The 121,896-nt window shown below is 44.9% G+C and overlaps 6 protein-coding genes across 10 annotated transcripts in view; 2 read left to right on the top strand and 4 right to left on the bottom strand.

The window, feature by feature from the left end:
• Positions 1-1,961: 1,961 nt before the first annotated feature.
• On the bottom strand, positions 1,962-35,840 carry EMC1 (ER membrane protein complex subunit 1). Its single transcript, XM_074306078.1, has 23 exons — positions 35,675-35,840; positions 23,488-23,612; positions 22,851-22,916; positions 22,544-22,637; positions 21,386-21,514; positions 20,726-20,852; positions 19,394-19,543; positions 18,852-19,019; positions 18,310-18,381; positions 17,529-17,591; positions 16,862-16,984; positions 16,296-16,392; positions 15,717-15,839; positions 14,347-14,546; positions 13,953-14,102; positions 12,651-12,812; positions 11,849-11,968; positions 8,920-9,057; positions 7,993-8,166; positions 7,298-7,508; positions 6,175-6,259; positions 3,929-4,058; positions 1,962-3,790 (listed from the first exon to the last, which is right to left on the bottom strand). The coding sequence occupies exons 1-23, from the start codon at positions 35,812-35,814 to the stop codon at positions 3,611-3,613; spliced, it is 3,027 nt and encodes a 1,008-aa protein (XP_074162179.1). The 5' UTR covers positions 35,815-35,840; the 3' UTR covers positions 1,962-3,610.
• Positions 35,841-35,871: 31 nt separating this feature from the next.
• Positions 35,872-43,909, top strand: MRTO4 (MRT4 homolog, ribosome maturation factor). The gene is made up of 8 exons (XM_074306080.1): positions 35,872-36,074; positions 36,810-36,868; positions 37,652-37,755; positions 40,663-40,744; positions 41,712-41,779; positions 42,479-42,630; positions 42,865-42,941; positions 43,031-43,909. The coding sequence occupies exons 1-8, from the start codon at positions 36,047-36,049 to the stop codon at positions 43,184-43,186; spliced, it is 726 nt and encodes a 241-aa protein (XP_074162181.1). The 5' UTR covers positions 35,872-36,046; the 3' UTR covers positions 43,187-43,909.
• Positions 43,910-44,616: 707 nt separating this feature from the next.
• On the bottom strand, positions 44,617-54,293 carry LOC141564069 (aflatoxin B1 aldehyde reductase member 4-like). The gene is made up of 7 exons (XM_074306079.1): positions 53,930-54,293; positions 50,398-50,585; positions 49,049-49,153; positions 48,573-48,669; positions 48,217-48,316; positions 47,277-47,406; positions 44,617-44,997 (listed from the first exon to the last, which is right to left on the bottom strand). Exons 1-7 carry the CDS (start codon positions 54,276-54,278, stop codon positions 44,836-44,838), a joined length of 1,131 nt encoding a protein of 376 aa, XP_074162180.1. The 5' UTR covers positions 54,279-54,293; the 3' UTR covers positions 44,617-44,835.
• Positions 54,294-71,005: 16,712 nt separating this feature from the next.
• LOC141564065 (aflatoxin B1 aldehyde reductase member 2-like) lies at positions 71,006-82,487 on the bottom strand. Its single transcript, XM_074306074.1, has 7 exons — positions 82,176-82,487; positions 78,323-78,510; positions 77,390-77,494; positions 76,912-77,008; positions 75,456-75,555; positions 74,259-74,388; positions 71,006-71,377 (listed from the first exon to the last, which is right to left on the bottom strand). The coding sequence occupies exons 1-7, from the start codon at positions 82,390-82,392 to the stop codon at positions 71,216-71,218; spliced, it is 999 nt and encodes a 332-aa protein (XP_074162175.1). The 5' UTR covers positions 82,393-82,487; the 3' UTR covers positions 71,006-71,215.
• A 94-nt stretch (positions 82,488-82,581) lies between these two features.
• Positions 82,582-99,128, top strand: SLC66A1 (solute carrier family 66 member 1). 3 transcript variants are annotated; one of them, XM_074306076.1, is made up of 8 exons: positions 82,582-82,712; positions 91,848-92,035; positions 94,635-94,764; positions 95,338-95,428; positions 95,927-96,069; positions 96,570-96,662; positions 97,162-97,347; positions 98,558-99,128. In XM_074306076.1, exons 2-8 carry the CDS (start codon positions 91,866-91,868, stop codon positions 98,636-98,638), a joined length of 894 nt encoding a protein of 297 aa, XP_074162177.1. In that variant the 5' UTR covers positions 82,582-82,712; positions 91,848-91,865; the 3' UTR covers positions 98,639-99,128. The 3 variants fall into 3 exon arrangements, with proteins under 3 accessions (XP_074162177.1, XP_074162176.1, XP_074162178.1); XM_074306075.1 differs by having other exon boundaries at positions 82,629-82,905; XM_074306077.1 differs by having other exon boundaries at positions 82,630-82,901.
• Positions 99,129-120,766: 21,638 nt separating this feature from the next.
• CAPZB (capping actin protein of muscle Z-line subunit beta) overlaps positions 120,767-121,896 on the bottom strand; it is a 160,244-nt gene continuing 159,114 nt past the window's right edge. For 2 of the 3 annotated variants that reach the window (XM_074306071.1, XM_074306070.1), the window contains exon 9: positions 120,767-121,641. In XM_074306071.1, coding sequence (XP_074162172.1) covers positions 121,554-121,641 — 88 coding nt within the window. In that variant the 3' untranslated portion in view covers positions 120,767-121,553. Of the gene's footprint in view, positions 121,668-121,896 lie in introns of all 3 variants that reach the window. The other variant, XM_074306072.1, reaches the window with a different exon arrangement.

Raw genomic sequence — 121,896 nt, 5'->3', positions numbered from 1 at the left:
ACTTAAAAAAAAAAAAAATGAAATTCTCCTAACTTGCAAATGGTAGCATGCATCAAAATTTTACCAGTTTTAACAGAAGCCACAAAAATGAAGGCTTACCAACATCTACATGTCATTTAAGACAGGACATTAACTTTCATATTAGCAAAGAAACTTAACACTTGGAAAATATAATCATCACATTCAAAAACATGATTTATGAATAGACATAATATTCTTGACCTTTTATATAGGATTTTACCATTTGCAGCTTTTCCTTACAAAGGGAATAATACAAGAATCATCTCCCAGTTCATAGGTAACTGAGGCACAGAGATGTCTCCTCTAGGCCAAACAGCTGAATGTTCCAGAACAGGGACAATTATTTCCTTTGTGTTCGCTGGCAGCTATAAGGGGGGCTTTAAATGTGATATTGCTGTTAAATGGAACACTATTAGCAGCAAAAAGACTTTAAGTGATCTAGAAGAGTTCTAATTATGAAAAAATGAAAATCAAGGAAACTGTACCAAAGGCAAATAGTTTGTTTTGTTTTTTTTTAAGAAACCTAAGAAGCATTTAAATGTAAACATTTGTAAGAGGTGCAATTTAAAATAATACAAATGGATATATGGAAGAATTGCTAGAAAAGTTGAGGAATTTGGCAGTAAATGAATTTGAGAAACTGTTAGGTCTGCAGACAGGAACAGAAAATGAGCTACATAAATATATTACGGAACAGAGAGCATTCAGAATGAAAGTATTACAAATAGCTACTAGTTCATCATTGAGCATCAAAGAACCAGTTTTCCAATTGATGGCCTTGTGGTCAAGTATAATAGCTCCCATTTTGGCAGATGGAGAAATTGTAGATTTTTTTAAAAAGGTTCATTTTATCACATGGTCCAGCTCCAAGATAATTGTTTTTAGATGAGTGTTTCAGAATGTTGTCCATCAATCACTGGAATGAGAGGAACTTGTGGACCAATTTAAGTATTACTGAATGTACCATAGATTAAGGAGGAGAGATTTTTTTTTTTTTGAAAATTTTTCCTTCCAAGTGCTAATCCATTTATTGAAAATTAAATTTTGAAAACATTTTTACAGAAACCATAATGATTCGGTTATCTCTGCTTGTCTGGCCACATAAAATAAGCATCCTATGCACAGAATCCAATCCAGAGCAAATGAATGGATGTCCATCAATTGGACAATGGTTGGGTAAATTATGGTATATGAAGGTTATGGAATATTATTGTTCTGTAAGAAATGACCAACAGGAGGGATACAGAGAGGCTTGGAGAGACTGACATCAACTGATGCTGAGTGAAACGAGTAGAACTAGGGGATCATTATACACTTCAACAATGATACTGTATGAGGATGTATACTGATGGAAGTGGATTTCTTCAACATAGAGAAGAGCTAATCCAATTCCAATTAATCAATGATGGACAAAATCAGCTACACCCAGAAAAGGAACACTGGGAAACTGTGAGCATTTTTTTGTTTTTCTCCCCAGGTTATTTTTCCAATTCTTCCTTTGCAACAACAACAACAACAAAATTCAGTTCTGCACATATATATTGTACCTAGGATATACTATAAGATATTTAATATGTATGGGAATGCCTGCCATCTAGGGGAGGAGGTGGAGGGAAGGAGGGGAAAAATTCGGAACAGAAGGGAGTACAAGGGATAATGTTAAAAAAAAAAAAAATTACCTAGGCATATGTATGTACTGTCACAAAAAAATGTTATAATTATAAAAATTAAAAAAAATTAAAAAAAAAAATCCAATCCAGGGCTTCAGAACTTTAAAATTCATTATCATTTTTTTTTTCCCCAGGAACATTACATTCTGTTAACAATGGTTTTCACTTGCTCAAAAGAAACTTCTTTTCTTCTGTTAAATGCATTCCTGAGGAAAATGTAGTCATTTTACTAAAGGCCCCTTCACCAAGTAACAGAAGACACATACCAGAGTTAGGCAAGCAATCACTTTTATTCAGAGACCTGTCCATTGTATCATCACTTTCACCAAAGGGTTGTATTACTAAATTTGGACTAAAGGCAAATCTACCCAAACTCACAATAGTACTAGGGCACAGTTATTGGAACCCTTTCACACAACAATGACAACTAATTGGCTGAGGACACAGGAGTTCAGGAAAATCAGTCTGTTTCCAAAATTTGATGGAGCTTCTATTTTTTTTGAGAAGCCAGACAGATGGAAAACAATGTTAAAATCTCTGGAAAAGGGAAATGAGAAACTCAAATCAATTATCTATATCCCAAGTGCTAATTAACCTTATATCCACGACTGAAAATAAATAATGGAATCTCTACACATGCATCATTGCTCACCTAGTATAAAAGGATTTAGGGTTAGAAGAGCCTTTGGATCACCTAAGTTCTCTTCCTCATTTAGTGGCTAAGGATACTGTGGCCCAGAAAGGGGAAAATAAGTTGCCAAAGGACACAGGACTAATAAGTGGTAGAGTCAAAATTTAAACCCAAATCCTGGGGTGTCAAATCCTAATACTTGTCATCCAGCTGACTGATTAAAGCATCATCTGAGTGAGATGAAGAAATCTGTCATAGTTTTAAAGGGGCAAGAATCCTTTCTTCTCTGAAATCAGTACCAGACAATTCAGGGGACTTCAAGAAGAATCAACTACGTGTCTGATGCCAATTTATTCTGATATTTCGAAAGAAAGAATGTGTAGTTAAACCACAATAAATAAAAGCAAAAAATAAATTGGAAACTTTGTTAATAATTTACACTGTGGGTATTTCCCCAATTTAGACTGCTAGGAGGGAAGATGAGACTAGAATGGTCCCGTAAAAACATTATAAGCTATTATCCCTCTACACTTGCAGTACCAATGTTTTATATTATAAGTGAAGTTAAAATATGTGAATTCAGCTTTTAAAGTAGGAAAGATCAGGAGAGCTTAGGGAGGGGAGTGTCAAGCTGGCAACAATTTTTAAAAATGAATTTTATATAGTACTTTACAGTTTACAAAGCTCTTTCCATATATTATCTCGTTTGAGCCTCACAACAACCCTGTGAGGTAGGTACTAGAGGTATTATCATCCCCATTTTACAGATAGGAAACTGAGGCTCAGAAATATTAAGTGACTTGCCCATGGTCACAAAGTTAGTAAGTGTCAGGCTGGGTGTGAATCGACAAGTCCAGTATTCTCTCCATTCTGCTGGCCAGATTGAGTCAAAAACTAGAAGTTAATCCTTGGGAAATTTCTCCCCCCAAACCACCCACCCATCCCAATCCCATAAATAAAATCTGGAAGGAGGAAAAAAAAAACTCCCAAAGGGTTTGAAAACAATGGGGCTAAGGAGTTGTCAGGGTGGGGGTGAGGGAAACCCACAAAGGTTTTTCCAGACTTTCAGTATAGGTAGTAAATCTTAAATCCACTCTGAGATGCCAACTCATGTCTCCAAAAGTTTGTCACAGAAATACACCACCTCCTTGGACAGAAGCCCAGCCGAGCTTCCCAGGCATTTCCCAATGCTCTTCCTTGCCAGTCGGTCAAATCACGTCGGTGGCTTCTGGCCCGGCCTATGACATTCCTCTTCGGTGGCTTTTCTGAGCACAGGATGTGTCTTTCTCTACCGCCAAGCACGGTTCAGAAGCTTGACTTGAGCTAGTCTCTTTGTGATCATGGTGGCAAAGACCAAGCCAAAGAGGACGCTGCTGATCAACACATAGTCGTAGTCGTCTTTCAAGACGTCAAACTGCTTGGACGGGTAGACGCGGGTTTGGTAAATGTCCAGCCCATATGCCACAACCTGAGGAACCAGAGAGAACCCAAAGGAATTAAGAACAACAACAAAAAAAATCACCCCATGCTTCCATTCTGGGGGGAGCCAGGGATCCACGTCAGAATCTGAACGCTACAAAGGGCCTTAAAAACCAGATGGACTCACCAGACAGGTGGACTCCAGGCCAGAAGGAGCTGTGTAGATGCCTCTCATTCTGGAGATAGTCTGGTTGTAATTGATGAACCTCTCTGCATGGATCTGCACGTCTGGAGAATAGGGGATCAAATTCTCCTCTCTGCAAAGCAACCAAGTTGGAACAACACTGAAAACCCCCACTCCATCCAAATTACTCTCCAAGACCATGGCACAGCCTAATCTGCCAGTCTTGGTCCAGTTTGTGTTAAGCATCCCAGAAGCACCTTCAGCCTTGATTTCTTCGAGGAAGTGCTAGGCCAGCAGATCTTCCACATATTGTCCAAGCTCACTCATCATTTTCCCTCCTAAAACTTATGTGTTCTACCAGTGAATGCATCACCTAGGTTCGGAGTTCCAGACTGTTTTTCACTCACCCTGATCTCCCCCATCCACTCAGTCACCAAGTTCCTGTCAATTCCACTTCTTAAAATATGCATTCAGCCTATTCCCCTCCTCTTCCACAGCTTGTACTCTAGTCAAGACACTAATTTCCACTCTTCTGAAGTACTAGCGTAGTTTTCTTGGTGGTCCCCTTACCTCTAGGTCTCTTCCCTTTCCAATCTAAACTCACAACCACCAAAATAATCTTGTTATATACATACAAGTCTAATCTAGCCCCTTTCTCTATTCAGAAACCTCCTTTGGCTGCCCTATTGCCTACAAGAGAAATACAAACTCCTTACCCATTTTGGCACTACCACCTTCAAGAGTTTGTCTGAAACTTATCTTGTTCAGCTTTATTTCACACTTATTTCATGGAGTACTCTGAAAGTAGCTTTTTTAAAAAACCAAACTGGCCAAGCATTTTGTCCCTCCTCCCCCCCTCTTTTTTTTTTTGCACAGACCATCCCCTATAACACGGAACACATTTGTTCTTCCTCTCTGAAACTGAAGGTTTTCTCTTCCTCCAAGGAGTAGCTCAGAGTCTTCCATGAAACCTTCTGTTCATCCCCTCTACTCCCAACTACAGAGAATCACAAATTTAGACACAGAAAGGGCCAAAAGGGCCAAGCTCCTAATTAGATAGATAGGAAAAAGATCCCAGGAAGATAAGGGGCTTACTAAGGATCACATAGAGTGGTGACAGCAGGGGCCACTCAGAAACTAGCTCCAATTCCAGCAGGTTTTAATTGCCTTCCTCATTAGGACTAGTCCTCACCCTCAGGCTATTATACTGCCATGTCATCCCTGTATCCATAGCACCTAGCACAAACAGTTCACATTTAAACACATGTTTAATCCAAACTTTTCTCAAATAACCCTGTGAACCAAGTAGCACTTTTTAATTTCCATTTTACAGATAAAGAAACTGAGACTCTAAGAATATTAGTGTGACTTGCCCAAGATCACACAGAATTTGAACCTATGTCTCCCTATGCTAAATCTAGTATTCTTTCTATTGCACTGACACTGACAATAAGCAAGCTTTTAAAAAATGTTTACTGATTGGGATGCATTAAAGTGACAGGGAAATGAACAGCTTGGGAAACAATATTCAGTTTTGCAACAGCAGAAAAATAAAGAAAAATTAACAGCAGTTGGCTGGAAGAACGTTTATGTCATTTGAAGTGAAGAAAATATTACATGAGTCACCCTAGGATAGCCAGCATGATGAAACAGAACGCACGCTGGATTTACAGGAGGAAAAACTTGTGTTTAAATCATGACTCTGATATAAATTAGCTGGGTATGAGATCCCAGGACAAGTTAATTCATCTTTCTGGGCTATGTTTTGCTCATTTGTAATAGGGGAATAATATTTTCACTACCTAACTCACAGGGCTACTGTTGAAAAATTACTTTATAAACCTATGGAAATGGAAGTATTGGAAATTACTACAGTCATAAACTACCACCTGCCTCCTTCCCTTTTTTTTTTTATCTCTGAAACAATCCCCAACTTAATCCTTTCCCCTGAAAATCACATATGCCATTTTTTTCTCTATCATCTATAGTTGTCATCCCTCCTCTTTTTTTTTTTTTTTTTTTTTTTTTAAATCCTGTAAATATCCTAGTTTTAGTATTTACTGCTTCCTTTCAACCTGGATGAGCAAAATTTGGAATAAACATGACAAGGTATCCCAGAAATGGCACGGAAGTGTAATTTTACAGATGACCAATTTCAACGATCATACGTAACCTAAGACACTTATATACTAAAATCAGTGCTTGCAAGTTAGGGCTCCTTAAGGATCCTATGGGTTTCTAAGTCTCACCTGCTTTGCTCCGTTGGGATCTCAGGACGTCGAGGATCTAGCAGGGCCTTTGGGAGTGAAAGGATTGCTCCCGAGGGCAGCCCAACTGCAGAGAAAATAGACAACGAAATGAAAAACAAATGAACAAGTATTCTGATAACTTTGGAGAATAATTTGGAATTATGTCCATAGGGCTATATACGCTTTGATCAGCAATACCACTACTAGATGCACAGTAGCCCAAAGAGATTAAAGAAAAAGCTGATACAAAATAAAGTGAGTAAAATCAGATCATTGTACACAGTAACAGCAATATTGTTTGAAGACCAACTGTGAATGTGTTAGCTGTGATTAGTTAATCTAATCAACACAATGATCCAAGGCAATTCCTAAGGACCTATGATGAAAAATGCAATCTATTTCCAGAAAAAAAATTGATAAGAGTCTGAGTACAGGGGGAAGCATCCCTTTTTCCACTTTATTTTCCTTGGGTTACTTGTTTTGTTTTATATAACAGCTGATATGGAAATTGTTTTACATGACCTTATGTGTATAATTGTTATCATATTGCTTGCCTTCTCAATGGGTGGGGGAAAGGGACTAGAAGGAAAGAATTTGAAACTCAAAATTTAAAAAAATGAATATTATGTATTGGACTACCTGTTGTAATCTAGGGGAAAGGGTGGGGAGGAGGGGATAATTTGGAACTAGGCTTTGCAAGGGTCAATGTTGAAAAATTATCCATACGTATGTTTTGTAAATAAAAAGCTCTAATAAATAAATAAATAAATAAAAATAATAAAAAGAATGTTAAAAGGTAAATTTTAAAAAATAATTTGGAAAAAAATGATCTACTATCTCATTTGAATTTTACCTATAAGGGAAAGTGTATAAGTAATATTATCTTTACTTTACATAGGTGAAAATAAAGGAATAGAGAAAAAAGAATAAAATTGAGATTCCAGTCAGAGTTCCCTGATGTCAAATCCAGGAATCTTTCCTTTATACTACAGTTGCCTTTCACTGCCTTCTCACTTCTGTGGCCTACACTGAAGTCCACAGGCAATGAATATTCTGCTCTGATCTTTGTTTATTCCCTTAAAAGGGAAGTAAGTGCCACCAAGGGCTCTCCTAAGATACTCACTGAGTAAATGGCGACTGGTGATACCCCGTTCTGTGATGGTGGCTTCCATGGCACTGATGGATGAGGGAAAGATATATGACTGCTGGAGGACTTGAGGGAGCTGCGGGCGATCCAGGGAGCTAAAAGCCGTGGCATTGTACTGCTCTGTCCCTTCATACAGTTCCAGCACTGTGAACTCATTGCGGCGTGCTTTGGTGTTCCAATACTGGTACTACAGAGAAGAAAGAAACAGCTTGTGATCTGAGGGGATACTAGCCTGTTCCAAAGCTGCTGATTAACTCAATTGGTCAAGGAAGTTTGAAAAATATAGTGCCCTGCTAAAAACAGATGAGGGAAGATGGGGAAAATAACATAGTGCCCCCAATGCCTTCTAAACAATCTTACTAAATTTAAAAATATAGAATACTAGAAACCTAAGGGCTCCCAAACTAACCCAAGCTCCCCACAACAGCCAGGAAAAGGTTCTTCCCTCAACTCTCAGGCACATGCTAAGAAAGAGTTAAATTTTTATATAACCACAGAACATTTATGTAAGTGAATCACTGAAATTTCAGAGGGAAAGGGTCAATGCCTCATCTCTGAAGCCAGGGAAGCCTGCCTCCTACTGCCACAGGATTCTAAGATCCAAGAGCCTCATCTCTTGGATGACTCAGCTACAGTACGGAGAAAAGCTCAGTGTGCCGATCGTTCCTTACCACCACCCAATTCTCTGAATGTACAAGATGGACAGGTCCTTTGGCCTTCTTCTGCACGGAGGAATGGATGATACGGCCCGTAACACCATCAATGAGGTAGATGCCAATGAAGGTGCGCTCATGGTGCAGGTCTGTACTCTCTGTCACCACAGCCAGCAGATTGGGGTTCAAGCTCTAAAGGAGAGGGCAAAATAGAAAAGGCTCACATCAAGTCATTAGGAGACCAACAATCTTCATATCAAGATAAAATGAAGACCTCTCCCATTCCTTTGCTATAAAAGTCAGATGGGGATGAGATGTGTTGGTTCAGGAACAGTTGCCATAGATCATCAATAAAGCTAACAGTAAAACCACTGACAATATTCATCATGTTTGATGATCAAAGATGGCAGTTGAGTAGGATTTTGTAGTGCCCTTAGGTCCCCATAAACATCAATGATTCTAGACAGCTGATAGAAGCAAGTTATCCTTTTGAAAGATGAACACAGAAAACAGTTTAGCTGCAGTCCCTCAGTCTTAATCCTAACACCTGCTATTGGGTGTCCCTGCTCCTCTCCAGTCATCCAATCATCTGGAAGTTGTCCTCCAACTCAACACTATTCCTGCAGTAATCTCTTGGCTGCTCCCTCTCTCCACTGAGAGAGATCAAAACTATTATGTCCCTTGGTGACTTACTCTCCAATTACAAGGGTCTCTAAACTTGGGCAGATTATCCTTGGAGAGGTGTTAGTTATCATGGTTATGTCCTATAAGAATACTGCTGAGAGCCAACATCAAGGAGAATAAGAGGTCCTAAGTGCAGAAATGTACATATATCCTATTACTATGTGTTTTCAATCTGTACAGAGGACTTAACACGAGGGCCTCTGTCCTCCCTCACCACTACTCAAAGTACTGGAGCACAAACATCTGCCTCAACAAAAGTACCTTATAGAGCACACTGCGGTCGCCCATCACTCGGCCCTGGGAGTGCACATGCTCACTGGCCCGCTTGCCCTTCACCATCACTATTTTCTGTACTTCTGGTGGGATAGTCAGCTCCCAGCTCAGCTCTGTTGTCAAATCCTGAGGGAGAGACAAGGGAGAATTAGTTTTTCATTTTCAGAATATCCACAACTAGAAATGGTGCCTGTCAGAGCCAGAAGAAGGGTCATTGTGGAAGTTATCATGATCTATGATGGTGGATCTTTGTGCTAGGAAAAGCAGGAACCAATTCAAAGAATTCTCCAAACAAGAGAAAATTCTCACTGAATCATCATTATTAGCAATAACAGCATGTTTACACAATCTAAGCAGATTAAAGTTTGTTTTTGACGCATCTTTTACAGATGAGGCAATTGACAAAAATTTAATTGTTTAAAGTGAACACAACTGAGATCAGATGTGGCACAGGAAGACAGGGGCAACCTGTGGAGAGACTCGGGATAGACACCTTCCTCAGATGCTATGTGACCCTTGGCCTCTCTGAATGTCCAATTCCTTAATCACAAATAATGGAACTACTGTAGCCTCTCTGTCACTCAGGGTCACTATGTGGCTCAGAGAGAATGTATGCTTTCCAGCAAGCCATTTCTAAGCTGACCTCTTGCTGTTAAGGGGGTGGCACAAGGATTCCAGGAAGGTCTGTGTCATTCTCAATGGGCCTTAAAGACAATGATCAGAGACACCCCTGGTTTATATAGTTCTAGCACAGCAATTTCAACTCTGAGATGGCTGGTGATTGGCTCAATTCATTCCAGTCCTGTGATAATGAGACCAAGACCTTGTGTTTGTTTCTTATGGAAACCCGCAAACTTTGCTATTTCAGAGACAAACCACACCCCTCACCTAACTCTACAGTCTCACAAATCTTTCTAATAGGTATTCACGAAGGGACCTAGGAAGGACAAGGAAGTGGTCCAATAATTAGAGAATGACTGCTTAAAACACAATAAGTGAAAAATGTAAAAGTGCAAAAACAAAAAGGAAAAGTGCAAAAAACAAAAAGGAAAACAGGCTGAATAAAATTACAGAGAGCTGGTAGTACTGGATACTGGTTTTCTAATCAAATCTATTTGAATTTTTAAAATTTAAGATTTACTCCCTATTTGTTCTATGTGTTAAGAATGTCAATCAATATAAATATATAAAACATTATTAACAGTAATAATGATGATAATATGCATTTTTCATATTACATATGATTAACAAATGGAAAATAACAACAATAAAATATTTTAAAAAGAGAACCTGGGTAAAAATATAGCTGGACCAGGACAAGTATAAGCCACTCCTAAAAATAATCCAATAAATAAAATAGCTCAGTGATTCCTTCCCCCAACCTCTCTCCAGCTGGACAAAGGTTCTCATAGCTACTTTATTTGTAAGAGTAACACACTGTAACCTATTCAGCAACAACTGGGAAACAGTAGAATACATTGTAGACAAAGAAGGAAAACAATGTAGGAGAATATTATTACTTTGTTTAAAATGACAAAAAACATAAAGAAACATGGGAAGACATATTTAGTAATGCAGAGAGAAGGCAACATTAGAACAACAACAAAAACGTTCTAAGGACAGACAACAAACTAGGGAATAACACAAAGGATGGTAAAATTATCATAATTCTGTAATGATTTATGGTTTTCAGAGCATTTCCAACAATGACCACTGAGAGAGATAGTCTAAGCATTAGCTCTGTTTTATAAAAAAAGAAACAGAATATTATTGTTCTGTAAGAAATGACCAGCACGATGATTGCAGAGAGGCTTGGAGAGACTTACATGAACTGCTGCCGAGTGAAATGAGCAGGACCAGGAGATCATTATATACTTCAACAACAATACTATATGAGGATCAACTCTGATGGATGTGGCCATTTTCTTTCTTTCTTTTTTTTTTTTTTTTGAGGCTGGGGTTAAGTGACTTGCCCAGGGTCACACAGCTAGGAAATGTTAAGTGTCTGAGACCAGATTTAAACTCCAGTCCTCCTGAATTCAGGGCTGGTGCTCTATCCACTGCGCCCCCTAGCTGGGATATGGCCATTTTCAACAATGAGATGAATCAAATCAGTTCCAATAGAGCAGTAATGAACTGAACCAGCTACACCCAGCAAAAGAACTCTGGGAGATGACTATGAACCCCTACATAGAATTCCCAATCCCTCTATTTTTGTCAGCCTGCATTTTGGATTTCCTTCACACGCTAATTGTACACTATTTCAAAGTCCGATTCTTTTTGTACAGCAAAACAACTGTTTGGACATGTATACATATATTGTATTTAATTTATACTTTAACATATTTAACATGTATTGGTCAACCTGCCATGGGAGGGGGGGAGGGAAGGAGGGGAAAAATTAGAACAAAAGGTTTGGCAATTGTCAATGCTGAAAAATTACCCATGCATATATCTGGTATATAAAAACTATAATTAAAAAAAAAAAAAAAAAAGAAATTGAGTCTTGGAGGTATAGTCCCACACAGTATCAACAAGTATTAGAAATCAGGTCTCTTAAATTCAACAAAAACAAATTACTGTCATAAGTTCATCCTTTATAAAAATAAATAAATCATAATCATATAATTTTTTGGAATCATAATTTCTATTTTGATTATTGTTAGGCTAATGATCATTTTTTAAAATGGTTAGGTAGATTAAAATATCCCTCAAAACCTACACCCTTCTCATGTGGGCGGATAGTGAAAGGTGGCTCATTACTACACCTCTAACAACTCTAAACTCCAGTGCAGGTTGATCTTGCATTGAATTTGAAAATCACCACTTAATTTGGCTCCCCTCTCAGCTCATCTACATTGCAGACAAACCAACCAAACCACGTGGGGCTCTCCTAATGGAGGGGGCTCCTCTGTACCTTGCGCAGCCTGAATCCAGACAGTCGGCCCCGTTCTGAATCGACAAGATAAAAGAAGATGGAAGATGCCATCTCTTGTAACTGACGCAGGACATTTCGGCTGGCTGGGAAAGCCGTGACCTGGGTGGAACAGAGAAGGGGAAAGTCTGAGCAAGAAGGAAGGGGAAAGGCCAGCATTCTCTCTATTTTTCTAAGATTCATTATCATCTTCCCTTCAGGGATGCCCTTAGTCATTCATTAAGAATGAAATGTGGCAAGATTTAGGTGAAGCAATGGAATGTGTAAAGCAGCCATGGATATAGCTAAAATAGCAAATTAAATAATGTTAATAATAATGAGAATGGTAAGAACAGCAACAAAATGGGACTAAAAGGGTTAATAAATACACTAAACAGAGAGGGAGGCAGAAGGGAAAAAGTAATTTGTAGCAACTTTGTTATAGAGTTAATAATAACATTAAAAAACAAATTGTACGCTTTTCTGAGTTTTTAGTATTTTGCCATTTGACTATTTTACTGATGGTTAATAAGCTTATTTTAAAAAAAAGGAATACTACATAAGGTCTTAGAGGGGTAACAATATTAACTCCACTCACTTGAAGACCTATATTTGGTCACTTTAACAACTACTATAACAATAAAACTCTACTTAAGAAAAGTCTAACAGCCTTCAGTCTAGTTTTATAGAGAATAATCACACAACTTGAGATGAGCCCGAAGTGCAGACCAACCCAGAGCCAGAAGTCCCAGGTCGGGCACTCCTGGGGATGAGCCCTTGGCACGGCCCAGGTGCCACAAAGTACCTTATACTCGTCATCGATCAGCAGCAGTGCCTTGGCATAATCCTGGTCCATGATGGGCAGGAGCAAGGCTTGCAAGATGGGCCGCTTCAGCACAGGAGGCGCCACTTGGCTCCACTTACCAAAAATGGGGTTGAAGACATACAGAGAACTCCTTCCTGATTTCTAAAACAAGCCACCAAAAGTGTCAGAACCTACTTGAGGAGAAACCCGCCCAACCGGGAAACTGTAGCTTCCATGGTCCAGTCCTGCTCCCCAGGAGCCATTTCTGGGCCTTCCCCCTCCCTCACCCCTGGGCGGCTTCCATGCCGACTCCTGCTCCCCAGCAGATCCTGGGGCACATCCATGGAAAGCCACTGTGAATCAGAAAAATGGCCCCTTAAAGAGTTTCAGATCCTGTTTTCCAATGGGCAAAGAAAATGGCTGAGGAGCTCCCAAAGGGAACCCGAATCTGTATGCACAAAGCACACACACGCACACGTATATGACTGGGAGAGGCAAGTCTGTCCTCCACAATAAAAACTCATAATCCCAGTGGGTTTCAAGAGTTACAAAGAACATTTCCCACAACTCTATGAGGTCTATTATCCCCATTTTACAAATAAATAGATTTAGAGCAGCCAATTATTTTTCCAAGGTCATATAACTAGTGCTGGAGCCCAGACTTGACCCTGGGCTTCTAGCCTCAAACTCAGCATTCTTTTTGCTCCGCTGCTCCTCCTCCTAGCAAAGTAACACTCTGTGACAATGTGGAGCAGTCAGCAGAGGGCCAGCCTTGGGAGCAAGCTGCCCTGATGCCTGACCTAGAGCTGTGTGGCCATGCCCTCGTTTAACCTCTGGGTGACCCAATCACCCTGACCACTAAATTATAGGAAGTATGATTTGTATCTGCTCCAGGAGTTCCCAACACGGTGACACAAAGCCTTAGGAAGGCTGCACACTATCCCAGCCAGAGGCTCGCAGTGCCTGCTAAATATGCACAAGGTCATTATTATATACCATTACTATTTTACGCCACCTGCCAAAGGTCACAGCGCTGCTACACGGTAAGAACTCATAAAGGCAGAGGAAACAGCTGGCTCTGGAGCCAGAGGACACGGGGTCAAATGCTCCAATTGGCTGCGGGGCCACAGCCAAGCCCCTTGGTCTCCGGGGCCCCTCCCATCTTCAGTACCATCTGTGACCCTGGACACGGGCCCTTACAAATGAATCCTTGCCCTTCCCCCACCTCATCCACCAAGGTCTGGGGCACCAGGGGACCCCATCGCTTCTCCTAGCCCCCAGAGTCAGAGCCGTGGCCCTCACCTTGTCTTTCACCAGGAGAATGCACTGCGGGGGGTGGGGAAAGTGAGCTGTGGTTCTCTGCACCATCAGCTTGAAGGAGGAGTCCGGGTTGATGTTGGGCAAGTACTGCTTCCACAGGATGGTGCCCGAGCTGCTCTCGATGCCAAAGAGCTGTGGAAGAAGCAGCATTAGCTAGCATCCAGGAGGACAGCCGCGGGCCCTGCCCCAAAGCCTCCTGCTGCCAGAGTGCTTCCCTGACTCTTGGGGACCCAGTGCTGGGTATGGCCGCCGCCTTTGCCCTGTCTCCTAGGCTCCCTCCTTAGGCTTTCCCAGCTCTCGTTCCCATGCTCTGAACACAGGACCCCCGCAAGCTTGGCTGCGGGAGCTTGGGCCCCTGGAAGCTCTGCCTTCCTACCTTGCCCGAGGCCGTCACCATCACTACCATCTTCTGGAGGTTGAACTCATCTCTCGCCAAGTTGTCAATATTGATCTCGTTCTTGATCTGGCTCCGAGGCTTCCGAGCATCATAAAACATCTTCCACAGGTGGGCGGTCCAGGCCTGCAGCAGGATGAGCTGGGAGGACAGGCGCTTCAAGAACATCCCCAGAAGGCCGTCTGGAGGCAGGGAAGATGGAATGGATTTTGGGGCCAACCCCTGAGAACGGGGAGCCCCCCGGGGATGCTTAAGTCACACACACCAGACTACTAGCTCACAATTCATTTTCCAACCTGAAGCTCTAGTGTCTGTGCAAACAGCCTCTGGCAGGAATTTGGAGAGGAGCGGTTTGAGGGATGGAGGTTCAGCCGAGCAGAGTCATAGCCATGATGTTAACAATTCCGCCATTTTATTCTCAATTCACCACAACCCCTGGGAGGTTTTTGTTCTCCCAGAATTCTTTTGCTCACCATGAAACCTTGACTACTTCCTGTCTCCATCCCCCTTTTCTCCAAAGGGCTTTACTACCAAAGCAAGTCTTCAGCACCTCCTTCCACTCTAGAAAGGAGGGCCACCCCATAGCTCCTGTCTACGTGGCTAGGGCTAGTGCTCCCCTCTCAACTCAGGGAATATAAGAGTGATTGGCAAAGAGACAAGTCCAAAGCACAGCAAGCAGTGGGGGCTATTCTGGGGCCTCTATGTTGGGCCCCCAGCAACAATTCCAGATGAGAAAAAGCTGCCAAAGAAAGCTAGCAATGTGAGCAGGCAAAAGGCAAGAGAACAGTAGAGAACAGGCTTTACCTTGAATGGCTGGATCCAGGCGGCGGAAACAAAGAGGGAAGGTGAATTAACCCTTAAGGTACAACAATGGGGGAAGGGGACAGGAAGGAGAGCAGGGTCAAGGTCAGTTTGGACCCCAAGCACTGCAAGGACTGGGAGTGGGGATGGCTCTGGAGGCCACATGAATGGGGTATTCAAAGGGAGGCAAGAGTTCATCGCCTTAGTCTCCTCAGACCCTTGGCATTGTGTCCTGTGGGAAGCCGGGCTGGTGTCTGGCTGAACTACAATCACTACCACCTCTCCCTCCAGCCAGTGAGGCAGAGTCAGAGCAAAGGCACAGTTACAGCCAAGTCTCCCTGGCCAGGGACAATGAGGCATCCAGCTCTGGGTCTAGGGAGACACCGATGCAAGAGTGGGGAGATGGCTTTCTTGGTCTGAATGATAAACTCCCTTTGCAAGTCCAAAAGAGAGAAGTAGAAACATGCTCATCCAATTGGGTGGCTTCCCGAAGCCCCCGTCCTGCGGGTCCTGTGGATCCTCCCATAGCAGGAGGATAGCATACTCCTCACCTGCCTTCTTGCCAAACTCTCCTTCCAGCTCAGCCTGGGCACCTGTCAGGGGCAGGTCCACCATCTCCAAGCTCACCACTTCTGCCAGTGATTCCTCTCGGCTCCAGAGCAACATTTTTCCAGCTGGAGAAAAAACCAAGTCGATAAGGTGCACCCGAGGTTTGAGTCATCCACAAAGAAAAGCCCTGCTCCAGGGCCCACAGTCTCTGTGGGGGCCCAAGGACTAGGCTGAGAAATTGTCTTCAGGAGGGTCCTAAGAAAGAGGGACCGGCTTTGTCCTGGGCTTAGTCCCTGAAGGTAGAATGAGATTTCTAGATTTAGGCAGTTTCTAGGAAGATTGTGGCTTAGTACAAAGAAAAGCCTCCTTGCAATCCAGGAGGCAGAGGCAGAACAGGCTCCTCCTGGGCCACTGGGCTCCCGAGCTCAGGTCTTCAAGCAGACACACATAAGTGTCCGAGTCCCCAAGCTCTGAAGGGCCCTTTGGCCCAGAGAACCTAAGATCCTGTTAACATTGATATAAAAACAAAGGCTGTTGGGCCATACTGTCCTAGAGGGAAGTAGCTGACAGAGCCTACTCACCCAGCTGCTGAAGAAAGAGAAGTAAGTGGTCATCCGTCTGCACCAGAGCCCGATAGCCCACTGAATCGTCCTTCTTCAGGAAGGCCTGGATATATAGCTGAGCAGAGGGGCAAGAAGAGAGCGCCTGTGAACACAGCCCCAGGATTCCGACCAGGGATCTTTACCAAAATGAAAAGCCCCAAACAAGAAGCACCGCCTGGGACCCAAAGAGGATCCTGCTTCCTACAAGAGGAGCAATAGTGTCTCTATCCTGGTTTGGGAACTTGCCCTCAAGCTCACATTTTTTACAGGCATATTTCACTCACCCTATTTATATATTCCATTAAATAGAAGGCAGATTAGTGCCTCCATTTTACAACTGGAGAAACCAAGGCACAGAGCAGTTGACTCACTTAAATTCACGTCATGCGTCAAAAGCAAAGCCAAGATTAAGAAGCCTGATCCTGGAGTTCTACCCCAGCAGAAGCTCGATACAACCTTTCCACACTCTGACACTCGGGGTACTCCATAAAGAGATAAATGCCCACTGAAAAAGGAGCTCGGTAAAGGCTCCTCACTGCACCTACCCGCTCAGGCCGGGTGCCATTCTGCTCCAGGCTGAAGGTGATTGAGGTGTCAAGCAGCCGCCGTCCCGTCTCCGCCAGGTACAGGTTAATGGTGTAAGTTTGGTTAGTGCAGACAAGGGCTTCCTGAGGAGACAAAGAACTCAGAAGACTGGGGCCTTATGAGAATGGGGACCTGACATGTGGCCTCAGGGAAGAGCCCCCAGCAAAGAGGCCAAGTTGGGGGTTTGTCACCAAGCAGCATAAATCACGGAGCCCGAAGGGGCAGGGCCAGTGAAAGGGATCCATCAGCAAGATGGAGCGCTGAAGGGCCACAAAGGACAATCTGTCAAGGCACTGGGTACTAGCCAGGGTCACCCATCTCCCCTGGCGAAAGCTCAGGAACAAACGAACACTCAATTTTACCAGCTAACCAAAACCCCAGAAGAGACTTATGTTTAAGGGAAGGCCTAAGGAAGGAAACCTAAGTTCCCATTTCCCAAGTTATCTCCTCCTTCTAAAGCAGATGTAGACACCTGGCTTTATTCCTGGTGCCCTGGAAGCCCTGTATGAAGGTGGTCAGAGCCCCAGATGCTTGCTTCCCAAAGCCAGGAATCCTGCCTCCTCCCCTGCTTCCATAACTTACTGCAAGTTCTGATGGGTCAGATCCGGATGTCCAATCCTGTCTTACCTGTGTGCTTGACTTGTCTGAAACATTCTTTGTCACTGTCTCTTCAGCACTCCCGCCTTTTTGCTAAGGAAAGAAGAAAGAAGAAAAAAATCATTTATTATCCACAAAAACAAACGTTCCTCTATGGGTCTTCATTACTAAACTGAGGACTAAACCTATTTCTCATCAAGTCTGGTATTTTTATATCACTCCCATCAGAAAGCCCAACCAAACCCTAATACTCCCAAAGACAAGTCGTTTAACCTATTTGCCCCAATTTCTTCAAATGTTTTTTTAAAAGAATGGAAATAACAGCACCTAGCTCTCACAACTATTGTGAAGATCAAATGAGATAGTATTTGTAAAGTGTTCAGCCGAATGCCAGCTCTCAATGAAGCTAAGTCTTATCTTTAATTGAGTCGATTATTCCAGAAATGAATTCTCGTTCCAGAGCAGAAGCAAGCGTCCCACAGGCCTAGGCTGAAATGGACACTGGTGCTCTGGAAGCCCCGGGTGTTGAAACTTTGGTGCAGCCCCACAGGTATTCAGGAAGAGGTCTGGGTGACCCCAGGCACATCATGGAACACTCCATGAAGGGAAGATCAGCATACTTGTGCTAACTTTTTCACAACACTTCTAAGGGCAGTGCTTTGCAAGCCTTCAAGTAGCCCAGAAACATGAGAATTTGTATTCTCTTTGAGCTAACTACATGTCTCCCCAGTAGTAGCAGCATCCTTATGATTATTCATGTTCTGCCCCCATAGAAGGAAAATAGCCCTTGTTCGCCAAGGCACATACTCACAGTTTCAGTACGGCAGGTCATCACAGCGGCCACAGTCTTCTCCCCACTGGTCCCAAAGCTCACTAGAGCAGTCTGGAAGATAGCGGAGGGTCAATCCCTAAATGACGATCATATGTACCTGAGCCAGTAACTATGGCAGAATGGCACCTCTTCAAGAAGGCCTGAGGTTTTCCAGAAGGTCTAGGGTTGGAGGAGCCTCCAGACCTTTTTAGAATTAAACCCACAGTCAGAAGCCCAAATCCCAGCATCTTAGCACCTATGAAAGGTCAAAAATAAAGTTCTCAATGTTGGAGAAGTTAACTCCTGGATCAGCAAGAATCATGCATTTATATAGTTTCTGCAAAACCCAAAAGATTCTACAGTATTTCCTTCTTCCAAGAGGATGCTGAAGGAGAATCACCTTCTGTTCCCAAGGCTAACATAGCCCAAACCAGTTCATGCTGACCTCAGGGACCTGTTACTGACTGGGAGCCTCAAGAAAATTGTCTTTCTTACATCAGAGGCCCCAAAGCTGAGGTCCCTTGAGTCCTAGGATTTCTTACCTGTGGGAAACTTCGGAGGAGACCCAGGCCTTCTGGGCGGTGCTGCAACAGAGCAAAATGGCTGGGGGCCAGCTGCAAGAAGAACTGTGACCTGGAGGCACTTGTGGGACTGGGCTGGGTGGGCAGGACCCAGGGCTGGAAACCTTGGCCAAATTCTAGCTCAAGAGCCTGAGAGACAGGAGAAAGAAGTGGAGCAGCATCATACAAGGGTCCGTCGCTATACTCTTGCAGGGGTCAGTTAGTAGGCAGTGCGAGGCTCTAGGAGCAGCTCAGGAGGGCTAGGGCCCAATCCAAATCAGGCTGCCCAAGGAAAGGCAGGTGACACATATACCCATGCTCCATGAATAATGAAGCCTGCCAGAAGCCTGAAGCTTCTTGGATGCTCCCAAGCTCCAGAAGCAGATGGGGGTCAGATGACAAGTGAGTCTCTAGGGCCTGAGCCTCAGAGAAGCCTTCTGTCCTCCCCCCCCCCCCCACACACACACCCAAAGGCCAGGCCCCCACAGGGAGCAAGAAGGCAGGGAGATTCTGGTCTCTCTCACCTGTAGTGGGGTTCTTTTCATCTCCTCTTCTGTCTCCAGGGCCAAAGTGAAAAGGGAACGGGTGCCTGGGTCAGGGCACACCAGCACAGCCTTGCCCACCACACCACAAACCCCACTTAAGCTCTTCAGCCACGGTGCAGACACCCTGACCTGGGGGACAAAACAGAAGAGGAGAATGTTAGGCTCTAGTCCAATGCCTTGGCCACATTTTGGATAAAGATACAGAGATCCTAGTTGTGGTTAGTTTTTTGGCCAGTCCTAGGATTTTGCTGGTGTAAAACTCCTGCCCATGCAAACTGGCACCTGTTCCACAAATTACAGTCTCAGAGGTTAAAGGTCTATGTCAGAGATGGCAGGCAAACCCAGGGACTGCTAAGTCGTCAGATCTGATTTTCCCCAATCAACTGCTGTACAGGGTTCTCTGAAATTAATTCTATATTGCTGTGCCTTCCTCTTCTGGAGGAAAAAGATCCTACCCTTCCATGGGGGGAAACCACCATCCCAAGCCTTCTTACGTCCCTCCCTGGCTGAATGTAAAATCCTTTATTTGGTAACTATTAGAAAGAACAGATTTGATGTAATCCCTGACATTTGAGTCAGGCACTACTGAATTCCTTCAGTGCCTCATCGTGGTATAAAGGTGACCCTCAAGGACCCTACCACTCTGTGATAGATGAGAATAGAGGGAGGGGGGAAGAAACAGCCCAGGCTGACAGGCCTTAGCATAGCTTGGGGATGGTGTCCGAGACCCAGCTCAGTGAAAGCATGGCCAGCTCCCCAGACAGTGAAGGAAGATGAAGCTCAAGACCACAGCAGCTCTCCAAAGGCCCGCTACCTGAGTTGGCAGAGGCAGGATCTAGCCTAGTGAAATGTCAGATCCTCTAAGCACTAAGTTATAATGCTATTATTCTCCAGAGCTCTCTCTAGTATAGGGGAAAGAACCCTGCGTAAGAGTTCAAGCCCTGATTCTGACCCTCACTAGTAAGGTGACATTGGGCAAGTCATCTCTCTGAACCACAGTTTCTTCTTCTGTAAAATGAAGGTACAAAGGCATTGTTGCCTATGCATAGCCACTGCCAGAATTAGGAAGTCCTGGACTGGCTCCACTTGTGATGTGTATTGCGGACCCAGAGCAACTAAGCCTCTATGTTGCTCTAAGCTGCAGAGAAGCTGCCAGTCTGCACCAGTGCTCTACAATTCCCTCTCAATTAGTATACCCAGCACAGTACCCTTCACCTATCCAACTAGATTAGCTCTCCTCCCCAACCTTGCAGGATGAAAATAGCTGGGACATTCTCTCCCAACAGCCCTGTTGCCCAGTACAGGACATACCTGCTGAACCATCTCACCATCTTCCACGTGAAAGGTCACAACATTCACGTGACTGTTGGGTACAACCCCCAGGACCCACAATACTCCAGTGCCATATGAATACACCATCTGATACTGAACACTCTCACTGAAAGAAGAGAGAGAGGGCAAGAGACAATAGGTTCAACCTCAGGACCACATAACCTTGGGCTGGTCACCCCATGTCCGCAGCCACAATCCCCACCATGAAACCATCAAAATGAGCTCCAGGGATCCCAATCTCCCTCTGGCCGCCTCCCTGGTGCTATTCTTTTCAAGTCTCTTTTTCAATAGCAAAATCTTTGAGAATCCCCTCGGCCCTCTTCCACACCCATGCTGTTTCAATCTTATGTTAAAACAGTCCCTTCAATTCAGCAGACTAAGCAAGTTTGGGAACCCAATCTATCAATGGACAACCATAAGTGAGTTAACTCTCCCGCTCTAAACTTTCCCTCCCCACAAAGTGACCTCCAGGTTCAACCAAATCCCAGGGGCACAGACCTAGACAAGGTCAGACATTAAATACTGAACTTGAGATGGCCCCATAATGAAATCTCTTGCAACTTTGTCAGGAATGAGACAATGGAAAGGTCTTTGAGAATTATGAAGAGGATATAACAGTCACAAGCAGGAAGTCCCCACCTCTTTGGAAGCTGTTCCATCCACTTTTGGTGTCCGTTAGATAAGTAATGAAGAGTGAGAGTGGTCTTTTTCAGCACAGCCACATATTTCACCACATCTTGTAAGCCCACCAGGCTGGCCATCTGAAAACTGAACACAGGAAAGAATAGGGGAGATCTGGCCAGAGGTTCAGTCTGAGGGAGGCCAAATGAGGGCCAACCATTTCCTCCTGCCTCTCTAATCTAACCCAATTATTCCCATCACCTCCCAGAGCCATATTATAGCAAGAGGTCCATCACTACGAGGCAATCGAGGACTACTGCCATTCACACTGCTGCTTTCTTTCTAACAACCTCTGCTTGTAGCTTCTTTTTCTCAACCCAACCTCTTTACCCATTAAAATGTTTCAATGAACTAGTAAAGCAGAAGCCAAGAGAAACATGCAATTCCACATCAACAACTAAGCAGTAATCTAGAGAAACTCCTGTGGTGTTAATTTTCTCCTAGCAAGCAAGACAAAACAAAATCAGCCCACCTTCCATGATAAAAAGAAAGGAATGCAAGTACAATTGCCTCAAAAACCTAATCAAATACTTAGTAATAGTTGCAAGTAAATACAAAAACTCAGGTGGCTTACAGGTCTGAAATTCTAAAATGTAGATGACTTCACTCCGTGTCTGCCTACCTATATTATTTCTGAAGCTTGGCCTCCTAATGAGACAAGCCAGTTGTAAGGACCAGCCCTGATATGTCCTGGCTGTGTGACCATAAACAAGTCCCTTACCTCCTCAGAGCCCATTTGCTCATTTATAAGTAAGGAAGGACAGAAATTATACAACCTTTCTTACTGGGATGTAGATGATAAGACTCTGTAAAGTTTAAAGTACTAATTAAATTTCAGTTATTATTATTATTAAAGAACCACTTGAGTATTATACGAGAACAAAACAGTATCAAGTACAGAGTTCTGCACACAGTAGGTACTCAATATTCTTAATAAATGAAATGTATAGTTCTATAATCCCCAACATTAGGCACTGAGAATTGAATGTACAGTGTGCTAATTTCTAGAATTTCTGGGTAAATATTTAAGAGGTTAATGGAATGTCCAGAAACACCTATATTTTGGTGAGTTGCAGCCAATATTGTCTCAAGCAAAATGAAACAACATTTCCCTACCTGCCAGAATCCAAGGACATCTCCCAGTTCAAGCCTCCAATGTTGGTCTCCCAGGAGCGCAGGATCCGGCCCCCATTGGATACAGTGAGTGCATCTGGAGAAGAAAAGTCCAAAATTATCCCTATGATAATATCCCTCTGCAACTCAGCAGTTTCCTAAAGTCTTGAGGATGCCCCTCTCTGATGAAACCTAACAGTTAATATAGGGATACTTTGTCCTTTCTCCAATACAAACTGCCAAAGAGGAAACAATTATATGGGGACAAGGAGACACCTCCCTGTTGAAAACAAACCACATCTCTGCTTACCTTGACCATGAAGAAGCATGGCATCAATAGTTCCCTCTTGAGTACCCTTGTCTACATGGCGCCACACTAAAAAGCAAGAAAGAAAAACTGGTCTCAGAAATGGAACAGAGGGAACACAGAGCTTGGGAATGACAAGCTTTAGGACAGAGAACTTTACCTATAAAGTAGTTCCTAATGAAGTCAGGGATGGGGAGATGAGAGCAGAGGCTAGTGAGGTGATAAGCAACTTTTCCACATTTGCAAAATGAGAATGTTGATATAAACCAAACTTAACTGGAATATGGAGAAGTCATAATTGATGATCACTATCTAGAAGTTTAATATGAAAAATCAATACCCAAATAAATCAAGGTAGCCTATAAAGCTTAAGAGTGAAAACAGTTCCTTAATGCGGATGTGTGCAAGACACAGATGGCATCTCAGCTTATAGACTTTCAGGACTTAGAATAAGGTCTGATATACAAAGGAACAAACCTCAAAGACTTGCTACAAGGCCATATTAAATATCTGTTCAAACATGTCAATTATGGAGGAAAAATACAAAGCAGATGCATTTTCTGGAAAATCTATCTGTGACATTGGGCACTAAGATGATGGCAGTTCAACCCCAGGGGGTTTAAAACCTGAGATCACTCACAGATGGCACCCGTACGGGAGTTCAATGCTGCAATCACATTCTCCTCAGTAGCCACAACCATTTTCTTCGATCCAGGGGCACATTCTAAGGAGGCAAACTTGAGTTTCCCTATATACTGTTGCCTCCTGAATATGGAGATAGAGGAAAGCAAGAGCTCAGTTAATATTACATAAATTATTTTAAAAGTTAACAGAACAATACAAATGCAAAGTGGTATATTCTTCATTATTGAATTTAGGGATATGATCACTGGCTCCTGAAGAGATTTGTTTCTAAATAAGTTAGAAAGAAACAGTATATGTTCAAGAAGAAAAGAAATTAAAAGTCTCTCTCCAGGCCATTTTATCATTTTTGGGAGGAGAGAAAGAGGTTCTAAGATCCCGTTTAGATCTATGAGAGATGAAGGAAGCATAGTGTAATAGAATGAATACTGAAACGAGGAATATTGAGTCTAATCACTCATTAGCTTATATGAAGAATTGTACATAACCTCATGTCTGAATCTATTTCTATATATATAAAACAGGCATGATTTTTACACCATGATTTTTGTAAAGGAAGTACTTTAGAAATAATAAAGCAATATTATTAACTTATATAATTACTTTATGCCTTTAGCAAAAAAAATTTTAAGGGAATAACTTATAGATAAGATCCCCAAAGTACCACATGAGAATTGACAGAACAGCATTAGGTAAAAATTGATCCTATCTCAGTTAATGAAATGCATCTATTCCATGTATAGAATTGGGTATGCTGGCTAATATTAAAGAAGAGATAAAAGTGTTGTCCTCAACAAGCCTCCAATCTAATAACTCTCCACTTATTGTCACTGAATTCAAAGAGAAAAAAATCCCCCAAAGACCCTCAAGACAGCTTTGATTATATAATTAAAAAAAAAAATTTTTTTGGTTATAAGATGAACAATTATCAATATAAACATTTCAATATAACAAAAATAAAACAAAAAAAAAAAAAAGATAGTAAACTGTGATGTTGAGAGAGAGGTTTTTACAAGCGCACATTAAATTTAACATGGGGGCAATATTTATTGTTTTCTTCTGTGGAGTTTACTGTTTTAGTGATGTTTCTTTGAGGAGGGAAAAAAAAAGGATGTTTCTCTCTCTATCACAACCTTACTCTCTCCTATAAGTAGAAGTCCTCCTTTGTAACAAGAAAGAACAATCAAGCAAAACAAAGGAATCCCCTTTATGAAGTCATCAATAATGGACTGTAGCTTTTACTGTCTTCCCTTTCAGCACACAAAAGATCAGCTGGCTTGACAAAACAAAACTCAAATACTCATCCTATTTCCTAGAGGATGCCCACATTAGTACCCAATTACCATCTCCAACCAGATGACCGCTTCTATACAAAACTCAAGTATCTTATGAGCATATATAAGTATATAAGCCAAGTATCTCATTAAACAGAGTCCCACCAGGGACCTACTGGCTATTTCCTTTGAGGACAAGAATGAAATAAAGGAATGTCAGGGCGAGGGCTGCCAAGTGCCCTGAGACCACAAACTGTAAAGGCCAGGCAAGAATCCTGAAATGTTGGCCAATTGGACTTTGATGACAATACTAATTGGGTCAGCACCTTGCTTGGTTAAATGTAACTGACTATGGATGTAAGCAATAGAAAGGCCACACAATATGGATCTATTTGAAACCCTCATGATAACAGTTTGTATTAGGATTCTTACAAGGTGCTAAATTGGTTGTCTAATTTAGCATGGTACTTAACAATTCTCTAGTTCAGAGTTCACACCTTTCACACCTTTAAGAGAGCATACTTTTTAAGAAGCTCTCACAAGCCCAGGGAGTACCCACCAGCCCACTCTCGGAGGCGGAGTCTGATTCCCACACTCTAGGAGATTCAGAGTCAAGAGAGTCATTCAAAATTCCACTGTTGTGCTGGCTGGAGACACAGACAAAAGCTCTCAGGAACCAGAGAGAGAGAGAGAGAGGCCTCTAAGAAAGCTAGCCGAGCCCCAAGTGAAGGAGACAAGACTTGAAGGAGAAAACAAAGGATCTGGAGATAAGATTTGGAAAGAGACAGTAAAGACTTTAACTCCTGGCTGCCTCCAGAAGCTCCCCAAAAAACCTCCTCCCAGAGAACAATTACGATCTAGACAAATTGAAGATTACAGGTTTGATATAACAAAATGAGTGGCCTGCCTTCCAAAAAATTAATCCGATACACCAGCAGCCAGAAACATTTCAGTGCACATGGTATTGCCCACCAAAGTAGACAAACTACAAGTGTGCATGAAATAGTTTCAAGACATGAATGTTCTTATTATTTGCCAATACTATATCATAACAAAAGTATAAGAAATAGCTTCATCTCTAAATCCACACTGATGGTTGTCTTTAATTCAATTTAATTTCACAGCCATCACAATGGCTCTAGAGACCTTCAATTTGGTAAGCAATCTAACTAACTACTAACTACTACTCTCTCACACTTTCTTTCAGAGCCCCCACCAAACACTGAGCTAGCTCTGGCAATGCATATGTCAAATTCATCATCTATGTGTACATCTCTGCAAAGTATACTGCCACAGAAACTGGAAACTGAGTGGATGCCCATCAGTTGGAGAATGGCTGAATAAGTTATGGTATATGAATGTTATGAAATATTATTGTTCGGTAAGAGATGAACAACCAGCAGAATGATTTCAGAGAAGTCTGGAGAAGCTTATATGAACTGATGCTGAGTGAAGTGAGCAGAACCAGGAGATCATTGTACACAGTAACAACAAAATTACAAGATTATCAATTCTGGTGGGCCTGGCTCTCTTCAACAATGAAATTTTTAAGGACAATACCAAAGGTCTTGTGATGAAAAAAGCCATCTGCATTCAGAGAGAGGACTGTGGGAACTGAGTGTGGATCACAATATAGCATTTTCACTGTTTTTGTGTTTTGCTTGCATTTTGTTTGCTTTCTCATTTTTTTTTCCTTTTGGATCTGATTTTTCTTGTATGCAAGATAATTGTATAAATATGTATATATATATATTGGATTTAACATATATTGGATTACTTGCCATCTAGGGGAAGGGAGTTAGGGAAAGGAGGCAAAAATTTGGAACACAAGGTTTTGCAAGAATCAATGTTGAAAAATTATCCATGCATATATTTTGAAAATAAAAACCTTTAATTAAAAAAAAAAAAAAAAAAGGAAATCTACTGCTAAGAGAAATGAATTTATCCACAGCATTCAATATTTCTCCATTTGCACCAATATCCACATATGGATAGCATTATGTTGGCTGATGGAGTATTGTTGACAGTTAGGCCAAAATTAAGCGGCTAAGAACACACACTTTCTTGCATTTCCATCTCAGAAGCTGCACTGAATGCATAATCAAAATTCCAGATGAGTTAAAAGTAGACATTGAGAAAGTACTTAAATCTGAACAGGGGAAAAAAATAAAGGCACTAAAAATTTCACAATACAAACTCCAGAATTGCTACTAAGATGACAAAAAGTAATGTCACCAAACACAATTAGGAAAGTTGAGGTTAAGAAGATTTTTCTATTATTGTAGATTATGCAATGAAGTGATGGAAATTGCAGCATATCACTATAGGCTGCAAAAAGGTAGCTGCTACTAGATACCTAGAAAGACAGAATCAGGGAGCCAGACACATCTACCAGGAGTTTGCTAATGTTTATAAACTAATAAATGACAAATTCTTCATATTATACAAATGTTAGCCCCAAAACATCATTGAGAATTAGACAAATAAAGTATATGAAAAGTAAAGTAGCATTACAGAAAGAAGTGTTGCCCACAAGTATCCAGACATAACAGTGATCAATAAAAATCTAATATTTTTAAATACCTATTACCTTGAACAAATTAGAAGGAATGAAAAAATTTCAAAATATCACTTTTAACAGTGTGGAAAGAGAATGAGATACAAGTTATCCTGTCATCATATCAGCTATCAAAGGTACTTTCATATCATCATATCAGCTATCAAAGATACTTTCAATGAATCTACAAAAGATAAGTGGATACCCTAATTCTCTTTTTCAATTACCAAAAAAAGGGAGATTTAATCCTCCTGAATGACAGTCTAAAACCATTAAAATAAAATAATAGTAGGTTAGCACCTTGTTCTTAGAACTATTCTAACTGAACCCCAAGAGAAAAGAATAAAATGACTTGTAATAATAGAAATTGACAATTTTAAGGTTTGCAAAGCATTGTATTTTATCTATTTTCTTTTCTTTTTTAATAGTATTTTATTTTTCCAAATACATGTAAAAATAGCTTTCAACATTCAGTTTTGTAAACTTCTCAGTTCCAAATTTTCTCTCCCTCCCTTCCCTACATTCTCCCTCCTCAAGACAGTAAGCAATTTGATGTAAGTTATACATGTGCAATCATTTTGAACATATTAATCATGTTATGAAAGAAAAATCAGAACAAAGGGGAAAATCACAAGAAAGAAAAAGCAAATAAATTTTTTGAAAGGTGAAAACACTACGATTCAATCTGATTTCAGTCTCCATAATTCCCTCTCCAGATACAGATAGCATTTTCCATCCCAAGTCTATTAGAATTGTCTTGAACCAATGTATTGTTGAGAAGAGTTAAGTCTTTCATAGTTAATCATCACATACTATGATGCTAACTATGTACAATGTTCCCCTGGTTCTGCTCACTTCATTCAGCATCAGTTCACGTAAGTCTTTCCAGGCTTTTCTGTAATCAACCTGCTGATTGTTTCTTATAGAACAATAATATTCTGTTACATTTATATGCCATAACTTATTCAGTCATTCCTCAATTAATGGGCATCTACTCAATTTCCAATTCCTTGCCACCACATAAAGAGCTGCTACTAATATCTTTGCATATGTGGGTCCTTTCCCCTTTTTTTATGCTCTCTTTGGGATAAAGATCCAAAAGAGACACTGCAAGATCAAAGGCTATGCAGTTTGATAGCCCTTTGGGCATAGTTCCAAATTGTCTTCCAAAGTGGTTAGATCAACTCCACCAACAATGAATGTGTGTTCCAGTTTTCCCACATTCATCATTATCTTTTCCTGTCACCTTAGTCAATTCAATGTGTCAGGTAGTACCTCAGAATGGCTTTATTTCATTTACTTTCATGATTTCAAATGATCTTCAAAGTTGTTCTAGGAGTTGGTGAGAATTATTTCCATTTTATAGTTAAGGAAACTGAGACTAAGAAAGTTCACTTGGATATTCGCAAACATGTATTGTACCTAGACTATATTGTAACACATGTAAAATGTATGGTATTGCCTGTCGTCGGGGGGAGGGAATAGAGGGAGGGGGGGTAAATTGGAAAAATGAATACAAGGGATAATATTATAAAATATATATATATATATATATATAATAAAAAAAAAATTAAAAGAAAAAAAAAAAAAAAAAAAAAAAAAAAAAAAAAAAAGAAAGTTCACTTGATGGGAAGTGTCAAAGGCAGAACAAAAGTCTCTTTTGCTCCAAGTCCATCACTCTTCTCATTATCCCATTTTTTTATAGGCCTCAATTTCTCTACCTATAAAATAGAGAGAACAATCTTTTCTTGCTAAAAAAAATTTAAAAAATAAATATTCTGTATTTCTGTTCTGAAGTTCTGTATTGAACTTCAATGATATGTTATTTTGGCTTTCTTCCGAGACTTATGTCTTCTCAAGATTAGTAGGTAGTGTTCAGAAGTTGCTATGTCCAAAAAATTCATCTCCTGCAGCCAAAGGATTTCTAGCTTGAAAAGACTTGTCAGGGCTTGCCTGCCCTCCACTGGCACAATGATGAGAACTCAAGGTCACTTCAACACTATGGTAAAGTAATTAAGTAATAACTTTATTATAGAGAGACAGGAAAACATAAGAATCCATCTAAGAGAACGCAAAATTCTTTTTTTTTTTTTAAGACACCAAATACATATGAACATAATGAAATATTTTTAAAATAAACTTTTAAATGCATATTTTTTTTACCTCACTTCCTACTCACTACATGTGTACATTGTTTGCTAACAATTTTTAAAAAAAAATAACATAATTAAAAAAGAGGGAAAAGTTCAGCAAAATTAACTAATGCAGAAAAAAAGTCTGACAGAAGTTGCTAAGTTCCATGGCTTGGCCCTCCAACCTCTACAAAGAAGTGAAGGAAGGAACTGCCTTCTCATCTCTCCTCTTTGCAGCAAATTTGGTTACTACTACTTCTTATCACTTAGTTTCAATCACTGTGTTGTTGTTCCATTTACATTGTTGTGGTAGCTATGCACACATTTTTTTCTGGTTCTGCTGACTTCACTTTGCATGAGTTTAGAAGCCTTCCCATGCTTATTTTGCCTTACTCATCATTTCTTACAACACAATGCTATCCCATCACTGTACATTTGTGTACCATTACTTGGTTAGCCATTCCCCAATCAATGGGCATCTATTTTGTTTCCAGTTCTTCCCTAAAATAATGGATTACTAACTGTTAGTAATAACTCTAAGAGAAATTCTGAGAGACACTGAAAGATACACATTCAAGTGACAATGAAAGGAGAGTCAAAAGAACATACACAATGACCATATCATACAAGAATGTACATGAAAAGGGCACTAAAAGAAACCTAAATTCTGAAGTCACGAGTTATTTTAGTCATGGAGAAACACTACTCAGAAGAGTAGTGACCTATTTAGGAAGAACAGGACTCCTCATTTCTGCTCTGGCTGTACAACTCTGGGACTTCTCTGACTTTTCTTCCATGTTCCCTCTCCACCCCAATTCCTGTTCCATTTCCAGCTTCCTGCGGTATGCCTTCTTCCCCATTATATTTTAAGTTCTTTCATATTTTATATCCCCAGCTCTTAGCATGCTACCTGGCACATAACAGGAGCTTAATAAATCTTTATTGACTATATATACAAAGCAAGACAGGTTCACAGTATAATGTTTCTGTTTAACTATTTTTCTTTATTATAAGAGTAAAATTATGACCAACTGCATCACAACACTACAAACTTAATTAAAGCATAGACCAAGATCATACCCCTACAAGGTTTACATATTAAATAAATGGAAGGCAATGTAGTAATTTCTGAATCAGCTATATGTAATACCACCACTCATTCATAAGTACAAAGTCCAGATGTTATCAAACAAGCGACTGATGCCAAAAAATGGGAAGTAAAGGAAACCACAATGATATAAACCAAGATGATTTCTTAGAGAAGTTTAAGGAACTTCTTTAACTAATTAAAGAAATCACAAGAAGGCCAAAAAGCTGAGAATTTTTTTGGCAAGCATCTATAGATTTGGAATGTTTCCTGTCATTTTACTTGATTGGAATAATTCTTAATCTAGGACCCACGGATTTTTTTTTTAATATTTTTATAAATCTATTCTAACACAATTTGATTCTTTGTAATCTTACACACTTTGCTAAGTACAAACATGTGGGGCAACAATAGTGTAAGATAGAAACTCATTTGCAAAATATTATGAAAGAATATAGCGTGTGAAAGATTTCAAGTAGACTTGCTTCATGAAAGAGGAGAAAAGTAATAGAAAGTAAAATGTTCAGAAAGCTTGGAGAGAAACCCAACAAAGTCAAGAATACCTCAAGATTCTTTAAAAACAAAAGAAAAAGCTCACGTGACTTTTGCGCAAATGTGTTTTACATGACTACATTTGTAAAACCTATTCAAATTGCTTGCCTTCTCAATATGGGGGGAAAGAAAGGAAGGGATAGAATTTAGAATTCAAAAGTTGACTTTGAAAAAGCAGACAGGAAATAAATGAGAAAAAATCAGGGACAGACAGCAACCTTGCAGATAAGGTTGATGATAAGGCAGCAAAGACTAGCAACCTTCATACCTTTTTCATGGTTATACAATTATTTTTGAGAATTATCATTATTATTTTTTTGGAGGGCATTCTTGATGACAATAGGAAAAAGAATAAGGAAGATTTTCACAAGCCATTTTCTACAGCAAACAACATCTTCATTCACATAAATGACTGACAGGTACACAGAACACGAGATCCTGTTGTGTTTACTATTTCTTGATATTAAAAAAAAGCACTGAATTTAGTAGGGATAAAATGCAGCCATAAGGATTGTTTTCTCCATCAGTAAGATGACAAAAGCAAATGCTTCCTAAGGGTTCACGATTGTCATCAAAAATACCCTACATAGTAAAGTCCAAATGGAAAGAGAATGTATCAAGGTCCTCGAGATGCTCCTCTGTAGGTGACCCTCTGTTGAGTTAGATTACCTTTCCCATATTTCCAACACATCACTTCCCTTTATGCACAATATATTCTAACCAAACTACTCTATCTGCCCGATACTCCTTTTCCTGTCTATGCCTCTGCAGATTAGTCCCAATTGTGGAATACAATTCCATTTACTTCTGGCTCTTAGAACATGGGATGTCAGAGCTGGGAGGTCTCTTAGAACCTGGGATGTCAGAGCTGGGAGGGCCCTTGGAACCTGGGAGGTCAGAGCTGGGAGGGCCTTAGAACCCGGGATGTCAGAGCTGGGAGGGCCCTTAGAACCCGGGAGGTCAGAGCTGGGAGGGCCTTAGAACCCAGGAGGTCAGAGCTGGGAGGGCCCTTAGAACCCAGGAGGTCAGAACTGGGAGGGCCCTTAGAACCCAGGAGGTCAGAGCTGGGAGGGCCCTTAGAACCCGGGAGCTCAGAGCTGGGAGGGCCTTTAGAACCGAGGAGGTCAGAGCTGGGAGGGTCCTTAGAACCCGGGAGGTCAGAGCTGGGAGGGCCCTTAGAACCCGGGAGGTTAGAGCTGGGAGGGCCCTTAGAACCCAGGAGGTCAGAGCTGGGAGGGCCCTTATAACCCAGGGTGTCAGAGCTGGGAGGGCCCTTAGAACCCGGGAGGTCAGAGCTGGGAGGGCCCTTAGAACCCAGGAGGTTAGAGCTGGGAGGGCCCTTAGAACCCAGGAGGTCAGAGCTGGGAGGGCCCTTATAACCCAGGGTGACAGAGCTGGGAGGGCCCTTAGAACCCGGGAGGTCAGAGCTGGGAGGGCCCTTATAACCCAGGGTGTCAGAGCTGGGAGGGCCCTTAGAACATGGGAGGTCAGAGCTGGGAGGGCCCTTAGAACCCAGGAGGTTAGAGCTGGGAGGGCCCTTAGAACCCAGGAGGTCAGAGCTGGGAGGGCCCTTAGAACCAGGGAGGTCAGAGCTGGGAGGGCCCTTAGAACCCGGGAGGTCAGAGCTGGGAGGGCCCTTAGAACCCGGGAGGTCAGAGCTGGGAGGGCCCTTAGAACCAGGGAGCTCAGAGCTGGGAGGGCCCTTAGAACCCGGGAGGTCAGAGCTGGGAGGGCCCTTAGAACCCGGGAGGTCAGAGCTGGGAGGGCCCTTAGAACCCGGGAGGTCAGAGCTGGGAGGTCCCTTAGAACCCGGGAGGTCAGAGCTGGGAGGTCCCTTAGAACCCGGGAGGTCAGAGCTGGGAAGGCCCTTAGAACCCGGGAGGTCAGAGCTGGGAGGGCCCTTAGAACCCGGGAGGTCAGAGCTGGGAGGTCCCTTAGAACCCAGGAGGTCAGAGCTGGGAGGGCCCTTAGAACCCGGGAGGTCAGAGCTGGGAGGGCCCTTAGAACATGGAATGTCAGAGCTGGGAGAACCTTAGAACCCAGGAGGTCAGAGCTGAGAGGGCCCTTAGAACCCAGGAGGTCAGAGCTGGGAAGGCCCTTAGAACCCGGGAGGTCAGAGCTGGGAGGGCCCTTAGAACCCGGGATGTCAGAGCTGGGAGGGCCCTTAGAACCCGGGAGGTCAGGACTGGGAGAACCTTAGAACCCGGGATGTCAGAGCTGGGAGGGCCCTTAGAACCCGGGAGGTCAGAGCTGGGAGGGCCCTTAGAACCCAGGAGGTCAGAGCTGGGAGGGCCCTTAGATCATGGAATGTCAGAGCTGGGAGAACCTTAGAACCCAGGAGGTCAGAGCTGGGAGGGCCCTTAGAACCCAGGAGGTCAGAGCTGGGAGGGCCCTTAGAACCCTGGAGGTCAGAGCTGGGAGGGCCCTTAGAACCCGAGAGGTCAGAGCTGGGAGGGCCCTTAGAACCCGGGAGGTCAGAGCTGGGAGGGTCCTTAGAACCCAGGAGGTCAGAGCTGGGAGGGTCCTTAGAACCCAGGAGGTCAGAGCTGGGAGGGCCTTTAGAACCCAGGATGTTGGAGCTGGGAGGGCCCTTAGAACATGGAATGTCAGAGCTGGGAGAACCTTAGAACCCAGGAGGTCAGAGCTGGGAGGGCCCTTAGAACCCAGGAGGTCAGAGCTGGGAGGGCCCTTAGAACCCAGGAGGTCAGTGCTGGGAGGGCCCTTAGAACCCGGGAGGTCAGAGCTGGGAGGGCCCTTAGAACCCAGGAGGTCAGAGCTGGGAGAACCTTAGAACCCAGGAGGTCAGAGCTGAGAGGGCCCTTAGAACCCGGGAGGTCAGAGCTGGGAGGGCCCTTAGAACCCAGGAGGTCAGAGCTGGGAGGGTCCTTAGAACCCAGGAGGTCAGAGCTGGGAGGGCCTTTAGAACCCAGGATGTTGGAGCTGGGAGGGCCCTTAGAACATGGAATGTCAGAGCTGGGAGAACCTTAGAACCCAGGAGGTCAGAGCTGGGAGGGCCCTTAGAACCCAGGAGGTCAGAGCTGGGAGGGCCCTTAGAACCCAGGAGGTCAGTGCTGGGAGGGCCCTTAGAACCCGGGAGGTCAGAGCTGGGAGGGCCCTTAGAACCCAGGAGGTCAGAGCTGGGAGAACCTTAGAACCCAGGAGGTCAGAGCTGAGAGGGCCCTTAGAACCCGGGAGGTCAGAGCTGGGAGGGCCCTTAGAACCCAGGAGGTCAGAGCTGGGAGGGCTCTTAGAACCCAGGATGTCAGGCTGGGAGGGCCCTTAGAACCCAGGATGTCAGAGATGGGAGGGCCCTTAGAACCCAGGGTGTCAGAGCTGGGAGGGCCCTTAGAACCCGGGAGGTCAGAGCTGGGAGGGCCCTTAGAACCCGGGAGGTCAGAGCTGGGAGGGCCCTTAGAACCCGGGAGGTCAGAGCTGGGAGGGCCCTTAGAACCCGGGAGGTCAGAGCTGGGAGGGCCCTTAGAACCCGGGAGGTCAGAGCTGGGAGGGCCCTTAGAACCCGGGAGGTCAGAGCTGGGAGGGCCCTTAGAACCCGGGAGGTCAGAGCTGGGAGGGCCTTTAGAACCCGGGATGTCAGAGCTGGGAGGGCCCTTAGAACCCGGGAGGTCAGGACTGGGAGAACCTTAGAACCCGGGATGTCAGAGCTGGGAGGGCCCTTAGAACCCGGGATGTCAGAGCTGGGAGAGCCCTTAGAACCCAGGAGGTCAGAGCTGGCAGGGCCCCTAGAACCCAGGAGGTCAGAGCTGGCAGGGCCCTTAGAACCCAGGGTGTCAGAGCTGGGAGGGCCTTAGAACCCGGGAGGTCAGAGCTGGGAGGGCCCTTAGAACCCGGGATGTCAGAGCTGGGAGGGCCCTTAGAACCCGGGAGGTCAGGACTGGGAGAACCTTAGAACCCGGGATGTCAGAGCTGGGAGGGCCTTTAGAACCCGGGAGGTCAGAACCAGAGGGAACCTAGAACCACAAACACCGGGGCTAAAAGGGACTGGGATAGGTTGGAACTGGAAAGGAATCATCCTGGATGTCAGAGGTGGGGGACAGGGAGCCCCGGGAACTTCAGAACTGAAAACGTTACAACAGAGCCCGGTTCAGACCCCGCCTGTGCCTCTGTGACCTCGGGCAAATTCCCCGGCTTCTCTGGGTCTCAGTTTCCTCATCTGTACAATGGGCGCCGGCCTGCGGGGCCGCCCTCCAGCTGCAGCTCTAAGCCATGTCCTGCTTCACTCAGCACGAGGGTCACCCCTCCCAAGCCCCACGAGGGCCAACCGCAGGATCCCCAACATCCCGAAAGGGGGGAGATGGGAATGAATGACCAGTTCTGGAACAAGTTCGTGTGGAAGCGAGCTCACTACGGGTCAGTGACTTCTGACCCTCGAGTTATGTGATTCAGATTCCCAGAGAATGGGAACGGAGAGTATCCCCGTAGTAACCTTTGACCCATGCACCTCCGGTTGCCCGGATGGTGACCCCTGACCCCGAGGTTATGCGACCGGGAAGACAAGCTGCGTTCCCCCACTATCTCGCAAGACCCCTCTTGCCTCAGGAGGGGCCTTCACCCTACATACGCACCAATCAAACTTGCCCACTTGGTCCTCGTACACGGCCGTCGCCGAGGCCAGAAGCGCGGCCCAGAGCCAGAGCCGGGCGGCAAGTGCCGCCGCCATGATGGAGAAACCGGCTGAGGGTCCGGCCCGCCGCCGGCCCGGCATGCACAGCGCTTCCGGCCCTGCAGGTTCAGCCAGGAGGAAGGCGCAGGCGCGAACGCCGGAAGTGGGCGCGGAGGCGGGGCGACCGAGCACGCTACTGTGCGAGGTCACGGAAGTGCCGGGAGCCGGAATCAGGCACTAGACTTAGGCACCCTGGACCGCCCGCATCCCAAGAGCCCTCGCGGTTCCGAGGTCCTCGCAAGCGTAGCCGGGAGGGCGCACGTGTGGGAGCACCATGCCTAAGTCCAAACGCGACAAGAAGGGTGAGCTGTGAGGGCCGCTGGCCGGAGCTGGGGGCGGGGGGCGGTCTCTCTGGGGAGCCCGAGACCCCCCCATCCCATCCCGAGCAGGGATTGCGTACTGCACCTGGGGAAACTGAGGCTGGGGAGGAGCAGGGTCTCTCTCTGCCAACATCGCGTTCGTTCCTCCTCTACCGAGGAAAACGGGGGGAGAGGAGATGGAGAGGGTCAGCACTTGTCCCGAATCACAGGTCGGCGCCCGTCGGTGCTGGGACCCGGCGTGTGGGTCCGCGGTTAGGGCTTGGGAGCGCCTTGACATGGCGCTTACCGTGTGCAGGGCCCTGGGCTGAGCGCCTTCCAGGGATCCCTGGGTAAGACTTATGCTGCTTACAAATGGGGAAACTGAGGCAAGCCATCATCTGCCCCGTGCCAGGGACGCGATCCCCGGCCCGCCGCGGCGCCCGGCTCTGGACACACCGGACCGTGTCCAGAGGCTGTTCTTGCCCGTGAGCCTTTATTCATCACCTGCTGTGTACCCGCCTGCATTAAGTCGGCCCCTGCCTGGGTTCAGGGTCCGAGTTCCAGTCCAGCCCATCCGAGGCCCGTTTCTTTGCTGCATGAAGGCATCGGCCACGGTTTGGCAGCCTGCTTTAGGCCCAGGGACAGCGGGTCTGCGAGCTCCAGGCCCCCTGTCCGACCCATAGCACCCTGGTCCTTCCCCAGCCCTAAAGCCTCTCTAAGCTGCTCTCTCCTCCGCAGTGTCCCTGACGAAGACCGCCAAGAAGGGCCTAGAACTCAAGCAGAACCTGATAGGGGAGGTAAGAGCCGGCAGGGCAGCGGGAGGGGAGGGGTAAGAACTAGGCTCCTCAGGGCTGGGGCCGCCCACAGGATGTCTTGGTGCCGTGAGGAAAGGTTCCACAGGGTAGGGGTCAGGAGCTGTGAGCCGGGTCCTCTGGCCAGAGGGATCAGCAGGCCTGAGGGGAGACCACCTCAGTCTCCTGGGCTCTCTAGCCAGCATAGAAACAATGTCTGTTTACATTTATTCTGAGCCAGGTGGGGTCAGAGTCTGAGCCAAAGGGAGGGGGAGGGGCCAGTCAGGGCCAGGGAAAGAGCCTGGAGGCCTTGGTCTGGAAGCAGCTGGAGTTCACTCTTTAAAAAAAGCTGAGGATTCTGTGGGAAAGAAAAATTTTCAGGTGTGCGGCCTATGTGTGCAAGGTTTTTTTTTTGGGGGGGGGGTGTCAGGCTCTGTTTCAGGGACTAGAGTCAACAAAAGACCTGACACAGGATTTAATGGAAGCAAGAGAACAGGGGACTGTGACTCAGGTTGTAAACCCAGGGAATAGAAACCTCTGTAGAAATAGGGATTCAGGTCTAGACAGCAGGGCCAGTAACAAGTCCCAGCCTTATTTTTTCCTAAAACATTGACTAATTAATTTCCACAAGTGTTTATTACGTGCTGCAGTGTTGCAGGATACTGTTACCAGCAGTGCTGGCCCCAGCCCTCGCGTAGGGAGCAGAGAGCTATGTACACATTGTCACAGGCTCAGATGTTATGGGGGGACTAAGTTGCCTAACACCGTGCCCCTCGAATTTCCTCACAGCTTCGAAAATGTGTGGACACGTACAAATACATTTTCATCTTCTCTGTGGCAAACATGAGGAACAGCAAGTTGAAGGACATCAGGAATGCATGGAAGCACAGCAGGTAAGGAGGGAGCTAGGGGAGGGGGAGGGTTGCTCCTCCTTTTTGTTTGTTTTTGAAACAGTATTTTATTTTTCCAAATACATGCAAAGATAGCTTTCACCATTCACCTTTGCAAAACCTATGTTCCAAATTTTTCTCCTTGCTCTTCAAGATAGCAAACAATCTGATATAGGTTAAGCATGTGCAATTCTTTTAAACATATTTCCATATTCATCATGCTGTGCAAGAAAAGTCAGATCAAAAGGAGAAAAAACACAAATAACAAAAAGAGGGTGAAAGTACCATGCTCTGATCCACATTCAGTCTCCATAGTTCTCTGGATTCAGGTGGCTTTTTTCCACCCTAAGTCTCTTAGAATTGGCCTAAATCACATCACTATTAAAAGGAGCCGAGTCTAAACATAATCTTCTTGTTGCTGTGTACAATGTTCTTTTGGTTCTGCTTGCTTCACTCAGCATCAAGTAAATGTAAGTCTTTTCAGACTTTTTTGAAATCACTCTATTCATCATTTCTTAAACAATAATTTCCCATTGCTTTCATATACCATAACTTATTTAGCCTTTCCCCATTTGAAGGGCATCGCCTCAATTTCCGATTCTTTGCCACTACAAAAAGAGCTGCTAGAAACATTCTTGCACATGTGGGTCCTTTTCCCTCTATGATCTCTTTGGGATACAGGCCCAGTAAAAACACTGCTGGATCACAGGGTAAGCACAGTTTGATAACTTTTGGGGCATAGTTCCAAATTGCTCTCCAGAATGATTGGATCCATTCACAACTCCACCAACAGTGTATTAGTGTTTTCGTTTTCCCACCTCTCTGCCAATATTCATCTTTATCTTTTCCTGTCATTTTAGCCAATCTGAGAGGTGTGTAGTGGTACCTCAGAGTTGTCTTAATTTGCATTTCTCTAAAGAGTAATTTAGAGTATTTTTTCATATGACAAGAAATGGCTGGCCTTCTGTTCTGAGTTCCCAGTTCCCTTCTCTGGTAAACACTGCAGTTCTTGCTGATCTTGGGCATTGCCAGCATATATGTCTTCATCTCCAGGAATTGCAAATCTCTGTTCCTCAAAAATATTCTATCTCATATTATACTTTCCTTCTCATTGAACTGACTTTTATTAAATGCTTATTACATGCTGGATACTAGTGATTGAAAGATGGAAAATGACATATTCTGAGCTCCAAAAGAGCTCACAGGCTAAATATGATAGCAGAGAGAATATGATGGGACATAGGAAAGCTACAGCTGACATTTACATAAAAATTCTGTGAGTTAAAAAATGCCTTAAAGATTTAGGAACCAAAGCCTAGAAATAAGGGACGTGGTCATGGTCGCACAGCTAGTGGTAGAACAGTTTACACTTGAATCCTGGTGTCCTAAAATCTATTCTCTTTAGAATAAATTCATATGTTTTTAAAAGTTTTATAATCTGTCTCTTCCACCACCTTCTTCCCTTTGATCAATTTTTTGGGTTTATTCCCTCCCTTCCCCCAAGCAATTGAGGTTAAGTGACTTGCCCAGTATTAAGTGCCTGAGGCTGGATTTGAACTCAGGTCCTCCTGACACCTCAGCAGTTGGTGCTCTCATCTTATTTAGCCATTCCCCAATTGAAGAGCATCACCTCAATTTCCAATTCTTTGCCACTACAAAAAGAGCTGCTAGAAACATTTATGCACATGTGGATCCTTTTCCCTCTATGATCTCTTTGGGATACAGGCCCTATCTGTCCCTTTCTTAAATAAGTAATAAAATAAGTCAACAAAACGTTCCTATATTGGTCATATCCAAAAATATCCATCTCTCTTTTTAAGTTCACTTCCTCCTTGGCAGGAGTAACACGTTTCCTCCTCCATCTTTTGGTCTTCTGATTTATCATTGCTTTGATCAGAGCTCTAAAAGAGTTGCTATTCATGTTTTTGTACATACAGGTCCTTGACCTCTTTTTTTCCTTTTGGGGAATAGTCCAAGTCAATCACTCCAGGCCCACTATGTGCAGATGCTGTGCTAAGCACTAGGAATACAAAGAAAGATAAAAGACAGTCCCTGTTCTTAAGGGCCAAGTCATGATATAATTAGGTCAGAGATGTGTTTTGTTTAGGAGCTCTTTGGGCATCGTTCCCAGTCCTGCCAGCAGAGGCAGCCCAGTCACAGTTGCATCTACAGGGCATTGGTGTACCCATTTTCCTGCGGCCCCTTCAGCATTCATTTGTTATCCTTGTTGTTACTCTTCTTTGTTGCCCTGATGGATGAGAACTGGAACCTCAGCATTGCTTTGATATTTGTGATAGTGCTAATAGCTTGGATTTTTATCTATCAAAAATACTGCCTGCTCCTGTCATAATATTATACAAAATGTCATACAAATATTATACAAAAGTCCTTTCCATCTTGATTTGACCAACAGCAGGATTAGAAGAGAAAGTGCTGGATGCAAATTCTAGTCCCACATCTTACCTGAGCTCTGTGACCCTGGGCCAGTAACTTAACCTCTATGGTTCACCGTCATTTTAAAATGAGACTAATACTATCTGCAGCATCCCCCTCCAGGGTTGTTGTGAAGTTTTCATGCCCTTTTCAGGTCCAGGGGTTCCACCTTCCCAGCCTAGCCATCGGGCAAGCAGCTCAATAATGACAGGAGTGATTTCCATTTCTGTCGTGCCTTGAGGCTCACAGAGTACTTTCCTCCCAGGCCAGTCAGATCAAGGACTATTATCATTTTAAAACTGGAAATGGAGGGGAAGGGATCTGCTTACAGGCATTAATTAGTGAGGAGGCGCCGAGCCAGCACTGAGATTCCTGGTGCTTGGGTCCATAAACACCTTGCAGAATTTCCCTGGAAAGTAGAGAAAGAACCCAGGAAAGATCATTTCCACCTGATAATTTCCTTGTCTTTCTCTGCAGGATATTCTTTGGCAAGAACAAAGTCATGATGGTAGCTTTGGGTCGAGGTCCTGCTGATGAATATAAGGACAACCTGCACCAGGTGGGCCCTTGCTCTATATCCTGGGGGGAGGGGGAGATCCCATTCTACTGGTCTAAGACAGGGCCCCCCTAGCCAGTTACATGTACCCTGCTATGAGCATGAAATGTGTATGAGCAGGACAGAGGGAGCCTGGCTTCTTGGAGCTCTAGAGCTTCCAGAGCTTGGGTGCTGAGCACCTGGGAGACCCTGCCCTCTCCCTACCATTGCCCCTACATCCACAAAACATTTTGGTCTCACTCCTCCTCCCCAAGTGGTTCACCACTTTCTCTACCAGAGCCATTTTGTTCCTCTTCTCTGAGGAACAACAGAATAAAAGTTGGGGAGGGAGCAGCTCACCTAGTCATGACTTGTTTTGCTGCATTACGAGCCCTCCTTTGACAGTGTCTCTGGTAAGACCCTAAACCTCAACTCTTTAAAAGCCAGGCTTTTTAATCTACAAAATAAGTGCATGGGATTACAAAGGAAACTACTTAAATAGAGTTATCAAAATAGGGTTGGCTGGCCTTTTAAAAACAAGTTTAGAGATGCCAGGTTAAGGGCCCCGGTTCTAAGGGAGTGACTTCCCTAATTTGCAGGTAGGGTAGAAGAAATGTGTCCCCCACAGAGAAGACCGGCCTCGGGCAGGACTGGGGAGAGCAGCTGCCCATCCTTGATCCTCTCCCTCTGACTTGATCTTCTTCTGTCCCCTGCCCCTTCTGGACCACCCCCAACTCAACCTAATCTATAATGACCCTTGTGAGCATGAAAGTAACAAAAAGGCCTTGGCTGGTGCGGGAGATACGGGTTTTGGTCCTGGCGGCTCAGTGGGCAGCGTCCCAGAGTTGCCCGGCAATGACAGGGGTTGCCTTGTGGGGAAGTTCAAGCAGTGGCTGGAACTCCAGGACTGGGGCTGGGAGTTCCACACCTCGACGCATCTGCAGCTCCCCTGGGCCCTGGTGACATGAGGTTGTTTGTTTGTTTCCCAAAGGTCAGCAAGAAACTGAGGGGTGAAGTCGGCCTCTTATTCACCAACAGAACAAAGAAGGAAGTGAATGAGTGAGTGCTGAGACTGGGAGGGTTTGTGACTGAGGGGAGAAGCAGACCCGGCCCCTGGAGGCCAGCCCAGGAGAGCTGCTGGGACAGGCTGGGAGGGTCTCTAGGCTCCCTACTCTTCTTCACCTTTAGTGCTCTGGAGCCTTTGGGCCCAGGGCTCAGTTCTGGTACAACTGAAAAAGTTGTGATGTCACAGGCTGGGCCCAGGCCAGGCCTCTGCACCCAGAGCAAGTCCTACTAGGTAGGGAGGACGGTCCTGAGCTCCGATCACAGGCTCTGGAGGAGCACACAGGCCCAGGTAGACGAGCAGCCAGCATCTACATGAGGCTTCCTGGGGGCCGGGTAGGCGAAGGACACTGCTGCTAGCAAGGCTGAGGGGCTTCCTGAGCCTCCCACCATCTCAGCTGCCTAGTTCATTTATTAACCAGTGCCTAGGTACACCAAGGTCAGGGACCTGGGCCCAGGATCCTCCTAGCCTGGTCCCCACATATTACTGGGCCTGCACAGGTCCTGTGTGAGCATGTTGGGCATGGATCCTACCTCCTTCTGCCTGTGGGACTTGGGCCTCTAAAATGAGCAGGTGAGGAGGCTGGCTACTGCTGTGCCTTTGGGCTTGGGGGTCCAGAGCAATGGCCTCTGGCTTACATGAGCCATTGGACAAGAGCTGTGGCAGTGACTCCCTTCCTTCCTTGCACCCCCCAGGTGGTTCAGTAAATACACTGAGATGGATTACGCGCGGGCAGGTAACAAAGCCACCTTCACCGTCAGCCTGGATGCAGGGCCCCTAGAGCAGTTCCCCCACTCGATGGAGCCCCAGCTGAGGCAGCTCGGCCTCCCCACTGCCCTCAAGAAAGGTAAAGGAAGCGTGGCTTGGGTTGGCTTGGAAACCCGGCCCAGGCTTCCCCCCCCTTAGAGGTGGTGGGCTGTGGGGTGTGTGAGAGCATATGCACTGTTAGGCATGGTGGGTAGGGGTCGCGTGTGACTCTTGAGGTTCTGACTCAAGACTCCTCATGAAGAGCCCAGGGCCAGCGGGGGCCGTGGTGGATGGGATCCCCTGTGGGCCTGCCTCAGCCCAACCCTCTCCACAGGTGTGGTGACCCTGCTCTCTGACTACCAAGTGTGCAAGGAGGGCGACGTGCTGACCCCCGAGCAGGCCCGAGTCCTGGTGAGTGAGGGGGGCTGGGAGTGGCAGCTGAGACCCTTGTGCCTCAGCTTTTCTGCCCCTAACCTTCCCCACCCCTGTGCTCTCTGCAGAAGCTGTTTGGGTTCGAAATGGCCGAGTTCAGAGTTAACATCAAATACCTGTGGCAGGCTGAGTCAGGCAAGTTTGAGCACCTAGGGGAGGATGCAGAGGAAGATGACGATGACATCAGCTCCTCAAAGGAATCGGAGGACTCCGACGATGACTGACCGGTGGGCTCAGTCTGGAGTCCCCAGGTCGGGCCAGGCTGCCTCCCATTGCTAAGGGAGTAGAGATTCATTCTGCAGGACTCTCAGGAGGGAGAGAGGCGCAGTGCCCTCAGGACTGTACTTTTATATGGAATAAAGCCTTGTCCATGGACTGGGCGCCCCTGGGCTCTTCCTGGAGGCAAAGGGAAAGGGCTGGCTCCCTGCTGCCCCTTCTCTCTGGTCCTCAGCCCAAACCCCACAAGCCCTGGAGGTCTCCAGCCTGGTGTTTCCCAGCTCCACTCCCTCCCCTCCTCCCAGATGTCGGGGACAGAAAGTGTCAGGGGGGAGATGCAGCCCCTGGCACTTGCTGAGCTTCATGCCCCCATGCAGTAGGCCAGATGCACACAGAGGCCCTGCCAGCTGGGGTTAGTAAGCCGGCGACCTACAGTCACTCAGAAGATGGAGTAGATAATGGCCAACTGTAGGAAGCCCTCGTGTCCCAGGCATGGGCTGAGGACATAGAAGGCGGCCAAAGAGCTGTGGGGGAGAAGCCCCTGCGTTGAAAATTTCCTGGTTGGCTCCCCAAGTTGGAAGCTGTGCTTTGGTTTCTTGCGCCCAACAAGACAGGTTCTGCCAATCCCGAGCTTGACTCAGGACTCACAAACTTCTCTTTGGACAGGGGGAGGTTTCTGGCACTTAGAGGGACATGTGTGTAAGACCATTAAACAGTTTTCTGTGCGCAAACAGCCCCAGAAGTGTTCTGTGCTTGGAGAAGTTGCCGCGCTTGACACCATCTGTCTGGTCACATGTGAGAAGGGGGAGCTGCCCAGAAGAACAGGGCTGCAGCAGGAGCCCTCTTGGTGGGGCCTACCTGACTCATGAGGCACACCAATGTGCTTCAGGTTTTCGATGAGCAAACAAGCTTCCTAGCATGCATTTCTGTGATCACATGGTAGATCTAAGTCAGCATGAGTCCAGATCTCAGGCACCTTCTACTCTAAACTACCCATGTTTGCTTCTATAGGATTTTCTCAGACCTGGCCATTGCCTCCACCCCAGTAAAATTCCCCTTCTCTTTTGGGAGAGCCCTCACAATCCCTGACTTTGAAAAGGGAAGTGGCCCAAGCTCTCCCCCCAGGCCAGGCAGCCTGAGGAATGACACTGGATCCCAGTCCATAGTGACTGGGGAAGCAGAGCTGCTCAGCTAGGAAAGCTGACAAGGGCCAAGGGGTTAGCCTTCCTCTGCCAGAGGTCAGACAGGGCCAGCAGCCAAAGTAGCCGGGCAAGGCGTGCTGTGCCCATGTGGGCCAGGTTACCTGCCCCAAGGTCCTCCCCCCACCCCACCCTTCCATTCCTTTCCAGCACTATGTCTCTCACAGTGGTGCCTTTGGACCAAGGACCCCAACAGCCCCTGAAGGGCCTAGCTCCTATTCACTCCAGGTCACCCACTCTCTTGTGCAACAGTTGCTTTTATTCCATCAGGACAGGACAAGTCTCAGCCCTGGTCCTTAACAGTAACTACAGGGTAGGAGGCCAGAGGTCTCCCATCCAGGAAGGATCCAGGAAAACCAGGACTTGGAGAATCTGAAAGGCCGAGCTCGGCAGGTTAAGGCAAAGGCGGGTTGATGGGGCCGAGGGCACTGGCCTGGCCAGGATTGGTCAGGCTGCAGCTAGCGGAAGTAGTTGGGGCATTCGTGGGCGACGAGGTGCCAGGCCTGCTCGAAGGCCTTCACCACCTCAGGCTTCAGTGGGCCCTCCTCTGAGGCTGCCAAATTCTGCTGCAGCTGCTCCAAGTTGGACATGCCCAGGATAACAGCATCTCCACGGCCACCCTGTCAGGAAAAGAGGAGAGATCATGTGGGGGAAAGAGGACTGCTGATAAAAGGTTACCAACCAGTTCTGGGATAGGAGATTCTGGGGTGTTCTGCTAAGTGTTTAACAACCAGCCTTCTGGGAGAATGAGGAGTGTTCTAGATGTTTTAACAACCAGCTCTCCAGGGGAATGTGTTTATCTGCACTTTTAATTTTTTTTTCCCCTGAGGCAATTGGAGTTAAAAACTTGCCCAGGGTCACAGGAAGTGGTAAATATCTGAGGTCAGCTTTGAACTCAAAGTCCTCCTGACTTCAGGGTTTGTGTATCTATCCACTGCCCACCTAGCTGCCCCATTTAAACTACTTTACTAACACTTTCTCCATCATCCTGAAATCTAGAGAGTAGCAAGATCAATCAAGCTCTGATTTGTAGCATATGCTAATTTCTGAGGTATAAATGTTCATACTCCATTTCTTTTTCCTGCTCAATTTGCATTTCTGAAGCCAATTATGTCTTTAGGGCATTTTTTCATATGATTTTAGATAGCTTTGAATACTTTGTAAATTGCCTGTTCTCCTCTCCCTTGACCATTTATCAACTGAGGAATGGTTATTTACATAAATTTAACTCCGTTCTCTCTATATTTGAGAAATTAGGTCTTTGTCTCAGAATTGCTATAAAGCTGGGTTTTGTCCTTCATTCTGGAAGAGGACCATGACATCAGGGAGAGGATGTTGACCTGCAAGTGAGGTGGATTAAGGTGAGGAAGGGCTGCGCAAGGTTGCCTGCCTCACGTTCCCCTCCAGAGCCATCTGGGTCCAGTGGCCAGACATGGATTAAGAGGTAGACTTGTATGAGTGGGAGACCCTGGTCTTTGTAAGCTGATATCTTCACCGGGGCTCAGTTTACCTGAGCCTGCACCCATTTGGTGATTAAGGCTACGGACAATTGAGGCAAAGAATTTCTTTCACCTAGTCCAAAAATAAAAAATCTAAATAAATGAGGGAGGGGAAGGCCCTGTTAATGGCCAAAGCACAAATGACACTATGTACTGTCAGTCTGAGGCAATCATACATAAAAAGGAAGGAAATGGAGGATTCAACATCTAATAAGGTTCTTCAAGCTCTAGAGAACAGGGTTCCACTCAAAAGGGATTGGGAGAGAATGGTATGGAGGACAAAGGTCAAGGTCCCATCATGGTTCAAGAGAGGTCCTGGAAGATGAGACTATGAGACTCAGAGTCCTGAAGATCTGAGTTCCAGTCCTGCCTCAGACACATTAACTAGGGCACCTGGTAAGTCCTTTAAGCTCTGTCTGCCTCAGTCGCCTGACCTGTAAAAGGGGATAGTAACAGTGTCTTCCCACAGAGTTATGAGGGTCAGATGAGGCTAAAAGGTAAAGTGCTTTGCAAATCATGTTCAGTCCTTGCCAGCACTTCATGACCCACTTTGGGATTTTCCTGGCAGAGATCCTGCAGTAGCTGCCCCATCCTGTTCATTACAGAGAAGGCCACTGAGGCAAACAAGGCGAGTAAATGAGGCTGGATTTGACCCTGGGCCCAGTGCCTTGCCAATTGCGCCTCCTAGCTGCTCAAATTCCTGTGACTTGTACCTGCCCCCACCACACCCTCCCTGCATCCATAGCTGCTGCGGGTGCTTGGGCAACTAAGAGGGCACCAGCAGGTGAGTGGCAGGAGCCGGGCTCCTGCAGGAGTGCTCCAAGTTTGGGGTCACCCTGCCCTCTATTTGTCTCCAGGCCCTCTGTGCCCAACAAACCAAGGAGGATTACTGCTCACTCCACACAGGCACTGGCTGGCCAGGCCCAAGTTTCATAAGAACCCAGGGAGTGGGGGATCAGAACCCCCTTTTTCCAGAAGACAGAATGAGGCCCACTGAGATTCAAACTTGCCCGGGGCCATCCAGCTTGTGCTGGATTCTCACTTGCTGACAGGCAGAGGAGAGGAATGGGATGAAGTGTGGGGCTGTATAAAGGATTGGAGAAGAGGGAGGGGCAGATGCTCCTGGAGGGATGCAGAAGGCACAGGAACATGCTGAGCCAGCCTTGGGAAGTGGGCCGCCTTCTGTCTGGCCCTGTGCCAAGCATGGGCACACAGCAGGCACCCAGTAAGCGCGGTGACTCACATGGCACCAGCTTGGGCACCGGGCCTTCCTGCCAACCTCTTAACAAAGACTGCAAAGGGACCTTGATACACGGTCAGTTAGCTGTGTTAACATTTATACTGATCAGTGATGTAAACGTCACGGGGCTGAGGAGTCCCGGCCTGCGGACGGGGCCTACCTGGAGCTGGGAGTGGTGGTACATCCATCGGAGGGCTGCCGAGGTCATGCTGGGAGACTCGGCCCCGTAGGACGCTGCCAGAGCTTTCTCCACAAGGGCAATGGCCTGGAAGTGATGCTCTTTCCAGAAGCTGCAGGAAATGGGCAGAGAGGGAAGGTCAGTGGTCAGTGCCCCCAGGCTGCCTCAGCAGGGACTGTGAGGGGCTCAGGTTGGCAAATTCCCTGGCTGCTAGGCCCAAGAATTCCAAGGTCCTCCTTGGTGACCACAGGTGCAGCCCAGTGCAAACCCCCCAGTGGAGATCCTGCAACCCCTAAATGACCTCCAGTTATGGGCAGGACTGCAGCCCTGGACACACACTAAGAACTTCCTCCCTTCACGGTCACTTGCCCCTATAATCTCTTGTCCCACGGGACACCCCAAGAAAGAGCACATTTTAAGATTGGTCCACACTCTGGGAAGGATACAGAGTGTCCAGACAAAGGCCACAGTGAACGTTCAGGAAGGGTCAAAGAAGCTGGGGCTGCTTGGGTGAAATCTGGGGCCATGAGGAGAGCACCAGCGCCTGGGAGGGGGCTGTCCTGTGGGCCTTCCAAATGGGCTCGGCCTTCGGAGGGATCAAGGATGTTCAGGTCTGGGTTGGATTGGAGGCTCTCCAAGGGGTCTGACCCTTTTAAGCATTGGATCCCTGGCCTCTTAGCATCTCTGTCTGCAGGCAGTTTTCCCCTTAGGCTGTAAGCTCCTTTCTCTGACCCAGCACTCAACACAGGGCCTGGCACACCGTAGGCGCTCTCTAAGTGCATGCTGAAAGCTGTGAGGGTCTCTCCAAGCTCCCAAGGGTGGGCCAGGGGCTCATCCCCTTCTTACAGATGGGGAAGCTCAGAGATGCTGGGTCTCCCCACACCGCCCCTGCCTCTGGCCATTCCCAGGACATGGAGCTCACCGGTTGCGGTACGTCTCCGACCAGCTGTTCCCGAAGAACCGGCCCTCAGGCTGCTTCGTGTCCTTGTCTTCATATCTGTACTTGCCAGTTAGGAGGCCGCCTGAGGAAGGACAGGACAACCCAGTGTCAGCCACCCTGCACAGACCCTTGAGCCCCCAGCCCAGCCTTCCCACTCCCAAGCTCAGAGTCCTGGAGCACTTACAAGCGGCTGCTACAAAACGACTACCCCCATTTGGTTCCAGAGCTTCAGAGAGGTTGAAACTTGCCCACAGACACAGCAGGCAAAGATCCCAGCCCACATTCAAACCTAGATGTCTTGACTCCCCCCTGGCGTCCCCTCCCCATTTTCCTCATACCAGCCAAAGGGTTGTAGGCGTAGAAACGCAATCCAAAGTGATGCAGGCAGGGGAACAGCTCTGTTTCCACTTGTCTGGTGATGGCGTTGTACATGCCCTGGAAGGAGGGGGGAGAGCACAGCTGGGGGGGGTGGGGCCAGGCCAGGGACTGCCTCCCAAGGCAGCCTGGGGGGCTCAGGCCCAGAAGGGAGGTCTGAGCATCCACTTGGCAGGTGAGGGAACTGACACTCAGAGAAGAGAAGGGGCAGAGTCCGGATCTGAACCCAGGGATTGTGTCTGCCAAGCCAGAGCCCTTCCTACCACAAAGTCCCCGGTGAATGCCATGGAGCTGCTCACACCCTCCTCAGGTCCTGGGCTTTCTCTCCTACCCCTGGGACCTCCAAGGCAGCAAGGCTGAGGGGGAGCAGAGGGGGAGCTCTGGCCAAAAAGAACCCCCGAGAGCCCCAGCAGCACCCCAGGCTCGGGCAAGGTCTTACCTGGTACACAGTGGGGAGGACCCAGCCGTGGTTCTTGCAGAGGGTGCAGATCTCAGCTACTTCCCAGGCAGCATAGTTAGAGAGGCCCAGTTCTACAAACTTACCCTGGGTGTGTGTGTGTGTGGTGGGGAGAGACAGAAAGACAGACAGAAACAGACAAGTAGAAAAAGAGAGAGTGGTGAGGGAGAGAGGAAATGAAACAGACCATCAGGTAAGGCTGGCCTCTGATCAGGAATCATCCTTTTATTTCTACTTGTTCTTGCCTCTCCTAGTTAGAAAATCATCAGAGTGCCTGTTTCATTCATTTCCAGGTCTAGTAGTGTCTGGCACAATGTAAGCAGTTAATCAATAATCTTGAATAACTGATTGATTGATGATGCTCTAAGCCCTCTCCATCTCTGACATCCCAGGTTCTAAGGGCCCTCCCAGCTCTGATATCCCAGGTTCTAAGGGCCCTCCTAGCTCTGACCTTCTGGGTTCTAAGGGCCCTCCCAGCTCTGACCTCCTGGGTTCTAAGGGCCCTCCCAGCTCTGACCTCCTGGGTTCTAAGGGCCCTCCCGGCTCTGACATCCTGGGTTCTAAGGGCCCTCCCCCTCTCTGACATCCTGGGTTCTAAGGCCCCCTCCCCCCCCCCCCCGCTCTGATATCCTGTGTTCTAAGGGCCCTCCTGGCTCTGACCTCTTGGGTTCTAAGGATCCTTCTGGCTCTGACCTCCTGTGTTCTAAGGGCCCTCCTGGCTCTAACCTACTGGGTTCTAAGGGCCCTCCCAGCTCTGACCTACTGGGTTTTAAGGGCCCTCCCGGCTCTGACCTCTTGGGTTCTAAGGGCCCTCCCAGCTCTGACCTCCTGGGTTCTAAGGGCCCTCCCAGCTCGACCTACTGGGTTCTAAGGGCCCTCCCAGCTCGACCTACTGGGTTCTAAGGGCCCTCCCAGCTCGACCTACTGGGTTCTAAGGGCCCTCCCGGCTCTGACCTACTGGGTTCTAAGGGCCCTCCCGGCTCTGACCTACTGGGTTCTAAGGCCCCTCCCAGCTCTGACCTACTGGGTTTTAAGGGCCCTCCCGGCTCTGACCTCTTGGGTTCTAAGGGCCCTCCCGGCTCTGACCTCCTGGGTTCTAAGGGCCCTTCCAGCTCTGACCTCTTGGGTTCTAAGGTTTCTCCAGCCCTGACCTCCTGGGTTCTAAGGGCCCTCCCGGCTCTGACCTCCTGGGTTCTAAGGGCCCTCCCGGCTCTGACCTCCTGGGTTCTAAGGGCCCTCCCGGCTCTGACCTCTTGGGTTCTAAGGGCCCTCCCCCAGCTCTGACCTCCTGGGCTTTCAGGCCTCCCAGCTCTGCCATCCCTGGCTCTCACCTCCTGGTACAGCTCATTGCAGGCGCGCAGAGTCTCCTCCACAGGTGTGTTGTGGTCTGGTGCGTGCAGGTAGAAGAGATCCACTCGGGAGCACTGCAGCCTCTGCAGGGAGGTCTCCAGCTGGGACCGGACACTCTCAGCACTGAGAGACTTTCCATCCCAAGGATTGGCCTTGGTAGCAATTCTCGCTTGAGGACAAACAAGGCTGAGGGTCAGTAGAAGGCACTCAGACCCTCTGCTCAGCCCCCGGTGAGGCCACATCTTTGCTCTTCCCAGCCCACCCCTCGCTTTTCCCAGGACAGGCTGCCCCGTTCACAAATGTCAGTGAGTACATACTAGTGTTCTTGTTTTTGCATTATTAATTAGCTAATATACCATGCTTAATGATAGGGCTTTCCTCTTTTAATCATCTTTACTTTGGCCTGGGTCTCTCTGGTGTATACACAGTTGATTACTTGTTCCTTCCTTAGACTGTAAACCCCTTGAGGAAAGGAGAGGTCTTTTGTCTATTTTTAATCCCAAATGCTTAGCACAGTGTCTGGCTCCTGGAAGGCATTTAACAAGCGCTGGTTAACAAGATTCAGTGGAGTTCCTCCAACTGATATTTGTATAATAGGGATATCCATCATCAGGTCATGAACGGGTGAGTAGTCGGTGTGTTCTCCTAGCTTCTGAAAGAGTGACTGGTAGCCAGAGTCCAGCCCTGGGCGCACCACTCCAAGCAGCCAAAGAGACCATGGGCTGGGGAAAGCTAGCAAAAACAAGAAAAGAGAGAACTAGGATGGATGCCAGATCCTGGGGAATGCAAGTCTCTCTTGAACCAGGGTCAGTTTTCGGAGCAATACCTAAAAAGCAGGATCCAAGCCAGCAAAATGGAGGCCCAATACAGTATGTCCAACTCACTAAGGCCAGCGGCTTCTCTGGTTTTAATGCCAACTTTATTACCACTAACTGTATGAACTTTAGCAAATCACTTGACCTGTTTCTTCATGTTGTTGTTTGTCCTTCCTTCTCGAGGAGAACCCTGACATCAGGGAGGGGATGCCAGGACTACAGGTGAACTGGATTTCAGGGAGGCAGGGCTGGGCAGGGGCACCTGCCTCACCTTCGCTTCCAGAGCCATCTGGGTCCAGTGGCCAGACACAGACCCGGAGGGCCGGAGATGGCCCTGGATGCAGTGGGAGGCCCTGGCCTTTGTAAGCTCAGGTCCTCAACAAGTCTGTTTGACTGAGCCCACATCCCTTCAGTGATTAAGGCTGAGGGCAACTGAAGTAAAGAATCTCCTCTTTCACCTAGTCTTAAAAAAAAAATCTAAATAAATAAATCTGGGAGAAGAAGGTCCTCGGGGTTTCTGGCCAAAGCAGAAATGACTCCTGTTATGTACATTCAACCTGAATCTTTCTAGAACCCCCACATAAAAGGGAAGAGCTGACAGATTCAAAGTCCAATAAGGTTCTTCAAGCTCTAGATAACAGGGTTCCACTTATGGAATGGAAGGCAGAAGGAGAGGACAAAGGTCAAGTCCAGATCTAAGAATGAGGTTTTTATTATGCACTTTTCATACCCAACCCCACTCAACTGCCTAGGAAGGAAGAATTGTGTTTTTCTTAACTATCACTCTCTTCCCCCTCCCTCCTCCACCCCAAGTCAGGAATTTAACTTCCTCCAGGGGTGAACTTTGCTTCTGGGTACACTCTGGGGAATCTCACCAGGGGGGTGGAGGAAGGGAGAGGTTTAAAGGGCAATGGGAGAAGCTCTAGACCTGAAAGGAGCTTTAGAGGACATTTAGTCCAAAAGCCCTACTTTGAAGATGAATAATAATAATGATATATAAAAAGATGAAAAACCTGGAGGTGAGTCAGAAATCCCAGGGAGGCCATTCACCCACCATTATGACCCTGAAAAGCATCTAATCCCCCAGGACTTCAGCTTCTTATCTATAAAATGTGGGGTAGATCATGTGACCACGAAGGCCCATTAATCTCTAAATCAAGGATCATATCTAGGCCCGGCGAACTGAGACAAAGTGGCAGAGCCAGTATTTGAACTATTATTTCCCAAATCCAAAACCAGCCTTCACTTATTGTACTAAACTTCAGGGAAGTCAGACGGCAAGAGAGAATGCTGGAGCCGGATTTAGAAAAACCTGAGTTTGTGCAATTCTGGGCAAAAGTCACTTAAAATCAACCTGTTTTTTTTTTTTTTTTAATTTTTTTTTTTTATTTACAAAGGTAGTTTTCAACATCCACCCTTGGAAAACCTTGTGTTCCAAATTTTTCTCCCTAATCCAATACAGGTTAAAACTGCAATTCTTCTTTATATATTTCCACATTCGCCACGCTGCACAAGAAAAATCAGAGCACAAAGGGGAAAAAAATGAGAACGAAAAAAAAGGGCAAGCAAACCAGAGCCAAAGTCCACACTCAGGCCCCACATTCTCTCTCTGGATGCAGCTGGCTCTCCATCACCAGTCACCTGGAATTGGCCCAAATCACCTCATTCCAACCCATTTCTGGGGCCTCCCTCCCAGGGCTGTTGGGAGACAACACACGGGTGACCCTCTGCAAGGCTGAGAGCCGTGTGAATGGGAGTTAGTATCGATCCAAGCTGGAAAAGTCACCGTCAGTCTGGTGGCGGCGGGGACAATGAGATGGATGGGAAGGAGCCGGGCAGGAGGGAAGGGCCTCAGTGGAAGCTCCTCACTGCCCTTAACATTCTCTGACAGTTTGTTGGGGGAGATCCCTCCGGTCCTGCAGCAGCCTGGGTTCGGAGGAAGCTTGCAGCGCTGACATTTAAGAAAGGGAGAAGGCGCCGGCCGGGGATGCTCCTCACTAACGGGGTGGAAGGAAGGCCTGGGATTCCCTGCTGAAAGGCGCCAGGGGCGGGGCCCAGCCCTCCAGGATGGATACTGCAAACCCTCTCCCCCAATGGGCCCTCAGCAGTCCTAAGCCCGGGACGGAGCACCAGGAACAGTTGCCCTCCTCGGGAAAGCTGGACTAACTGGTGCAACTTCCAGCAGCGAGCGTGCATGCAAAGGAGCAAGAAGAGCTGATCCGAGGTCATGACCTCGGTCTGGCTCTCCCTCCGAACGTGCGCGAGAGCGCGCGCCCCCACCCCGGGGGGGAGAGGGGACCCCCCCCCCTTTGCGAGCTGGTGCGCCGCCATGGGCTCCCATCCGCGTCTATCCGGGTTCCCCGTCAGGGGCAGGAAAGTTCAAGTACAAAGTTCACGGCCGCCGGGGGATCAGCTGACTGACGGGGGCAGAGGTTTCTCGGGGACGGGCTACACCGGCGGGAACGGGACCCCCCAGACCAAGAACTCGAGGCAGCGAGTCCCAAACTGCAACGCCTGGGGCCGGGTCGGGCCGCGCGGATTGCAGGGATTAAGGGTTCGGAGGTCAGATCAGGGGGCAAGGATGCACGAGTCCCCCTCCCCCGCGGCGGGAGCCCCCTTTGCGGACCGAGGGCTCCAGGGCGCATGCCCGAGATCACAACCCGGAGGCCGGGCGGGCCGGGGGGCGGGGGCCGCTTACCTCGGCTGCAGCCGTCCCCCAGCCCCAGGCCCATGCTGCCCACGATGCTCTCGGACTGGCCGTCGCTGTACATGAAGGCCGTGTCCAGCTCGCGGTGGCCCCGCTCCAGGAAGGCGTGCACGGCGGCCGTGCTGGTGGAGCCGTCCATGCGCCGGCCCATCTCCATCGTGCCCAGCACCGAGGCCGGCACGGTCCGGGCCGCCGACGAGGCGGCGCGGGCCACGCGGGACATCGTGGCGGCGGCGGTGGTGACCGGGGCTCGAGGGCTGCGGATACGGGCAGCTCCGCGGGCGGTTCGGGCGCTGCGGGCCGCTGCGCGAGCCACGGCGCGACAAGCGGCGCTCAGCATTTGAGGGAGGGGCCGCCGCGGGCTGCGTGAAGAGGCCCCGCCTCCCCTGACGTCACTGGGCGGGGCGAGGGCCGAGCGGCCGGCTCTCAGGGACCGTCTGCAAAGAGCGCTGCGCCGCTGCTGGAGGCGGATTCCCGCATCCTCCCGGGCCGTGCGTGGATGCTACCGGGGCGGCCGAAGGCGCTGGGACTGCCCGGGGCGTGCAACCGCCCCGCCCCCATCCTGGACCCGTCCCCGGGGCCTCCGCACCTGCAGCAAGGAGCCTCCAGTCCAACATTCTCCTTTTTCCGACGGGGAAACGGAGGCTCAGGGGCAGGAGGGGACTTGCCCGGGGGCCCCCTCAGCTGGGATTCCTACCGAGGTTTTGTTTATCCCGGTCCGGCCTGGAGTCTCAGCTCCGGGGCGGGGAGGGGCCGGGAAGGACCGACGCCTCCGTAGGATATCACTCATCTCCCTGGAATCTGGCTGGTGCGGGAGAGCAGTCCAGGGGACTGGGAGTCCTGGGCCTTGTCTCCTCACCCATCCCCCTCTCCAGCCGAGCAGGAATTAATGAGCGTGGGGGGGGGGGGGGCGCAATGGGAAATACAGGTGACGTAACCACGTCGTCTATCAATCAAAAATGTATTTTAAAATAGTATAAATACGCTGGGATTTCCAGCCAGAGACATCACATAGTGTAGATTTGGGCGGGGGTATCTCACTTTACTTGGATTTTTTTTCCCAGATAAAAATAGTGAACTGAACTAGACTGACCAAATTAACGGAAAACCAGGCCATAAAATCTTTTTAGAATATTATGAACTCGACAGGCATCAAATACAATCATATCAAATAAAAAGAAGAACAGAAAAAGAGAAGTACTTGTGAAACCACGCATTTCAATTATGAAGGCTTACTTTTTTTTTGAATCTAGAATAAATTTAACAGGGTAATTCCAACGCTGTTGTTTGTCGGTATCTCAGTTTCTATCTGCTTTCTTTTTTGTTTGCTCTAAATGTTTCATTAGCACAATTTTTTTTAGGGAAATCATTACTGCTCCCTTTTCTGTCACTCATAACTTTCTCTCCTCCCCCCCAAATTTTTTATTGTTCTTCTTTTATAATAGTTTTTATTTACCAGATATTTGCATGGGTAATTTTTCAGCATTGACAATTGCCAAACCTTTTGATCCAATTTTTCCCCTCCCCCCCAGATGGCAGGTTGACCAATACATGTTAAATATGTTAAAGTATAAATTAAATACAATATATATATATAATATATGTCCACTTGTTTTGAATCAGACCTTGAAAGTGTACATTTAGCCTGTGAAGGAAATCCAAAATGCAGGTGGACAAAATTAGAGGGATCTGGAATTCTATGTAGTCATAATCGTCTCCCCGAGTTCTTTCTCTGGGTGTAGCTGGTTCTCTTCATCACTGAACAATTGGAACTGATTTGGTTCATCTCATTGTTAGAGAGGGCCACGTCCATCAGAATACATCCTCATACAGTATTGTTGTTGTAGTATATAATGATCTCCTGGTCCTCATTCCACTCAGCATCAGTTCCTGTAAGTCTCTTCAGACCTCTCTGAAGTCATCCTGCTGGTCATTTCTTATACAACAATAATAATCCATAACATTCACATACCACAATTTATTCAGCCATCTCTAACTGATGAACATCCGTTCATCTTCCAGTTTCTGGCCACTACAAGGAGGGCTGCCACAAACATTTTGGCACATACAGGTCCCTTTCCCTCCTTTAAGATCTCTTTGGGATATAAGCCCAGTAGTAACACTGCTGGATCAAAGGGCATGCAGTTTGATAACTTTTGGGGCATAATTCCAGATTGCTCTCCAGAATGGTTGGATTCTTTCACAACTCCACCAACAATGTATCAGTGTCCCAGTTTTCCCACATCCCCTCCAACATTTATCATTATTTGTTCCTGTCATCTTAGCCAATCTGACACCCCCCAAAAATTTAAACAACATTCTCTCCCCAGATGCTCCCCAAATATATAGGATCAAGAACAACAAAAGATCCATACACTGGTCTTGTCAGAAAATGTATTCTCTTACACCTCTGAAATCTATCACTTCTCTGTGAGAAAGTGGAAATTCATGCTCTGTCATAGTTGCTCTTCTGGCAATGTGGCTGCTCACTGAATTGGTAAGAGTTACTAAGTCTTTCAAAGTTGTTTTCCTCTGTAATATTGTAGTCGTTGTGTAAATTATTTTCCTGATGCTTCACTTTGCATCAGTTCATAAAAGTATTCCTAGGTTTCTTTGAATCTAAGACTTTCTTTTTTCCTTAGGGCACAATGATGTTCCAATAGAGTCACATATGATACTGTGTTCAGCCATTCCCCAAAGGCCATCCCCTTTATTAAAACAAAAAGTTCCATTGTAAACATTTTTAAACATGTGAGTCCTCTCTGATCTCTCTGGAGTAAAGGGTATTCACAGTTAAATAATTTTGGGGATATAATTCCAAAGTGCTTTCCAGATTAGTTGAAACAATTTCCAGCTCCAGTAATAACAATATATTAGTATGTCTGTCTTTCTATAATCTCTCCAATAATTGCCCTTTTTTCTCTCAATTTGATGGATATAAGATGAAAACTTTGGGGTTAATGTAGCTTGCATTTCTCTCATTACTAAGGATTTGGAACATTATTTATTTGATAGCTTGTATTTATTTTTCAATCTGCCTGTTTATATCGTTTGACCATAATTTGCTAAAGAATCTAAATGATGAAATGAATACAGCACTGGACCTGGAATCGGGAACATTTATCTTCCTGAACTTAAATCTGGCTTCAAACACTTACTGGTGTGTGATTCTGGTCAAGTCACTTAAATCTGTTTGCTTCCATTTCCTCATCTAAAAAATGAGCTAGAGAACTCTATATCTCTGCCAAGAAAACCCCAAATGGGGTCACAAAGAACTGAACATGACTGAAAGGTGACCGGACATCATGAAATGGCTCTTATTGTTACAGATTTTAATTGTAACAAAAATAGCATTTATATGGCATTTTAATATTTGCAGAGCAATCTACCAATTAATCAAAATATGTATCAAGCATTTACTATGTGCCAGTCTCTACACAACCTGATTGTGTCAACCCATGTTGGTTAGCTGCCTGCCTTAATCTTCCAAATGTTTTGGATATCACACATTAATCATAGAAGTTTGGAACAAAGATTTCTTTTAACTCTTATCCTTCTTGTTTTTTTATGTCACTATTTTTTATTTATTTTGTTAAATATTTTCCAATTACATTGAATTTTTATTTTACTTTCAGTCACAAATTTTCTCCCTCCCTTCACCCTCACCCCTACCTGTTGAGAAATCAAGGAATACAATATCCATCATTCATGTGAAGCCATGCAAGCATGTTTGGGCTCCAGATTAACAGAGGAAGAAGTAATAGTCTAAATAGTCCTATATCAGAAAAAGAAATAGAACAAGCTATCAACCAATTCCCTAAGAAAAAATCCCGAGGACCAGATGGATTTACATGTGAATTCTACCAAACATTTAAAGAACAACTAACTCCAATGCTATATAAACTATTTGAAAAAATAGGGATTGAAGGAGTGCTACCAAATTCCTTTTATGATACAGACATGGTACTGATACCTAAACCAGGTAGATTGAAAACTGAGAAAGAAAACTATAGACCAATTTCCTTAATGAATATTGATACTAAAATCTTAAATAAGATATTAGCAAAAAGACTTCAGAAAATCATCCCTAGGATAATACACTATGATCAAGTAGGATTTATACCAGGAATGCAGGGCTGGTTTAATATTAGGAAAACTATTAGTATAATTGACCATATTAATAATCAAATTAATAAATACCATATGATCATCTCAATAGATGCAGAAAAAGCATTTGATAAAATCCAACATCCATTCCTACTAAAAACGCTTGAGAGTATAGGAATAAATGGACTATTCCTTAAAATAATAACGAGCATATATTTAAAACCATCAGTAAACATCATATGTAATGGCGATAAACTGGAACCTTTCCCTGTAAGATCAGGAGTGAAACAAGGTTGTCCACTATCACCATTACTATTCAATATAGTACTAGAAATGCTAGCCTCGGCAATAAGAGCTGAGAAAGAGATTCAAGGAATTAGAGTAGGAAATGAGGAAATCAAACTATCACTCTTTGCAGATGACATGATGGTATACTTAGAGAACCCCAAAGACTCTGCTAAAAAGCTATTAGAAATAATTCAGAACTTTAGCAAAGTTTCAGGATACAAAATAAATCCACATAAATCCTCAGTATTTTTATACATTACCAACACAATCCAAGAGCAAGAGGTACAAAGAGAAATTCCATTCAAAATAACTGTCGATAGTATAAAATATTTGGGAATATATCTACCAAAGGAAAGTCAGGAATTATATGAGCAAAATTACAAAACACTTGCCACAAAAATAAAGTCAGATTTAAATAATTGGAAAGGCATTGAGTGCTCTTGGATAGGCTGAGCAAATATAATTAAGATGACAATACTCCCTAAACTAATCTATTTATTTAGTGATATACCAATTAGACTCCCAAGAAACTATTTTAATGACCTAGAAAAAATAACAACAGAATTCATATGGAACAACAAAAGGTGGAGAATTTCAAGGGAAGTAAGGAAAAAAAAATTAAATGAAGGTGGTCTAGCTGTACCTGATCTAGAACTATATTATAAAGCAACAGTCACCAAAACCATTTGGTATTGGCTAAGAAATAGACTAGTTGATCAGTAGCATAGGTTAGGTTCACAGGTCAAGATAGTGAATAAAAATAGCAATCTAGTGTTTGACAAACCCAAAGATCCCAACTTTTGGGATAAGAATTCATTATTTGACAAAAACTGCTGGGAAAACTGGAAATTAGTATGGCAGAAAGTAGGCATGGACCCACATTTAACACCATATACTAAGATAAGATCAAAATGGGTCCAAGATTTAGGCATAAAGAACGAGATCATAAATACATTGGAGGAACATGGGATGGTTTACCTCTCAGACTTGTGGAGGAGGAAGGAATTTGTGTCCAAAGGAGAACTAGAGACCATTATTGATCACAAAATATAAAATTTTGATTACATCAAATTACAAAGTTTCTGCACAAACAAAACTAATGCAAACAAGATTAGAAGGGAAGTAACAAATTGGGAAAACATTTTTACAGTTAGAGGTTCTGATAAAGGCCTCATCTCCAAAATATACAGAGAATTGAATTTTTTATAAGAAATCAAGCCACTCTCCAATTGATAAATGGTTAAAGGATATGAACAGACAATTTTCAGATGATGAAATTAAAACTATTTCCATTCATATGAAAGAGTGTTCCAAATCACTATTGATCAGAGAAATGCAAATTAAGATAACTGTGAGATATCATTACACATCTGTCAGATTGGCTAAGATGACAGGAACAAATAACGATGAATGTTGAAGGGGCTGTGGGAAAACTGGGACACTGATGCATTGTTGGTGGAGTTGTGAAAGAATCCAACCATTCTGGAGAGCAATCTGGAATTATGCCCCACAAGTTATCAAAATGTGCATACCCTTTGACCCAGCAGTGCTACTACTGGGCTTATATCCCAAGGAAATACTGAAGAAGGAAAAGGGACCTGTATGTGCCTAAATGTTTGTGGCAGAGCTTTTTGTAGTGGCTAGAAACTGGAAAATGAATGGATGTCCATCAATTGGAGAATGGTTGGGTAAATTATGGTACATGAATGTTATGGAATATTATTGTTCTATAAGAAATGACCAACAGGAGGAATACAGAGAGGCTTGGAGAGACTTATATGTACTGATGCTGAGTGAAACGAGCTGAACTAGGAGATCATTATACACTTCAGCAATGATGCTGTATGAGGATGTGTTCTGATGAAAGTGGAGATCTTCAACATAGAGAAGAGCTAATCCAATTCCAATTGATCAATGATGAACAGAATCAGCTACATCCAGAAAAGGAAGACTGGGAAATGAGTGTAAACTGTGAGCATTATTATTATTTTGTTTTGTTTTGTTTTTCTTCCCAGATTATTTTTACCTTCCAAATACAATTCCTCCTTTGTAACAATAACAACAAAATTCGGTTCTGCACATATATATTGTACCTAGGATATACTATTAAGATATTTAATATGTATAGGAATGCCTGCCATCTAGGGGAGGGGTTGGAGGGAAGGAGAGGAAAAATTCGGAACAGAAGGGAGTACAAGGGATAATGTAAAAAAAAATTACCTATGCATAGGTACTGTCAAAAAAGTTATAATTATAAAAATTAATTATATATATATATATATATATATATATATATATATATATATATATATATATATATATATATATATATATATATATATATAAAATGTTTGGGCTCTGGCCATCTTGTGAAAAAAATATACATTCAAAGTCTAGTTCTCTCTCTGGAGGGTAATAGTATTTTTCATCATGAGTCCTTTTTAATTGTCTTAAATCATTGCATTGATCAGAGTAGCTAAGTTGATGGTTCTTTCAGTATTGTTGTTAGTGTACACAATATCTTCCTAGTTTTATATAATGTCTTCCTAATTTTGTGTACTTCACTTTATATCAGTTCATGTAAGGCTTGCTGGGTTTTTCTGCTTGTCATTTCTTATGTATAGTATTCCCTTACAATTATATAACCACAGCTTGTTCAGACATTCCCTAATTGATGAGCATTCCCTCAATTTCCAATTCTTTATCACCACAAAAAAAGAGCTGCTAAAAATATTTTTGTATATATGGGACCTTTTCTTTTTTCTTTAATCTCTTTGTGATACAGACTTAGAAGTAGTATTGCTGAGTCAAAGAGCATGCACAGTTTTATAGTCCTTTTATATAGTCCAAATTCTTCTCCAGAGTGATTAGACACTTCACAAATCCATCAAAAGTGCATTACTGTACCGCCTTTTCACATCCTTTCCATTATTTCTCATTTTCCTTTTTTGTCATATTATCCAATCTGAAAATTTCTCTATTTGTGATTTTGAGCATTTTTCATGTGATTTAATTGATAGCTTTAATTTCTTCTTCTGAAAACTGCCTATTCATATCAATTGGGCACTTAACAATTCGAGCTCATAATCTTATAAATTTAGTTCAGTTCTCTATATATGTGAGGAATCTGCTCTTTAATTTTTGTTTGATTGCTTTTTTATGCAAAACAGTTTAAATTTAATGTAATAAAAATTAACCTTTTTATGTCTTGTGAGTCTCTGTCCATTGTTTGGTCAATCCATAGTTGTATAAAAAGACTCTCCTTCCTTGCTTTTCTAATTTGTTTGTGATAAGATATGAGATGCTATCTTTAGTGTTGTGAGAATTGCTTGTCTATCAAATAAGTATTTCTACATAGCATTGGTCCCATCAAGTTCCCATCTAAAAGGGGCTGGACTGAAGAATAATTCTATATTTCAGATACTATTGAGACTTGAAGGTCATTCCTTGATTCTCAGGACATTAGTAATAGACTATCTGTAAAACTTGGAATGGACTTAAACTCTTAGACTCTATTGCTTTATTCTCCTGACCTTTTTATATTCACATAATTAAAATCTGTAGGTACATCTTCTTCACCTGAAATAAAATATTGAGACAAAGCACCAAGGTCCATTTTCATGGGGACAGATTTTGGGTGTTAGAGGGAAAAGGCCTAAGACCTTTGTTTCTTACTGGTCACTATCTGTGATGGATTCAAACTATGAATAGAGGACAACCAAAAAAGAAATGATTGAAGGCTATTCAGGCTTCCAGAAGAATATTTATATAATGCTCTAAAATGTGTAATATACCTTTCACATATATGTATATATAATATAAATTATATTAATTTTAATATATTTATATATTAATATATTTATAATGTATTATTATATAGATAATATATAATGATATATTAATCAATAATAAAATAGCAATAGAATTAAATGATTATATGTTAAATATATTAATATTAAATATAAATGATATATTAATATTACATATAAATATTTATATTTCTCCTTTGGTCTTTACAACAATTCTGTGAGGTACATAATATTATTATTCCCCTTTTACAGATGAAAAAACTGATAGCTAAGGAATTTAGGTGACGTGCTTAGGTTCACACAGTTCTTCAGTGTCAAAAATATTGCACAATATCTTGCACTATGACACATATACAGAAGGTTAAAAAGTTTATTCAAGAGATGGAGATAAGTATTTTTCAATGGCCTGGAAATTCACCTGATTTAACTCCCCATTGAAAATCAATGTATTCCATGCCAGCTCTATTGGAACTTCCTTGAATCACCACATTGTTGGGAAGAGCCAAGTCCATCATAGTTGATTATCACATAATCTTTTTTGTCACTGTGTACAATGTTCTCCTGGTTCTACTAACTTCAATCGGCATCGTTCGTGTAATTTTCTTGTCAATTTTCTTAAGAAGCATGAACTCTCTGAATTATTGTCATTAGAATGTAAGAATCGGGATTGTTTCAATCCTTGTGTTTGTATCCTTAGTGCCTAACACATAGTAGAAGCTTAATAAATGCTTGTTGATGTAAAGGTTTTCTATCTCTTGGTTAATGACAATATATCCTTGAAAATCAATAGTATGGTCCAGAAACTAAACAGATCCAGTTGAAACTAATGAGAATCTGATTCTAAAAAACTGAATTTCCTACCCCTCCTTTCTATCACCTTTTTCTACATCTTGTGACAATCTGGGCTTGAATGGGGAAAACAATAAAAATTGCCAAAAATGAAATGATTATCCATCATCAAAGCTAGACTTGGGGGAAGGGAAGAATTATTCATCAAAAGTAAACTTAATAGACAATGTGACAAAAATGTAGTTTCAAGATTTAGAATTAAAAAATGTGTCAAAAATCTTGTAAACTCATTGCTAAGCCATACAATATAAGTGTTTGAAACAAAAGTATATAATACATATTGAGAATTTTCAAAAATGTAAAAAATCTTGAAATTTATTGTATGTCAATGAATCAATTGTTTTTCTTTTTTATCTTTTCTTCTTTTTTATTAATTTTATAATTATAATATTTTTAACAGTACATATGCATGGGTAATTTTTTTTTACAATATTATCCTTTGTATTCACTTTTCCAAATTTTCCCCTCCCTTCCTCTACTCCCTCCCTTAGATGACAGGCAATCCCATGCATGTTAAATGTGTTACAGTATAACCTAGATTCAATATATGTGTGTAAAACCAAATTTCTTGTTGCAAGATAAGAATTGGATTCCAAAGGTATAAGTATGTTGAAATGTATAATGATCTCCTGGTTCTGCTCATTTCACTCAGCATCAGTTCATGTAAATCTCTCCAAGCCTCTCTGTATTCATCCTGCTGGTCATTTCTTACAGAACAATAATATTCCATAACATTCATATACCATAATTTACCCAACCATTCTCCAGTTGATGGGTATCCACTCATTTTCCAGTTTCTAGCCACTACAAAAAGAGCTGCCACAAACATTTTGGCACATACAGATCCCTTTCCCTTCTTTAGTATTTCCTTGGGATATAAGCCCAGGAGTAGCACTGCTGGGTCAAAGTTATCACAGTTTGATAACTTTTTGGGCATAATTCCAAATTGCTCTCCAGAATGGCTGGATTCTTTCACAACTCCACCAACGATGCATCAGTGTCCCAGTTTTCCCACATCCCCTCCAACATTTATCATTATTTTTTCCTGTCATCTTAGCCAATCTGACAGGTGTGTAGTATTATCTCAGAGTTGTCTTAATTTGCATTTCTCTGATCAGTAGTGATTTGGAACACTCATATGAGTGGAAATAGTTTCAATTTCATCATCTGAAAATTGTTCATATCCTTTGACCTTTTATCAGCTGGAGAATGGTTTGATTTCTTGTAAATTAGAGTCAGTTCTCTATATATTTTGGAGATAGGCCTTTATCAGAACCTTTAACTGTAAAAATATTTTCCCAATTTGTTACTTCCCTTCTAATCTTGTTTGCATTAGTTTTGTTTGTACAAAAGCCTTTTAATTTGATGTAATCAAAATCTTCTATTTTGTGATCAATAATGATCTCTAGTTCTCCTTTGGTCACAAATTCCTTCCTCTTCCACAAGTCTGATATCTTTTATCTTGGTTAATTATAGTGATATAGTGATATAATGATATAGGCATATCACTGTAGGTCCTGTAGCCATTTGAAGATTGTTATAGTACATGGTATGATATGCTGGTCTAAATTGCATTTCTGCTAGCTTGCTTTCCAGTTTTCCCAGCAGCTTTTGTTAAATACCAAATCCTTATTCCAGTGCTTTCGATACTTAAATTTATTATTTTTCTTTTTTTAAAAATTAACTTAAAACTTAAGACAAAATAGAAAAAGAAAAAAATTGTCATGTGAACAGCAGAACATAATAGAGATTTCGAAATATAAAGCAATAAATTTTCCATTTCAAGAAAGCCTATATAATAAATATTACACATGGTATTCAGAACAGTCCATCTTTTTTGTTTGTTTGTTTCTTTATAACTTTTCTGTGTTCTCTGTTGTACATTTTTTACTTCATTCTTTTTTTCCTCTTCCTCCCCCCAAGAAGGCTATAATTAAGTGCAGATAAGTGCAGATATGTACATAAATATATATTTACCCACATATTCATACATATGCACTTAAATATATTTATATTCATATTCATACATATATTCATACATATACACACATGGATATAGTTACATACATATATGCATTCACATCTACACATAAATACATATACATAGATATCTATAATCATACATATATAGAAACATATACATTGATATGCATTTATGTAAGGCCTAGGTAGTATGTTTGTTTATTCCCTTTTTCTCTTAAGGTGGATAACATCAAAAGTCTAAGTCTTTCCATACTTTTTTCTAAATCCACAAGTCATCATTTCCTGTACCACAGCAATGTTCTGATTTTATACTGTCTAGTTATTTAAGCAGTGCAAAGCAATCTTGATTAATATGGCAGAGATATAACATAATTCGATTAAATTTGTTTTAAGAGATCATGATTACTACCCCTGCTTTTTTTTTTTTAATAACCTCCAGATCTTTATGTTTGCATGTATCTTTTATTTCCTTTCCCTCCTGACTCCTCTGCTACCTTGCCCTCCTATTACTTCCTCCAAGGATCCCTCTTTATCCCCTCCTCTCAGAGCCCTTTCCTCCATTTGCATCTCAGTAGATTGAGCTATATTAGTTCTATAGACATTGGAGTCATATATATATATATATATATATATATATATATATATATATATATATATATATTTGTCTCTCTGACCAATAAATTTGAAGAATTCATAAGGAATCTTTTTGCCTGGCCCTTGATTTCCACATCTTTATCACTACTGGAGCTGGACTCCAGCATTCTTTCAAATGAATTATTATATTTTTTTGGTAATAATTATATTCTATAATATATTATTTATAATTTTATTATATATAATAATATATATAAAACTAAAATATATAATATTAATTATATTAGTAATTATTAATATATTATTATTCTATAAATTATTCTATAAATTCTATAAACTTATGGAATTCTATAAATTAACCTATTGATTGACACTGAATAATTAAATTAACTTGATAGCATTGTCATTTTTGTTATATTGGCAGACTAGCTACAAATAATTAATAGTTTTCCAGTTAATTAGGTCTGTATTTTTTGTATAGAGTGGTTTGTTGTTATATTATAATTCTCTTTCTTCATTAGTAAATAGATTTATAAATATTTTACAAATCCTATAACGAAATAGGATGAAATCTCTGTCTCTTTCTGATGGTTTTGTTCATAATATACAGAAAAACTGATTATGTGAGTTTATTTTATATCTTGCTATTTTGCTGAACTTATTGTTATAATGAATTTGTTACTGCATCTCTAGGATTTTCTAAGTAAATCTGTAATTCAAGTAAATTCTAAGTAAATAATGTAATCTGCAAAGGTCAATAACTTTTTTTTTCTTTGTCCATACTTATTTCTTCAATTTATTTCCATATCATTTGCTAACCAGCATATCCAGATTTATATCAGATATAAGGGTAACGGTAAACATCTTTGTTTTATTCCTGATTTTACTAGGTTCTAGTATTTTTCCATTTCTGTTGAGATTAAAATTTATCCTATATAATTTATGTATTGATCTGATTTACAAGTCATTGATTTGTCCTGTAACTATTTAAGTCATGGTTCTTTGTCTCTGAATTTGATTCAGAATTTAACTGGCCTGCAATAGGTTAAGTTTAAAAACCCAGCTCTCCTGCTCAAGGATTTTAACTCCATTTAGAGAATTTTTGTAAACAGAAAAGGAGTTTCAGTCTAATATCTTTATTCCTTCAAGCTATCCTTCTAGGATGTCTATTTTGTTATGCAAAAATCTAGGCCACTTTCTCATCCCTGGACTCAGGCAATGAACACTTTTTAATCTACTATGAAAAGAATGGGGATCGTTGCTAGTACATATAACCAAACTTCCAAGCAATCATGCTATTCCCCGACCCCTATCTCTGTATCCAGTCATGTTATCTTTAATCCCATAAAGTCATTTATCTTGTTCTGTTCTTTGTTGTGTGCTCCCCAAAATCCACAGAAGGGGAACTGTCCTTTTCTCAAAGTCTTTGGTATTAATGGAGACAGTTCACTAACCTCATTTATTGACAGATGGCAGGCCCCTGCCAATAAATGTTATCTTGCCTAGAGTTCTAACTCAGTTTATCCTTTTGTTAAATTCCAATTGTAACACTGATAAATTTTGCTCTTGGTTTTAGTAGTTACTAATTACCATAATAAAGAACAGTTCATTTCATTTATTCATATGCTTTTAATTTTTTTTGGAACATCAAATGATATTATTATTTTGTCAAAAGCTTTTTCTGCATCTTGGTGTAATTAAGTGGTTTTAATTTTTTCTTATTAATATGATCTATTATGTTTTAAGTTTTCTTAATATCTATAATCCAACATGATCATATTACATAATGTTTTTAATATATTTCTATAGACTCTTTGCTCACACTTTACTCATTATTTTTGGAACAATATTCATTGGATACATTGGTCGATAGTATTTTCTGTGTTTTTTTTTTTTTTTTTTTTTTTTTTGTTCCCTCATTTAGGCATCAGGACCATATTTGTCTCATGGAAAGATTTTAATAAGATACTTTTTCTTTCCATTTTTGCAAATAGCTGGTATAATGCTGGAATTAATTGTTCTGTTAATGTTTCATAGAACCTGCTTTTAAAACTATCTAATCCCGGGGATCTTTTCTTTGGAAGTTACTTTTTGACATATTCAATTTCATTTTTCTGAGATTGAATTTTCTATTTTTTAGTCTGTTAGAGTATTATATATTTTTCTAAATATTCATCCATTTTATTAAAATTATCTGTTGACATGTGATTGAGCAAAAGAAGTTCTGATGAGTAGGAAATAAGTAGATGCCCGTCAGTTGGGGAATGGCTGAATAAGTCATGGTATATGATAGTAATAGAATGATAGTGTTCTACAAAAAATAATGAACAGACTGATTTTTGAAAGACCTGGAAATTGATGCTGAGTGAAACAAGCAGAGCCAGGAAGACAATGTTACTATTTTTATTGCATTGTGGTCTGCAAATGAATTGCATGCTTTGAGATTTCTTTCTTCCCTTTCTTGTAAAACATGCTTGTACTCAGAAATAATTCCTTCTAGAAAGTATCAAAAATCTGTTAGTTATAAGCTATTTATTTCTATAAAGTATTTTCCCTTTCTTTCTTAGATTTGCACAAGTCTGAGAAAGGAACATGAAAGCTTCCTACTGTTATTGTTGGTGCCTTTTTGCAATTCAGTTAATTTTTCTTGTAGGAATTTAAATGCCATATGATTTAGTGCATACAAATTTAATATTGAAAGTACTTTGACATCTATAGTTCCTTTAAAAATAATATAATGACAAAAAAGGGTACATCTATAGCAATCTAATCTTTGACAAACCCAAAGATTCCAACATTAGGGATAAAAATTCATTATTCGGAAAAAACTGTTGGGAAAACTGGAAATTAGTATGGCAGAAATTAGATATGGATCCACACCTAACACCATATACCAAGATAAGATCAAAATGGGTCCATGATTTAGGCATAAAGAGGGAGATAATAAATAGATTAGAGGAACAGAGGATAATCTACCTCTCAGACTTGTGGAGGAGGAAGGAATTTATGACCAGAGGAGAACTAGAGATCATTATTGATCACAAAATAGAAGATTTTGATTACATCAAACTAAAAAGTTTCTGTACAAATAATACTAATGCAAACAAGATTAGAAGGGAAGTAACAAATTGGGAAAATATTTTTAAAAACAAAGGTTCTGACAAAGGTCTCATTTCCAAAATATATAGAGAACTGACCATAATTTATAAGAAACCGAACCATTCTCCAATTGATAAATGGTCAAAGGATATGAACAGACAATTCTCAGAGGAAGAAATTGAAACTATATCCACTCACATGAAAGAGTGTTCCAAATCACTACTGATCAGAGAAATGCAAATTAAGACCACTCTGAGATACCACTACACACCTGTCAGATTGGCTAAGATGACAGGAACAAATAATGACAAATGTTGGAGGGGATGTGGGGAAATTGGGACACTAATACATTGCTGGTGGAGTTGTGAAAGAATCCAGCCATTCTGGAGAGCAATCTGGAATTATGCCCAAAAAGTTATCAAACTGTGCATACCCTTTGACCCAGCAGCGCTACTACTGGGATTATATCCCAAAGAAATACTAAAGAGCGGAAAGGGACCTGTATGTGCCAAAATGTTTGTGGCAGCTCTTTTTGTTGTAGCTAGAAACTGGAAGATGAATGGATGTCCATCAGTTGGAGAATGGTTGGGTAAATTGTGGTATATGAAGGTTATGGAATATTATTGCTCGGTAAGAAATGACCAGCAGGAGGAATATAGAGAGGCCTGGAGAGACTTAAATCAACTGATGCTGAGTGAAATGAGCAGAACCAGAAGATCACTGTACACTTCAACAACAATACTGTATGAGGATGTATTCTGATGGAAGTGGAAATCTTCAACATAAAGAAGATCCAACTCACTTCCAGTTGATCAATGATGGACAGAGGTAGCTACACCCAGAGAAGAAACACTGGGAGGGGAATGAAAATTGTTAGCACTAATATCTGTCTGCCCAGGTTGCATGTACCTTTGGATTCTAATGTTTATTGTGCAACAAGAAAATGATATTCGCACACATGTATTGTACCTAGACTATATTGTAACACATGTAAAATGTATGGTATTGCCTGTCGTCGGGGGGAGGGAATAGAGGGAGGGGGGGTAATTTGGAAAAATGAATACAAGGGATAATATTATAAAATATATATATATATAAAAAAAAAAAAAAGAAAAACCAATGTTTACACGAGAAGATAAATAGATAAATGGGGAAAAATCTTTGTACCAAAAAAAAAAAAAAAAATAATAATAATAATATAATGTTGGGGCAGCTAGTTGATGTAGTGTATAGAGCACCAGTCCTGAAGTCGAGGACCCGAGTTCAAATCTGAATTCAGACATTTATTTCCTACTGTGTGACCCTGGGCAAGTCACTTAACTCTGATTGCCTCAACAAAAAGGATGATAATAATAATAATAATAATGTCTTTGTTTGACTCTAATAATAGTGTGAATACTTTTACTTTGTCAAATAGCATAATTCCAACACTTGCTTTTTGGCTTTACCTGATGCATACTTTGTTACATTTCATCTTCTCATTTTGCTTCTATGTATTTCTTGGTTTTTAGTTGTTTCTTGTAAATTTTTAGGAGTTTCTTTTATTGTCCAGTATGTCACTCTTTCTTTTTATTGGATATTTCATCCATTTACATTTAAAGGTATAAGTTAGCTTTACGGTTTCTTTAGAATTGATAAGATGTTTTTTTTTTTTTTAAGATTTATTATTTATTTCCCTTCCTCTTTTAAGTTAGCTTTTTGCCCCCAGAATTGGTGGAATATATATTCCTCTCTAAGAATTCTTTGTAATGATGAAATCACAGTTCTAGAGAAAACATCAACAATAAATGATTATGAGATCTAACAATCCATCAACAAGCATCTATTAAATCTTTGCTATACAAGGTCTATGATAGGTACTAAGAGGGTGTTAGCTTGATAATAGGATTACCCAAGTCAAAATCTCACCCATGATGTTTATTTGGCATTACCACTTTACCTTTCCAGGACTTCTGAGTTCCCTTCCAATTATAAAAATATGGTCCTGTGAATCCCCAAAATGAGATATTCCCTGCCTTCAAGGAGCTTATATTCTACCATGCTGGACAAAGCCCTGTATGAATACCAACTGTTATTACTGCCATTTTTTCTGTAGAACTTTTAAGGTTTACATGGTTCCTTCCTCTTCTGGGTAAGGTAATACCTAGAGTGTCCCCATTTGGCAGAAGAGGACATTGTCCCCCCTAGGGGGGGACAAATAACTAATTTATAGAGCACTTTACAGTGTGCCTGGGGACCCTTGAATAGGGTATGAAATTCTCCACAGGGTCAATTCCCCATAAGATTATGACTGGGCAGAGAAATCCCCGAGCACCTTTCCACCAAAGACCAAAGACTCTTGTGCAAACTTGCTTTTATTCCAACAGGACAGAATAGGTCTCAGACCTCAGGCAGTAAGAGCAACAGGGCAGGAGGTCTCCCCTCCAGGAAGAATCCAGGAAAACCAGGATTCTAAGAACAGGCACAATATGGAAAACTGAGCAGGTTAAGGCAAAGGAAGACCAATAAGGCTGAGGGCACAGATCGGCCAGGATCGGTCAGGCTGAAGCTAGCGAAAGTAGTTGGGGCATTCGTGGGTGACAAGATGCCAGGCCTGCTCGAAGGCCTTCACCACCTCAGGCTTCAGTGGGCCCTCATCTGAGGCCGCCAAATTCTGCTGCAGCTGCTCCACACTGGTCATGCCCAGGATAACGGAGTCTCCTCGGGTAGCCTGTCAAGAGAGTGGGAGAGAACCAGGTAAGAGTGCAGGCCCTGTCCTTATGAAGGACAAAGATCATCTTACTCCTTGTATGTCCCCCAACACAGTGGTCTCCTCACAGGGCCATTAATCACAGACCACAATCTATGAAGTCCCCCCAAGGCAGGCCTTACTCCCCACCCTTCAGGCAATGGTAGGAAAAAAGCAGGGATAAACAGACTTCAACCTGTGGCGAGGAGGCTTGTGCTCATTGTCCCTTAAGGCCTCAGTGGTATCTGAATCAGAGGGACTGGCAGGGAAACTCACCATGCTTTCCATTCTCATTTAGCATCCAAATGATGTCTGGATTTGCTGACTGCCTGCTCTGGGCAAGAAATTCTGGGCTGAGAACCAGAGCAGTTCTAGACCCTGTCTCTACCTCTGAGAGGTTCACAATCTAGTTAGATCGGAATAATCTTTTTTTTTTTTTTTTTTTCCTGAGGCAATTGTGGCTTGTCTGGAGTCAAACAGTCAGGATTAAGTATCTGAGATCAGATTTGAACTCAGGTTCTCCTGACTTCATCTATTGCCCCCAGGATAATCACATTTATAGAACACTTTCATCTTTGCAAAGTGCTTTTGTCTCTTTTGATCCTCTAAACAACTCTGAGAGACAGCAGCTGCTCTTACCCTTGATTTGCAGATGAGGAAAATGAAACAGATAGAAGTGACATATCCAGGGTCACACAGCTAGTAAGTGTCTGAGGCTGGGATTTGAACTGCACCCAGAGAGAGAACTGTGGGGACTGAGGGTGGTTCACAACATAACATTCTTACTCTTTCTATTGTTTACTTGTATTTTGTTTTCTTTCTCAGTTTTTCCTGGTTTGATTTGATTTCTATTGTGCAACATGATAATTGTATAAATATGCATGCATTTATTGGATTTAATATATAATTTTACCATGTTTAACATATATTGGAAGGAGAAAAAAATCTAAAACATAAGGGGTCAATGTTGTCAAATTATCTGTGCATGTTTTGAAAATAAAAAGCTTCAATAAAAAAAGCTGAAAAGCAAAAAAAACAAACAAACCTAATTTTTATCTTTATCTTTTTATCTTTAATCTACCTATTCTAATAATAGCTTTTGTTTCAAAATACATACAAATGTAGTTTTCTACATTGACCCTTGCAAAATCTTGCAAATTTTTCTCCCTCCCTTCTTTGCCCCACCTAGACAGCAAATAATCCAATATTTGTTAAACATGTGGAATTCTACACATATTTCCACAATGATCATTCTGCACAAGAAAAATCAGATCTAAAGGGGAAAAAATGTGAAAGAAAAAAAGCAATTAAATAACAACAAGAACAAAGGTGAAAATGTTATTATGCTGTAGTCCACGTTCAGTCCCCACAGTCCTCTCTCTGGATGCAGATGGCTCTCTCCATCACTAATCTATCGGGATTGAATGCCTAAATTCTGTAAGGAAACAAGGTGGGTCACAGATAGAGGGAAGCTCCTCAGTCCCTTCCAAGAAACAGGAATTACTTAGAAGAAGGCTTCCTCTGTCTCTCCATGCCATCGAGGAGCCTCTGGGCTTTCCAGGTCAGTGCTAGGAGAATGCACAATTTCAGGCAACTATGCAACTAGAAAGTCTGTGTCCCAGGCCTGGACTTGGACAACAGGAACCAAACTTGCTGACGAGCCACCTGCAGGATGCCCCTGTGGCTGCCTAATATAGGGGTGACAGTCTCTGGTTTAAGGAGCACCCAGATTTTCAGAAAGCAAAGCACTCCCCATCTCTAGAAACCTCCAAGCAGAGGCATTCAGATTCTGGGTGACCACCCCTGAGCCCCTTTCCAGCTTGGACCTTAGACCGTGATATAGCCATGGCCATAAACTTATAGATGCATAAACATACATAAATAGAGACATGTGAACACACAGACATAGACGTAGGTGTCCCAAAAGTCTCAGTGCAGTCTAAAGGATTTTTCTTGTTGTTGTTTTTAATTTTTAACAGCTTCACTTGCTTTTAAGAGTTTAAAGTAGCACCAAGACTTTTGGGGTACCCTGCACTCAGTAGACAGGGTGACACTGATTTGGCCCTTTTAAGTTCATTAACTACACACAATTCCTCTTTTGGGGCTCACAAGAGCCCTGTGGGGTGAATTTTTCATTATTATCCCCATTTTTCCAAGGAGGGAGCTGAAGGCCAGAGAAATCAGGGTTTGCTACAGGTCACCCAAGCCAAAGCATCTGAGTGGGCCTCCCCACCCAAGCCTTGAGGCTTCTGAAGCCAGCTCTGACAGCTGACTGTCATGGGACCTGCAGGAAGGAGAAGGTGACCAGGAAGAATTAGGACACTAGGGAAGAGGTGACTCAGAAGCAGCTCAGGGCAGGTGGTAGAGCCCAGGGCCTGGAGTCAGAAAAATCTGACTTCAAATCTAGATACTTGGTGGCCGTGTGACCCTGTTATCACTTCACTGCTATCTGCTCAGTTTCCCTAATGGAGAAATGAGGACAATAAAAGTACCTCTCCCCCAGGGTTGTTGTGAGGATGAAATGAGACAGTATTTGAAAAGCCCTTAGCACAGTAGGTGCTAAATAAATGCTCCCCCTTCATAGAAAAGAAAGCCGACTCCAGAAGTACTGAGTGATGGCTTGTGTGTGTAAAGGGAAAACTATAAAAGGATCCAGAATGTACTTTGTAGTGTTGTTGATTACTTGTGTTCAAACAAATATTTATCCAATTTGGTTAAAAGCCCATTGCGTCAAGGGCCAGTCAAACTCCAGCGGAGATACGTCTATGAAGGAAAAGAAAGGTCTTCCAAGGAATGCAAAAGCTGAGAATGGGGCCCAGCTTCTACAAGGGCTGAGGAGTCCCGGCCTGCGGACGGGGCCTACCTGGAGCTGGGAGTGGTGGTACATCCATCGGAGGGCTGCCGAGGTCATGCTGGGAGACTCGGCCCCGTAGGACGCCGCCAGAGCTTTCTCCACAAGGGCAATAGCCTGGAAGTGATGCTCCTTCCAGAAGCTGCGGGGAATGGGTAGAGGGAAGGTTAGTGGTCAGTGCCCCCAGGCTGCCTCAGCAGGGACTGTGCAGGGCCCAGGTTGGCAGAGTCCCGGCTGCTAGGCCCAAGAGCCCCCCTAAGGTCCTCCATGAGTGACCACAGGTGCTGCCCGCTACAAACCCCCCAGTGGGGATCCACAGCCCCTAAAATGACCTCTAGTTATGGGCAGGACTGAGGCCCTAGACACACACTAAGAACTTCCTCCCTCCACAGTCACTTGTCCCGTAATCTCCTCTTGTCCCACAGGACACCCCAAGAGAGGGCACATCTTAGGACTGGTTCCACACTCTGGGAAGGACACTGAGAGTGTCTGGGCGAAGGCCATGGTGGGCACTCAGGAAGGGTCGAAGGAGCTGGGGCTGCTTGGGCAAAATTTGGGGCTGTGAGGAGAGTACTAGAGACGGGGGGGCGCTGTCCTGTGGGCCTTTCAAATGGGCCAGTTTCCCCCAAATGGGGAGTGGCCTTCAGAGGGGTCAGAGATGTTCAGGTCTGGGCTGGACCCAAGGCCCTCAAAGATGTCCTTCTGACTCTAAGATGTGGGCTGGTTTCCCTGAGATTTGGGTCAAAGGTTCATAACCCATTTTACAGATGGAGAAGGGCAGAAATAGGGATGCTGCCTCATCCAAATCCCAGAGTTAGTTACTGATGAAAGCAGACTGAGATTTCCAGGCCAACATTTTTTTTTCACTTCTTCTCTAAGGAAAGCTGTGAAAAATCCAAATTAAGCCCTAAGGTCTCCTAATTCCAGGCTCAGTCCCCGAAGTTCTGGCCATGAAGGTAAGTTCAGAGAAGCAAGAGACATCTCAAGAGGTGAGTGGTAGGGTAGAAAGAAGAATGCATTTGGAGCCAGAAGACTCCAGAAGCTCTGTCACAATCAGACACTTGTGCCTCAGTTTCTCAATCTGTAAAAAGAGGGATTTGATGTCTAAGTCCTCCTTCCTCCTTCCATCCTATCACCCCACAGGAGCCAGGGCAGTTTGCAATGGATCAGAACACTCTCCGGACTCTGACCCACTCACAGGCAGCTCACCGGTTGCGGTAGATTTCAGACAAATTATTTCCAAAGAATCGGCCCGAAGGCTGCTTTTCGTCCTTGTCTTCATACTTGTATTTGCCCGTCAGGAGACCCCCTGTGGGAAGGATGGACAGTGAGATTTCAGGGATTCCACTGAGAGCTAAGGCTGTATAAAGTAGGGCCTGATTTCTCAACCTGGCAACAACCTAGGAAGAAATAGAATGAATGGAAAAGCATGTGTAAACATTGTAAAGCAATCAAACAATGTGTGATATACTGACACAAAGGCAAAAAGCCCTGCCCGCCCTTTACTGGCCAGAACTAGAAACAAGGTGCTAAGTAAGTGGAATTGAGGAGATAATGGTTATATCTAATTTTAGCATTGATTTAATCCTACAACAAATAATGGTTTCTCAGTGTAGTACAGCATTTAAGCAAGAAGCTCTCAGGGCCAGAGTAGATGAGCGCACTAGAAACTCTCAGAGACTGAGACGGATACATTCCATCGTCCACTTCTGTGCTGGCTGGAGACTGAAACAGAAACCTTTGGAGTCCAGGAGATGCAGAGGGCAGACAAAGAGGCCGGAGCTCTTGGAACAAGGAGAGAGGAAGGCCCCCAGAAAAACTAGCTGAGCCCCAAGTGAAAGAGATAAGACTTTGAAGGAGACAAAGGATTTGGACTTTAATCCCTGGCTGCACTTGTAATTACTGAACTAAAACTAAGGCTGCCTCTAGAAGCCCCCCCCAAGAAACCTGCTCCCAGAAAATATTATATTTTAGAGAAGAATATTATTCCCTCCTATGGGTTACTGTCTAACAAGGGAAGCCACACATGAAACAGGGCCTGGAAGGAGCATCCTGGTGGCAAAACCTAGAAGGTGAGTGGGAGAGCAGGGGAACAGGTTGACACATCCCATCCAGGAACAATGGTCATGGTTTGTAAGTTCAGAATTCTAAAACTGGGCCATGGGGTGGGAAGAAGAAGAGAAGGATAATTCCTCTAGGGCAAAAGCGTCAAACTTGCTACCAAGGGGCACAATTAGATTGAAATATAATTAGGAAATATTTAACAAAATAAATAAAAATACAATAAAACATAGGTAATATCACACTTTAAGTTAATTAACTATGTGGCCCAGAAGCTTCCTTATGTCTGAATTGCCAAGACTGGGACCCCCACTATTCTTGGACACTATCCTGCTCCCTCCTTCAAGTTAAGCTCACAGGAGTGACTTGGTAGGACCAAGTTAACCACAATAAATTCAGATTTCGGGAGTGATTTTTATCTTTTAAAAAATGCCTTCCCCACAAAAATTCTGTGAGTTAGTATAAATATTATTTCCCCTATTTGGTCCCAGAGCCTCAGAGGTTGAAACTTGCCCATGGGCAAAGATCTTAGCCCATATTTGAATCCAGACCTCTTAACTCCCCCCCAGAGACCCCGACATCCTCTCTCCCATTTTCCTCATACCAGCCAAAGGGTTATAGGCGTAGAAGCGCAATCCAAAGTGATGTAGGCAGGGGAACAGCTCCGTCTCCACTTGTCTAGTGATGGCGTTGTACATGCCCTGGGAGAAGGGGGGAGAGCACAGTTGGGGGGGGCCAGGCCAGGGACTGCCCCCCAAAGCAGCCTGGAGGTGGGGCTTAGACCCGGAAGGGAGGTCTGGGCATCCACTTGGCAAGTGAGGGAACTGATACCCAGAGAAGAGAAGGGGCAGAGTCTGGATCTGAACCTAGGGCTTGTGTATCTGCTAAGCCAGAGCCCTTCCTACCACAAAGCCCTGGGAGTCAGAGCCCCATGTAGGTGCCCTGGGACTACTCACATCCTCCTTGGGGCCTGGGCTTCCTCCCCCACCCCTGGGGCCTCCAAGGGGGAGTGGAAGGGGAGCTCTGGCCAAAAAGAACCCCCGGGAACTCCGGCAGCACCCTGGGCTCGGGCAGGGTCTTACCTGGTACACAGTGGGGAGAATCCAGCCATGGTTCTTACAGAGAGTGCAGATCTCAGCTACTTCCCAGGCAGCATAGTTAGAGAGGCCCAGTTCTACAAACTTACCCTGTGTGTGTGTGTGGGGGGGGAGCGACAGACAGAAACAGAGACAGAGTGAGACAGACAGACAGACAGGTAGAGAAAGAGAGAGTGGTGAGGGAGAGAGGAAGTGAGGAAGTGAAACAGACCATCAAATCAAGCTGGCCCCTGATCAGGAGTCATCCTTCTATTTCTACTTGTTCTTGCCTCCCCTAGTTAGAAAACCATCAGGGTGCCTGTTTCTTTCATTTCCAGGTCTAGCAGTGTCTGGCACAATGTAAGCAGTTAATCAATAATCTTGAATAATTGATTGACTGATGATGCTCCAAGCCTCTCCATCTCTGACATCCTGTGTTCTAAGGGCCCTCCCAGCTCTGACATCCTGTGTTCTAAGGGCCCTCCCAGCTCTGACCTCCTGGGTTCTAAGCGCCCTCCCAGCTCTGACCTCCTGGGTTCTAAGGGCCCTCCCGGCTCTGACCTCCTGGGTTCTAAGGACCCTCCCGGCTCTGACCACTTGGGTTCTAAGGACCCTCCCAGCTCTGACCTCCTGGGTTCTAAGGGCCCTCCCAGCTCTGACCTCCTGGGTTCTAAGGGCCCTCCCAGCTCTGACCTCCTGTGTTCTAAGGGCCCTCCCAGCTCTGACCTCCTGGGTTCTAAGGACCCTCCCAGCTCTGACCTCCTGGGTTCTAAGGGCCCTCCCAGCTCTGACCTCCTGGGTTCTAAGCGCCCTCCCAGCTCTGACCTCCTGGGTTCTAAGGACCCTCCCAGCTCTGACCTCTTGGGTTCTAAGGACCCTTCCAGCTCTGACATCCAGGGTTCTAAGGGCCCTCCCAGCTCCACCATCTCTTGCTCTAACCTCCTGGTACAGCTCATTGCAGGCCCGTAGTGTCTCTTCCACAGGTGTGTTGTGGTCTGGCATGTGCAGGTAGAACAGGTCCACTTGGGAGCACTGCAGCCGCTTCAGGGAGGTCTCCAGCTGGGACCGGACACTGCTGGCTCTAAGGGACTTCCCATTCAAGGGATTGGCCTTGGTGGCAATTTTCACTTGGGGAGAAAGAAGGTGAAAAAAGATGACTGAGATTCAATTCAGCAAGGTCTGAAAATCCTCTGCTAAGCCCTGTATCTAAAGAGCTGACTTTAAAAAAAATTTTATTGATTTTTTTTTTTGTTTGTTTTTTACATCCTCATAGTTTTCCCCAGTTATCCCTCCCATCCATCTTAACAGGGATCTTTCCCATCCATCTTAACAGTATGTTTTTAGAGGCAGTTAGGTGGTACTGTAAGTAAATTGATTTAAATAAATTGATTGGGACTGGAGTCAGGAAGATTTGAATTCAAATTCTATCTCAGACATTTTCTAGCTGTTACACTGAGCAAACCATAGAGATGTTATCTACGTCAGTTTTTCCCAAGTATAAAATGGAAATAATAATAATAGCATCTTCCTCCTAGGATTGAACTTATATAATATTGTAGTACATAACATAGTACCTATCATGAAGTTGGCACTTAATAAATCTTGTTTCCTTCTTTCCTTCACAGACCCAAAATCAATCTCTTTTTTTTTTCTGTATTTGATTTATTTATTTAATGTTTTCCTTCAGTTACGTTTAAAAGCATATTTTACATTTTTTAATCACCTTCCCCTCTTCCTGTATCTCATTGTCCTATTTTCCTGCAGGGTAAGATATATTTCTGTCCCCATATTGAGTACACGTACACACACACACACACACACACACACACACACACATATGTATGTATGTATGTATGTGTGTGTATCCTCTTTGAGCCAGTTCTGAAGAGAGTTAAGGTTCACTCACTCACCCTTTCCTCTCCCTCTTCCCCTCCACTATAAAAGCTTTTTCTTGCCTCCTTTTTATGGCAGATAATTTGTACCATTCCACTTCTCCCTTTCCCTTTCTCTAGTATAACTAATAAGACAGATCTTGGAGGGGACATGGGAAAAAAATGAGACATTAATGCATTGTAGGTGGAATTGTGAACCAATAATTCAACCATTCTTTAAAGCAATTTGGAACTATTCTTAAAGAGCCACAAAACCATGTATACTCTTTGACCTAGCAGTGCCATTATTAACTCTGCATCCAAAAAGAGATTTTAAAAGAGGGAGGAAGAGTTATATGTATAAAAATATTTATAGGATTTTTTTTTTCTGGTGGCAGGGAGTTGGAAATTGGCAGGATATTCATCAATCAGGGAATGGGTGATTGTGATGAAATACTATTGTGCTATAAGAAATCCTGAGAAGGATGCTCTTATTAGAAACAAAACAAAACAAAAACCAGAAAGACTTCGATGAGCTGATACAAAGTGAAAAATACTGTGTACAAAGTAGCAACAATATCATAAGATGATGTGTGAATGACTTAACTATTCTCAGAGACAGAAAGAGACAAAGACAGAGCGAGAGGAAGAGAGACAAGAGATAGACGTGGGGGTGGTGAGAGACAGGGAATAGACAGAGATGAGGAAAGGGGAGGTGGTGAGAGGCAGGGGAAGAAGAAGGAAAAAGAAGGAAGAAGAAGGAGAAGAGGACTAAGTTCTGACAGAAATTTTTCAACTACAGCTACAATCTGGAGGGTAAGACCCACCCAAATTAGGGTGGGGATGTGGAAAGAGGTAGTGGAGAGAAAGAGGGGGGTTAAAGAGATTAACAAGAAGGTGGAAAGATGTTGTCCTGTTTTCTAGAGCCCCAAGTTGGAGTGATTAAAATATGCCTTCCTAGTGGAGAAGTGATGAGGCAGGACTCCTGAGGATGGTGGAAAAATGGAGTCCCTTTATTCCAAGGACCTACCCCCCCCCTTTTTTTTTTAATGTAACAAAAACAATTCTGTGCACGTGAGACCACAAAACAACTTGCTATTGTTCGTAGTTTGCCACCTGGTATCACTCTGCTTCAATCACAACCCAGGTTGTCCCCGCCCCCTGACTTCTCAGGAAGGCTGAAAGCCTTTAATGGAGATGGGGAGCGGAACCAGACATTGTCAGCAGGCTTCCCTGGGCTGAAGGGTCTTCTACCTCACCCAGAGTTCTCCCACTGACTGTGACCCTCTACAGAAAGATAATTGAGGGATCATGAAAATACAAGTTTAGAGCTGGAAGCCTTTTAGAAGGCATTTAGTCCAAACCAAACCCCTTGACAAGTGAGAAAAATAGAGCTTTTAAGCTCTTTGGATCTTAGTTTCCTCATCTGTAAAATCAGAGTTAAGCTCTGATGACCTTCAAGGTCCTTCCCTTCTTTAAATTAAGATGCTATGCTTCCAAGAGTTCAAATACTTCAAGATCACACTGAAAGTGGCAGAGCTGGGATTTGAACCCAGTTATCTAGTATGTGGAATTATAGTGGGGGGGTATGTGTATATGCATGTATGTGTGTGTGTGTTTAGTCATGTCTAAGTCCTCAGGACCTCAGTTGGGGTTTTCCTGGCAGAGATACTGGAGTGGTTTGCCATTTCCTTCTCCAGCTCATTTTACACATGGGGATACTGAGGCAAACAGGGGGAAGTGACTTGCTGAGGGTCACACAGCTAGTAAGTATCTGAAGCCAGATTTGACTCAGATCTTCCCAACTCCAGGCTGGTGCTCTAACCAATGCACTACCCAGCTCCCTTTAATTATAAGGCCCCAGCCCTCCCTCCTTCCATGACACATGAAATAGGAGATGCTCAAATGGGACAACTATTGAGAACCCGTGGGCTGGCACAGTCTGGCTATCTGTGATTCATTCATCGTGTGCCCATCCACAAGTCATTTCCATTCCTGAGCCTCAGTTTCCCTCCCTGGAAAACAGGAGAAATAAAAAATGATCTCCAAGTTGCTCCAGTCCTAACCTACTTTCTGAGGTTCATTTGAGTTCATTTGCTGGGAGAAGGCAGCAGATCACCTAACTCTTCGGGGAGGGAGGAGGCTGGGGTGAGAGCAGATGAGGGGAGGTAGATGACACACTTAAGTGTTCGGGGGGCTGTGAAGGCCAGCCCAACAGTCCGGGGCTCGGGAAGACCCCCAACCCCATTCAGGGCAGGGAGACCCTCCCTGAGTCTCTCCTCTCCTTCCCCCAATGGAGACTCTGAATGGTACCACAGGCTCGAGAGGGAACAGTGCAGCCCTTCCCTTCCTCCACCCGCTCCCCAGAGGCACTCCCTGAGAGGCTGACTCGGCCAAAGTCCTGCCTGCCGGGCACGGGCAGCGCGGAGAGCTCGGTCAAAGTCAGAAATGTCTCCTCCCCTGTGCGTGGCCAGGAACTTTAACCCGGCCCGGCAGGCTTCGGAGGGGGTGCTGGGGGGCTGCCTCGCAGCAGGGGCCCCACTGAGGACTCAGAGGGAGCCAAGTGTTTGGGAATCAACTGATTGCCGGGCGGGGGCTAAATGGACGGGAGAGACCGGGGGACGCTGTTCAGGAGAGGGGGCAGCCCGGCTCAGAGACCTCTGGGCCACAGATCGCGGGGAAGCCGGGGGCTCAAAGGGGGCGGGGCCCCCCAAACAGCGTCTAAGCGAAGTAGGGCCTGCAGGGGCGGGGCCGGAGAGCTCAGATCCGCGGACCGGTCCCGGAATCAGCGGCATGGGCGGCCCCTGCCTCGGAGCCCTGGGTCTGGGTCAGGTGCTAAAGAGCGCGCCCCGGACTGCGACCCCCGGGGGGGGCTGGGCAGAGGCCGCCGCACGGGGCCGGGCGGGGCGGGGGCCGCTTACCTCTGCTGCCGCCGTTCCCCAGCCCCAGGTTCATGCCGCCCAAGATGCTCTCGGACTGGCCGTCGCCGTACACGAAGGCCGTGTCCAGCTCCTGGTGGCCGCGCTTGAGGAAGGCGTTCACGGCGGCCGTGCTGGCCGAGCCGTCCATGCGCCAGCCCATCTCCATCGTGCCCAGCACCGAGGCCGGCACGGTCAGAGCCCGAGACGTCGAGGCCATGGCTGGGGCCGCACGAGGACAGCCGGGCAGACACCTGTGCGCTCCGCGAACGCAGTGGGAGGATGCGCGGCGAGCTAAGGGCGCACTAAGGCCCCGCCCCTGACGTCACCGGGAGGCGGGGAGGGAGGGGCGAAGGCCGAGCTGTCGCGGATCTCTGGGACCGTCTGCAAAGACCTGGACAGACGCGAACACGGAGGCGGGACGCCACCTCCCAGTGGGCGGAGCGGAGGGACGGCGGAGATCAGGTGACCGGAGCCTGCTGGACATCTGGAGCCGGGCCGGGCTGGGGGAGCCTGGGTCGGAGCCGTCTACCTGCTGCGGTACGTTGGGGGCAGGGAGGCAGCTGGTCCAGGGCAGGGCGACTCCGGACCCCCGGGAACCCTCCAGTGGACTCCCCCGGCTCCCCAGGGCCGCTGCTGAGCCGGCCGGCGCCTTCCTTTCTCTTCTCCGGGAGGGGACATTGTAAGCGCTTGGAGATCCGGATCTCGTGGCTGGGGCTGGAGAGCGAGGTAGGTAGGTGCCCTGCGGCCTCCCACACCCTGCTGGATCCCCCAGGGGACCTCCTGGTCCGGCCCCCGGGCCCGGGGCAGCAATCTCCCGCCCGCTTCCACCACGCGCCCCAGACCCTTCTCGGGAATCCCGGCGTCTGGAGCTGCAAGCAGCCATAGAGGCAGCGGAAGCTTTCCAGATGGGGAAACTGAGGCTCTGGGACCAAGAGGGACTTCCCCGGGGCCTCCCTGAGCTGGGATTCCAACTTAGGGCTTGTTTATCCCGGTCCCAGCCTGGAGTCACGGCCCCGTGGGGCACGGAGGGACAGGGAAGCACCGAAGCCTCCTCCGTAGATTTTCCCTCATCTCCCTGGAAGGGACCCAGGAGTCCTGGGCCTCTCGTCCCCCTGCCCCTCCCCTCCCCACCTTTCGAGCCAAGCAGGCACTAATGAGCGTGCCTAAGCAGTCTCCTAAGGATGTGCTGGCGGATTTCCAAATGCATTGTAAACATCAGGTAAGGAAGTCAGCAGTCCTACCTTGCGTTTAAGCTGCAGAATCCACGGTTTGGGCAAAGTTGGACAGTCAAGTCAGCATTTATTAAGCACCTCCTGTGTGCCCGGCCCTGTGCTAATTGCAAGAAATAGAAAAAATGGCGAAAGACAATCCCAGCTCTCTAGGAGTTTACAGTCTGTTGGGAGGTGACAACAAAGCTATATACAGGGTTCAGAGGAAATAATCCACACAGGGAAGATGAAGGCTCAGGGCCTCCTTAATCTCCCCTAGTAAATGGCTGGAAATACAGCAGTGTCCCCTGTGCAGATCCAGCCCTAGAGATCTCCCCTGTGCTCCACTTTGTCAAGTCTCCCCTCAATGAGGTCACCCTAGTGTCAGTTTCATTGCGGTTTATGGCGCGGAGTGAACGCCGTGACTTGTCCACAGCTGTTTGCTGCTGCCTTCCCCCCCCCCCATCTCATGATGAGCTTTGTGAGGACAGGGGCTGTCTTTTGCCTTTCTTTGTATGTCCAGCGCCAAGCACAGTGCCGGGATGTTTAATAAATGCTGCCTGATTTAACCCTCAGTACCTCCGAAACACTTTAACTCACTAACGAGTGAGGGGGGGATTTTCATCCTGATAGTTCCTGTTAATGACATAATGTAGCTGGATAAAATACTAAATCCCTGATGAGTTTCCTAGACAAGGTCAGTTTCTTCAGAGGGAAGGAAATCCCCTGAGTCCCTGGGCTCCCAAACTGTGGGCCCCCTCCCCACGCAGAGATTTCCCTGTTAGTGTAGAGATTTCACTTTGGTGTTTGTTAGTGTCAAACTTAAAATAGAAATGGAGCTACTCGGGCAGAAGGACTGCGGCCTCTACATACGGACTTAAAAAGCTACATATTAACATCGTCTGTGTTCAGTTGCATTTTACTTATTGTGTTAAATGTTTCCCAATTTCATTTTAATCTGTTGGACAACTCAGAGTGTCGGAGCCCTAGGTGTCTGTAATTCATGAGGTATGCCCCGGGCCTAGGCTAGAGAGGGCTCCAGAATGCCGCCCAGGTCTCTTGGGTATTGAAGTGATCCAGGATTTTTGCTTTGGGACTAGGCCAAGGACTGTGACTGTGGCCAGGATGAGGGCCCAGGTGGCCATGAGCATTGTGGGACTGTGTGTTTGTGTATGTGTGTGTGTGTGTGTGTGTATGTGTGTGTGTGTGTGTGTGTATGTGTGTGTGTGTGTATGTGTAGTTGGGTGTTAGGACTGAGGGAGTCACCATGGCTTCCTGGTTATTGGGGAAGATGCACAGTAATGGGATTGTACTCTCACAGCTGAGGGGGGCTCTGTCTTTGACCTGTGCTGAGAGCCCCTCCAAAAAGAGCCCTACGGACTCTGTGGGAATGGAAGCTACTGAGGAAAGGATTGAGTGAAGAATATGAATGAAAGTCACTTTTTTAGGTACTTATTTCATTAGGTCCTCCGTGTTCCATGAACAAAAGGTTCCATTTCTTGGCTCTGAGCATTTTCTCCCGCTGCCTGGACTGCTCTCTCTCGTCTCGGCCTAATCTCTTCCCTGACTTCCTTCAGGACCCAACTAAAATCCCATCTTTTACAGGAATTCGGACATCTTTGGTCTCTTAAGTATTTCCTACTTAATAGGGTATATATTTGTTTACCTATTATATGGCTCCTTCTCTCTCCCATTAGATCGATTGCTCCTTAAAGGCAGGAACTATATTTTGATTTTTTTTTTTCTTTTTGGGTATCTTCAGTGCTTAGTACAGTGCCTGGCACATAGAAGGCACTTAACAAATATTTATTAACTGAAATATTTATAAAGCATCCAGCCCTTAGGACACAGATGTGAGGAGATACTCCTCTACCCCCAGAGGCTTCCATTATAACAGAGGAGACCATACTACCTGAGAAGAGGGGTCCAGAGTGGGCTGTGCTATTTGGAAGGAGCTGGAGAAAGGTGCAGCTGGGTGGGGAAGTAGGTGAAACACCAGGCCCGGAGTCTGGGAGACTCATCTTCTAGAATTCAAATTCCATCACCTCTGGTGTCTGTAATAAATGGTCTAATGACTAGATACGGATTCCAAGACACTCATTAGCAGTGTGCCTCTGGGCAAGTCCCTTAACCCTGTTTGTCTCAATTTCCTCATCTCTCAAAGGGGCCAGAGAAGGAAATGGCAAACCACTTCAGTATCTTTGCCAAGAAACCCCAAACGAAGTGCATCTCCTGTGCATCTTTTAACTGAGGGAAAAACATAGCATTCATGCTAGAGAAACTTTTTTTTATTAAAGCGTTTTTATTTTCAAAACATATACATGGATAATTTTTCAACATTGACCCTTGCAAAACCTTGTATTCCAATCCTCCCCTTCCAAACCTAGATGGCAAGTAATCCAAAATGTGTTAAACATAGGAAAATATGTGTTAAATGACTTGCCACGATCACACAGCTAGGAAGTGTTAAGTGTCTGAGACCAAATTTGAACTCAGGTTCTCTTGACTTCAGGGCTGGTGCTCTATCCACTGAGCCACCTAGCTGCCCCAACTGCTTCTATTCTTTAAGGAAAATCCAAGCTTACCTTTTATTCAGAAATTGGTTTTTTGGTGTACTCTAGAAGCAAAATTATGCTCTGAACTGACCCAGAAGCTTCTGAAATCTCCCATACTTTTTAGTGGTCAGAAAAAGGAGAATGAGGCAGGAGAGAAAAAATAGTAGTAATGATCTGAGTCTCCATATTCTGCCTAGAGCCTATACAGCCAGAAGGATCTTGGGGGAATGGTTAAAAAAACAAACAAACAAAAAAAAACCAACCACCTTCGACCCCCCCCCCCATCCTCCTTTGAGGAATACGCATTTATTAAGAGCCTAATTATTTTTGTTTTGTTTTTTAGTGTTAATATTTTTTAATGTGGCTGTAGATAGCTTTGATTACTTCATCTGAAAACTGTTCATATTTTTAAAATTATTTGTCAATTAGGGAATGGCTCTTATTTTTGGAAATTTGATTTATTTCTCTATATATTTGAGAAATGGAGCTATTATTAGAGAAACCTGCTTCAAAATTTTTTTTTCATAATTATGATTGCCAACTGTATTTCCCTTCATTCTATTCCCCTCCACCCCATTTATTCTATGCTTTCTCTCTTTTTATCCTCTCCCTCTTCAAAAGTGTTTTGCTTCTGACTACTGCCTCCCCCAATTTATCTTCCCATAAGCATAGCCTGCCCCTTATTTCCTTACCCTACTACTTTCTGTAGGATAAGACAGATTCCTATACCCAGTTGAATGTGTATGCTATTCCCTTTTTAAGCCAATGAGAATAAGGCTCAAATATGCCCTGTTACCTCCCCCATTTTCCCCTTCATTATTAAAGCTCTTTCTTTCCTCTTTTATTTGAGATAATTTACCCCATTTTTACCTTTCCTTTTCCCTTTCTCCCAGTGCATTCTTCTTTCTCACCCCTTTATTTTGAGTTTTAAAATATCATCCCTTCATATTCAACTCACACCTGTGCTCTTTGTCTATATATCTTCCTTCTAACTTCCCTAAGAATGAGAAAGGTCTTATGAGTTACAAGTATCAATTTCCCTGGTAGTAATGTTATCAGTTTAACTTTATTACGTCCCTTATTATTTCCCTTTGCTGTTTATCTTTTTATGCTTGAATCTCTTGTATTTGAAAGTCAAATTTTCTATTCAGCTCTGGGCTTTTTTAAATCAGGAAATCTTGATATTTCATTAAAAATCCATTCCCCCCTCCCCACCAAGGATTATATTCATTTTTGCTGGGCAGGTGATTCTTGGTTATAATTCTAGTTCCTTTGCCCTCCAGAATATTATATTCCAAGCCTTTTGATCCTTTAATGTAGGAGCTGCTAAATCTTGTGTTTTCTTGACTCTGGCTTTACAATATTTGAATTGTTTCTTTCTGACTACTTGACCTGGGAACTCTGGAATTTGGCCATAATATTCCTGAGAGTTTTCATTTTGGCATTTCTTTCAAGAGGTGACAGGTAGAGTCTTTCCATTTCTGTTTAACTCCATGGCTCTAGAATATCAGAACAGTTTTCCTAGATAATTTCTTGAAAGATGCTATTGAGGTTTCTTTCTTTTTTTTATCATGGCTTTCAGGAAGTCCAATAATTTCTAAATCATCTTTCCTGGATCTTTTTTAGTTTTGTCTTATTGTTTCTTGATGCCTCATAGAGTTATTTCTATGCTCAATTCTTGATTTTTAAGGAATTATTTTTTTCAATGAGCTTTTGTACCTCTTTTTCCATTTGGTCAATTCTGCTTTTCAAGGCATTCTTCTCTTCATTGAATTTTTGTACCTCTTTTATCATTTGGCCTATTCTAATTTTTTAAGGTGGTTTTTTTGGTGTGTGTGTGTTTCCCTTTACCAAGCTGTTGACTTTCTTTTCATGATTTTCTTGCATCACTCTCATTACTCTTCCCAATTTTTTCTCTACCTCTCTTACTTAATATTTAAAATCTTTTTTGAACTATTCCATGGTCTGAGATCAATTCATATTTTTCTTGGAGGCTTTGAATGTAAGAGCTTTGACTTCTTTATCTTCTGAGTGTGTTTTGATCTTCGTTATCAGCATAGTAACTTTCTATGGTCAGAATTTTTTTTCTGTTGTTTCTCCATTTTTCCAGCCTATTTCTTGACTTTTAACTCTTTTCTAAAGTGGAGCTCTCCTTCTCAGGACACCCTGTCCCAAGCTTCAGAGGTTTTATTCAGCTGTTGTCAGAGATACAGGGAGCTATAAGTTTTCAATTCATCCAAAGGAGTATGATCTGAGGAGAGTTGTATTTACTACTTTCCTGAACTGTTCTCTGGTCTGTAAGTGATTACAAACACTCCTTTCTGCCCTATGCTGTGCTAGTGCTTTTCCTCACTCTGGGACTGCCACTCAGGACTGAGACCTGGATCTAAGTATGGGCAAAGCAAGAGCCATGCCCCCAGCAAAGAGACCCCTGTAATCTCCTTCCAAGATTTGATCCCCTTCCCCTCTGTGGATCAAAAGCTCCAGAAGTGTCCCCTGCTGCTGCTGCTGATTTAGTCACTCTCAAGACTTACATCTGGTTTGTGGAGACCTGCACTGATTGTACTCCACTTCCACCCAGTGTAACAGACCTTTCTAGCTGAACTTCTAAGTTGTCTTGAGCTGGAAAATTGTTTCACCCCATCCTTTTAGGTGTTCTGCTGCTCCAGAATTTGTTTTAGAGCATTATTTAGAAGTCTTTTCTTCTATCATCTTGATTCTCCTTCCAGGTTAAGAGCTTTTAAATGACTTGCCTTGGTAGATTATGTCAGAAATGGCTTGAAAGAACCTAGTTCTTGCTGCCCCTAAAGTCTAGCATTCTATCCATGAGGCCATACTGTCTCTGAACTATGAGCATTTCTTGTAATCATTCTTCCCTAACATTTCATGAAAGAATGAAAGAAAATGGAAAAGATATCTGCAGAAGTCCAGGTTCAAGATGGGGTGCCCTCAGTGATTGTCTTTGCTGAGGACCTCAGGCCTTTCTCAGAATGTAGGTTCCAGGGAGAGAGAAAGAAAATAGAATCTTTCTCAGCTCATCAGTCCCTGATCCCTCCAAGGCTCTGTAACAGTCCTCTAGATAGAGCAAACACTAGAACTCACTCATCTCTATCTCTTTCAGGTTCAGTGGATTCAGAAGCAGAGAGCACAGGTTCAAATTCTGGTTCTATTGCTTATAGACCACAGAAACCTAAAAAAGCTGTTTCCCTTGTCTGGGTTTCAGTTCCTTCATTTGAAAAGTTAAGGGGTTAATTTGAAGGCCTTGAGAACTCTAAATCAATGTACTGTCCAACCCCGGGGAAGAGCCTGCTGCCCACCACCAGGAGAGGGGATGGACCAACAGGGCAGATTGAATCATAATTTTGGACTTGGTCAATTTGGGAATTTGTTTTGTGAATATTCATTGCATGGACTGGCTTTTCACTTTTCTTTTTGTTTTCTAGTTTGGGAGAGAAAATGGATTTTTTTGTTCATTGAAAAAATATGAAATTTTTGAAGATGAGGGGGTTGGACTAGCTGGTTTATGAGATTGCTCCCATTCCAGTGATTACAGATCTGGAGCCAGAAGGACTCAGACCTAGCTCCACCTGATCATTTTAGAGATTGACCAGCCACCCATCATCCTTTGACTCCTTGCAGAGTGGACAGGCAGCTCCCAGTGATTGAGATGTTACAGCTCCCAGGGAGCTCCTCCGGAGAAGTTGGGGACAAAGGGGAAGCTGTTTCTAGTTTTCTTTCACAACCAGCTGTAGTCACATGACCCCAGCCTCAGCAGTTTCCTAAGGTCACAAATGACAGACCTTGGATGTCCCTGGGGGAGGGGTATCTGCCAATAGTGAGAAATACTGTTAACCACCCCCCTTCCCCCAGGTGAAGAAGGAAGAAGGAGAACTGGTGGGAGAGCTGAAAGCCAAGAGGAAATAGGCCCCATGAGTTTCAGGGGAATGGGGCATCCAGACAACTCAGGCTGGGAGGGGAAACGAAGGACCCACTTTTGTAGGGTAATAAATGACCACACTGAGGATTCCATAGTTTGGGGGAATTCTCCCTACCAGTACAGATTAACATAAAGCCTTGGAGACCCCAAGACCCCAAGGAACTTGTCTGGAGTCCCTTAGCCCATGTGTCAGAAAGAGGGATTTGAGCCCTTCATTCTGTTTCTTAGTCATCAAATAGGTTAAATAGAGGCTTATTTGTACACTTAAATAGGGAATTATTTGTGCATATGATCTCGTCTGTTAGAATGTAAACTCCTGAGGGGACGGGAATGTTTGATTTTTGTCTGCTTGGGGCTTTGTGCTGTTGTTTTTGTTTTGTTTTATTTATTTATTTATTTTTTGCTTTCTTCCCCTCACTTAATAGTATTTTATTTTCCCCAGTTACATGGAAAGATATTTTTCTGTCTTTATTTGATAAGATTTTGCTTAATTCCATTGTTTTCTCCCTGCCTCCTCCCCTTCCCCATTCCCCAGACTGGAGCAATCTGATAAAGATGATCCCTGTGGCTTGTGGTTTTTGTCTCTTTCTCTTTGTATCCGGAGCCCTTAGCCCAATGTCTCACACACGATGCTTGCTGGCAGGACCAGACTTGACTTTGTCCCCCAGCTGGAATCCTGTGGCGGCTTGCTAAAGCAGATTAAGTTAACTGTTTACAAATCATTCGGTTCTCTTTGCCACCCTGGGGAGTGGAGGTTCTCATTATCCTCATTTGAAAGATGAGGAAATGGAGGCAGGGAAATGCTCTCTCTCTTGCTCAGGATCAGCACAGGTGCTAACAGCCTTTGATTCCTAATCGTCATCCTTTCCACTGCCCTGTACCTTACAGTGCTAAGTAGGCAGGTAAGTTACAACCTGTTCCTCAGGTTTGTATCCAAGGCTGATTATCTCCTCCCTCCAGACTGGGTTTAGCCATCAAGTCTGTTTAATCTGATTATTCTCTGGAGGGTTCAGGAGCTGGGGGTTGATGGGAAAGTGGATGAGGTCAAGATGTGAATTTAGAATAGCCTTCCTCATCCTAACCCTACCCCAGGAATCTTGAAGGGCCCAGTTCCAGGTTCTGGTGCTTTCCTGCCCTAACCTGGAAATCCTTTCAATAATGATAGTAATAATGATAATAATCTACTAGCATTTATAATAATAATAATCTACTAGCACTTTATGGCTGTGAAGCTTTTCACATGTTATTTCACTTGATTCTCGCACTAACCTTATAGAACAGATGTTAAAATCTCCATTTTACAGAAAACTTTGGCATAAAAATAGTAATAATTATAAAATGCTTTGTGTCACACACTATGCTAAACATTTTACAATTATTACCCCATTTAATCTTCATAACAACCCTGGGAGGTAGATGCTATTTTTATCCCTGTTTAAGAGATAGGGAAACTGAGGCAGACAGCTTAAGTGACATGGCCTAGCTCATTCCACTAGTGAGGCTGGATGTTAATGTAGGCTTTCCCAAATCGGGCACTCTAGAGTTTCCTATAATGATAGCTAACATTAATATAGTGCTTCCCCCCAATCAAGCTGCATTTTTAATTTTTTCCATTTTAATAGTTTTTTATTTTATCAAATACATGTGAAGATGGTTTTCAATATTCATCCTTGCAAAAGCTTGTGTTCCAGTTTTTCTCCCTCCTTCCCCCTCACCTCCTTCCATAGTCAGTAAGCAATCCATGTGCAGTTCTTCTAGACATATTTCCATATTCATCATGCAACATAAAAAAAAGATCAAAAACACAAGCAAATGAACAATGATAATAACAAAAAAAAAAAAGGTGAAAATACTATGTTTTTATCCATATTCAGTCTCCATAGTTTTCTCTCTCTGGATATGGTTGGCTCTTTCCATCACTTGATATAATACTTTAAGGTTTATATTTCTTTTGCTCCTTTGATTCTTTCAGAATAATTTCCTTTCCACCATGGTCTGGAAGCACTCTAAGGTGCTTGATGCTGAGAACTTCTCCAGCTGTCCCAACGGCTCCCCTTGGATCTGGGATGTGTTCAACGAGTGTGCCCAGGACGGATGGGACATAGCCAGTGTGATCTTGGGCCTGTCTTCAATATTCTGTTTTATTGGTGCTGCCTTCCCGTAAGTACAGCTGGAGTTACCTTGAGTGGCCAGCAGGGACTGTCGGCTTTGATCCTCTCTTCAGCTGAGGGCATGTGGACCCTCACTTTGGGGAAAGGAAGGGGGTCTTAGCCTAGAAAAGAGAAGCCTCATGGGATTTGTGAGGGAGGGAAGGAAAGCAGCAGGATGTCTGGCTATCTTCTTTAAATATTTGAATTTAAATTAAATATTTGAAAGAATATCAAGGACCCTAAGAGACAGAACTGGGACACAGTAGATATGGAGCGGCAGAATTAGAATTAGAATCTATCAGTAGATTCAGTCTAGAGTGGAATGAGCTGCCTTGGGAGGTAGTGAAGTTCCCCAGCTCGGCACCAGGTGAGCAGGATGACCATTCATGAGACAGGATTCTTCTGTAGGACCGGCTAGGGTGGGAAACCCTTCTAGTGCTAAGATTCTGGGATTCTGGGACCTCCTTCCTTCCCCTGCTCCAGAGTCTCCCTCCCCATCCTCATAGACCTCAGCCTGAGCATTGAAAAGCATTGCCTGTGCGCCCTTGAATGTTACTCAGGGTCTCTGAGCCTCTGATCATGTCTGAAGCCAAACCCAGAGGGAGATTAGCAAGTGACCTCCGCCCCTTAGCCCTCAGTCATTCACTATTTCCCATCATGAATGAATGAAAACATTAATTAAAATTAATCAAAAAGCATTTAATATGAACTGAGCTGTGGAGATCCAGTGGAGAGATACCAGGAGGCACTTTGTTCTCTGCTTTCTTTTTTCCAGTGACATATCATCATCATCACGATTATTTTGGGCTTTGGAGTGATGGCTTGCTCAGGGTCACACAGCTAGTGAGCATTTGAAGCCGGATTTGAACTCAGGCTCTCCTGAGCTTAGGACTGGGGCTCTATCAACTATAGCACCTAATTGTCCTCTGAACCCGGTTGGGAAGGGTTTCAGATTCCAAACAAAGAGTTTGTTTTTGATGCTAGAGGCAAATAGGGAGCCACTGAAACTTCTTGAGCCAGGGAATGACCTTCTCTGCATCTCTAGCCTCACTTCCTTTGTTGGAAACAAAAGCAGGTTTACTTAGCCTGGTAGGGGCGGGATATTTAGATCTGGGAAAGGCTGCTCATGCCAGGGGAAACTTCACTTCATGAGCTCCGCTTTTGTCCCTCCCATGGTCCAGGGTCTGAAGTCTCAGGAAGGAGCTCGAGTGGGCTGCTTTGTATTCAGGGGAGCAGGAAATTATGCTTCAGCCTGTGACAACTTTAATAGATTTTAAGGGAGAAGTAGCCTACCTGTATGGGGAGGAGAAATATTGTACTCGGCCCAACTCACCCCTGGTGGTCACATCTTCCAGGTCTTTTAGATCAAAGAGAAGCAGCAATTACTAAAGCGCACACCGCATGGTGACTTCCACAATCACGTATTAATATGCGTACATTTTATCACATTTCTATTTCTCTTGCTCACTATTCCCCAGTCACATTTGAATCTGGCTCGGGCCATCCTTGAGGGGCTTGTGGGCCCTGAGAGGCAGGGGCCATGTTGGACACTTCTGCTCTCTAGGTCCTTCTCTCAGCTGATGACTTTAGGACCATCACTACACATCCCGATCTCACACCTCCATTACTTTTTATATCCAGTCAGTCACCTAAGTTTGGATCTGTCTCCATGGCCCCTCTCCGTCCTCTCCATCCTCCTCAGCCCTGCGGCCGCCAGCCTGAGTCTGGGCCCTCACTCCCACCTCCTTGGACTAATGCACCAATCATATCCCATGTCTTCCTGTAACACTTTTCTCTCTCCAATTTGTCCTTTATGCACTTGTTTTTTATTATATCTTTTTTATTTACAATAATATGCATGTGAAATTTTTTCAACATTGATTCTTACAAAACCTTCTGTTCCAACTTTTCCCCTCCTTCCCCCCACCCTCTCCCCCAGATAGCAGGAAGTCCCGTACATATTAAATATGTTAAAATATATATTAAATCCAACATAAATATACATATTTACACAGTTATCTTGCTGCACAAGAAAAATCGAATTTAGAAAGAAAAAAAACCTGAGAAGGAAAACAAAAACTATGCACTTGTTAGAATAATCTTTCTTCCCTAGAAAGATGGCGTATCACTGTGGAACGTGAATATAAGACTTCATGTTAGAAGCTCTGGGATCAAATCCCAGTTCTCATTTGTGTGACCCTAGGCTGCTCTCTTTACTTCCCTAGGTCTCAGTTTCTCCATCTGTAACATGGGGGGAGAGGAAGGAGTTGTGAGCAGATTGAACCAGACAGCCTCTGAGAGCTCTTCCAGCTAGTTCCAGCTAGGATGATATCCTAAGTCATGTCCCCTCTCCAGGACTCAGTTTCTCTATCTGTAAAATGAGAGGTTAGATTAGAAGGTGGTTGAGATCCCACCCAGCTCCAGATCAATGAACTTATGAACAATGACTAGGATAGATAGCACCTTTGAGTCTCTTTAATAAAGCAGAGTCAGCTCCGCCATGACCTGGTACCCAGGCGGGTGTGGGGTCGGAAGAGACTGGACGGGGAAGGAGTCCTGGTTGTGAAGCTGAGTGGACGGAGGGTGATGACCTCCTCTGTCTTCCACAGCCAGTATATCAAGGCCTGCAGGACGGGCAACATGGACCAGGCCATATCCATTTGGTTCCTGATGGGCTGGCTGGGCGGAGACTCCTGTAACCTCGTGGGCTCTTTCCTTGCCAATCAGCTGCCTCTGCAGGTATCCCTTCGTCCTTGCCCCTGAGATGGGCTGGCAGGACGTTGCCACCACTACATCCGGCCTTGTGGGATGGGGGAGTGGACCCTGGGTGACCTGGGTGGGTCCCATTTCCTCATCTGTAAGATTAAAGGGGGTGGAAAGTGCCAGGACTTCTGAGAGCCGGTGGAGATCCTTCTTCATATACTTACTAGCCGTGTCCACCTCCTCGGGTCTCGCTTTCCCCGCCCAAGTCTCATTTCTATGAAACTTTAAGGCTCAGGAAGTCCTTGACCCACGAGCAGCCTGTGAAGGAGGTGGCGTAAATATTACATCTATATTTTCCAGAGAGGGAAGTGAGCTTACCCATCCTGCCTCCAAGCGGATACCGAGCCAGATCACAGACCCTCTCCATGTCAGTGGGGAAGAACCCATGGCCCTGCCGCCATACTGGGTGCAGCCAGGCTGGCCCTTTAAAAACAGACCTGGCCTTCAGCCCGAGGTCCCACTCTTCCTCACGTGCCTGAGCCGCCAACTCAGAAACCACCTGTGCCTTATGAGCGAGCCTTACTTGATGTCTTTTTTTTTTTTTTGCAGACCTACACCGCCATCTACTATGTGCTGGCCGACCTCCTCATGATATCCCTCTACTTCTACTACAAGTATAAAAACCGGCAGCGCTTCTTGAGTGAGTGGGGGCTGGGGGGGAGGGTTGGGGGAGCAGACAGAGGCGGGGAGGGGGAGAGCCTGGTGGCCCGACCACTGGCTGCAAAGGAGAAAGTCCCAAGGCCTTATCTGTGGTCTTGAGGTCTTTATCTCCTGAGATAGGGAGCCCTAGAGAAATCTGCTGATGGAGATCGAGAGATCGGCTTCTTGGGGCCTTGTGTGGAGCGTCTCCTTCCTCTCTTGATTCTCATTATCGGGTAGCTTCTGCCCTCTGATTGCCTCCCCCTGCTCAGCTCTGCCCATCACCGCCTCGTTCCTGATGGAATGGAACCCTCCCCCACGGGTTGTTTGGTCCCAGAATCTCGGTTTAATCTCCCTCCTAAGCCGTGTTTTTCAGTCTCCCGGATCTCCAGGAGGAGTTAGGGCCCCTTGAAATCCAACTGCTCCCACCCACACCCAGATTCAGCGGGTCCAGAACCAGGCCCAGGTCCCTAAGTTCCCATTCTTGTTCTCTGTCCAGTATCAGCCCCCATCAACACAGCCTTCCTGTTCGTCTCCTTGGGGGCGGTGTCCGCCATCCCCCTCGTCCTCCAGCTCAGCCCCTCCTCCCCACAGGAGGTCTTCCGGAGTAGGACCCTCCTGAATATCGAACCCACTGATAAAGTGAGTCTGGGGGATGGGAGGGAGGTTAAGGGCAGATGGCCTTTGAAGGGGGAGGGGTAGAAGCAGGTCCTCTCTGGGCCCAGGCTGTGGTTCACGATGAGTGGGCCCCCTAAAAAGAGGTAGGGGCTCCCCAGCACTCCGAGTGACTGCAGTCCGCCAAGAATAAAGCTTTGCATCTGGGGCTGGGTGGGATCTCAACGAGCTTCTAATCTAACCTCGTTTTACAGATGGGGAAACTGAGTCTTAGGGACTCGCTTGTTGGGGAAGTTGTAGGACCAGAGATTTAGGACTGGCGGAGGTCTCAGAGAATGGAGGCGTAGAACTCAGATTCTGGCTCCGTCCCACACTGGCGGGCGACCTTCCCCAGTCTCCCAAACGATAGGCTAGCTCTGTGGCCCCGGGATCCTTTTCAGCCCCAAGGCTGGGATGGGTGAAGAGCCAGTCTGTGTTGGGGGTGTTAGGGCTCCTAACAGCCGCTGCTGGCTCCCTCGCTCCCCCAGCCCTTCACCAAGCAGGAGATCATCGGCTTCACCATCGGCTCCATCTCCAGCGTGCTCTACCTGCTGTCTCGCCTGCCTCAGATCTACACCAACGTAAGTACTTTTGGGGGGGGGGGCGGCTCTTGCCTTCTGCATCCGTTCCTCGTCCTCCCCAAGGGCCCTTCCTCTCTGGCCGTGCGGCCGCTCTCTGGACTCTCCCGCCAGTGAAGTGGACCCTTCCTAGGGATGGATGGAAAGCAGAGGGAGGAGGGGTCACACACGCTAGAGTGAGTCCAGGTCTCCAGGATGATGGCATCCTCCCCAAAAATGGCTTGGACATCTTCACAGTCTCCTAAACGGAGGCCGGGGACTGATTGGAAGGAACCAGAGCTGCGGGGCCTGAGCTTGTGGGAGTCTTCCCAGTCTGTGGAGAAGGGTTCTAGGGGAGGCGAAGAGGGAGCCTGTTCTGGGCAATAATCGGGATTCCTGGGCCCCACACTTCCTGGTTCGGGGCTCCTTTGGTTTAGATGGGAGCCAAAGGTGGGGCCCTTCCTTAGAAGGCAGGAGGCTGGTTGGGGGGCCCAGGCCGTGCTGACCCCTTCTGCTTTCCCAGTTCCAGAGGAAGTCCACCCAGGGAATCTCCTACTCCCTCTTTGCCTTGGTGATTTTGGGTAACATGATGTACGGGCTGAGCGTGCTCCTGAAGAATCCGGAGGCCGGGCAGACCGAGAGCAGCTTCCTGCTCCACCACCTTCCCTGGCTCATCGGCAGCCTGGGCGTGCTCCTGCTGGACGTCATCGTATCCTTGAGGCAGACGGGGTGGGGGCCCCTGGGGTCAGGGGTAGGGGCTAACAGGACTGAGTTTCACACCTCCCATCAAAGGGGGTGATAACCTGGACTGGCCCCCGAATAGGGCTGGTGTGAGCCTTAAAGCACCATGGACACGGGAGCTCCTGGAAGGCAGTGTGGTGTAGTGGGCGGGAGCCAGCCTAGGAGGAGCTTGCCTGAGATTCGCATCCCACACCCACTGGCTGCCTGACCCTGGGCCAGAGGTTTCACACTCCCTGCCCCCAGGAAACCTAGACTCCAGGCAGCAGAGACCGGACCAGCCTGGCCCCCAGGAGGGTCTCTGCCCAGTTTGGGAGAGTGAGGTTGGCGTGTGGAGCTGGGTGCCGCGAGCGGAGCAAAGTCTTCGTCACCTTGGAAGAAATCGTTCCTGATCCATTCAGGCCGGATCAAGGGCTCAGGGAGGGGAGTCAGGAAGGCCCAATTCAGGTGTCTCCTCCAACATGTGCTGGCAGAGGGACCCAGGCCCAGGGAGGGAAGCCTCTGGCAATTAGCCCTAGAATAGAAGCTTCCTGAGGGCAGGGACTGTTTCTGCCTTTAGCTGTACGCGCAGCCCTTAGCAGTAATGAGCATTTAATATACCTGCGACCGGCTAAGCTCCGGGCCGCTTGGGATTCTGGTGGGGAAGGGGACCAGTGACGTCCCAGGCCCTTCCCCCTTCCCATGGGAGTCTGGTCTATAGCCTGGACCTGTGCTAGGCCCTCCGAGGGATATGTGGAGGGCGTGGGTCCTGCCCTCGAGGAATTTCCTTCTCTTGTGGAGATGGAAGCTATAAATATATGAAATAAACAGTCATTTTGGGGGGGAAGAGGGATGAGAAGTTCAGAAATAGTCTCTCCCTCATAGAGTTTACAGTCAAATAAGGAACTAAGACACACACACACACACACACACACACACACACACAATGCTCATTATTTCATGCTAAGTATATCTAGAGAGAGGGAGCAGTGAAGGGGATTCTGGAAGGTCTCCCTGGAAGACGTGGCCTTTGCCATTAGCTCCAAGGCTATTCAGGAGAGGAGAGGGGAGGAGGAAAGGGGGAGGTTGCGGGATCAGAGAGTCTGAGCTTGAGGCAGGGCTCAACGGCTCCCAGGTGGGAGTGGGGCAAGGAGCACAGCGGGGAGCCATGGTCTGTGGCTGTCCTTGACTTTCCCCTCCAGATCTCCATTCAGTTCCTCATCTATAGAAAGCCGCTCTCCTCCTCTGAGATAGAGCCCCTGCTGGGCCAGAATCCCAGCTGACCCCGGGCCAGGGCCACACTCAGGACGGCCAAAGGACCAGACAGACACCAGGGCAAGGAAAGGAGCGTGGAAGGGAGATGGCGGAGCTGCCCACCCCCGGCCGGGATGGGGTCAGGTGCGAAGGAAGGTGCCGGAGTCCGCAGGGAGACTTGAAGGTCTCCTGCCTTTTGCTGCTCTCCTCCCTAAATCATCTGGCCTCGGATATCTGAAAGCCTCCCTGAGCCTATCCCCTCCTTCGGTGAGCCAGGACCAGAGCCAAGGACCAGACCGCTGGCCTCCCAGCTTAGATCTCGGGCTCCAGGGCAGAGCAGGATGGGCTGTGGCCAGATCACCGGGATATGTCCCCTCCGGCCTTCCCTCGGCTGGGTCGCAGCCCCACCCTCCAACCTCCTCAGGGGCTGGCCTCTGGTCCCTATAACTCAGCTAGCCATTCTCCTTCCCCTCTATTTTACCCCCCACCAAATTTGCTAGTAAAATCCATCCAAATGGACAGCCCTCTGTTTGTATTTCTTATTTCAATTTGGGAGGGTGGGGACTTTACCCCGATCCTCAGCATGACCTCTGCTGCACTTGGGAAAAGGAAAAGCAAAGTTCCCTGGGCAGATCCTGGGACTGAGCGTCAGAGCCATGGCAGGAGCTCGGCAGGCTCCCGGCACGCAGGTGGCCAGGATGGGGACCTCCTCCCGTGAGCATCATCTGAATGTCGTACCTGGAGAAGAGGAAAGGGATCTTTCCATTTCCTATTTGGAAGACTGTATTGTGGAAAAGGGATTAGATTTTTTCCTTTTGGCCCCAGAAGAAAGGCCAAGGGAGCAATTACTAACAGGCATTGCCTCTCAGGCCATTAGAAATATTTAGGCTTGGTACTTAGAAGAAGAAACAGCTGATAATACTAGCAATAGCTAACATCTCGCCTTTTTTTATTGTTGTTTTTATTTATTTCCCCCACTTAGGCGCATTTTATTTTTTCCAATTGCATGTAAAGATTTCAACATTTAGTTTTATGAGATTTTTTTTCTTTTATTTTTTTCTCTCTCCCTCTCTTCTGATGGTAACCAATTTGATATATTACAAACATACGATCATTTAAAAATATTTCCATATTAGTCATGTTGTGAAAGAAAAATGAGAAGAAAAGGGAAAAACCACAAGAAAGAACAAGAGAATGGAAAAGGACCATGCTGTGATCTGCACTCAGACTCTGTAGTTCTTTCCCTGGACGTGGATGGCATCTCAAGCCTATTGGGATGGCGTTGGGTCCTTGTATTTCTGAGAAGAGCTAAATCTATCGCAGTTGATCATCGCACAGTGTCGCGGTTACTGTGATCAACGTTCTGGTTCTGCGCGCTTCGCTCAGCATCGGTTCATGCGAGTCTCTCCAGGCTTTTCTGAAATCCGCCTGCTGGTCGTTTCCTGCAGAACAAAATCATTTACCAGAACTAGTTCGGTTATTCCCCGACTGATGGGGATTTCCTCAATTTCCAGTTCTTTGCCACGTGAAAAGAGCTGGACAGCTAAATCTCTATGGCCCTTGCTCCATGCTAGGCCCTGGGCTACGTGCTTCGCAATAACTGTCTCCCTGGAGTCAGACTGGCAGTCGTTGGCAGTTGCCTCTGCCATTTTCCCCTGGCCCGCTTCCTTTTTAGCCTCTGGGGCAAATCAGTCTCATCCGTCTTCTGCAGGACAGAATTCCAAATGCCTGACCCCAGAGAGCCCGGGAGACTGGATGTCCTTACTCCCCTGAAGGCAGCAGGTGCTACTGCTCTAGCTGGCTATGCTGGGTGACCTTGAGCAGTCCCTTCTGACTCAGGATCAGCATCCTCCCAGAGGCCCCCGGGAGCTTTAAGCGTGCTCAGCAGAGGGAGAAGCAGACCCTGGGCTCCGTCGGCCTCCTGCGTCCGGTCATCAGCCCGGATTGTCCCCAATCCAGCCGGGTGGCCGGAGGTCACAGAGCCGTGTCCTGGAAGAGCCAGAGGCATCTTGTGCCCAGAAGTGGAGAGAATTCAGGGGCCGTCAGATCCCTCTCCAGATGAAACTGCAGAAGAGCAAATTGAGGTGGGCTTGGAAGAAAATTCCCCCTTTGTGGCCTGGGGCACCTGGGATTGCTGGCCGGATCTCAGGATCGGGATGTTGGGTCTCATTCAGATAAAAGTATCCTGGACGTGCTGGTGTATGAGCTTTAATAAGCAACCAAGGCAGCGTGAGAACACAGGTCTTTCTGGCTGCAAGCTCAGGGCTCCAGCTAAAGTACCCCTGTGGCTGTCCCCGAATGCTCTGGCCGCCAGACATCTGAAGGGCCGCATGGAAAGGGATTGGAGGGGCTGCTCCAAACAAAGGCCAACGGATGACCGCTCTCCGGGGTCTCTTAGAGATGATTCCTGTTCGGGTACACGTTGGACTTAGTCATCTCTGGGGTCCCCCTCAGGTCCGGGACTGTGGGGTTCTTATGACCGTAGTAGCAAAGCTTAGGATTATCTCTGTGAGATGAAGCATCATTTGCCCAAAATGCTGGGGTCTTGAGCTCCTTAGAGCCTGGAAAGTAGCGATAAAAGTGTTTACTAAGTATAGTCACCTGGCTTGGATAGAAAAGTCCAAAAACGAGAAGTCCTGCCTTCAGGGAGCTTATATTCCACTGAGAGAGAAAAAACATATACAGATACAGGACATAGGTCCCCAAAAAGGTGGGGCAGTATCCTGGATGGAGAGATGGCATTTGAGTCAGGGGTGCTGGGGTTCAAATCTCACCTCCAGCATATCCTGGTCATGTGGTCCTAGGTAAGTGACTTGAACACTTAGTGTTCTAGACAATTTTCTTTTTCTTTTTCTTTCTTTCTTTCTTTTTTTTCCCTGAGACAATTGGGGTTAAGTGACTGGCCAGGGTCACACAGCTGGAAGTGCTAAGTGTCTGAGGTCACATTTGGACTCAGATCCTCCTGACTTCAGGGCTGGTGCTCTATCCACTGCGCCACCTAGCTGCTCACAGTAACCTGAATAACAGGTGCCAACACGTATGGGCAAGGAGGCCAGTCCTCTGTCAGAGAGTGCCCAGTGACAGCAGTTGGGGATGAAGTGACTGATAACTGGATTCAGGAAAGCTCTTTATCCTCCCAGAGAATGGGCGTGTGAGAACTCAAGGGCTTGTGGGAAAATTACTTCAACCAATGAACTTGCTCCTTTTAAAGATTGTGTAAACTCCTTTTCATATGTAAACTCCTCCTCAGAAGTTCAAAGGGGTAAACTCCCCTTAAAGGCAGGAACCAAAGGTGTGAACTGGAGAATTGTTAAATACCGACTTAGCACTTAGTAAGAACCTAACAGAGTGAGATCCTGGAAGAGAAAGGCCAGTCTCCCTGAGCACAGCCTTGAGGTCCAGCAGTCACTGAGAAAGCAACCTCCGAGCAGCAGCTTCCCCTGCACATCCCCAAAGAGCCTCTAGACCCACCTTCCAGGGCAGGTACAAAGCCGCCCTGTCACGCTCAGGATCCATGATGACTCCCCATCGGACATTTGCTTAAAGAGCGGCCATTCAAAAGGGAAACGCCCATCATTCGTCTTCCTGTCTGCTTTCTTCCCATCTTCCCCTTGGGGCAAGTGGGCAGAGAGGGAGGGACGAAGGGAGAGAGACTGAGATATGGTGGGGGGAGAGACGGAGAGAGTCGGCCATTTACGGAGGATGCTTTGTAGAGGATGAAGTGCTGGGTTAGGAACCAGGAGTGATGGGGTTCAAATACCCCAAAGGGAAATTACTGGCTGAGTGATCTTGGGCAAATCATTTAATTTCTCTCAGTTTTCTTATCTGATAAATGGGAATAAAAGCATCTATCTCACAAGACATGCTAGATATGGAAAGAACATTGCAAACTGGGAAGTATGTATACAGATAGTATTTGTCACGCAGACATACATGTATCTACACCCACATGTTGTATGTATAAAAATACATATGGAAACATACATGTGTACTGTGCATATAAGAATGTTGCAGGGAATCTCCATTCGCTGAATCTGGAATCGGGAAGACTCCAGGTGGAGAAATTTCTCAGCTGTGTGATTCTGGGCAAGTGACATTTGTCTGCCTCAGTTTCCTCATCTGTAAAATGGGAATAATGACAGCACCCGTCTCCTGCATTTTTGGGGAGGCAAAATGGGATGTTTTTTAAAGTGTCTTGCCCAACTAAAGTGCGATATGAATGCTAGCCTGCTAAATATTTTATTTCACTGCTAGTTACCGTTACTGGAATGGATCTTCATTCAGGACCCTGAGATCCCTTCCAACTGTGAGATTCTGGGGCTCTCTGGGGACCTCTAAATCCTGAGAATTTGTGACCTTTTGCTCCCTCTGGGGACAGAGCCCATCCACTGATCAATTCGTTGGGTGTGTGGCCCAGGCCACTAGAGGGCACCCCAGGCCCAGGAAAGCCAGAGCTTGGCCACCCGGCCCCTCCCCAGGGACCACTCCAGGCCCGATTTCCCACATGGGCAAAGGCTCTTGACAGAATTAAGAACTGGGGTGGGGGAGGGGGCAACAATTTGCCAAGGGTGGACACCTGGCTCAGGGCCCGGTGACCCTGTGGGCCCCCTCAGCCTTTGAGAGCAACTCAGAGGTCATCTGGTCCAAGCCTGCTCATTCATAATTGGGTAAACTGAGTCTCAGAGTGCACTGACTTAGGGTACCAGAGCTGGAAGGGACCTCAGAGGCCATCTCGTTCATTCTTACAGATGGGGAAACTGAGTTTCTGAGAAGTTAAGCGATCTGCCTGTGCTCGCCCCCTGGCGGATTGGAACCCGGGCCACAGATTTCCAAGCTGGCGTTCCCTCTACTGCCTTCTGCCAGCCTTGGATTAAATGGTCTCTAAGAACTCTTTCAGCTCCAGATCTATGAGCAAAAGTAGAAGTCATTTATTTGTCAAAAAAAAAAAAAAAAAAAAAAAGAAAAGTCATTTATTTTCCCAGGGTTTTCCCTTGATTCCGGATCTAGAACTTCTGCCGCCGCTGGTCCCGTTCCTTCTTCCTGCAGGCCTGGGGCCCGAGAAGAGGCTCGAGGGAGCGTCCTGGGCGGGGAAGGCACTGACTGGGGCGCCCTCAGCAAGTTCTTCCTCCCTCACTTAGCTCAGCCGTGACGCGAAGACGTCAGATCCCAGGGTTCCTCGGGGCTGTAACTGGGAATAAACGATTCATTACGTCCAGGGACTTCAGTGCTTTACAAATAGTATTTCACTTGAACAACTGCTATTATTCCCAGTTTACAGTGGAAGGAATGGAGGCGGGGGAAGGTTGATGAGTTACCCAGCTAGGAAATTTCTGAGGCAGGATTTGAATCAGGCCCCAGGGCTCTGGCCACTAGGCCACCGGCCTATTTACCTACTTCTAGGTCTTGTTCATTTCTCCAGCGTTGGCCATCCGCCCTCACTGGGGCTTTGAGAGGGTTTCTGACCTTCGTTTCCGTCTGTGTATGGGGGTGAGGGAAGCCGCCAGGCCTGTGACTTGCCCAGGGTCGCACAGCTAGTGAGTGTCGGAGGCTGCCTTTGAGCCCAGGCCCTCCTGACTCCAGCGCTGTCCACCTTGCTGCCCTCCCCCGCCTTCTTCCTTCCAGGCGGCCTGTGGGATGAAGGCTCTGTGGTGTGGCGGGTGGGAAGTGGAATTCACTGGAGAGGTCTAAAGCTTCCTGCAGAAAGAGAGCCCCGTGTCCCCTAACCCAGTGCTGACCGCCCACTGAGTCACAGATTCTCTAATTCTTCCACAATCTCCCCGCCAAGTGTGGTCCGGCCACCAATGGTCCAACCTGGGCTCTGCGACCCACAACATAAGTGACCTCCGGCCAATCACTTCCCCTCTCCAGGCCTCAGTTTCCCAATCTGTAAAATTGGAGACTTGAACCAGAGAGTCTATCCAGCACTAAGTCCTTGGATCACTTTTCTGGGCCTCAGTTTCCCCACCTGTCAAACGAAGGAGGTCCCTTCTCACCTTGACCTCCATGGGGCAGTCCCTTCTTCCTGGGGACAGATGCAAATGTTGCAGTTTTCTGATAAGACATAGGGCAAGGACTTTCGATTCTTGTCTTTGCAGGCAGCTGGGTAGCTCCCATACCACTTGGAGTCCGAAGACCCGAGTTCGAATTCTGCCTCGAATACTAGTGATGTGAGCCCCAGGAAGTCACCTCACTTCTGTCAGCCTCAGTTTACTCATCTGTAAACAGTAACAATACTGCCTCCCAGGTTGTTGTGAGGATCAAATGAGATAATATTGGTAAAAAACCTTTGCAAACTTTAAAGCACCATATCTAAATAGTCTCTGTTAAATGTGTAACTACAGTGCCTGGCTCTTTGTTGTTATTCCTCCACTTGAGACCCCACAGACTATTTTTCCTATTTTTTGGCAGAGATACTGAAGTGGTTTGCCATTTCCTTCTCCAACAGGTCACCATTTTTTCCTTTTACTTTGCTTAGAGCCCTCCGCTGTGCCCAGTCCATCATGGGTAACCCTGCACAGAGTAGCCCCTAGGCTCACTGAACCACGCAAGCCCTTCTGCCCCGACATGGCAATCTCCAAACAGGGGTGGAGCGCCTTGCCCAACAGTCGTGCAGCTAATAAGTGTCTGAGCCTGGATCTGAATTTGGATCTTCCTGTCTCCAGGGTCAGCACTTACTCCACCACCCAGATGCCCAGCTGGCACCAATTGGCACCGGATAATTGCGTACAGATTGACTACTCCACCCTCCACTCCCCACTTTCCCAAGTTTTTCATCTCCCTGTACGGACTGCTTTTTCTAGGATCCCTTTCTAAGAGAAGAGACACACTAAAAAATAGGACAAAGGAAAATAACCAGGAGAGGGTCTACAAGAAATTACTCATTTAGAGAACCACAGAATCTCCCCCACTGATCATTAGGAAATTGTCCTTGCATTTGGGTGATGAAATGGACTTTCCTACCCCTTCCACCCACCCCTGCTAGTTCTGTCCTTGGGGGCCAAGCAGAATATGTCTACTTTCTCTCCCACGTTACATTTTTGTCATTTTTTTAACCCAAGGAGAGCAAGCTTTATCATCCTAATTTTTCAGTGGGGCAAACTGAAGTCCAGAGTTATATGACTGAGCTAGAACTCACATCCAGATCTTTTGATCGTCGAGGTTGTTTGTGTTTTTTTCTCACATAAACAATCATTTTAAACACTTCCATAGTTGTCATGTGTGAGAAAAATCACACCAAGAGGGGAAAAAAGCACAAGAAAAACAAACAAAAGATGAAAATGCCATGCTTTGATCCACTTTCAGTCTCCATGGTTCTCTCTCTGGATATGGATGGTATTTTCCATCCCAATGGTTCTCTTCAACAAACAAGTGTATTGGAATTGTCTTAGATTATATTTTTTTATTAAAAAGCTTTTTATTTTCAAAATATATATGGATAAATTTCAACATTCACCCTTACAAAATCTTGGGTTCTAATTTTTTTTTCCTTTCCCCTCATTCCGTCCCCTATATGGCAAGTAATTGGATCATTATATTTCTGAGAAGAGCCACATCCATTAGAATTGATCATTGTATAATCTTGTTGTTACTCTGGACCATGTTCTCCTGGTTCTGCTCATTTCACTCAGCATCAGTTCATGTCAGTCTCTCCAGGCCTCTCTGTATTCATCCTCTTGGTCATTTCTTACAGAACAATAATATTCCATAACCTTCATATTCCACAATTTATTCAGCCAATCTCCAACTGATGGACATCCATTCATCTTCCAGTTTCTGGCCACTACAAAGAGGGCTGCCACAAATATTCTTGCCCAGTCTTCAACATACCAAACCCCTCCTCTCCAAGTTCTTTATATAATCTTGGTACGGCACAGTCTCTAATCTAGATTTTAAACCACCCTCACTGAACTGTCTTTTCAACATTTTGACCCAAGAAGTTAAAAAACCCAAGTTTCCTTGTGAGTAAAATGTGAGTAAAATTCCTGTGTGAAATTTGAATCTGGGTCTTTAGCCCTCGCTGCTCTTTTGACCCGCACCACCCACAGTTCTGAGGTGGGCTAATCCCCCCTCTCTGGGATTTTCTCCCACTGGAAACATCAGGATAAGCTACAAGGTCACAAATCTTGGAATTTGAAGGGAATATTCCTCTTTTACCATTCTCAGATAAGAAAATTTGCATAACCTAAGTGGCAACAGTCAGGACCCCAGTCCAGGCCCTCTGACCACCAAGCCAGGACCCTCGGTTTCATGTCTTTCTTTCCCGGCTCTCTTAGCCATGACTTGGTTGGACCAGGTGCTCTTGAAGTGGTTCTGGGCCCCTTGTTCATTTCCCCATGGGCTCTGGAGGTCAGGACTGGATGGAGCCTTGGGCTGGCCCTTCTTCCCCATCCCCCTGGCAAGAACAATCTGTGAACTGCTCATGGGCCCAATGTTCTGTCCGTTATTCATGTGAACCTGGGCCTTCCGAAGTTCCAGCTAAGACAACACCCCCTTCCGTTCTGGCCGGAGGGCTCCCAACATGGAGGTGAGGGAATTCAAGGCGTCCCTCCCGCCTCTTCCTCCCCCTGACCTTGGTTTTCATCTGAGCTGAAATGGCAAGACCCTGGAGGCCTTTGGGTAAACATTCAGCCCAATGCTCTAACCAGCTGCAGATGCCCCAGTGTTCAATGGGGCAGGTTAGGGGAGCACCAGGATGGGGGCAGGGAGGGACAGTTGAGCCCTTTTCCCAAACAGCTCTCCAAGCCGGACTTGCAGCTTTCGGACCCTTCAGGAGCAGGGTCTTTCTCACGGCCCACCAGTCAGCAACGGAATCACTGGGAGAATTATCCCATGAGAACTAGCTTGAAAAATGATCAAACTATTTATACCCTTTGACCCAGAAGTCAAGGTCAAAGCCAGAGGAAAGAATCCCATATGTACAACATGCATTGCAACTCTCCTAGAAAATAGGAATTTGGTGCTTGTTATTGTTTCAATTTCACGGCCTGGTACTGTGCTTGGTACATAGATGGTGCTTAATAAATGCTTGTTGATTTATTGATAAATTTATAGTAGCTAGTTTATAGCTAGCTACTATACTGGCTAGTTTATAGTAGTTGATGTATTGATTAGTTTATAGTAATTTATTAGTTTATAGTTTATCTTCCCACCTACCCAGAGGAACCGTAAAACACAGAAATGGAGGGAGTATCCTTGAATTGAAAATGGCTAAAAATTATGATACATGAACACAATGAAATATTATTGTGCTCTAACAAATTATCAAATGTAAAAAATCCAGGTGGGTATGAACTGATGAAAAGGAGCAAAACCAAGAGAAAAGTATATTTAGGGACCGTAATAATAGAAAAGAACTAACATTCAGATCATGACCAGAGAGCTCCAGAGTACAGATCATGAAATGGATCTCTTGTTTTGGCAGGAAAAAAATGAATAATTTTGAATCCATTAAGTACTTATTTTGTGCCAACAGTTTTCAGTTTGGGGAGCAAAAAAAAAAAACAAAGCAGGATGGTTCCTGCTCTGGAGGAGCCCACATTCTGAGTGGAAAGGATCGCCCTGATCAGGGTTCAGGGGATGGGGAAGGCCCAGAGGCACACAATGGTGATGTTTGGGGCTCTGGCGGATGTCACAGTAGGACGGATAGTGGATCTGGTAAACTAGTTAGTGAATGGTGGTCCTGAGATCACCTTCCCTTTATGGATTATCTCAATCATTTACTTAACATACTTACAGATAACTGTCTCCCCCATTAAATGTGAACCCCTTTTTGTCTTTGCCTTTCTTTGTATCCCTAGCATTTAGTACAAACGCTGGTATACAGCAGGTGTTTAATGAATGCTTATTGACTGCAAGTTAACTTCCTGCTCATCAGAGAAGTGTCACTGACCATTTCTGCTGCCAGGCAGGGCGTCAGAGCAGTCTAGACCCTGACTGTTGGGAAGAGCAAAATGAAGGATGAGTTTGGAGGTTCAGCATCCAGGGAGGAGGGGAGGAAGAAAACAGAACTTTGAGGGGTAGCTAGGAAGAAGGGGAGTTCTGGCAGGAGATGGATCAGAGGAAGGGATCCCTACTATCCGCTTAACCAGATCTCTGGGTGTCCGGGGGGACAGGAGGAGACAACAGGTGTGGAATGGGGGCTGCTTTCTCCCTCCAGGACAATATGTCAGTCCCCCTAACCATATCACTGTTATCATGGGAGATGCAATGAAAAAAAAAAGGAAGTATCCCCCGAGCATCTGCTTAGGCTGAATTTAGACTTGCAGGAGTTGGGTTCAAATCCCAACCTGTTTGGGAAATGCCATCCCTTTTTTTGGGTCTTCAATATCTTCTGAAAAACGAGCCCACTGGATCCTTCTGGTTCTGAGTGCTAAAGTTCTTCTTACCCGGACTGGCTGCCTGAGGACTGCCCCGTCAAGATGATCAAATGAAGGTGGATTCCAAGTGTGTTGGAATTTTCCTCAGTGTCTCTGGAACCGCAGACCAGCCTGGAGCTCACTTCCCAACACCCGTCGGCTGGAAAACCTGGCTCAGCCGGGCTGATTTCCCTGCAGTCACACTGGGCAAAAGCCTTGATTGGAAATGAGCTTGCCCCGTCTGTGTGGTATGTACCTCCCAAAGGAAACTTCTGAGGAGCCCAGCCCTTGCAAACCACATCTGGTGGGTCCCAGCCCTTTCTGGGAATGCCCTACAGGTTATATGCCAGTCTCAGCTGGAGATGGGGCAAAATTGGGGGCTCCAGGCCTCTGTCCCCACAACTGAACTGAAAAGGGCCCCGTGTTCTCCCTTATCTATCTAAAACACACACAGCCACCACAAGGGGCTTCTTAAGATAAAATGTGACCTTGTCACTTCCTGGATTAAGAACCTTCAAGGGTTCCCTATTGACCCTAAGATAAAAAATGAACTCTTTAGCCTGGTATTTAAAGGTCTTCACAGTATGGCTCTAGCTTACATTCCTAGCTTTCTTTTATTTTTTAAATTTTAAAAAAATTACTTAAAATTTCTAATTTATTTTTAGTAAAGTTTTTTCTTTTCAAAACATATGCATAATTTTTTTAGCTTTAACCCCTGCAAAATCTTGCATTCCAATTTCCTCTCCCTTTCCCTCATTTCCTCCCCTAAATGGCATGTAATCTAATATATATTAAACATGGTAAATATATATTTATAACTTATTATTTATTCATTATTTTTAACATTAAAATTTTTGAGTTCTAAATTCTCTCTCCCTCATTGAGAAGACAAGCAATATAATATTTATTATACATGTGAAATTATGCAAAACATTCCCAAATTAGCCACATTGTTAAAAAAAAAACAGTATAAAAATTATACTTCAATCTACACTCAGTTCATCAGTTCTCTCTCTAGAGGTATATAATCATCATTAGTCTTTTGGAATTTTCTTGGATCATTGTATTGATCAGAGTAGTTAACTCTTTCACAATTATTCATTGTTTTAATCTTCCTGTTTCTGTTTACTTCACTTTGCATCAGTTCATGGAAGTCTTCTCAGGTTTTTCTAAAACCATCTTGCTCTGCATTTCTTCTAGCATAATAATATTCCATCATAATCATATACCATAATTTGTTCAGCCATTCTCCAACTGATGGGCATCCGCTCAATTTCCAATTCTTTCCCACTTCAAAAAGAGCTGCTGTAAATATTTTTATACATATAGATTCTTTTCCTTTTTTCCTTAATCTCTTTGACATCTATCTATCTATCTATCTATCTATCTATCTATCTATCTATAGATTGATATATCATTGGCATTATTAAGTCAAGGGCAATACACTTTAATAGCCCTTTGGACTTATTTCTAAATTGTTTCTCCAAGGATTCTACCACACAATTCCACCAGCAGTGCATTAATGTCACATCCTTTCCAGTATCCGCCATTTTCCTTTTCTGTTCTATTAGCCAAAGTGATAGGTAATGAGGTAGTACCTTAGATTATTTTAATTTACATTTCTCTAAACAATAGTGAGTTAAAACATTTTTTTCACATGATCATAGATAGCTTTGATTTCTTCTTCTGAAAACTGCCTGTTCATTTCCTTTGAGGATTTACCAACTGAAGAATATGTCTTATTTTCATAAATTTGACTATCTATATATTTGAAAAATGAGGTTTTTATCAGAGAAACTTGCTGTAAAAAATCTTTTCCAGTTTCTTGTTTTCTTTCTAATTTTGGCTGCATTGGTTTTAGTTGTGTAAAAGCTTTTTAATACATATTTACATAATTTAATACGTTATTTGAAAAACATAATAAAAATTATCCAGTATACTTTTCACAATCCTTTTGATGTCTTATTTGGTCATAAACTTTTCCCTTATCTATAGTTTCTGACAGGTAAAATTTTCCGTTCTCCTCTAACTTGCTTATGATATCCTTTCCCAGCATTCTTAATTAACAAATATTTAGGAAATGCCTACCACTGCCAGGAATTATACTAGGCACCAGGAATTCTAGTACAAAAATAATACTATTTTTGTATTACTATAGCATAAAGTATAAAAAGAATATATCTTCTAGTATAAAGAATGAAAATTTTGTACTTTTAAGTAGCTAAGTATTTTTTAAGTAAGGTAAGTACATTCTAAGATAACAAATTCATATAATTAAGCCAATAAACATTTATTGAGCTCCTACTAATGTGCCAGCCACCATTCTAAGTAAGCTGGGGATACAAAGAGGCAAAAGACAGGTCCTGCCCTCAAAAGACAGGTCCGGAGTTAATGGGGGAGATGGCATGGAAACATATATATAGAAAGCAAGCTATACAAAAGATAAATAGGAAATAATTAACAGAGGGAGGGCACTGGGATTAAGAGGGTTTGGGGAAGTTTCAGCTGTGATTTGAAGTCAGGGAGTTTGGTAGTTGTATTGGTGGAAGGAAAGTGTTCCAGGCATGAGAATTCCAGAGAAAATGTCTGGAGTTAAGAGATGGAGTGTTAGTGGATCAAAGAGTTTATGTGGGGGAGAAGGTCTAAGGTAAGAAGGGGCTAAGTTCTGATGCACTTTGAAAGCCAGATGGAGCGTTTTATATTTGATCCTGAAGAGTATAGGGAGCCACTGCCGTTTATTGAGTGGAAGTGGATCTGGGCTTTTAGAAAATTCCCTTGGTGACTGAATGGAGAATGGATTGGAGCGGGGAGAGATTTGAGGCAGAGAGACCCACCAGCACTACTGCATTGGTCCAGTTGTGAGGGGTGAGAGCTTTCTCTGGAGTGGAGGCGGTGTCGGAGGAGAGAAGGGAATTAGGTGCAAGTGTAGTGGACAAGCATGGGTATGTGGGGTGAGGGATCCGGAGGACTCCCAGGCTGGAAGCCTGAGGGACTGGGAGGATGGCGTTGTCCTCCATAGTTATAGGGAGGAGGAAAGATAGCGAGTTCCATTTTGGACATGGGGAGTTTGAGAGGTCTACTGGACATCCAGTTGGAGATGTGAAATTGGAAGTCGGCAGAGAGACTGAGGGTAGACTGAGAATCATCATAGAAATGACCAATAAATCCAGGGGAGCTGATGAGATCAACAGAGGAAGCAGGGGGACCAGGAGAGAACCTGAGGGACACTTGTGGTGAGAAGACATGATCTGGAAGAAGATCCAGCAAAGGAGACTGAGAAGCGGTGGTCAGATAAGGAAGAGAACCTTGTTTCTTTAAAAGAACCAGGAGCGAGGGGTGTCCTGAAAACCTAGAGAGAAGAGAGTCTGAGGGAGGAGAGAGTGATCAGCAGCATCAGAGGTTGCACAGAAGTCAAGGAAGATAGAGAGGGATTGAGAAAAGGTCATTGGATTGGTTAAAGAGATCATTAATTACTTTGGAGAAGGCAATTTTGATAGAATAGGTTAGAAAGGTTAGAAGCCACTGTGTAAAGGGATAAGAAGAGAGTGGGATACCTATTGTAGATGGCCTTTTCACGTAATGGTAAAAATAATTATATAAATTATAAGTACTAAAAATATAGTCATCCTAAAGCTAAAATGAGTATATGCAAAGAAGGTAGAATGGAAGGAGGGCACGATGATGGATAGAGCCCATGTCTGGAAGACTCACCTTGAGTTCAGAACTTGGCCCTGGGTAAGTCACCTGTCTGCCTCAGTTTCTTCATCTCTAAAATGAGCTGGAGAAGGAAAAGGGGAATCACTCCAGCGTCTTTGACAAGAAAACCTCAAATGGGATCATGAAGAGTCAGACATGACTGAAAAATAACTGAATATGAACATGTTTGGGAGGGAGGGAAGGCACAAGCAGGGGTGCCTTCCTCCTCCTTTCACATCCTGTTCCAGCCCAACTGGCCTGATTTTCTGCTCCCTGTGCAGGATATTCCACTTCCCCTCCTTCATACACGCTGTTCCCCACATTTGGGATGCACCTGTTCCTTGCCTCTGACTCTCAGAATCCCTCACATCCTTCAGGATCAGTTTATGTGCCATCTCCTCCAGGGAAGTGCTGGAACTCTGTCTTCCCAGAAATCAGCCGGAGTCAGGATCACCAAACGTCTTTATTCTTGATCTTTTACGGTCAAGGTCAGGGGGTTAGGCCTAGCTCCCTCACACACACCTTTCTCCCTCAAACGCCTATAAAGACTGAGTCAGCTTCTGTGTCTCACTTCCTCTTCTTCCTTCTACTCCTCCCACACACGTCACTCCCCCCCTCTTTGTCCCACCAATCAAGTCAGCACAGAACAGCTGGGGAGGGTCAACCTTCAAACAAGTTGACAGGGAACTGTCCAATTGGCAATTAGTCTCACGTGCTCCATTATCCAAGTGCATTTGCTCAGTTCTAGCCCTTTACAGGGAAGCCTTGTCCGGAAGTGAAAAATAATCCCCAGAAGGGGCTCTTAAGCATCAGGCTACATTAGATTTAGAATCCTAAGGTCCATTACTATTTGTGCTCATCCCCTCCTTCTGAGAGCATCACACGACATATCTTTGCATGTAACTTTTACAAAAGTATTTCCTAAGGCGACCGTTAGTGTCCACTCTCTACCAAAATTCTCTTGCATTTGTGTTGTATGTATCTTGTGTTTTCTCTTGGCCCTCCTCCCTAGAACACAAGCTTCTTGATGGCCCACAGGCTTTATTTTCACCTAATTTCCCTCTTTATGACCAGCACCAAGCATGGTGTCCAGTGTGGAGCAAACACATCTGTGGGATTGGAATGGTTTAGAATTATCAAAGGCTATTTCATGGGTCAGGAAGAGAAGCCTGGATCAATATCCAAATACAGATAATGGAAGATAAAATGGGGATAGTTTCTAATGCAAAGAACAAATATTAAGGGGGACTGGTAAAGTTTTCTTGCAGAAGGGGGGATTTTTAGCTGGGTCTTGAAGCCAGAAAAACCAGCTGGACAGAGAGGAGGCAAGAGGGATAGCCAAGGATAAAGAGGGATAGGGAGGTAGTAAGGTGTAAGAAGATTGGAAATGTGGGAAGGGATTAGGTTGTGAAGGACTTTAAAAGTCAATGGGGGATTTTCTCTTTGATCCTGGAGGTAATCCATTTAATCCTGGAGGGAGCCACTGGAGTTTATTGAATAGGGGATGATGCCGGTCAGACCCATAAATAAGGAATATCAATTTGACAGCTGAGTGAAGGATGGATTAGAGAGGGAAGAGATGAGACTGGGAGATCAATCAGGAGAATCTTGTAATAATCCAGATGTGAGGAGATGAGGGGAGGAGGAAGGGAACATATATATGAATATGAAAGGTGTTTTGAAGGTAGAATTGAGGAATAAGAGACTTGAGGACAACACAAAGATTGTGAGCCCAAGCGATTGGGAACATTAAACAGTAATAAGGACGTTTAGAAGAAGGGATGGTTTTAGGGGGAAAATAAAATTTGGACATGTTGAGCTTAAAGATGTCTACAAGACAGTTCAAGATGTTTAAGAGGTAATTGGAGATGTATGACTGAGTTATGAGAAAGGTGTGGGGCTGGATAAATAGATGTAGGACTGAAAGTTTCGAGAGAGGTGAGGGCTGGATAAATAGATGTAGGACTGAAAGTTTCCAGAGAGGTGAGGGCTGGATAAATAGATGTAGGACTGAAAGTTTCGAGAGAGGTGAGGGCTGGATAAATACATGTAGGACTGAAAGTTTCGAGAGAGGGAGGGCTGGATAAATAGATGTAGGACTGAAAGTTTCCAGAGAGGTGAGGGCTGGATAAATAGATGTAGGACTGAAAGTTTCGAGAGAGGTGAGGGCTGGATAAATAGATGTAGGACTGAAAGTTTCCAGAGAGGTGAGGGCTGGATAAATAGATGTAGGACTGAAAGTTTCGAGAGAGGTGAGGGCTGGATAAATAGATGTAGGACTGAAAGTTTCGAGAGAGGTGAGGGCTGGATAAATAGATGTAGGACTGAAAGTTTCGAGAGAGGTGAGGGCTGGATAAATAGATGTAGGACTGAAAGTTTCGAGAGAGGTGAGGGCTGGATAAATAGATGTAGGACTGAAAGTTTCGAGAGAGGTGAGGGCTGGATAAATAGATGTAGGACTGAAAGTTTCAAGAGAGGTGAGGGCTGGATAAATAGATGTAGGACTGAAAGTTTCGAGAGAGGTGAGGGCTGGATAAATAGATGTAGGACTGAAAGTTTCGAGAGAGGTGAGGGCTGGATAAATAGATGTAGGACTGAAAGTTTCGAGAGAGGTGAGGGCTGGATAAATAGATGTAGGACTGAAAGTTTCAAGAGAGGGAGGGCTGGATAAATAGATATAGGACTGAAAGTTTCAAGAGAGGTGAGGGCTGGATAAATACATGTAGGACTGAAAGTTTCAAGAGAGGGAGGGCTGGATAAATAGATGTAGGACTGAAAGTTTCAAGAGAGGTGAGGGCTGGATAAATACATGTAGGACTGAAAGTTTCAAGAGAGGGAGGGCTGGATAAATAGATGTAGGACTGAAAGTTTCGAGAGAGGTGAGGGCTGGATAAATAGATGTAGGACTGAAAGTTTTGAGAGAGGTGAGGGCTGGATAAATACATGTAGGACTGAAAGTTTCGAGAGAGGTGAGGGCTGGATAAATAGATGTAGGACTGAAAGTTTTGAGAGAGGTGAGGGCTGGATAAATACATGTAGGACTGAAAGTTTCGAGAGAGGTGAGGGCTGGATAAATAGATGTAGGACTGAAAGTTTCAAGAGAGGTGAGGGCTGGATAAATAGATGTAGGACTGAAAGTTTCAAGAGAGGTGAGGGCTGGATAAATAGATGTAGGACTGAAAGTTTCAAGAGAGGTGAGGGCTGGATAAATAGATATAGGACTGAAAGTTTCAAGAGAGGTGAGGGCTGGATAAATAGATGTAGGACTGAAAGTTTCAAGAGAGGGAGGGCTGGATAAATAGATGTAGGACTGAAAGTTTCAAGAGAGGGAGGGCTGGATAAATAGATATAGGACTGAAAGTTTCAAGAGAGGTGAGGGCTGGATAAATAGATGTAGGACTGAAAGTTTCAAGAGAGGGAGGGCTGGATAAATAGATGTAGGACTGAAAGTTTCGAGAGAGGTGAGGGCTGGATAAATAGATGTAGGACTGAAAGTTTCAAGAGAGGTGAGGGCTGGATAAATAGATATAGGACTGAAAGTTTCAAGAGAGGTGAGGGCTGGATAAATACATGTAGGACTGAAAGTTTCAAGAGAGGGAGGGCTGGATAAATAGATGTAGGACTGAAAGTTTCGAGAGAGGTGAGGGCTGGATAAATAGACGTAGGACTGAAAGTTTCAAGAGATGTGAGGGCTGGATAAATAGATGTAGGACTGAAAGTTTTGAGAGAGGTGAGGGCTGGATAAATAGATGTCGGACTGGAAGTTTTGAGAGAGGTGAGGGCTGGATAAATAGATCTGAGAATATAATTATTTTATCCTTCCTCCACTCTTGACATGTGACCCAAGTATTCTTTATACATAGCACCTTGGTGTGAGGGCTGCTTAACTATCTCTGGTGTCCATCTGACAAACAGCTTTCACTTGTGGCTCCAACCCCACCCTACACTCCCCCTCCCCCCCAGAAACCATCTTGGCAGAAAGGGCAAAGCAGGTTGAGATGCTGAGAATCTCAAATCCATTGGTGAGTTAGAGAGATGTTCATGTGAGCACGTGAAGACTTCCTCTAAGGAATGGGACGATGAGAACCACGATGGCGGCCGAAGCAGGTGCCATGGAGTGCTATTATTAAAGCTTGATCAAACATCGATGACATCAGTCACCCACAGCATCCTGGGCCATCGCCGGTCATCTTGATCTCGCCTTATCACTAGACTTTGATGACCCTGGAAGAGACGGAGGATTTCGTGAACTGCCTCACTTCAATCCAATTCATTTGTAAGGCAAGGCATCGGTCCTTTTGAAGATGGACAAAGATTGCTTATCAAATACAGTTGAAACTCACTTGCCTGGCAATCTAATCTTTGACAAACCCAAAGATCCCAAATTTTGGGATAAGAATTCATTATTTGACAAAAACTGCTGGGAAAACTGGAAATTAGTATGGCAGAAACTAGGCATGGACCCACATTTAACACCACATACTAAGATTAGATCAAAATGGGTCCAAGATTTAGGCATAAAGAACGAAATCATAAATAAATTGGAGGAACATGGGATGGTTTACCTCTCAGACTTGTGGAGGAGGAAGGAGTTTGTGTCCAAGGGAGAACTAGAGACCATTATTGATCACAAAATAGAACATTTTGATTACACCAAATTAAAAAGTTTCTGCACAAACAAAACTAATGCAAACAAGATTAGAAGGGAAGTAACAAATTGGGAAAAAATTTTTACAGTTAAAGGTTCTGATAAAGGCCTCATCTCCAAAATATACAGAGAATTGACTTTAATCTATAAGAAATCAAGCCATTCTCCAATTGATAAATGGTCAAAGGATATGAACAGACAATTTTCAGATGATGAAATTAAAACTATTTCCACTCATATGAAAGAGTGTTCCAAATCACTATTGATCAGAGAAATGCAAATTAAGACAACTCTGAGGTATCATTACACACCTGTCAGATTGGCTAAGATGACAGGAACAAATAACGATGAATGTTGGAGGGGCTGTGGGAAAACTGGGACACTGATGCATTGTTGGTGGAGTTGTGAAAGAATCCAACCATTCTGGAGAGCAATCTGGAATTATGCCCCACAAGTTATCAAAATGTGCATACCCTTTGACCCAGCCATACTACTACTGGGCTTATACCCCAAGGAACTACTAGAGAAGGGAAAGGGTCCTGTATGTGCCAAAATGTTTGTGGCAGCCCTTTTCATAGTGGCTAGAAGCTGGAAGATGAATGGATGTCCATCAATTGGAGAATGGTTGGGTAAACTATGGTATATGAATGTTATGGAATATTATTGTTCTATAAGAAATGACCAACAGGAGAAATACAGAGAGGCTTGGAGAGACTTACATCAACTGATGCTGAGTGAAATGAGCAGAACCAGGAGATCATTATACACTTCAACAATGATACTGTACGAGGATGTATGCTGATGGAAGTGGATTTCTTCAACATAGAGAAGAGCTAATCCAATTCCAATTGATTAATGATGGAAAGAACCAGCTACATCCAGAAAAGGAACAATGGGAAATGAATGTAAACTGTTATTTTTACCTTCTGAATCCAATTCTTCCTGTGCAACAAAAAATTCGGTTCTACACACATATATTGTATCTAGAATATACTGTAATATATTTAACATAAAAAAAAAAAAAAAAAAAAAAAAAAAGAAACTCACTTGCCTGAAAGTGAGGGCCTCTACAGAATTTTTAATTTTTTAATACTTTTAACATCCCGGATTCTTCATCCTCTTCCTCATCCTTCATGAAATCGTTCCTCAAAAGACCTATCTAGGTCCTTCTATTTTGAATTCTCTCCATGAATTCAGAACTCGAGTTCCCTTCTCAAACTTACTTCTCATTATAACTTTCCACTCCAAAGGTCACACATTTGGCATCTAACACACATCTCAAGTAACATTTCAGTAACGACAGCGTCTCGCACTCCTATCAGACGAGTAAGAAGAATAACTGACACAAAGCACTTCCAAGTTGGACAACATTTGGTGGTGAAGTGAACAGAGAACTGGGCTTGGAGTTAGGAAGGTCCAGGTTAGACTCTGCCTCAGATGCTTAGTAGCTGAGAGACCCCCTCAGGGTGTTTTTTCATCTGTAAAATGGGGATAAATAGCATCTGTCCCATAGGATCATTGTGAGAATCAGAGAAGTCATACTGGGCTTTCAAGGGAATCATGAGCTCTTTGACAGCAGACTATCTTTAGCCTCTTTCTTGTATTCCCAGGACTTAGCACAGTGCCCAGCACATAGTAGGAGCTTAATAAATGCTGACTACTTTAAGATGAGGAAGGAGTGTTGGAGATCACAGGAGACATCTGAGACTGGAGCTTGGCTGCATGTTAAATACTTTTGCAAACTTTTAAAATATATTAACTATTTCCTATTTATAAAATTTATTTTCTTTTTAAAGCTTTTGATTTTCAAAACATATGCATGGGTAATTTTTCAACATCAATCCTTGCAAAACCTTGTGTTCCAATTTCCCCCTCTTCATCCCCTCCCCTAGATGGCAAATAATCTGTGTTAAACATGGTCGAAATATAGGCATTAACTCTTTGTAGCACATCCCTGGGAAGCACGCTGTTTCCTTTTACAGGTGAGACCGAGGGCACCCCTAGGAGGCAGGACTTGAAGCTTCCCTGGCCCAGAATTCCTCCTTCCGCCTTGTATTGGCTCCCTTGTTCCCCTAGCACTCCCTTCCCCACCTGGGCCACTCCTGCCAGACCCACCTGTGCCCTCCTGCTGTATATGCCACATCCTTGTTCCTTTGCCCGACATGCCCTTCCTCCTCCTCTTGAGGAGTTCCACAATGTGACGGGGCCACGTCCTGGAGTTACAGCGCAGCGCTGCCCGGTCCGTCCGAAGACTCCGACGTGACGTGGCTGCTTCCCTGGCTCAGCCTTCTTGGCCCCTCAGACTCCCCCAGCGCTTTGTTTGGGAGTCTCCGAGGTGCTGCCCTGCAGTGCCAGGTAGTACGGACGGTTTGTCCCCCACTGGGGATTGTGTGGACCACGAGCAGGTTTTCTCTCCACTTCGCCTCCCCTTGGCCTGAGACCACCCCAAACAAAACGGCACATGGGCGTTAGTGGCTGGCGGGGCTCTCCCAGGTGCCAAGGGGGTCCTAGCTCTTCCCAAGAAGTCACGAAGGACACTCGCGACTCCTTAAAGTGGCCGTCTGACTGCCGAGGATCCACCGGCCGTCTTGGAAGCTCGCGGGAAGGGGGCCCCTGGAGACGGACATGGATCCTCATCTCCAAGGGAAGAGAGAGAATCTGCCGGGCAGAGGCCAGGAAGCTTTAAGTTCGATCCCTGACACCGCGCTAACATCTATCATCAGAACGGTTAGGGGGCGTCTAGCAAAGGAAGATGGTGATCCTTAAGAACTGCCTCAGGAGACCATGCTTCCTGCCTTTTTTGGACAGGATTACAAGTGCACTTGGGGCAAGGCTGCAAGCTTCCTCTAGATTCTAACAATTTAGATTTGTGGGAAAGACTGAGGGGGCCGAGGGGCCAGCCCGGGGTGTCCCCGAAGTGGGGGAAGGGCATCATGGGCAGTCTTTGTGGAGCGGCCGGAGCTCTGGCTTGGACGCGCCACCTCTCCAGGCCTGTATCTTCTGCAGTGGGTGTTTGAATTAAGTTTCTAGGGTTCCCTTTCAGCTCTGACTCCTATGCAAGAATCCCGGAGGCCTAGAGAGCTGCTTGCAATCATGGCCTCCCAAGGTACAAGAGGCACTTTTCAGCCGTGGGACAACAGGGGAGAAGGGAGAGGTCCACAGGCCGCTAGTGGCAGGGCTGTCATTCCACAGGGCTCACTGGGGTGGGGGTGGGGTTCCAACTGGGGAGGTTCTGCCCGGGACAAGCCCGGCCTGGGCTCCAGAACCGCTCCCTGACCCCCAGCCCAAGCCACCATGCTGGTGCACAGAACTCTGAATAATCCACAGGCTAGAGAGAAAGACCAGGGAATAAATTGAGGAGGTGGATGGTTACTGCTTCCCAGTTTCTTTTTATTATTTTTTTTAAAGATGATTTTCTTTCCTTTTTTTTTTCCCTCTTAAGTATGGAGGCTCAAGTATAAGATGTAGATTTATTTTATTTAATTTTTTTTTCAGTTTAAGCTTTACAAAAAAAACCAAAATAAAACAAAAAAACCCTTTTTGCATTCCATAAAAATCGACAGAAAAGCGCCTGGATTCAGGCTAGATAGAAGAGCAGAACGGTAAAGCAGATTTCCCGCTCCCTCCCCCCACCCTTCCCCCGAAAATAGCGTCTCCTTGGGACTGGGGGTGAGCCTAAAGAACAACGCTGAGGACCCACCTCGGCTCCTCTCAGAGCGGCCTCCCCTCCCTCGCCAATCCCTCTCGGGGCCCCCCACCCCCACCCCGACATCTCCCCCACACCCGTGGAATGGGACTTCCAGTTTTTCCTCTTTCACACACCACAGTATTTCATAAATTTTTTGTGTTTTACATTTTTTACACCAATGTAACAAAAGATGGGGGGCGGGCCCGGACAGACGGATGGACTGTGATGCCTCTAAATGGACCGGGGGGGGCAGGGGTGGGGAAGGGGAGGAGGGGACACGGGCGGGGAGAACCCAACAGACAGACGAGAAATCCAGAACAGAACAGATAACCAGCCCAACGACAACTCGTGGTCTCAGGGGAAACCCAGAAGGAAGGTCTTGTGGGAGAATGTGGCGGGAAGTCGGTCTCAGACTGAGAAGGCTTCGACAGCTTTATTCACGGGAGGGATGGCGCAGCTCGGAAGCAGGTGTTACGTGACAGGGGCGGCGGAGGCAGAGTTCTCTAAGAAAGAAATCTAGTGAGAGCACAGCGCGGCTTGTTAGCGGGAGGACGAGTTTAACTTTGCTGCTTCCTCTTCAAAGCCTCCACCAGGTCGTTTTTAAGGGCTTCTTGCTTTGATTTGTCTGCAAAAGTCTGCACAGACCTGTAGGGAGGAAGCAGAAAGAAACACTGGGTTAGACTACACCTGGGCAGGGAGGAGGGAAATGGGGAGGAGGGAGAGGAGGAGGAAGAGGATAGGAAAAGAAGGAGGGAGGAAGAGGACAGGAGGAGGAGCAGGAGAGGACCAGTAGCGTCCTGGCAGGGGTTGGGAGGGCTCGTCTCCTAGCTGCACTCACTCTTGGGAGAGAAGACTTGGCAGCCTTTCCCCCACTCTCAGACCCTTCCTCAGGGATGAGGG

The sequence above is a fragment of the Sminthopsis crassicaudata genome, chromosome 3 (assembly GCF_048593235.1).
Source record: "Sminthopsis crassicaudata isolate SCR6 chromosome 3, ASM4859323v1, whole genome shotgun sequence".
Taxonomy (NCBI): Eukaryota; Metazoa; Chordata; class Mammalia; order Dasyuromorphia; family Dasyuridae; genus Sminthopsis; species Sminthopsis crassicaudata.
Note: the sequence above shows the minus strand (reverse complement) of the source record. Positions and strands in the feature narration are given on the sequence as shown.

What these genes read in the sequence shown, in the direction of transcription:
- SLC66A1 (XM_074306076.1), top strand. Translation starts at nt 91,866, where the DNA reads ATGGTCTGGAAGCACTCTAAGGTGCTTGATGCTGAGAACTTCTCCAGC. An exon ending in CCAATCAGCTGCCTCTGCAG is followed by an intron (nt 94,765 to 95,337) that starts GTATCCCTTCGT and finishes TTTTTTTTGCAG; the next exon opens with ACCTACACCGCCATCTACTA. An exon ending in AAACCGGCAGCGCTTCTTGA is followed by an intron (nt 95,429 to 95,926) that starts GTGAGTGGGGGC and finishes TTCTCTGTCCAG; the next exon opens with TATCAGCCCCCATCAACACA.
- EMC1 (XM_074306078.1), bottom strand. Translation starts at nt 35,814, where the DNA reads ATGCCGGGCCGGCGGCGGGCCGGACCCTCAGCCGGTTTCTCCATCATG. An exon ending in TGACCTGCCGTACTGAAACT is followed by an intron (nt 17,592 to 18,309) that starts GTGAGTATGTGC and finishes TTCTTTCCTTAG; the next exon opens with CAAAAAGGCGGGAGTGCTGA. An exon ending in AGAGTTTGGCAAGAAGGCAG is followed by an intron (nt 14,547 to 15,716) that starts GTGAGGAGTATG and finishes CCCTGCCTCCAG; the next exon opens with ACGGCCTTCTGGGGATGTTC.
- LOC141564065 (XM_074306074.1), bottom strand. Translation starts at nt 82,392, where the DNA reads ATGGCCTCGACGTCTCGGGCTCTGACCGTGCCGGCCTCGGTGCTGGGC. An exon ending in TTCTCCCCACTGTGTACCAG is followed by an intron (nt 77,009 to 77,389) that starts GTAAGACCCTGC and finishes CCCTTCTCCCAG; the next exon opens with GGCATGTACAACGCCATCAC. An exon ending in ACCACCACTCCCAGCTCCAG is followed by an intron (nt 71,378 to 74,258) that starts GTAGGCCCCGTC and finishes CTCTCTTGACAG; the next exon opens with GCTACCCGAGGAGACTCCGT.
- LOC141564069 (XM_074306079.1), bottom strand. Translation starts at nt 54,278, where the DNA reads ATGCTGAGCGCCGCTTGTCGCGCCGTGGCTCGCGCAGCGGCCCGCAGC. An exon ending in TCCTCCCCACTGTGTACCAG is followed by an intron (nt 48,670 to 49,048) that starts GTAAGACCTTGC and finishes CCCTCCTTCCAG; the next exon opens with GGCATGTACAACGCCATCAC. An exon ending in ACCACCACTCCCAGCTCCAG is followed by an intron (nt 44,998 to 47,276) that starts GTAGGCCCCGTC and finishes TTTTCCTGACAG; the next exon opens with GGTGGCCGTGGAGATGCTGT.
- MRTO4 (XM_074306080.1), top strand. Translation starts at nt 36,047, where the DNA reads ATGCCTAAGTCCAAACGCGACAAGAAGG. An exon ending in AGCAGAACCTGATAGGGGAG is followed by an intron (nt 36,869 to 37,651) that starts GTAAGAGCCGGC and finishes ATTTCCTCACAG; the next exon opens with CTTCGAAAATGTGTGGACAC. An exon ending in AATGCATGGAAGCACAGCAG is followed by an intron (nt 37,756 to 40,662) that starts GTAAGGAGGGAG and finishes CTTTCTCTGCAG; the next exon opens with GATATTCTTTGGCAAGAACA.